Source organism: Spodoptera frugiperda, chromosome 26, assembly GCF_023101765.2.
Source record: "Spodoptera frugiperda isolate SF20-4 chromosome 26, AGI-APGP_CSIRO_Sfru_2.0, whole genome shotgun sequence".
Lineage (NCBI taxonomy): Eukaryota > Metazoa > Arthropoda > Insecta > Lepidoptera > Noctuidae > Spodoptera > Spodoptera frugiperda.
The window spans coordinates 217,837-346,433 of record NC_064237.1 but is presented as its reverse complement, the minus strand read 5'-3'; the positions used below and the strand labels follow the sequence as shown (position 1 = coordinate 346,433).

At 43.1% G+C, this 128,597-nt stretch overlaps 7 protein-coding genes and 1 long non-coding RNA gene across 23 annotated transcripts; 6 read left to right on the top strand and 2 right to left on the bottom strand.

Annotated features, from left to right (window-relative positions):
• The first annotated feature begins 22 nt into the window (after nucleotides 1–22).
• LOC118264410 (cytochrome P450 9e2) lies at nucleotides 23–4,112 on the top strand. The gene is made up of 8 exons (XM_035576902.2): nucleotides 23–182; nucleotides 690–894; nucleotides 1,378–1,538; nucleotides 2,285–2,422; nucleotides 2,633–2,832; nucleotides 3,178–3,313; nucleotides 3,439–3,531; nucleotides 3,850–4,112. The coding sequence occupies exons 2-8, from the start codon at nucleotides 692–694 to the stop codon at nucleotides 4,110–4,112; spliced, it is 1,194 nt and encodes a 397-aa protein (XP_035432795.2). The 5' UTR covers nucleotides 23–182; nucleotides 690–691.
• Nucleotides 4,113–15,291: 11,179 nt separating this feature from the next.
• LOC126912509 (uncharacterized) lies at nucleotides 15,292–18,130 on the top strand. Its single transcript, XR_007707241.1, has 2 exons — nucleotides 15,292–17,265; nucleotides 17,298–18,130. It is a non-coding gene; the product is annotated as an uncharacterized LOC126912509 (long non-coding RNA).
• Nucleotides 18,131–33,453: 15,323 nt separating this feature from the next.
• On the top strand, nucleotides 33,454–43,407 carry LOC118264092 (sodium-independent sulfate anion transporter). 2 transcript variants are annotated; one of them, XM_035576469.2, is made up of 10 exons: nucleotides 33,454–33,678; nucleotides 39,668–39,750; nucleotides 39,895–39,997; nucleotides 40,069–40,591; nucleotides 41,019–41,199; nucleotides 41,286–41,303; nucleotides 41,428–41,757; nucleotides 41,830–41,970; nucleotides 42,085–42,230; nucleotides 42,308–43,407. In XM_035576469.2, the coding sequence occupies exons 2-10, from the start codon at nucleotides 39,669–39,671 to the stop codon at nucleotides 42,680–42,682; spliced, it is 1,899 nt and encodes a 632-aa protein (XP_035432362.2). In that variant the 5' UTR covers nucleotides 33,454–33,678; nucleotide 39,668; the 3' UTR covers nucleotides 42,683–43,407. The 2 variants fall into 2 exon arrangements, with proteins under 2 accessions (XP_035432362.2, XP_035432364.2); XM_035576471.2 differs by lacking the exon at nucleotides 41,286–41,303 and having other exon boundaries at nucleotides 33,458–33,678.
• Nucleotides 43,408–48,535: 5,128 nt separating this feature from the next.
• On the bottom strand, nucleotides 48,536–57,821 carry LOC118264680 (coiled-coil domain-containing protein 137). Of its 2 annotated transcripts, none has more exons than XM_035577269.2 (6): nucleotides 57,590–57,821; nucleotides 51,738–51,889; nucleotides 50,597–50,736; nucleotides 49,724–49,909; nucleotides 48,871–48,972; nucleotides 48,536–48,718 (listed from the first exon to the last, which is right to left on the bottom strand). In XM_035577269.2, the coding sequence occupies exons 1-6, from the start codon at nucleotides 57,664–57,666 to the stop codon at nucleotides 48,551–48,553; spliced, it is 825 nt and encodes a 274-aa protein (XP_035433162.2). In that variant the 5' UTR covers nucleotides 57,667–57,821; the 3' UTR covers nucleotides 48,536–48,550. The 2 variants fall into 2 exon arrangements, with proteins under 2 accessions (XP_035433162.2, XP_035433161.2); XM_035577268.2 differs by having other exon boundaries at nucleotides 51,726–51,889; nucleotides 57,590–57,814.
• Nucleotides 57,822–58,619: 798 nt separating this feature from the next.
• Nucleotides 58,620–67,841, top strand: LOC118264771 (WD repeat domain phosphoinositide-interacting protein 2). 4 transcript variants are annotated; one of them, XM_035577397.2, is made up of 7 exons: nucleotides 58,620–58,916; nucleotides 61,577–61,738; nucleotides 61,837–61,927; nucleotides 62,008–62,202; nucleotides 62,447–63,059; nucleotides 65,068–65,136; nucleotides 65,843–67,841. In XM_035577397.2, the coding sequence occupies exons 1-7, from the start codon at nucleotides 58,843–58,845 to the stop codon at nucleotides 65,971–65,973; spliced, it is 1,335 nt and encodes a 444-aa protein (XP_035433290.2). In that variant the 5' UTR covers nucleotides 58,620–58,842; the 3' UTR covers nucleotides 65,974–67,841. The 4 variants fall into 4 exon arrangements, with proteins under 4 accessions (XP_035433290.2, XP_035433292.2, XP_035433291.2 ...); XM_035577399.2 differs by having other exon boundaries at nucleotides 58,621–58,916; nucleotides 65,663–65,978; XM_035577398.2 differs by lacking the exon at nucleotides 65,068–65,136 and having other exon boundaries at nucleotides 58,621–58,916.
• Nucleotides 67,842–69,240: 1,399 nt separating this feature from the next.
• Nucleotides 69,241–79,719, bottom strand: LOC118264773 (nuclear protein localization protein 4 homolog). Of its 2 annotated transcripts, none has more exons than XM_035577401.2 (9): nucleotides 79,564–79,719; nucleotides 78,985–79,251; nucleotides 78,559–78,740; nucleotides 77,827–77,999; nucleotides 75,449–75,857; nucleotides 74,599–74,732; nucleotides 73,546–73,706; nucleotides 72,520–73,016; nucleotides 69,241–69,675 (listed from the first exon to the last, which is right to left on the bottom strand). In XM_035577401.2, exons 1-9 carry the CDS (start codon nucleotides 79,582–79,584, stop codon nucleotides 69,660–69,662), a joined length of 1,860 nt encoding a protein of 619 aa, XP_035433294.2. In that variant the 5' UTR covers nucleotides 79,585–79,719; the 3' UTR covers nucleotides 69,241–69,659. The 2 variants fall into 2 exon arrangements, with proteins under 2 accessions (XP_035433294.2, XP_050560891.1); XM_050704934.1 differs by having other exon boundaries at nucleotides 69,241–69,672.
• Nucleotides 79,720–81,016: 1,297 nt separating this feature from the next.
• On the top strand, nucleotides 81,017–112,993 carry LOC118264555 (tigger transposable element-derived protein 4). Of its 10 annotated transcripts, none has more exons than XM_035577095.2 (15): nucleotides 81,039–81,204; nucleotides 85,486–85,590; nucleotides 88,060–88,151; nucleotides 91,845–91,954; nucleotides 93,065–93,242; nucleotides 93,314–93,399; nucleotides 100,569–100,702; nucleotides 103,211–103,371; nucleotides 104,220–104,367; nucleotides 104,666–104,856; nucleotides 104,997–105,101; nucleotides 105,318–105,401; nucleotides 107,765–107,821; nucleotides 112,313–112,485; nucleotides 112,559–112,993. In XM_035577095.2, the coding sequence occupies exons 2-15, from the start codon at nucleotides 85,506–85,508 to the stop codon at nucleotides 112,614–112,616; spliced, it is 1,662 nt and encodes a 553-aa protein (XP_035432988.1). In that variant the 5' UTR covers nucleotides 81,039–81,204; nucleotides 85,486–85,505; the 3' UTR covers nucleotides 112,617–112,993. The 10 variants fall into 10 exon arrangements, with proteins under 10 accessions (XP_050560896.1, XP_035432988.1, XP_035432985.1 ...); XM_035577092.2 differs by having other exon boundaries at nucleotides 100,551–100,702; XM_035577094.2 differs by lacking the exon at nucleotides 81,039–81,204 and adding an exon at nucleotides 81,399–81,566 and having other exon boundaries at nucleotides 100,551–100,702.
• A 4,084-nt stretch (nucleotides 112,994–117,077) lies between these two features.
• Nucleotides 117,078–125,604, top strand: LOC118264554 (sodium-independent sulfate anion transporter). Its single transcript, XM_035577091.2, has 10 exons — nucleotides 117,078–118,094; nucleotides 120,363–120,533; nucleotides 120,920–121,140; nucleotides 121,214–121,361; nucleotides 121,691–121,855; nucleotides 121,926–122,087; nucleotides 122,161–122,261; nucleotides 123,710–123,895; nucleotides 123,981–124,145; nucleotides 124,218–125,604. Exons 1-10 carry the CDS (start codon nucleotides 117,854–117,856, stop codon nucleotides 124,467–124,469), a joined length of 1,812 nt encoding a protein of 603 aa, XP_035432984.2. The 5' UTR covers nucleotides 117,078–117,853; the 3' UTR covers nucleotides 124,470–125,604.
• The last annotated feature ends 2,993 nt before the right edge of the window (nucleotides 125,605–128,597 follow it).

Sequence of the window (128,597 nt, the reverse complement as noted above, 5' to 3'; positions counted from 1 at the left end):
TCGCTTCATTGAGTGAGTACTTTTCGGTACATTTTATCTTTTAATGGTTGATAAAAGTTCTTTTGTTTAAATATATTCGTTTGCATAACATTTTGTCACTGGGTACATACAGTACACTTGTCTGTGTTTGCGCAGTGCCGGTTTGTGGTCTACCAGTGTTCACCTTTGTTACTAACATTCAGGTTTTCCTTCTATTACTATGTAATTTGTTAACTAACAATGAATAGATCATTGCAATTTGCATCTTAATTGTCTTAACTATACATTATTATCATCATTCATAATTTTCTTGTATGCAATTATCTACTCCGCCACGTTTTTATATTCTTAATTTACATTATTTAATTTTATAAAAATATATTCCGAACTGAATCGCAGAAATATCCACCTACACACAAATCCATGGTAATATTTAAATTCACGGCCATAACATATTGTTGTTTACATCTTTCGACAGCACAACAAGCTACCATTAACTGTCAAATACGTATCTTCATTAGATTTCCAATTCGATGTCTTTGTGACAGAGCTTAAAATCTATTGATTCTCATGCCGTTCATCAACTGTCAAATACGTATCTTCATTAGATTTTCAACTTGATGGCTTTGTGACAGAGCTTAAAATCGATCGATAATCATCATGCCATTATTTATTTCATCTTTTAACTTATGTTTTTTCTTTGTTTCAAGCCATGTTGCTGCTTCTCACGTGGGTGGTAGTGATCATCACCGCCGTAGTGTTGTACCTGCGCCAAACCTACAGCTACCTACGCCGCGATGGCATCAACCATCTGCCGACTGTCCCGTTCTTCGGCAACCTCTTCTGGGTTATGTTCCAGAAGGAACACTTCGTTGATCTCATAGCGAAGGTTACCAATGCCTTCCCTGATGACAAGTAAGTATCTCTTTACAAGTACTTTTTTAAATTCGTCAGTAGTCACTAATGTAACTATGGAGCACATTACTGTTTCAACTAAATGGGGTTGGGTTCAAAATGCAGACTTTTAACCTCATACTTACAATTTTATTATAACTTTCGTAACACATACTAAATGAAATATTATGTTATCGGCTTACTCACGTGACTGTTTGACGAAGAACTCGACTTGTCTCATCAGATGTCGCGGAATGCTGCTCATGAATATGATACTCTAGCATGGCTTGAAACTAGTCGAGTTCCTCGTCAAACAGTTAGGTGATTAAGCCGATAATATAATACAGTTACAACTAAAACTTCTTTCCCTATAACCCAAAGGCACACAGGATGGTCAACTTCATTAACGTGAGCCCTTACTTCTTTGAAGCCTACACAAATAATCGTAGCATCCTTTCTACCTCTATGTCAATTTATAGCTCTTCTTCTTACAAACGTTTCCAGGATAGTTGGTAACTACGACATGATGACTCCGATACTGATCATCCGAGACCTGGAGATGTTGAAGCGTGTCACAGTGAAGGATTTCGAGCACTTCATAGACCGGCGCAGCTTCACCTCCGAGTTGGATCCTATGTTCGGGAGAGGTCTACTGCTGCTGCATGGTGAGTGGACATTGAAAGAAAGAAAAAAATTAATGTTTATTTGCTGATAATGTTTTGGAATGGTTAGGTATGGTTAATGGTTGAACCTATTTTAACCTAAATTCCGATTATTGAGAAATCCGTAATTGGTATATTAATAAATGGATTATGGTCACTCGATAGCATATATATAAATGATTATGTGATTGGGACTCAAAACTCAAAACAGTTCATGCTCCCACTCATTACGTTTTTTTTCTTAACTTATCAACTACCAGCGCAATGTCTGATTGTACGCGAATTCGAACTTGTTCCAACATGTCGGTTCTTAAACAACGAACATTATGTCAGATGGTGGTCACTGCTACATTTATGACGTCAAGGTCATTTACGGTAGATATAGTTCAGTTTATGAACGCCACGACAAAAAATAGGTTTTTAAAATGTAGTACGTTTTTAGGTCCGTTAATGTCCCTTTTTAGTATTTTGAATTTGAATGTTTTATTTTTATCTTACTTTGCATTGATGGTCTCGTTGTTGAAATTATAGCAAATGGAACTTCTGCCGATACAAATTTCTTCAGACAATACTGATGTCTCTTGGTTTGCAATAAATTTTATTGGATAGATTAGAATTTTGAATAATAAGAAGGAGTCAGAAATTGTGCTCGGTCCAAAGTTCTCCCTCTATCTCAGAAAGTAAAAAAAAAAGTTGTGTAGATACTTTACATCTCTCTCTCATCCCAGTAACGTTGTTTACTTTTCCAGGAGATGAATGGAAGGCGATGCGGTCTACAATGAGCCCAGCCTTCACCAGCTCCAAGATACGGCTGATGGTGCCATTTATGGAGGAGGTTTGCTTGGACATGATCAAAGTACTCAAACAGAGGATCAAGGATTCTGGAAGTAAGCACCAAAGTTCATATATCATTTAGACTACTCGTATTACATAAGCTTAATAAATCACTGGTTCATTGGTCGGTCGAGTTCAGCAGAATTCTGGAGAGGTTAATGACCTATAGTGGACTGAACAAGCAGATAGTGATGGATAAACCACTATAATGTTAACAATACTGTAGACTGTAGATACCTACATACTAAGTATTTGTCCCACAGCTTCTTACTACGACATGGAGTGTAAAGAAGTGATGACGAGGTACGCGAATGACGTCATCGCCTCATGTGCCTTCGGTCTGAAGGTGGAGTCCCTGACGGCAGACAGCGAGTTCTACGTGAACAGCAAGGCCATCACCAAGTTTACTTTCTGGAGGTTCATGAAGGTCATGTTCTACAGGCTGTTCCCTTCCGTGGCCGGGGTAAGGCGTGTACACAATGTGCTTATTACACACTTTAAACTCTCTTCTTTGTTTCGTTCATTCATTCCTTTGGCTCCGTCGAGCAAAAAGCATTAGGTAATGGATTTTTAAAACAAAAGCTATTATTGGAATATGCCATATTTTTTGTAAGGTGTTCTTTCATTGGAATCATAATCGGTTTACAATAGGAAAACTGTCCGAACATTTCCAATTATTTGACATCTATGCCTCAAACAGTACTTAAAGGTAATTTGATCTGGACCAGACCACTCTCCACCACTCCAGTCAGCTATATTAACAATAGTAAGCTAAGCTAAGCAATTACTCATTTTCCAACTACTTCAGATGATGCAACTGTCGCTGGTGCCAAAGGAGACAACAGACTACTTCACGAATGTAGTCCTCGGTACAATGAAGAACAGGGAGCAGAACAAGATTGTCAGGAACGATATGATCAACATCCTCATGGAAGTCAAGAAAGGTAGAGTAAACATAATTTTTAGACGTACCTACTATAAGAATGGTTTTGTAGTTATAAAATCTTCTAAGGCAAAAATAACTGGTCGTAATTAAGATTAAGTAATTAAGATTTATAATTGTGTTCAGGACAACTCACTCATGAGAAGGAAGGTAAGGACGCTGACGCTGGCTTTGCAACTGTTGAAGAGTCACATATCGGGAAGAAACCACATAATTATGGTATGTATGTGTATCAAAAATGACTTAAGCTTTGGTGGAGATTGACAAAATAGTATTGTAAATTATAAGAGAAAAGGAAGATTTTTATATTGTATCCATATTTGTATCTCATAGAACAGAATAGAGGAAGTGATCTGTTTTATTATTTAGTAGTTTGTTTTTTTTAAGAAATGTCCAAGATATTTTTGTGCATTAGAAGACAGTCGCACTTACTCACAAATTGTCCTACTACTAAACAAGCAGTCTTATAAGTAATCCTAAACAATCTTCTGTATACATTTCTATAGCCCTCATATTTCTCTGAATTATATTCTACAGAGTGGACCGACACAGACCTGGTAGCGCAGGCAGCGTTGTTCCTGTTCGCTGGCTTTGACACGATATCCACGGCGATGTCGTTCATCCTGTACGAGCTGGCGCTGAACCAGGACGTGCAGGAGCGGCTGGTGCGGGAGATCAGGGAGTACGACGCCAAGAACAACGGGAAGCTTGACTACAACAGTATACAGAACATGACTTATTTGGATATGGTCGTGTCAGGTAAGATGGTGTTTTTGATCAGAGTTCATAGTTTTACGTAATGGATTATCAATATTTTACTTCATACTCTAGTTACCGGAGGCCCAATAAAACCCATTCTTTATCCCCAATTATTCGTAGACAATCCTTAAACTCCTAGCGGCCTGGCCTGGCTGGCCTGGCCTGGCCTGGCCTGGCCTGGCCTGGCCTGGCCTGGCCTGGCCTGGCCTGGCCTGGCCTGGCCTGGCCTGGCCTGGCCTGGCCTGGCCTGGCCTGGCCTGGCCTGGCCTGGCCTGGCCTGGCCTGGCCTGGCCTGGCCTGGCCTGGCCTGGCCTGGCCTGGCCTGGCCTGGCCTGGCCTGGCCTGGCCTGGCCTGGCCTGGCCTGGCCTGGCCTGGCCTGGCCTGGCCTGGCCTGGCCTGGCCTGGCCTGGCCTGGCCTGGCCTGGCCTGGCCTGGCCTGGCCTGGCCTGGCCTGGCCTGGCCTGGCCTGGCCTGGCCTGGCCTGGCCTGGCCTGGCCTGGCCTGGCCTGGCCTGGCCTGGCCTGGCCTGGCCTGGCCTGGCCTGGCCTGGCCTGGCCTGGCCTGGCCTGGCCTGGCCTGGCCTGGCCTGGCCTGGCCTGGCCTGGCCTGGCCTGGCCTGGCCTGGCCTGGCCTGGCCTGGCCTGGCCTGGCCTGGCCTGGCCTGGCCTGGCCTGGCCTGGCCTGGCCTGGCCTGGCCTGGCCTGGCCTGGCCTGGCCTGGCCTGGCCTGGCCTGGCCTGGCCTGGCCTGGCCTGGCCTGGCCTGGCCTGGCCTGGCCTGGCCTGGCCTGGCCTGGCCTGGCCTGGCCTGGCCTGGCCTGGCCTGGCCTGGCCTGGCCTGGCCTGGCCTGGCCTGGCCTGGCCTGGCCTGGCCTGGCCTGGCCTGGCCTGGCCTGGCCTGGCCTGGCCTGGCCTGGCCTGGCCTGGCCTGGCCTGGCCTGGCCTGGCCTGGCCTGGCCTGGCCTGGCCTGGCCTGGCCTGGCCTGGCCTGGCCTGGCCTGGCCTGGCCTGGCCTGGCCTGGCCTGGCCTGGCCTGGCCTGGCCTGGCCTGGCCTGGCCTGGCCTGGCCTGGCCTGGCCTGGCCTGGCCTGGCCTGGCCTGGCCTGGCCTGGCCTGGCCTGGCCTGGCCTGGCCTGGCCTGGCCTGGCCTGGCCTGGCCTGGCCTGGCCTGGCCTGGCCTGGCCTGGCCTGGCCTGGCCTGGCCTGGCCTGGCCTGGCCTGGCCTGGCCTGGCCTGGCCTGGCCTGGCCTGGCCTGGCCTGGCCTGGCCTGGCCTGGCCTGGCCTGGCCTGGCCTGGCCTGGCCTGGCCTGGCCTGGCCTGGCCTGGCCTGGCCTGGCCTGGCCTGGCCTGGCCTGGCCTGGCCTGGCCTGGCCTGGCCTGGCCTGGCCTGGCCTGGCCTGGCCTGGCCTGGCCTGGCCTGGCCTGGCCTGGCCTGGCCTGGCCTGGCCTGGCCTGGCCTGGCCTGGCCTGGCCTGGCCTGGCCTGGCCTGGCCTGGCCTGGCCTGGCCTGGCCTGGCCTGGCCTGGCCTGGCTGGCCTGGCCTGGCCTGGCCTGGCCTGGCCTGGCCTGGCCTGGCCTGGCCTGGCCTGGCCTGGCCTGGCCTGGCCTGGCCTGGCCTGGCCTGGCCTGGCCTGGCCTGGCCTGGCCTGGCCTGGCCTGGCCTGGCCTGGCCTGGCCTGGCCTGGCCTGGCTGGCCTGGCCTGGCCTGGCCTGGCCTGGCCTGGCCTGGCCTGGCCTGGCCTGGCCTGGCCTGGCCTGGCCTGGCCTGGCCTGGCCTGGCCTGGCCTGGCCTGGCCTGGCCTGGCCTGGCCTGGCCTGGCCTGGCCTGGCCTGGCCTGGCCTGGCCTGGCCTGGCCTGGCCTGGCCTGGCCTGGCCTGGCCTGGCCTGGCCTGGCCTGGCCTGGCCTGGCCTGGCCTGGCCTGGCCTGGCCTGGCCTGGCCTGGCCTGGCCTGGCCTGGCCTGGCCTGGCCTGGCCTGGCCTGGCCTGGCCTGGCCTGGCCTGGCCTGGCCTGGCCTGGCCTGGCCTGGCCTGGCCTGGCCTGGCCTGGCCTGGCCTGGCCTGGCCTGGCCTGGCCTGGCCTGGCCTGGCCTGGCCTGGCCTGGCCTGGCCTGGCCTGGCCTGGCCTGGCCTGGCCTGGCCTGGCCTGGCCTGGCCTGGCCTGGCCTGGCCTGGCCTGGCCTGGCCTGGCCTGGCCTGGCCTGGCCTGGCCTGGCCTGGCCTGGCCTGGCCTGGCCTGGCCTGGCCTGGCCTGGCCTGGCCTGGCCTGGCCTGGCCTGGCCTGGCCTGGCCTGGCCTGGCCTGGCCTGGCCTGGCCTGGCCTGGCCTGGCCTGGCCTGGCCTGGCCTGGCCTGGCCTGGCCTGGCCTGGCCTGGCCTGGCCTGGCCTGGCCTGGCCTGGCCTGGCCTGGCCTGGCCTGGCCTGGCCTGGCCTGGCCTGGCCTGGCCTGGCCTGGCCTGGCCTGGCCTGGCCTGGCCTGGCCTGGCCTGGCCTGGCCTGGCCTGGCCTGGCCTGGCCTGGCCTGGCCTGGCCTGGCCTGGCCTGGCCTGGCCTGGCCTGGCCTGGCCTGGCCTGGCCTGGCCTGGCCTGGCCTGGCCTGGCCTGGCCTGGCCTGGCCTGGCCTGGCCTGGCCTGGCCTGGCCTGGCCTGGCCTGGCCTGGCCTGGCCTGGCCTGGCCTGGCCTGGCCTGGCCTGGCCTGGCCTGGCCTGGCCTGGCCTGGCCTGGCCTGGCCTGGCCTGGCCTGGCCTGGCCTGGCCTGGCCTGGCCTGGCCTGGCCTGGCCTGGCCTGGCCTGGCCTGGCCTGGCCTGGCCTGGCCTGGCCTGGCCTGGCCTGGCCTGGCCTGGCCTGGCCTGGCCTGGCCTGGCCTGGCCTGGCCTGGCCTGGCCTGGCCTGGCCTGGCCTGGCCTGGCCTGGCCTGGCCTGGCCTGGCCTGGCCTGGCCTGGCCTGGCCTGGCCTGGCCTGGCCTGGCCTGGCCTGGCCTGGCCTGGCCTGGCCTGGCCTGGCCTGGCCTGGCCTGGCCTGGCCTGGCCTGGCCTGGCCTGGCCTGGCCTGGCCTGGCCTGGCCTGGCCTGGCCTGGCCTGGCCTGGCCTGGCCTGGCCTGGCCTGGCCTGGCCTGGCCTGGCCTGGCCTGGCCTGGCCTGGCCTGGCCTGGCCTGGCCTGGCCTGGCCTGGCCTGGCCTGGCCTGGCCTGGCCTGGCCTGGCCTGGCCTGGCCTGGCCTGGCCTGGCCTGGCCTGGCCTGGCCTGGCCTGGCCTGGCCTGGCCTGGCCTGGCCTGGCCTGGCCTGGCCTGGCCTGGCCTGGCCTGGCCTGGCCTGGCCTGGCCTGGCCTGGCCTGGCCTGGCCTGGCCTGGCCTGGCCTGGCCTGGCCTGGCCTGGCCTGGCCTGGCCTGGCCTGGCCTGGCCTGGCCTGGCCTGGCCTGGCCTGGCCTGGCCTGGCCTGGCCTGCCTGGCCTGGCCTGACCTAACCTGACCTAACCTGACCTAACCTGACCTAACCTGACCTAACCTGACCTAACCTGACCTAACCTGACCTAACCTGACCTAACCTGACCTAACCTGACCTAACCTGACCTAACCTGACCTAACCTGACCTAACCTGACCTAACCTGACCTAACCTGACCTAACCTGACCTAACCTGACCTAACCTGACCTAACCTGACCTAACCTGACCTAACCTGACCTAACCTGACCAAACCTGACCTAACCTGACCTAACCTGACCTAACCTGACCTAACCTGACCTAACCTGACCTAACCTGACCTAACCTGACCTAACCTGACCTAACCTGACCTAACCTGACCTAACCTGACCTAACCTGACCTAACCTGACCTAACCTGACCTAACCTGACCTAACCTGACCTAACCTGACCTAACCTGACCTAACCTGACCTAACCTGACCTAACCTGACCTAACCCGACCTAACCCGACCTAACCTGACCTAACCTGACCTAACCTGGCCTAAGCAGAAAGACAGACGAGTACTGGCTGGATCACTTCGCCTGTTGTTCTTTAATTCAGATACATGCCAATAGACAGACAAAAGATTTCCCACAACGAAGCAAGGTACGAATAGCACCTAATGCACCTGTTCTGCCAAGGAAATCAACTGTGAACGTGCATAATTAGATGATACGAGCTCTCGTGCAGAGCGCACGTGATGTCTAGCCATTTGGTGGCTTTTCAACAGTGATTGTTATTTTATGGTTAAGACGTGCTCTGAATAACGTAGCGCTGTCCTGTTGCGTTACATATACATTTGCTGGTCCTTTCATGCTCAGCCACTGCGGGTTAGGTACTGGGTAGTTCTTCGAAATTTGATTCTTCGGCTGATTCATATGGTCAAAATTTTATTCCACTTTTACATCTGTAACACGTGTTCATATGAAAATAGGTATACCATATAATGTATATTCGAATGAGGGACTCGTTTTTAAAAAATAGTTTTCGAGATATCGACGTTCGAATATTTTCTGCCCAGATGAATCAGAATTTGTTACTGTTAAACAATTGAAAATTGTATGTAAATGAGCTCTGTATTTATTTTAATTTCACGTTCTTTTAATTTCTTTTTAGCATACCATTTTCGAGTACTTTCGCACAGAGAAGTCACGAGCATTCATCATCACGCAGGGCGGATTAGCAATTTCAGACTCATATTAACTCACATTCCTCAAAAAAAAGTTTTTAAGTTATTGCTATAACCTTTATAGCTAAGTTAATTTAAAAATAAGACTAAAAAAATGGACAACGCAACAAGAGCAGTCCGTCCGTGCTGTACAGAGGAATCAATTATTTATTTTATGATTCATATGCGGTTTTGACCATACGAATCAGGCACAGATGAATCAGGATTTTGCTTACAATCATGCATCGTATATACAGACTTCATTCTTGTCATTTTTCTACACGAATGTATAACCAAAAAGCTTCACACGAAACATAGATTGAAGTTTTAAAACTGTAAAGTAAATTTTAGAAAATAGGCATTGTAATCAGGATGCCATGTAAACCAAACACAGATGAATCAGATATTTACCTTAGTAACACCTGGATCTAAGTCAACCAACCGCACGTCCGTCTCCTAGCTTGTCCGTTGTACGCCTGGTTTCCCTCCGCACAGGAAGCCAGACTCTCATTATTAATACCCGACCAAGTATGGTCATTCGCAGCTTACGCCATATTAATCAGTATTATACGCCGGACACTTCTTATTTATTTATTTAGGTATTTATAATCATACTAACATAGTTATAAAGAATGCATTTTTTTTTTTTGAAGAGGACATCTCATCTCCTTTCAGTGTAATTATAATTTATATTAAAGTATCAAAGGGGAAATGTGAAATCGACTACTTTGTTCCGGAAAATGGCAAACGGACACGCCATATGAATCAGAAGAAAAAGCTTTAAAAAAAATATTTTGTGCCTAGACTGCAATTATTTAAAAAATATTATTTGTCCTAGTAACTGATATAGCTAAACCATACTAAAAAAGAATATTACATGCCGTTTTGTTTGTTGGTTTCAAAAATATTCCCATAGACATCGAAAATTTTGTCTCTGAAGAACTACCCTACTACGAAAGTTACGAAAATCGCTGCTCATAATGTACAAGTTAGTGGTGGCGCTGGTGTCGGCTCATTCAAGGTTAATTAACATTTAAACCATTTCTTGAGATTGTCAGTATTGTGAAGCATTGGCCGGGCGCGCCTAGCGAGTCTTACAAAACAATTTTATCTATAAAGTCAAGGAAAGGATAAACAACATTATATGGGTGTTGCGGTAAAACCCAGGGCCCGCGGTAAAAGTTGTAGGTAGCTGTAGTTTGACGCACGCCTGTGACCTCGAGGCGGTGGATTCTTTACACATTTTCGCATCTCTCGCTTAGATCAAACACGTGGTGTTGTTGTCTATCGAGACAAATCCCGCATTATCTTTGTGTACGCAATTGTTTATCTGAGCCTTGGACTGAACAACTTATCAAATAGTACAGAACGGTAGTATTGACAAGTTGTTCGATAACAATATTCTGCTGCCTGTCGCAGCACGAGTAGGTATCTCAGTATCACGCACCTGTCTGGTGCACTGCACTAACTCGTTAGCTGAGCGTACCACGGCGTCACAGACAACCGGCGTGAAACAACGCTTGTGTTATGTTTCGTCATTTGAGTGGCGTTTTTGGAGGCCCGATTATCCCCTTCGTCAATCTCCCCAATTTTCCAATCCCCGACTATCCTTAAATTCCTTTTCCCCAAAAGGCCGACAACTACGTTTGCCAGATCCAGACTGATCATTTCCACGAATGGAATCTGAGTTTTCTTGTCCCATCCGAAACTATAGGTACTGTAAAAGTGGGAATTAAGTAGGTACCTAGAACTCACTAGTCCCGTCTCTCAACTCACGCGCGACTTGCGAGCACATTACAACGTTTGGTTTGACTTTTGCAGCCATATTATTTTATAATTGTGAAAAAGTCTAGTATTTTTCCATTCCGGGCTAGCCAAGTAAAATTACTGGACGCTGGACAGCACACAATATTCCGGGACAATCCCGGAAATCTCGGCCATCTGGCAACCCTACCGGCAACGCACTTGGCCTCTGGTATTTTGGGTGTCCATGTGCGGTGGCGATTGCCTACCATTAGGCGATCCGTCATCTCATTTACCGGCCTGTCTACATAAAACAACCACTACCCGCTTCCAATAAACACAGTACGGCGACAGCACAAACACTCGCCTGTCTCTTCGCCCTTCCCATATGAAATATGACGGTATCCAAAACTTCCCCGCCATATTTAAACACTGAAGGCTAATAACTAACTACAGTCGCTAAAAATGTGTGTGTGTGGGTCCAAGCGTCGCCAAGGATTTGTCAGTATTATTTACCAAACGAGAGGTTACAACCTATACAACGTAGGTATTGATCAACACTGCAGGTTATCCAAATTTGTCCGAAATGCTTCGTCTCATATATTGTGTTAGAATGTGGTATGGTAGTAATTCTTGTTATGTTGCCTCCCTCTGTCTGCTTCGTTAGACTAGTGACAATAAATGCGTATGCCGCACCGTTACTGTTTGATTGGGTTTCGATCTGATGAACCCAGGACCAGGCTGGTGTATCCTGACTTGCATCTCCTCTGGTGTTCGCCTCAACTTCATAACTTTGGCTAAAAACGATTAATTATTAAATTAAATGTACTCTACCGTAGCTCGTAGGTATATCTTTCTAACCACTCAATAGATTTAGCACAAGTATTTATTATTAGTCTGCTGGGACTGGTCAGCTCCAGACTGTATTATTGTGCGTGGTAGTATTGTGGACCTTAAGGTTATTATCTTTTGCGATCTCTTTGGCTGGATATTGGTGTTATATTGTTCTCACATAATTGAATCAACAAAACAAGGTTACCAAGAATTGTATTGTGAACCTGATTGAAAAAGAATAACCGATGGACTTCTTTTCCATAGGAATCTCCACTTTGGATCGAGAAAATAGCTTCATTAGAGGACTGACTGACAGACAGACATTTTTTTTTTTTTTTAATATTGTAATATTTACTTTGATGTTCAAAAGTGCCTTCTCGATCTATTTGAAATAAATAATTTTGACTTTGACTATTTGGCACATTTGCTTGAGACCGACGACCCGAAAAGAGTTCGGTTATTCTTCCCCGCTTCCACGCGTTGTTGTGGGAGGCGGACCTTACACGTCTTTCAAATGGCTCGACCGACATTCATCAAAAGTTTCTGACAACACCCACTATGTTTGGGTGTTTTAGCCCTTTAATAACAAAAGCTAAATTGTTACCTCCTACCTACCTACCTGCCTACCTACTAGCTTCTGCCAGCAGCTCTGCCCGCGTTCTCGTTCGCTGAAAGAGCGTTATTTCTGGCCTTCAGCCGTTTTGATGAGACGGAGTAATAAACAAACAAAGTTTCGCATTTATAAATAATATTAGTAAGATACTAAAACAAGATGAAGAGTGATGGCTTGCACGCCACCAGCGAGACTCTGCGGGATTCTGCGGGACGAATAGGGATGGTGATACACGTAATTGACTGCCGTCACCACAAGTGCACATGAGTTGAAGCTGAGTGCGCGAGTACAGGACGCGCCGCCACCGCCGCTCCGCCCCGTGGACTATCTGTATGTCACCGGAAAATGACAAGAACCGCTAATTTAGTAATTTCCCAGGCAGCGTCGTGCATGCAGCACCGCGGCGTTGTCGCCTACACGTGCCGTCCAAGCAGCCGCCGCCGTCGCCGTGTACTGCGCGTGCTGTGTACTGGACAGCACTCGGCAGTGGCGAGACAGTGGCCGACACGTGACACTCGACTGCTGCGCCACACAATCATTTTATTTTTAATTCTGTGGTTGCGCAGAGTGTGCGCGTCGTGTCGAACACAACAACAGCGATGACAACACGTATTGTCGGTCTATACCTATACGTACAATAAAACTGTACATGTGGAAATTCTCGCAACGCAATCTAGGTAGAGGTGCATATTACGGCGCGTAATGCCGCTATACAATATACACTCACTTTCATATTTATCTGCCTATTGCCATATACTGGGCACAATTTCAGACTCCGTGCTATTACTGAGAAATTTTCGAAAAACCAAAAACAGCCCAGTAATACTTTGCCCCATCCCGGAATCGAACCCGAGAGCCCTTGTTGGCAGTCGCATTTGATAATGGCGGTTTTATAAAGCTTCTCGGTCGGTGCTATAGTTCCGGCGCAAAGTTCAATGACGTACTTAAATGACTATTACATCAACTTTTCAGATATTGAACGTCCTCAACAAGCAGTTCGATTTCATGTAATTCGTGTAATCTTGAATACTACGTTACTTTCTTAACGCGCCGTATGTGTGAAGGAGAAGTAATTACCGATATTTAAGAAATCAGGTACTTTGAGGGCACAGCGATATACTGAGACACGTTCGCAACGCCTTGGCCGATAGTAAGTCAGGTTGCGGGCCTCGTGCCGGAGTGACGCCTGACGTTATCGCACAGCAGCGCTCCGCCAAGGACCCGCTAATCCATCAATATTTCCCGAGTTTACGTTTATCTCGAGAGCGGCCGAACTGCCGATCTGCCGACGTCGACTTGCTGCTAATCCGGACGAGTGTTCTAATCAGTCTGCTGCCGCGTGTCGCGTGTCGACTGTCGCGGCGTATCGCGCCTCTCCAATATGTCCGCAGCACAACTCTTGACTGATAACAACAAGACAGGTGAATAAACTGCGAGCCTGACGGCTGCACTCCGCCACTCCGCCACTGCGTACTGCGAACGAGTGTAGCAACACCTTGCTCGTGGTGGGAGTCACGACACTAGCCACACGCGGGCAGCGGTTATGTATGTTGTAGACAAATATGGAGGACTATGGCAATTATCTACTTGTAATACTTACTTATCCCATTTTCACTAACTCAGGATTTGATGATGGGATCCTAGGGATCCGAAGGAAACTTTTGAAAATCATGGATTAAAAAGTCAGTGAGAGAGACACAGACAAAGCGCAGTCAAAATGAGTGGACGTAGGAAGCTAAACCTTGGCACGTATGTTCCATGGGGACTGTGGGGGATACTAAGAGAGGGTTCCCCTCAATACCCACGGAAACGCAAAAAATGAGGGTCACCTTGTGGGTACGAAGTCACTGGCTGCTGTTAGACTGTAATAAAAAAATGCGTCCTAAACGAAAATACATACATATATACATATCGTCACGCCTTTAATCCCCGAAGGGGTAGGCAGAGGTGCACATTATGGCACGTAATGCCACTGTACAATGTACACCCACTTTACACAATTTATGTTGTAAGTCCCATGTAATAGGTGGTGAGCCTATTGCCATATATCGGGCACATTTCCAGTCTCCGTGCTACCACTGAGAAATTTTCGAAAATCCGAAAAAAGCCCAGTAATACTTTGCCCGACCCGGGAATCGAACCCGAGACCCCTTGTCCGGCAGTCACACTTGCGACCACTCGGCCAACGAGGCAGTCAAAACCTAAACCTAAACGAAAATAGTAAATACATATTTTATTACAGATTATTCCTGTGCGCATTAACTGGTATTGTGGATGGGCTTGTGGCAGCGACTTCTAAACTATTTGACAGTGAACTACTATTGTAAGATCCACGACCAAATCGACTCCAACCCTTTAACATAAATCTTAGCTCCATCATCAGATCAAATTGTAATGTAGTTGGTTGGGGTACTTTGTTAATGAAAAAATTACCAAACATACTAGTCGCGCTACAAAAGTTCCTCTCGATTATACTGAAACCCCTTCATCATATCCTGGCTTGTTCAAATCTAATCATTTTGGAGGTATACTCTTTCGAACAGAAAAAAAAATCGTCAAAAACAAATGAGTCGATTTAGTTTAATGAACAATGCACAAAGCAGCCGCGGGAGGCCGCGAAGGTCGGCGGCTGCAACCTGACCCTGCTCGTGCCACAATACCGAGGAAGCGATTTTGACAGAACGAACCACTTAACGTCACGCAACGTCTTGGCTGCACTCTCTGCACTCTCTGCACTCTTTGCTCCCAGCTAACGAGTACACGAGGCCTGATGTAGCAACATTATCAGACAAGACATATCGTGAGTAACATTAGCCGTAACAACCACTTCAACACATGGTTGCCGTGTATGCCACTGTTGCACAAAATGTGGGCAGATTCAATTGTCACATGAAATAACGATTTTTGTTATTCATAAATTGTTGCTCCTAATGAAGTTGCTGTTGACGTGTAGGTAGAAATGTGTATTATTGAAACAATGCAGCAACATAATGACAAGGAATGTCGAACTATTGTGAATACAATGGACACCCAAACGAATGGGTCCTAGAAATTGGTTGGAAAACAGTAAAGTGCGGTGACCCAGAAGCTGGGGTCGGCTGCGGGTGTTGCAACATCCTTCACCAGCAGCGTACACAATGAGCCGAATCGAGTGTCGCGCGCTCGCCAGTGTCTCTCCTACTAACTAATCCTTGATTCCTGATTAGCTAGAGCCGGCTGTCGATGTCGCCCCGTGTGAAGCAGTGTGAGCCACTTGTGTTACTCGTGTCTCGCCAGTGGGCCGGCGTGAGCCACGAGCGTGTCCACAGAGTGGTGTGAAGTCGCGGTGCTAACGAGGGCCACACGACCCATGGCCGCGTCGTGTGCATCTCTCGTCTTTACGCTTCATTAGATCTTACTAATAGAGTTAATAGAATAACAAATTAGCCACTTAATCTATTTATACAAGAGTTGACATTAGTATGTTATGTGTTCAAATCATTTTCAATTAGATTGGTGCTTAAATGAAAATAAAACCGATCACGGGAGAAGCTGCTGGTTTCTAGGATCTGTTCATAGTGTACGGCAACCTCTATCAGAGTAATGTATTAGGTAATTTAAATGTACTGTCCTCAGGGATGTGATGGACGACGGTGACCTCTCGCGTCCGGCTCTGGTTCATGACATGGTAAGGAGCGACGGGCACTGGGATCCTTCTTCCGCCCCAGCCGCTGCAAGTGCAAATTCCCGGACAGCTACCGAGGGTAGCTCACCGCCCAACCAGAACTAGGCCCGTGCGTACGGTGCGTTGCTCTCCATGCGCGCCTCTAAGAGCCATCAGACCGCCACAGAGTGAGCCCAGCGGGGCTGAAGCCTAAATTGGAGCTGCGAACGGCCTAGCGGATTACCGGGGCTCCGGGACACGAAGCAGAAGTTGGGACGGGGTGACACTTCCTCCCTCAAAAAAGTAATTAAAATGTTCAAAAACAAAAAAAGAAAAATGAAAGCAAAGCGAGCAAGCTGCTAATGTGCTGGCCGTCGATGCCAACAATTGTGCGGATCGACTTGAAAATCTTGTCCCATAGTTCTGGTTAGGTTTAGCAATATTATCCTTGTGCTTGCGTTACTGTAATTGCCCAACTTAATGACACTACGGAGAAGGAAGGAAGGAAAACTGAAGACATGAAATAAAGTAATAATAATTGGACTACTTTAATTATTAAACGGCTTTATTTAGCTTGCCGCATTTGTTTGTGTTGGTTTGTTTGGGTTTAATAAGTAAGTGGAACTTTATCTGTCAGTCGTCAGGAAGGAATCGCTAAGTCTATCGATTTGATATTTGTGTGAAGTGTCGCATTTAGCGCTGACGTCAAATATCTGGGTCTGCATATCAGTTGTCAACTTGTCAGTTTAAAGTGGCGTGTTTAGATAACCAGTGTTTGCAAAATGGTTACTGGTTCCTGGCGGGTTCTGTATCGCCTAAAACATTGGCTACATAGCCTTCGTATTAGGCCTTGGTTTACCCTATTTATCGATTATGCTACTGCAATCTGAATACATATCTCCTTAGTAATCTTGACCGACTTCTGAATAACTGAATTCGATTCGTCTTTCATGACCGATGTTAGAACCAACAGCCGATGTAGCGTATGTCGGACAGACCCACGACGGGAAGAGTGGACACGCCACACGAGTGTCACCGCCCCCCCCCCCGCGCCCCGCGTGCCTCCGCCGTGTACCGGAACAAATAGAGGAATTATTACTTTTGATTGAATTTAATGAGAGCCACATGCCGGCGATGTATGGAAGTACTCCGTTTGATTGGTTTGCGTTGTGACGGAGCGCGGCGTGCAGCACTGTCCGCAGCAAGCACGGTGCGGCAGTGGGGCGGTTGTGCGGCGGCAGTGCGGCGGTTGTGCGGCGGTAGTGCGGCGGCAGTGCGGCGGCAGTGCGGCGGTAGTGCGGCGGCAGTGCGGCGGCAGTGCGGCGGTAGTGCGGCGGCAGTGCGGCGGTAGTGCGGCGTTAGTGCGGCGGCAGTGCAGGCGCGCTCCACCGAGACACGTGCACTCTCTTCTAATTAGGAGCGAGCACGTCGTCCAGTTCTTATTCCAGTTTAGTGCCGCTTGTCGAGTAAATGCCACATTATTTCGATTAGCAACGTGGCACGCTCGACTGCCATTCAATACATTAGTACGAGTTTGTTAATACAATGTGAAGTTTCATTCAACAAGCTGAGAACTCGTGACCTGAGTGCTATACCTACGGCGGCGGTTCAAGCCGGTTTAAATTCATAATAATTCATTGTTTATAAAATTATTTAAATTATTGCCCCTTAATTTCCCTAACATAGCATCATCACAATAATATCATGGTCTCCCGATGATGAGAATAAAGGTGCTTTTCCACCAGAGATGATTAGAATAAAGGTGCTTTTCCACCAGAAATGCGTTATATGCTATGCTACGAAGATGTAATAGCTAAGCTATGAAGCTATGTGACCGTTTCCACTGATACTAAGCCGTGTAGCTGTGCAAGGAAGATGCTCAGCTCGATTATGCGATGTATCGATAAAAGGAAAGCCATCTATAGTCCACATCCATAGCACGCATCCATAGCACGCATATTTCCATACAAAAAACATAGCTTAGCTGAGTCCGTTTTTATCAGTGGTTAGATAAGAAGCTAAGCAGCAATGGTCCTACACCGATGTGTTATGATGATGATTGGTGCACATAGCTTATGAGTAGAATATAATTGGTGAAAACCAACCGCATCCTCAGCAACGTAGCACCGCACATCATCGTTGCGAATCATATTTCCAACAAAACAAACCCGTTCAAACTGGACCTCCTCCTCTCCTCCTTTTTTAAATTACGTTACAACATAGATTGCACGTACATAATATTAGTATAATATTATTAATCCATATTAGCTTCTTACCAAAATATTAAAAATACTAGCTTTTGCCCGCGACTTCGTCCGCGTGGAATAATGATATCTGGCAGAATTTGAGTTTTTTTATTTGTATTTTCCAAGTTATACTATTCTACGACTACAGTAAGTGTGGGAGAGCCAAGCTTTGGCACGAATGGGCCGGCTCCACAGGAGTGATACCACGGCGTCACAGGAGTGCTACAACGGCCTCACAGAAAACCGACGCGAAACAATTAATTAATTTTATTTATTTTATATTTTTTTTTTCAATTTAATATTTTGAAATGTTATCAACAAGTATAGTAAATAAATAAATAATTAATTATATTATTTATTTTATTTTATATATATAGTTTTTTATTAAATAGGTAATAACGTCAACATTTTTTTAATTAGGGATGAATGAAAGTGTTATAAACGTAAGAGTAGACAAATATAATCAGAAAGCTCCGAACTGCTAAGCTATCGGGAGTTATACGTGTTATAAAAGTATATATATATTGTGAGTCTAATAAAAGATAGACATTTGCGGTCGTGGAATATTTTTTAAACAATTTTAAGGAGAACATTGCCGTCATACATTATTTCTGTGTAGCTTTAACCATTAAGGCTGCACACGCGACGGAAGCTTAAAGAATGGAGTAAGTTCTCCTGTTTTCCCAACATTTCCCTTGACTGCTCTGCTCCTATTAATCGTAGCGTGATGAAAATTATACTATAACCTGCCCAAGAGTATGAAAAACAATTGTACTAAGTTTCGTAGAAATCTGTCGAGTGGTTTTGTTTCTATAACGAGCATACAGACAGACAAAAAAAATCTAATTGAATTTTTGTCGTCAGTATCGATGACTAATCACCCGCTGATAGTCATTTTAGAAAAATTTCATGTAGAGAATTCACCTCTCTACAGATTTATTATAAGTATATAGATATATATAGATAACAGATACCCTCAATTCAGTGCTAACCAAAACTAGAAATTGAAGGAACGACCATAACCTCGAGATAAATTATTCCAAAACAAAGTTAATGACGTTCCACCGTTACCAAAGATCAGCACTAAACTTAGATTTTACCTTTGAAGGGTCGTTACGTACTACAGGCTACACATAGATCGCTACGTACTACAGGCTACGCATAGATCGCTACGTACTACAGGCTACGCATAGATCGCTACGTACTACAGGCTACGCATAGATCGCTACGTACTACAGGCTACGCATAGATCGCTACGTACTACAGGCTACGCATAGATCGCTACGTACTACAGGCTACGCATAGATCGCTACGTACTACAGTTTTTAATTATAGATAACTTCATGTGTCCTTCGTTGATTTGCAGCTAACGTGTAAAGAATTTGCTTCGGTCAGTCATATAAAATTAATATTTCCGCGATGGAGAGAGAGACTGAATATTGTGGTTACGTTAACTCCACGTAACGTGAGATGTGTTTACACAAGCGGCGCATTACATCGATGTGCTTTAAAGTAATACACTGTAACAAACCACATTTTCAATCTATTGAAATATAAATTTTTTGCCTCTACATAATACGAAACTGTATTGTTCATCAATAAAAATAGTAAATAGGGTAGTAAACAGAATATTTAAAATATATTTTTAATTTAAACATATTAGACACTTATTTTGTCATATTATAAGGAACAATACTTAAATAAAACGGACTCATGTTTAGGAGTGAAAGGTTATTACGTCACGTTACTCTATAAAATGTAGTAAATCGTAACGTTACGCGATAGTTCAAATCAAAATTGGATAAATATTGATTTATGTAAGTAACATGGAGAATTTACAGAGTTACAGTTAAAAGAAACAGAAAGTTGGACTGTCAGTCAATAACAAGTCTTCACTTATAACTTATAAAGTACAGAGTAATAAAATTAAAAATCATAAGGATGCAGATGAGAAAAGACATTAATGGTAAGCGTCCACAGGCCCGCATTGTACGCATCGCACGCATCGTACACAACGAATTTTAGTTTGCTTTGTATAGAAACTCGTACAACTGCGTCCACTGCAATGCCTACATGCGATGCGTAGTGATGTCTTCATACGGAATGCGTGCGATGTGTGTGCCAAATAACAGATACACTATAGAACCATAACAATTAACAAATTGCTAAAATTGTACAACAATCACACCGTTATATGAAACTGCTTACATGACAAAGTGTCGCCTCATGCACCTCCTAACTGCGGGCACACTACTCAAGAATATATGACAATTACCCATATTTATGTTAGAAACCTTAACTAACTGATTGCATATTTAATGTTTGTAATAACAATAATTTGTGTTGTAACTAAGGTCTTAGTTCACAGTCCAGTCGAGTGACGAACGCATGCATTTGTCAAAAACAATTGTCGTCAGAGTCGCGGCGAAGCGCGAGACCTATGTGTCATCCTTACACCTTTCTGTGCAATGTAGTGCACGGCGACACGAGCCACTGTACGGGCCTGCAGACAGCGAGCAAGGTTAGGTTGTCCAGCGTCGTGGGAATGGAGAAGTCCCCGACCGCTATTCCGTATACCCGAGTAGTAGGGAAGCGCGCCGATACGGAACCGCGAAAGGCCTAACGGGTTGCCGGGGCTCCGGCTCGAAGTAGCAGTAGGAACAGGAACTGGATGGGCGCGGACTCGAGTCCATGGAAAACAAACTAAGTAATATTTAAAAAAGCACGGTATGGTTTTTAGTCAGTAAGAGGACACTACCCGCGTCACCCAAGGCGAGAGAAGAAATTAAATGATGGTCACCCTCAAAACAATAGTCGCGAGAAGCCAATGGTGGTGCAGGTGGCGAGTTGTTGTTCGACGTGGAGGACTACTACAGGTCTAAGATCAGGAAACGTTAAAGGAGTACGGTGCGGACTGGTGTCGGGGCCCGCCGCCCGCCGCGCGGCTCGCACTTATTCAGTCGCCAGACAATTGGCCGACACGCCACTGTTTTATAGCGCATTGTCTATGGACTCGCTTCAATCAATAGGAGATAGCGTCATTACGTGCGAAATCGAACAATATGTTTGTCTGTCGCGGAGACGGCAGAGACCTACTTCATGTGCAAATATAATTGATATTATTTGTATACATAATACATTATCTATACATATAATAAAATCGTAGAAAAGTGCTGTCTGTACATTAAAAATAAAAATAAAAAAAATAGCAGGGGTTATTGTTATGTCGATGTCGAACCCAAAAATGTAATTAACTTTTTTTTTGTCTGTTTGTCTGTTTGTCTGTTTGTCTGTTTGTCTGTTCGTCTGTGCGCGCTAATCTCAGAAACGGCTGATCCGAGTTGGATGCGGTTTTCACGAATATATTGTGGGATGCTTAAATTTACATTTAGTGTTTGTTTCATGTCAATCGGTTCATAAATAAAAAAGTTATGTCAAATTAAAGAATCACGTCGAACATTCTATGCTTATACCATTAATCTCCGCAACTATTTGACGGATTTGGTTGAAATTTGGTACAGATATAGTTTAGAACCTTAGAAAGGACATAGATATATTTTTATTTCAAAAATCAAAAAATAAAATAAAAATAAAATAAAAATAAGATAAAAATAAAATAAAATAAAATAAAAATAAAATAAAAATAAAATTAAAATAAAAATAAAATAAATATAAAATAAAAATAAAAATAAAAATAAAAATAAAAATAAAAATAAAAATAAAAATAAAAATAAAAATAAAAATAAAAATAAAAATAAAAATAAAAATAAAAATAAAAATAAAATAAAAATAAAATAAAAATAAAATAAAAATAAAAAAAAATAAAAATAAAATAAGAATAAAATGAAAATAAAATAAAAAGAAAATAAAAATAAAATAAAAATAAAAATAAAAATAAAAATAAAAATAAAAATAAAAATAAAAATAAAAATAAAAATAAAAATAAAATAAAAATAAAATAAAATAAAAATAAAATAAAAATAAAATAAAAATAAAATAAAAATAAAATAAAAATAAAATAAAAATAAAATAAAAATAAAATAAAAATAAAATAAAAATAAAATAAAAATAAAATAAAAATAAAATAAAAATAAAATAAAAATAAAATAAAAATAAAATAAAAATAAAATAAAAATAAAATAAAAATAAAATAAAAATAAAATAAAAATAAAATAAAAATAAAATAAAAATAAAATAAAAATGAAATAAAAATAAAATAAAAATAAAATAAAAATAAAATAAAAATAAAATAAAAATAAAATAAAAATAAAATAAAAATAAAATAAAAATAAAATAAAAATAAAATAAAAATAAAATAAAAATAAAATAAAAATAAAATAAAAATAAAATAAATAATGTTTATGTTTATTGAACGAGTTCCGCGCGAGAGCAGCACCAGATGAGACCGCACAGTCACAAAGTTTGTTATTGATTAACAAGCTTCGCAGTGTGGTACACCTTGGCACCTTGACCAGTTTACTTCGATTCCACGATAAGGACGAGAGTAGCTCTCTGCTCACCCCACGCGAGGCACGAGTCGCGCTCGTTCCGGTCACATGACGAGCGGCCCGCGCCCCGCGCCCGCGCCCGCGCCCCTGCGCTGCGCACGCCGCATGCACTCGGCTCAGACAGACGAGTGACAATGCGAGCACTGTTCGAGAGGCGACGAGCTGTGCTGCAGGCGGAGTCTCGTCTCGGGGGCCGTGCGGTAATTTCATTGTAACTGTCGTATGTATATTCATTACACTAGCTTTTGCCCGCGACTTCGTCCACGTGGAACAATGACTTCGGGTAACATTTACCGTACTATACCGATACCCTACCCCTACGCCCACTCCTACCCTACCCCTAATTTCGACCATCGGCCCTATAGTTACAGCGCAAAGTCCACTGCAAGTAACGTAACATTCGACAAACTTATATTTGCGTTTGGTGCGGCAATCATGTCTCGGAATCCAGCCGCACAATTAAGTATATTTTTAGTGTATATACTTATTCGGAATAAAATGCATACAATGTTGTGCTCAGGATAATCTATACTAATATTATAAAGCTGAAGAGTTTGTTTGTTTGATTGTTTGGTCCGATTTGAATCATTCTTTTTGTGTTGAATAGTGTATTTATCGAGGAAGGCTATAGGCTATAAACCATCACGCTTTGACCAAAAGGATCCAAGCAGAGCGGGTGAAACCGCGCGGAAGTAGCTAGTAAAGTATACAAAGTTTCTACAATATGTGTGTGTGCGTGCGCAATTCCGAGTATGTGTGAATAGTACTGAATTTGGTGTGCTTTATTTAGCAGTCAGAAATGTCCCATAAGGAGCGACCACGGGTACATAGAGTGGGGAACCCCGGTGGCCATCTGTCCGATAGCACAGTGGTCGCATGCTCCGTGCAACTGAACACCTCGTCTCCTAGGCGTGTGCCATAACAGGCGTTGCACCTTAGGGGCTCCGGAGCGGGTTAGAGTTAGAGATCCCGGTGCCCCTTTGGTGCTGAGGGTGGTTTTAATGAGGTAAACATCCCAAATAATTTTCCCTAAGAAATGTAAATAAAAATAATACAAATGAGGATTAAGTCACACTACGGGACAGGAGACAGTCGCGTAACACTTTGTAAAATGTTTGGTAATGACAGGTGGAAAATGTCTGTATTTAAATTATTGCTGGTATCAATGTTATACAAACGGCATGATCTTATATTAAAATAAATCTATTTTTGTTCTAGCGGTCGGAATATGAAATAACTGTTTCTTACGCACAATACATAGTGAGTATCCCAAAGTGACCATACTGAGAAAGTAAGGGGAATCAATTTGACTTCTTATAATATTTGTACAAAAACAAAAGGTCTCTTTCGTTACGTCGAGTCGCCAGAGACGGCAACGGCGGCAGAGTCCCGCCATTATACCAAGGGTTATCACGATTCCATTGCAAATGTTTAAGTAGTTTATTCTAGATTCTTTGTATCCAATCAATGTAGATATGATACCGCGGGTTCCACACTACAGATGCATATCGACCGATCGAGCATTGGTCCTACAACTGACTTGTACAGTGACGGAGTGTGGATGTTCTCCTGAAGTCCTCAGTGACTCTCAGTATAAATCACACTAAACGGTAAGCGTTTTTGTTATGAGTCTCTCAGTACCCTTCCAACATTTTCATTATTAATGTTGTAGTCTTATTCAGTGAATTTATTCTTTCTAGTTTATAGTACAGCGTATGTTATCATGTTACATTTTTTCATATTGATGTGAAGCATATTATTTTTACAGTATTGACATAAATGTTTCTTATGACTTTATATATTTTGTTATCATGTGCATATAAAAAATGAAAAATTGATTATATTATTAAGATTTACAAAAAAATGTCATTAACATAAATATTAAACAGGGGGGGTCCGAGATGCGAGCCCTGTGGAACGCCCGATGTTATAGGCAAGAACGATGAACAAAAGCCTTTAACTGTAACCGCCTGAATACTATACCGTACCATGGGGGTAAGACTCGAACCACCGAAAACCTCCAATGTACTCAAGTTTACACAACCGCTTTTGTGTGATTGGTTTAGACCACATCCACTTGGTAGCCTCGCTCCATCGCGACGATAACACCATCAAGAAATTCGCATGAGTTGGTTCCCGTAGACTTGCGGCTGACAAAACTAGGCTGCTCTCATATTAACATTGATGAGTGGTGTAATTGCCCCACAAACAAAATGCTCAAACATTTGTGGCGACACTCTGACAAGTGACAGTTGACAGATGACAGAAGTCGCACATAGACTATCGACGAACAAATCAATGGATGACGTCACAAATATCCTGCATCGCACATATTAAGTTTGCATGCGAATTAACACGGATAGAAAATCCCAACGAACAACAGTTGGGCAGAAAGCCCGCCAGGCTGTTCACCTCGCCTGGTCGGAGGATCCTCCTTTTCTTAGGGAACTTTACTCTCTGTTTCCTAAAGTGGTGACCCCGACGTGATTGAAAGCAACCTTCACGGAGCAGATCAGCACCGTCATCCTTATCGCCATCTCCCTCCCCCATCATTTCTCCGCTGAGCGGTAATCAAGTCGCAGCCAACCAGCATCCTCGGCCTCATCAGGGACCACCACACGCTACATCGAAGATATGCAGCTTGGTTCTTCCCTACGGCCTCATCAGCGTCTAGGCACAGCACTCTCTGCACACGGTCTGAGGACGTCTTCCTCCCGTCAACGCAGACGCCAGCCACTACGCACCTACCCTCGCAGCATCTATTCCCCGACTCACCGTGGGACACTGCGAGCTTCACTACTTCGACTCACTGAAGTATCACCCTGCACCGCTCACCCGACTCACTGGGCATTCAGCGGCACAGTTCCGACTCACTGGAACTAGGGAATTTCTACACTGGCTCTGGCACCGCTCATCTCAAGCATCGACAGCCGTCTCAACGAGGATCGACCTCCGGTCTTGGGGGGGAGTGATGTGGCGACACTCTGACAAGTGACAGTTGACAGATGACAGAAGTCGCACATAGACTATCGACGAACAAATCAATGGATGACGTCACAAATATCCTGCATCGCACATATTAAGTTTGCATGCGAATTAACACGGATAGAAAATCCCAACGAACAACAGTTGGGCAGAAAGCCCGCCAGGCTGTTCACCTCGCCTGGTCGGAGGATCCTCCTTTTCTTAGGGAACTTTACTCTCTGTTTCCTAAACATTTTAAGGATGACACTCAGTTTTGAGATGGTACGATAGCCTCCATGTCATACGTATCACGACTCGTATAGATAGGCACAACATATGCTACAACAAACAAGCCATGCACTGGCACTGCCAAACTCCTGTAACACGTTTGCAAGAAATACAAGGGGAGTACCGTCGGGGCCAGAACCCTTTGTGTGTCTAGACGTTGGAGATATTCCTGTGACCGTACATATTCAGAGATATCAATTTTACTAATGTTTAATGACATTTGATTATAAACATCACCAGCAGTCGTGGCACATTCAATGAGTTTCTCGAAATTTGAGCCAAAGTAAGTGTTAATTTAATGAGGTTTTAAAATAACTGCCAGTAAATAAAACTGGCGTACTCTCGGTACACCTACGGTACGTTGGTTTAGAAGGATTGACTGATTTTCCAGCATCATTTTCAAAATTGCTCTATGTACCTATTTAATTATTGTGAAAAATATATATCATTATAAGTGTGAAAGTATTTTTGCATGATACATTTCTTTGCCTCTTGAAAATATATATAACTTTTCTCGTTACCGACCGTTTACTGAATCTATGTACTTTTTCCAAAGCAAGTGTGTGTCAATGTAAGGCATGTACTATATTTGCTGGAGAGTCGGACAGTTACCACCTGAGCTGGATTTCGATTGGCGGGATATAAGTACAAGATGTTTAGGATTAACTGTTGTAATTGCAACTCCTTTCGATATATTTTGAATGAGACACAGATACCAGGAGGAGGATAGACGGAACAATAAACCTTGCCGCAAGACATTGGAGAGCCGGGCGCCATATTCAGACTGGCTGTCACCATGTACAGCTGCAGGCGGCGGTGGGCGCGGACTGCACAAGGCAGACCGCCGGCACTGCCGCCGCTAAATATTTCCTCTAAGCAACATCAATTCGTACTTCGAGAAGTACCGATTTACTACAGCAATCATTGATTATAATAATATTTAGAACAGAGATTATATCCAAACGGCTCCACCGTTTGTCTGCCTGTCACCAGGCTGGCGTCCCCTGCAACGTCACAGTTGAGTGGTGAAATGTTCCTAGCTGATGTATTGTAATTGTCACTACAACAAATACTACTGAAATATAATAAAATAAATATTTAAGTACATCACACCACTAATGTGATTGTTGCCTTTCTTGGTAGATTGTATTGTAGGGTACTTGGCTGGTAGTGTCGTGGTCCAGCTGCGAGCGATGCTTCCCACGCGCAGTACAGGACGTGCAGTTTCGCTTGGTTTCACTACTATCTATGTATGCGAGTATTATGTCCTTAAACTTAACTTTGAAATTGACAAATTACTGTCCTCCCATACACGTCATGGTCACTTTTATTAATGATTTGATTAAATTCATAATTTTCGATGTTTAACCTAATTTGCATTGTGTGACCTCGTTGTTGCCAAACTACGCGTTTGTAGGTGAGCAGGAAACTTAGTTCTGTGTGTGACGTGCGCGGCGCGTGGGCCGCGGCGGGAGCTGCACCACAGGCTGCGCGAACTAAATGCAACACTCACTCTCCATCCCGGGAGACGACGAGCGGCGATGCCTTACACGGGAGTAATTGCAGGCGAGCAGCGCAAAGACAATTTTGGAAATCAAGTACGGATAATAGTCGAGGGTCGAGGGGTTCAGCCTCATATTAGCCGTCTAGACCTGGATTTATTCAGTAGCCGTCGAATAAATAAGCGCCGCCCCGAACACACGACTGCCGCTCATACATAGCGACAACTCATTGGTGGTGCACCGGACCGGGCATCGGGTACCCTGCCTCGTCACTGCGAGGCGACAGAGACTCGCGTGCTGTGTTCCTAGTAAGCTGGGCGCGTGGCGGGGCGCGGGGGCGCGGGGTCGCGGGGCAACATATCATTCGGTAAATTGAGAATCATTAAAGTAAATGAAGCATCGATCGCCTTATTATCGACGAGCCGCGTCTGTCGCACAACAACAAGTTGTGCGAGGACGGTATCTGTATCTGTGTGTACTGTCAGTACTGTACACTGTACTGTACATGTGTCGCCGATACTATGCGCTGTATGGGCAATATTGCACGCGGAGGTACTCATCCAGGTACATATTTAATTGTGCACTGGTTTGTGATTTCACACAAATACGTTATACACACCTGTATACATACACTAGCTTTTGCCCGCGACTTCGTCCGCAAGGAATAATGTTTTTTGGCAGAATTTGGTTTTCTGAATTAGTAATTTTTAAGTTATCGATTCGGTATCTAAGTTATGTTTGGTGTGAAGTTTAATTTATTTGTGTGGTTTAGTTACGTGAAGATAAAAGATAAACAATCCCACGGCGTGGCGGTCATATGCCTGTTCCCATTAGATAAGTACCGCACTGTCCCATGTCCTTTCCCTCAACTGTCGTTGTACCGCATGTCTATCAAATAGAAGTCGTTCGGAAGATAGAGAGCCCCGGGATTTTGACGCATCGTTCCCGTTCTCGTGAGATTTCTGGGATAAAAACGATTAAATGTCTTAACCCAGATCTCAAACTACTGTTGTTGTACCGAATTTCACTGAAATAAGTTCAGTGGTTTAAAAGATAGATGGAGTCCGGGATTACACCGCATAGTTCCCGTTACCGTAAGATTTCCGGGATGAAAACTATTATAATATGTTTTTATCGAGACGTATCTACTATCTCTGTACCAATTTTCACCCAAATTGATTCAGCAGTTTGATTGAGCAGCTAATATATGGAAAGTCCCGAATTGTTATCCGAATATTTCCAGTTCTCGTGGGATTTCCGGGAAAAAAACTATTTTATTACCTTTTTTGTATTTTAAACCATGTGTACTTACCAAATTTCATTTAAACCGGTTCAGAGGTTTGATAAAAAAAGATTTTGTAAAAAAAACAGTTAAGTACCGTATCAGTTAGGGACGAAATTTATCAAAATCTTTCCTACGGGGATGCCTACGTCATAGAAGCTTTATGCATGCAAAGTCTCAGCCTGATCGGTTTAAAATTGACAAAGTTTCATACATATACCTAATAGTTCATTATGTTACAAGACATGTATGAATGTGCATGATAGAATTAGTATTGTAGTTATATGTATAGTACGGTAATGTATATAACCCAAAACAATCATAGTTTTTGAGAAGCTGAACAAACCCACGCGAACGTCTGTGGTCGCGCTGCCGCCGGCCGCAGACTACGTCGCAGCTGGCGCGATACAGAGAGCACGCAGTATACATGTGTGGGAGCCTGCGTCACCGCGGCACTGGGGCACTCCGTTGAGTCAGCGAGCGCCGCCCGTCGTCAATGGGCCTTCCCTCCCCTCCCCGGCGCCGCTGAGCGCAGTCACATGACTACCAACACGGCCCTCCTCCCACTTCCCGCACCTCTGAGCCGCGTCGACTTATACCTGAGAACTTCCCCCATGCGCCCGCGCGGGCGGCGGGTCGACGACCGCTCTCGCGGGCTGCGCCGGCGACTGCTCGGGCTGCATCAGCTGCAGGAGGTCACGGCGTCACGTGCGCGCGCACCCCGGGGACCAAGCGGCGCCGGCCGGCGGTGCGGCCCGCAATCACGTGAGACCCCTCCTCCCGCCAACACCTGTCACTCCGGACTCTGCGACAAACCTGCTTTGGTAGTGGCCATTTACATTCATAGCGTTTCCACACGATTTCAAACAAGAGTACCTGCGTCTCAATCCACTCAGAATACAATTATCACGAATAAATTCTCAGGCCGTATGCGCGCGCGTATGATTTTAGTATATTAGTATTTTGACGTCATTTGAGTTAGTGGAAGAGGAGTGGAGCGCCGCCCCGCGCGCTCACGTTCGCGTTGACAACGGCTGGCGACCGGCGGCCAGCTCTCAGCAACCTCTTGGTTCTTGTACTCATTACTAACAATATGCACCGGTACATATTGTCATCAGACCTGCAGACCTGCCTCCGTCACCGTACACTGGCTACAACGGTTAAGAATACTTCATGAAATATTAGCTCCACCTTTAAAATAGGAAGAAAGAAAGAAAATGTATTTATTTACCATTAGTATGTGTCACGAAAGTTATAATATGAACATATTTATTCACCATTAATTAGAAAAACCAATAAAAGAAACAATCAAAACATAAAAATATCACAGAAACAGTAATAAAAATAAAGGTCCTCTGTAGTGATGTCACGAATATTAGCGTTCGCATTCGCGAATATTCGCGTTCGCATTTGCGAATATTCGCACATTTTTTGATATTCGCAATTTTTCATCATGTGAATATGAACGTCATAAAATTTTCTAAATTCAGTAGAGAAATAGGTATTAATTTATTATATAATTATAACATTACCTTATCTTACGATTAAACTGTCTCGCAATAATGTATTTCGTTCGACATAGTAAACTAATCAACTACTCAACTGTGTCTTACTGTGACTTGTAACCTACCACTGCTTATATATCAGTACCTACATACATATTATGACTTACAATAGGTAGTTATTTTTTGCTTTTTACCTTTTGTTTATTTTTAGTTTTGGTCCTTGAAGTCGGGTTTTTATTAAGTCTATACTTATTTTTTGAAAGGTATTTTAATCTAATTCGTATTCTTCAAAGACTTGAGTGTGATTTTTGAGAAAAATCCAAAATTGCGAATATCTCCGGCAAATATTCGCATTCGTGAATGTCTAACGACTGACATCCGTTACATCACTAGTCCTCACGGAAGGTTCCTCCTCCGTATGGCGTTGTCGTCTACCGGAAAAGTGCCATCAGTACCTACTACGAATGAAATGAAGATAAATAAATAGGTTTTGATATGAAATTAAAAATAAAATGTTATTTTAAGTAATTTCATTAGTAAATCAATAAAACCTACGGCCGAAGATTAAACGAAACTTCGCATTCGAGAACCGGAGTAGTACAGTAGTTCCGAAGATTAGCGCGGCCAAACAAACTCTTCAGCTTTATAATTATATGAGTATATAAAGTATATAATTATGTATAGATATAGATAATGTAAATTGTGTAATAGTATATCAGAGCGGCAATACAACATAAGTACATAGAAGAAACAAGGCGCCGAGTACAGGCGACGGAGGTGTATAGTTGTGCACTGCTACCGTGCACCGTCTGGGTGCCGACTCCACGCAGTCCCTGCTCCCTGGTAAAGAGTTCAACGCGTGCCGCGAGCTGCCGCCGCGCGCCGCACTGCCCATGTAGTGTCCATATGTCTTTGACTGGACGTGTGGCCTGGCATGCAGGTGAACGTAATTATAACATCGGACATATTAGAACAGAGACGTGGTTTACTTTCATATTTATACAGAACTAGCAAACCCGGCAAACTCCGTTACGCCACCAATGACTTTCCCTGTTTTCCTGCGTTTCTCTTAAATTTTTCCTGATTTTTCTTTGCTATAAACTTCACAGAGCCCGAGACCTTTCCAACGAATGCAAAACCGTGGAAATCAGTTCGTACGTTCTGTAATAATAGCGTCAGGAAGGAAAACCGACACCGAAAAGATTTATGTATGTCATGCGCGAATCCTTTTGGTCATAGCGTGTCGTTTTGTTACCATCCTCGATAAATGCTCTATCCAACACAAACAAATCAACTCTTCAACTTGATATATAGTATAGATATAGATTTAGTCTCGTTCTGCCTAATCCGTCTGTTTTTCTACCGTAAAAAGTTGTGAGATGCATGCAATACCAAGTTGGTTATTTTATTTAATCCCTACTTAAGAGACCTTATGCCTTAAGTTATTATGTAAATTGTTATCATTTCAATATGACATTTCTTTTCCGTTTAAAATAAAATAGATTGACTTGGCCATCTGACCATCATGGCCACAGTGGCGGTGTGTCCTGCATGGGCTGAGCACCGCCGTGTCCTCGGGGATGCCGTCTCCTCCTTCTGCGAAGCAGTCATGCTAGCTACGGAGGAAGCTGGGTGTCTGAGAGAACGAACCTCCTCATGCCACAAGAGACACTCCGTCGCAATAGACACTCCGGGAGTCGGGGATCGCGCGACAATCTCCGGCCACCGTAAGTGCGGGTCTGCGGACGGCGAGCAAGGGTAGCTCGCCGCCCGACCAGAACCAGACCCGTGCATGCGACTGAGCCATCGGCCCACCACAGGTGGGGCCCATTAGGGCTAATGCTTGATCCGGAGCTGCGGACTACCTTACGGGTTAACCGGGGCTCCAACTCGAAAAGCAGGAGTAGGAACGGGGTGGTTTTTAATCAGTAAGAGTCTGACCTCCCGCCTCTCGCCCCCTCTTGCCTCTCCTAAGGCAAGGGAAGTCATTGGAGGATTTTCCCACCTTAAAAAAAAAAGCTTCTTGTTTTATCCACAACGTTATAGGCGGTGAAAATTGACCTGAAAAGCTTTGATTTGAGAAAAAGATGGTACGGTCGTGCCGTTTTTTTGCTCGGGTTGGCGGGGGAAATCGGTCACTCAGTTGTAACGACGAATCGTGAAACTTTAAAAAATAATTAACTTATACCGCTTAATTAGGCGACCGACGTTGATCGTTTTTGAGTGTGTTTCCCTGACGTTACTATGAAAAGAACCGCAGCCGCACTACGTCCCCAGCACGTCAGCAGGAAAGTACCAGCCGCAGCCGCACTACGTCCCTTGTACGTCAGCAGGAGATGAGTGGCTATATTCGTGTACAACATTACATCGATACCTACAACATTACACCGTATGGGGAAACCACTTATAACTTAATTTAAACCACATATTTGTTATTATCTTGACTTACAATATACAAAAAAAAATGAAGAGAAATAGGTCTAGTAGTTAATCCAAAAAGTGCTCTTTGAGCATAATTCTCTTTGAGCTAAATGAAACTCTTTACATACAGGTACGGCATTATATGATAACAGCCGCGTCGCATGTCAGTAACATTTCTAGACAACCTACAACATTACAGCTCTTCGGTGGTCAAGAATCATAAATCTGATCTGATCCCACAGAATTTAATACCTACTTGATTAATTTCATTATGTATTTTGTTTGAAAATATCATTTTTTTGTTTTCGGTTTTCGTTGAAATGTTTAGTTGTATTATGTTTCTGTGGACGAGTACTACATGTAGTTACATTTAAATCATATGCGTGATCTACTGATCTCCATGCTGTATACGTACCTACTAGTGGAATTAAACAATCATAATTTGAAAGTGTATACATTTATTCCGTTTCAGCCAACAGCTGTAGCTGTGCCTGGAGCTGGCAGCGGTTGCAGCGGTAACTACGAAGGTCACCGCTCACTGCGCATTATGCTCTGCAGCTGTGCTTATCTCGTCAATGATGTCTTAGGATTAGGATCACACGTTGTGAATGACGGCGCGACGCTCGCCTGCTCGTGATAACGTTCAATAATACACTTGTTTGTGAGATGTGTTTGTGTGCCTAATCTCACTTTACAGATAGTGGGTACCTACATAGTAGATATGCAGATCAGACAGTAACGAATGCAATATTATAAGGGCGTGTGAGATCACTAACTACACTATGTTTTATTTAGTGCCTACATTACATATTATGTTATGTATTACCTGCTACGGTACGTATACCTACTCCTGGAATTGTGAAGACACTTGCCACGTAGGAAACGTAGTAAGGTAATAGTATTGTAGGCTTTGCAGACGGTTCGCAGAGCCAGTTCGCGTACAAGTAGGTAGGTATGTAATTGTTACTGAAACTGGACACTTTGTTTATTGCGAGAGATATGTGACGTCAAGTGGCACAAGCTTCGAGAGCGGCAATAATGACATTGATACAAGCCATTACAAGCATGTATTGTATAGGAGCCAGGAGCCGGGAGCTCAATGTTTACAATGTCAGGCGGGGGGCGAGGGCGCGGCGGGGTGGCGCGCAGCCTCCGGCGCGCATGTGGCGCGCGGCGCGGCAGGCGGGCTGCGGGCTGCGGGCGCGGCACATGGAGTCCGCGCGCGCCGCCGCCGCGCCGCCAGTCGCGCTCCGACCGCGCCGCAGACCACTCGCCCCCACGCGCGCCCCGCTCGCCGACACCACGGCAGGCCCGCCGCCACCCCCGCCGCACGCCCGCGCCCGCTCCATGCGCACCTGACACCGCCTGTCGCACCGCTCGCACTGCCCGCAACGTCCCGCTCCGGACTCCGGCGAACACCTTCACAAGTGAGTCTTCACAACTTTCTTCCACACCGGGGTCCCGCAGGCCCAACGACTCGCTCAGGTAGTCGCCGCTGCACTTTACAACTGGTTTGTGCCGCACCCTTGCAAGCCCTTCCGACCACCCTTGCATTGTTATGCACTTGGATCGGTGACGTTACAATTTTATTTTTACACAAAAACAACAAAAAAAATAATAAATTCTTGGATTATAGTGAGTCACTACACGTTAGTCGCATTTTTTTCTTTTAATTATGCTCGTATAGTTAATTGTTGCAATCTTGACTTGAAGGTACAACAACACAAAGTAACGACGTCGTAGCTAATACTTAGTAGGTATCGCCGGGTCTCGTGCGGTACAGGTCGCCGCCAGTGCCAGTACGTCCCGGCTGTACCATATCCTACGTTTAGTAGTTATTGCATTGCGTGAGAGTGGATAGGATTGGCTTACAAATTCCTCGGCATTACTTTCACGCGCAGCTCTCGGCTTGACGTCGATCTCGCAGCGTCAGTGCTACCAGTGCTGCTCGTTGTAAACAAACATTTCCCGATATTTTGAACCCATAGTTCGTCACTGTCAGTGACTCGGCCATACAATACTCGTGTACGGGAGCTCGTAACAAGACTGAGCACTCGGAGCTACAGCAGCTCCAGCACTATGGAGCAGGTGGGACTCTAACCATCACACTACATTACATGATAACCTAACAATGCAACAAGCGAGTTGATAGGGAGAGGCGTTACTCGCGTACCGGCGGTACTCGCGTATAGCGCGACACTACCAATACTTACGTTACATTACGGTTACGGTGAAAATAGATTATTTATTACCAATTATGAAAGTAATGGCCTTATATTATACTAATGTTCATTTACTAGATGTTACATTATTCACAAATAAGTACGGTCTACTGTTGAACATGCAACGACTCCAATATCGGTTTGAGACACCGACACTCACTGGCCACTGGCTCGGTCGAAATAAGTAGTAGTAGTACACAGCTACTTGAGTACTCCATTATTAAACGGACTGTCAAACTGAACAAACTATACACGAGAATGTAGTTACACGTACATACAAAGAGACAACAGGTCTCGGGTTTGATTCCGAGGTTGAACAAAGTGTTAGGATGCTTTTCCACTAGACGTGCGTTATGTGGCTATGCTATTAAGATGTGATAGCTAATCTTTGAAAAGATATGACCGTTTCCACTTATACCTACTAAGCTATGTAGCTGTGCGAGTAAGATGAGCTATGAAGGAACGAGCGCCTAGCTTCACTGACAGACATACTGACGGTCAATTTGACGTTTCAAAAGCGCCTTATTTAGGATTAATTGAAATAAATTTGCTATTTATTGAAATTAATTGAAATAAAGCTTTGACTTTGAATTTGAAGATGCGCCGCCGCAAAGTAGCTGTGCGACGAACTATAACTATACTATTTAAAAAACGTAGCTTAGCTGAGCCGGTTTCCACTAGGGCTAAGCTATGTGTACTAATGAATATGATTGGTGGACCATCTCTGGTGGACTAGCACCGTTATTACTGAGATTTTCCCGAAGCAGTGTTACATTGTATGTGTTGGTGCAGTGTGTAGTTGTGTACTGCTGTCTAACTACTAATCGTGCCAACAATTCAGTATTGTAGGCATCTAATACTGAGCACATCAAAACCAGAAATTATGTGTTTGCATTGTCGTCCCTACATCTTATTAATTAGGTATCTTACCTAGCTACTTGAAATTCATAAAATTAGGCTGTCGTCATACTCTTCACCGTTAGTACGTAATTACCTATTAACAATATCGTTAGCAAAGCACGCCCATTAATAGATGATAATGACCCATTCCTGTCCTCGCGCCCCTCGCAACACGTGTTGCTTTGAGCTACGTGTCGGTGCGGGTGTTGCTGGAACCCGTCGCCAGATGTTCCCGGTAAACGTTCGCATATTATCTCACACACAAACTTTGTCCCAACAATAGCAACCACTTTAAACTTGAAGTGGTTATCCGTTTTGCCCAGTACTGCGGGAATTACGCCATACGCGATTTCATTTTTAATGGACTAGCTTCTGCCAACGGCTTCGCCCGCGTTCCCATGGGATAAAACCGGCCAAGTGCGAGTCGCCGCCGTCGTAGATGCCATAATATAAAAGTTATAAAATAACTTGGTTTTACATAGTGTTTGTATGAACGACAAAGTTATATTTTCGTTTTTTGAAAATGTATTATTTCCTAAAAACTAATAATGATATCTCGTTCAAATCAATTTTCGTTGAAAGTTTCCATTGAAATCTACAGCATATATTTTTTTTTACTTTTCTCACTCTCTTATTTAAAAAATGAAAAGAAAGGGGGGAGACTCATTTTTCCACTTTGGAGTACGTACTATGTTTCAAACGATTGATTTTGACGAAAAATTGTTTTAGGAACCTTAAAGTCTTAAAGTCCTATTCATCATGGGATGACCGTTGGTATGGACCAATCACGGAAAAGTTTGCAGTTTTTTTTTTAATCAGTTCCTTTTATGGAATGCCCCTTGTTGGCCCAACAGTTTCGGAAATAAATGGCTGTGACAGACAGATAGACATGACGAATCTATAAAGGCTGCCGAGGCTTCGGCTCGAAGAGCAACGACTAGGAACGGGGTGGTTTATAGTCAGTCTGATATTCCCTCTCGCTTCACCCACCCTTGAGTCGTTTTGACGTAATTGAGTAACGAACATACACACATTCGCATTTATAATATTAAGTATAGTGAGATAAGGTATAGATAGTCGTGGCGGCCCAGAGGTTTAAGACGCACACTTCTCATGCATAAGTGGGGTTCGAAACCTACCAACGGCAAGTACCAATGTGACGTCTTCCGAGTTATATGTACTTTCTAAGATTATTTAGACACATTGAAGAAAAACATCGTGAGGAAACCTGGGCTTATAAGTTTGAAATCACCAACCCGCATTAACCAAGCGTGGTGATTACCTTCTCCGTGCGAGATGGGTCAGCATTACTTAATATGCTGTTGATGTGACGTGATGAAGATATAGACACTAGACGGTGTATCAATGATAATATTATGTAGAAAGGAAAATATGGCAGGCTTACAGGACTTATAGAATGTCTAGTTCCAGCTGTACCTTACTTGTTGATACAATTCTGTAATCTAATGCGATACATACAATACAAAAAGTACATTGGAAAGATCGCGCTTAGGACTCCGCTATGCAACAAGTACAAAGTAACAAATACATATTAAAGCAAATGTGTGTGATATATTTGAATGTAAATAGTCTGGATACGAGGCCACACAGAATGATGTTGCCACCAGTGCCATGCGGCCATGGTGTCGGCGCGGCGGCGGCGCTGCACAGATAAGAGCACGTGCTCTCGACTCCGCCTCTCAATAATATCGCAATGGCAGTTGAGGATAAACAGCGCTGCAAACTGAAATTGTTTTCTTTTCCTTCTTTAGTTTAGTGATAACAATTTACTTACGTAATTATCGAGACCGAGGTCCTGGCCGCATATTTACGAAGGCTGTGCTACATATAAACGAATTAAATGAAAGACAACTGGCTTAGCTTTCGTTTGACAAAAGTTGACGAAACTGAATAATTATATTCTGGTAAGAAACGAATTTGACCGAAATCTCTTAAGTTATGTTAGATAAATTCATTCTAACATTTCACAAACAAACGCTATTTAGCTAATACCGGTAACTGATACATGGTTATCAATTAAACTTAGTATCGGTAAATCCACATTTACCAATCGCAAGTATCGTTATTAGGTTACAACTTACATGGAATTTTTTAATATTTCTTTAATTTAATTAGGTAAGTACTTACTCGTTTCGGTTAAATTATTCGGCCACACAAATTGATAGGGGAGGGGTTGAAGAGAGAAGGATTATCCTGATACCACTTCCAAAACTAAGTAAGTTGGAGACCTAGCCCTTCCAAGTCGGGGTACCCCAGAGGCACGGCGCACACAAAGCGGCTTCATGCACAATATTATGTGTACAGGTGGTATACCTAGTTTCTGTAGAGGAATAGAACATGTCCTAGATTGCTTTCTGGAGTTCTTGGTAAAGCTGACTTGCGATTGCAGCTGTTTCGAGCTGACGTGCCGTGGCGGCGTGTCGCGTGTCGCGTGTGGCGTGTCGTGGCGTGTCGCGCGGCCCGCCGGCACGCCCGCAGCCGCCACGTGTTGGCGCGCCCCGCGACCCTGCTCCCGTGTGTGCGCCTCCGGTGGCACTGATACTATAACTCTTATATTTTTGCTGGGATAGTCCCGACCCGCACATGTCCAGTATTTCATACCATTCACCCTATTCGGGATAAAGACGAACCTAAACAATCCTATGACTATATCATAATCTACTCCCGCGCAGTTTCACCTGCTAGTCGACTCCTAATCACTGCAGCATGATGTTTTATAGCCTATACAGGCTAAATGGTCGATAAATGGACTGTCCAAAGCAAATAGTTTTAGAATGATCCAGTAGTAAAACTTCGACCTCGGTGTACTTAACAGAAGGCTTCCCGTTCTTGGACCAAGGATATCCCCGTTAGGTGTCACCACACCATTCGATCGATCGATGCTAGAATGGATAAGTCGAAGTCGATCAATAGTTTCTACCAGACCAATCGATCGATTGTCAGTCGACGACGACGCCTGATAACGTCGAGATCGGTACCATCGACCGGCAACCGATCGATTGGATAGTCGACCGCTACCCGTGGAACAATTAAAGCTACCACACCAATCGATCAATATCTACCGATGTCGATCGTTTCGTGTAGTTATTACCGCCCTTAGATCTATCGGGCACAGCACAGCTGACGACCAGCCAGGGAGCACTAGACCGTGCACTACGTGTGTCGATCATCACGTCCAATGTTTTTGCTGAGAACCCCGCAACACAATAATACAATAATTTCTTCTATTAATTAACATATTCGAACCTCAAACTGCACTGACAACAATATGACGTTCTAAGTAGCTGGTGCTGTAATTCATTCTGTAAAGGTGGGCGGTGGCGGCGGGCGGCTGGACGCTGTCTGCTCCATTAATATTCTATTGTGTTATTTACATACACGGACGGAAAATACTGATAGTATTTTCCTCGTATTTTAAAAACCGTTGTATCTAATCTAAGTTTTAACTTATTTTACATTTCTATATTTTATGTATCTACATAACTTGTACACGAAGTATCACTATATTGCATAACTAACTAAAATGTATTAACTAATATCGGTAAGGAATGGAGCGCATCGTCCTTGCACTCGGAGGAAATTCCGCAGTAGGTTCCTAGTTAAGACAAAGTTTATGACACAGTGGTCTGCAGTAGGTAAACCAGACAATAACGCACAACGTCTAGCGAGCCAGACACGGCGGCGCTCACGTCGGGCCAGTGAGCGGCAGCAGGCAGCGTGTCTAACGCCGCTGTCACGAGCCCGGTACAGGCAATTAACTAACTCATTATTCGCGCTACTTCCATTAACACTACGCCGAAAATAAAGTTACTAGTTTAATAAAAAATCTAACGTCACACTTGCAGCTAATAAAAATAGAGCAGGCCTGTCGTATTTTGTTCATTTTTTGTTTCAAAAGAGTCTTAATTAGGTAAGCAATGATTCAAGAGAGTCTAGTTAACAACCTTGAAATTGTTTTCTAGTAAATGAAAGAACGAAATGATAATGAAACTGAATACATCAGTCCTGACATGACATATTTGGTTTGTTTACAATCGCCATCCAGCGTGCTCCGTGGTTAACAAGTTTGGTAGCCAATTAACGTATTTTATGTCAATAATAACCTTTTAATCCCCGTTGAGTAGGTAACAGGCGTTTGACGATCAAAAAATCGATATCATCAATTGATTCCAGATACTTCATAAAGTGAATGTAAATACTAAATATGAAGTGTGTGTGTGTTTACAAATGCCAGTCATCGAAGAGATCCACAAAGCGTGCGCTCGTGTTTCAGAATGATCCCGCGCCGCAAGCACAACGCGTCGTCCGGCTCGCTGCCGCCGCCCGACGACAAGCACGCCAGCAACGACTACATCCGTGAGTACCAGCCTTGCTGACCGACCGACTGACATATCACTGTGTTTCTCTTTCTATTCTATATAAGATCCACGACGAATTCGTGGCTATATTCCTACATGAGTGCATGTGGTGCATGAGATCAAGTATGCTTTATGTCACCAGTGACCGACACCGAGGCGCGGTGCGGATGGCGCGCTGCGTTGCGGCGACGCTTCAATCGCAAAACGCTGCACAAGCGACTGCCCGTCACGTCGTGGTTGCCGCAGTGAGTATAAGTGCCCCGCGACGTGCGACAGGTGCGAACCGGGCGTTCGTCTGACCCCTCGTGTTGCGCAGGTACAACGCGGAGAAGGCAGTGGGCGACCTGATCGCGGGCATCACCGTGGGGCTGACGGTGATCCCGCAGTCGCTGGCGTACTCGAACATCGCCGGGCTGCCGCCGCAGTACGGGCTGTACGGCTCGTTCCTCGGCTGCTTCGTGTACATCGTGCTGGGCGGCTGCCGCGCCGTGCCCGCCGGGCCCACGGCCATCGCGTCGCTGCTCACGTACCAGGTGGCGGGCGGCGTGGTGGAGAAGGCCGTGCTGCTCGCCTTCCTGGCCGGGCTGGTGGAGCTGCTGATGGGCGTGCTGGGCCTCGGGTTCCTCATCAACTTCGTGTCGGGCCCGGTGTCCTCGGGCTTCACCTCGGCCGTGGCGCTCATGATCGCCACCTCGCAAGTCAAGGACCTTTTCGCGATCTCGGTGAGCGGCACGACGTTCCTGCAGCAGTGGATCTCAATATTCCGCAACCTGCACGCCGCGTCGCTTTGGGACCCCGTGCTCGGCTTCTCCTGTATCGCGCTGCTGCTTATCATGAGGGTGAGTACTCATCACTACATAGTATTACGCTAAGTCAAGTCGCTTTTTCTATCTGTCCCTATGTATGCTTAGATTTTTAAACCGCAATGAATTTGGATGTTAGGTACTAAAAGTGATTCAGGAGGAAGAGGAAGTTTATATAAACCTCCCTACCTTCCTTGTATGTATAACACATGCCTAAAATGGTAAAGAAACATTAACCGCGCATATCACGGCATCATGTTAGTAGGTACTTAGGTGTATCCTTGTTAGTCTCTCTCTCTAAAGTAGTATATATCATGAACAATCCTAGCATACATTTATATGTGTAAATAACACTGCTGGGGCAAGATAATACGCAGATGTGACATACAAACAGAAATTACTCTTGTGCAATGTGGAAATTGTTTTTCGATACTTTTGTTTGACAAGAACCTGTATTTTATAGAAAATCGGTATGATAAAACTGGGTGCCAAGTCTGAGGATGGCCCGAGCACAAAACAAAAAGTGATAACCAAGTGTCTGTGGATGGTGAGCACGTGCCGCAACGCCATCGTGGTGGTGGCCACCGGCCTGCTGGGCTACTGGTTCGTGGCCACCTACGGACAGCCTCCCGTGCGCCTCATGGGTACGTATCTTGCACTAACTTCTCTTCACAATGTATTGTGCAGTACAGACTTAAACATTTTCTTTCTGTTTTTATGCAAACGGCAGCCGAGAATAGTCGCAGCGGTTAGTAGCGTAGTAATAGCAATGTTCACACATGTCACCCTTCAAGTTCACGTAGAGTAGCTAGCATCAGTCGGCGAGCGCGGGCCGGCCGGGGCGCGGCATGTAACGAGCGTGTTGTGTGCAGGTGCCATCCCGTCCGGCGTGCCGAGCCCGCAGCTGCCGCCCTTCAGCTACGTCCGCGCCGACAACTCGACGGCCGACTTCCTGGACATGGTGTCGGAGATGGGCTCGGGCCTGCTCGTCATCCCGCTCATCGTGTTGCTCGAAGACATCGCGATCTGCAAGGCGTTCTCCGACGGCCGCACTATCGACGCCACGCAGGAGATGATCGCGCTCGGCGTGGCCAGCATCGCCAACTCCTTCATGCAGGCGTACCCGGGCGGTGGGTCCCTGGCGCGCTCCGTGGTCTCCAACGGCTCCGGCGTGAAGACCACCCTCAACGGCCTGTACACCGGTGAGCATCGCGCAAACTCGTGTGTCGCACTCGAGAGACTACTTTACTGAACAGCACTTTCTGTATCCACAGGCGTGATGGTCATTCTGGCGTTGCAATTCTTCACTCAGTACTTCGAATACATCCCGAAGGCGGCGTTGGCAGCCGTCATCGTATCTGCCATATTGTTCATGGTAGAGTACAACGTGATCAAGCCGATGTGGCGAGCCAAGAGTGAGTACTCCAGTATACGTCACCGCAGCAACTGACAGCAGGACCATGCCGTCGGTTCACGGCCTCGAAACATAAATATACCGCATTGCTTACTAACGGACGCGTCGCTTTCAGAGCTGGACCTCATCCCTGGAGTGGGAACGTTCGTGCTGTGCCTGACACTGCCCATAGAGCTGGGCATCCTCACCGGCGTCATCGTCAACATCATCTTCATTCTGTACCACGCCGCGCGGCCCAAGCTGTCCGTGGAGATGCTGAAGGTAAGTACGCGCGCCGGCGGGCGGCGGGTGGCGGCGGTAGTGGCGGTAGTGCCGGTAGTGACGGTGGCGTGTTGCAGACGGAGCGCGGCGTGGAGTACCTGATGATCACGCCGGACCGCTGCCTGATGTTCCCGTCCGTGGACTACGTGCGGCGCCTGGTGACCAAGCACGCGGCGTCCAGCTCCGTGCCCGTGGTGATCGAGTGCACGCACATCTACAGCGCCGACTACACGGCCGCCAAGAGCATCGAGCAGCTGACGGGCGACTTCCACGCGCGCCGCCAGCCGCTGTACTTCTACAACGTGAAGCCGTCCGTGTGCTCCATCTTCGAGGCCGTGGCCAAGCCCGAGCACTTCGTGGTCTTCTACGAGGACGACGAGCTGGACCGCCTGCTGGCGGCGGACGAGCGCCTCGAGCCGGCCAAGCTGGCGCCCGCGCTGGCGCCCGCCTAGCTCCAGTGTGATATTTAGTTAAGACGAGACCTTATTATATGTATACTGTAGTTGCAGAGTGTATATACGTTCCCTTCCGAGCGAGCCTGAGAGCCATCGTCGTACGAGCGCGACGATGTAAAATGATCTTGTGTACATAATATTTAGTCGGATAGGTTACTGGTAGACGTAGAGTCTGAGAGCTTATGGCTGTGCGAGCTGTGATCCCTTCGTATTATGTGGTGTGCATGTGTCGCTCATGCTTTCCCCTTGAGAGCTAGGCAGACTTTCAACTAAATTATCAACATTTTACGAGTAGAGACTAAAGAGTAACAAAGAGTGATAGTTATGCGTAGGAATAAGCGTCGATCTATTTATTTTGTAGGAAATGAAGTACAAGTTAGGATACTGTAATTACTTTATCGTTAAGGGTTAAAAGCAAGCTTTAACTGGCCCCGCAGCAGGCGCGCCGGTCAGAGATATTTACACGGCACCGCTCTGCTCGCGGTTCGTGTAGGTTTATCCGTTATTTTGTGATCCTCTACTAATACGTTAAGTAATAAATCTATTTTGGAGATAATAAAATTAATTTAAATAATATTATGTCTTAATAATATGAACATTTATTTAACGATTGTGATTTACTGTATGAATGTGATGGTTGTTGTGCCGCGAAAGATTTAATGAATTTATTCAGTCACCGTTCTAAGAACAAGTTCAATAAACTCTGTAAGAGTATAGCAACAGTTGTCGTTTCATTCCACATCAACCCATCCACCAACCTCACAGCTGGAAGGTTCCCTGCAATACTGCGATGGCTCGTCAACCACGAACCGGAGTATTCCAGTCTCCCGTCGCACGCAACATTACCGTCGTCGCTGCAGGAAAGCTGCTCCCCAGTACAGTGACAAGCAAATCGAACAGACTAAACACAAGTTGCCATCATAATGTTAAAGGTGATTCTTCTCACTCCTATGTTTGAAAATTTAAGTTTATACTATTATTTTAAGGTTTCGTTTCAAATGTACCTAAGCCGCTTTGTCTTATATATGGACCCAATTATTCCATCTATCTTTTCACTATTCGTTGGTTCGTCTATCTGTCACCAGGCTGTGCCTAAGAATCGTGATAGTTAAATAGTTACTGGACAGATTGTTATTTCTATTGTCACTGTAACAAACTTGATTTAAATGCAGTTTATTGCTTAAATTAATAAATGAACGAATGGACCGGAACCCTTCGTGCGTAAGAGCCCACTTCACTATTTTAATGCTAAATGCGCAGACACTAGAAGTACCTGTGAATGTATATTAACCCTGAAATACAAACAGAGGAAGTGTGACGCAACAAAATTACTACGGGAACCAGTAGACCAGCGACTCTCTAAACATCTAGTAAAAAGTAGTAAAAAATTATAGTAGAATGAAACCTATTGGAAATGGAAGAGAATATGCTAAAAATGGAAGAAAACATAAATTCCACTCCATCCGAGTTCGGCTACGCCTGAACACTATTTAATTCTAGACAGTTGTCCGCTACTCAATAAGTGACGAGTCGGTATAGATTTTATTGGTATTTATATCGATATCGATAGATATATGATACATGAATTACCTGTTAGATTCCTATTTTACATTGAAAATATTTATTTACAGGTTTTCTAGATTAGGTATGCTAAAAACCGACCAAGTGCGAGTCGGACTCGCCCATGAAGGGTTCCGTAACAGCAAGTAGATGACATAATATAAAAGTTATAAAATAACTTGGTTTTACATAGTGTTTGTATGAACGACAAAGTTATATTTGCGGTTTTTGAAAATGTTTTATTTCTTAGAAACTAATAATGATATGTGGTTCAAACCAATTTTCGTTGTTAGTTTCTATTGAAATCTACAGCATATATTTTTTCAGTTTTCTCACTCTCTTATTTTAAAAGTTAGAGGGGGGACGAACACTCATTTTTCCACTTTGGAAGCGTCTAACTTTCAAACGGTTAATTTTGACGAAAAATGGTTTTAGGAACCTTAATGTCTTTTTTAAAAACCTATCCATAGACACCCATCACGGATATGTTAGCCGAAAAAATTTTTTTTTTTTAAATTTCCATGTATGGAGTGCCCCCTTTAATTTTTAAATTTATTAATTTTTATTCAAAATTCGAATAGCGGTTACCAAAATACATCAACACACAAAGTTTCAACTATGTAGGCCCAATAGTTTCGGAAATAAATGGCTGTGACATACGGACGGACGGACAGACATGACGAATCTATAAGGGTTCCGTTTTTTGCCATTTGGCTACGGAACCCTAAAAAAATGGATACATGCAACGGGTAGAATAAATTGGATGCCATCTGGTCAGTGAGGGTTGAAGCTTTTTGGCGGAGAAAAGACAAACCTGGATTGTGTAGGCGTTGAACTTTACGAGGTTCTCGTCGCCCCATTTGGCTGAGCAACGAGAGATTAGTTCACACGCTCAACCATATCCATCCTCAACGCCTCAATAGGTATGTTTCCTACTAGTCAAATTCAATACTTTTTTCGAAACGTCAAAAACGATATTTTCTATGAACTTTATATGAAATACTCTATTATGACGTCATAAGATTTTGACGTCAAATGGCAGACTTATTTCTAGAAATTAAGCTACAAAATATCGAAAAGATCGTTGATGTGCAGCAAAAGGAAGTTGCAGAAAGTACGGCCCCTTGAGGTACACCGGCATCAGTAGCCAATTGATCTGAGGTGCAGCCACCTATGACTACGCTACAATCGCTCCCTCAAAAAGTCAGCAAGCTAGGTACAAAGACTTGCAGGAAACCTGTATGAAGGAAGCTCAGTATCCTCCCATTAAGAACACGCTCCATAACTTTGCAAATTATGGAGGTGACCGAAATAAGCCGATAGTTATTAAGATCGGCACGACTGCCTTATTTTTGGAAATTTTATTTTTGGAACACCTCCTCCTTAGCTAGCATGACTGCTTCGCAGAAGGAGGAGACGGCGTCCCATTCCCCCTCGCACCGCATCATGGCCTGAACCAGAGCCGGATGCGAGAGGTCACCGTGAGGACACCGTGTCCTCCGGGTGGTCCGTGCATGCCGACACCCGGACGTCTAAGTCCCTGAGTTCAGTACCTCTTTCTGGTGAATGCGGATGTCATTCATTGTAGCATCGCAACGCGGCACTGTTGTTGTTGGTGTTTCACCCGAGGTTTGTAGACGCAAATTTTCTGCGAAGAGATTTGCGAAAAGGTTCGCCTTCTCCTCAGCAGTGTGAGCTGATCTCTTGCTCACACTGCTCAATAGTGGAAGTCACGTTTCAATGGTGAAAGAAGTGAGAAACAACCGAAGTTTGACTCGACTGATTTAGTCCGGGCCCAAAAAGCTTTGCTGGGCTGGGTAAGAAGCTAGTTTGGCCCCAACTCGGCTTACATGGTCGAATCGAGCTCTTCGAATCGTTTTCCAGCTGGACTTGGCAGCTTTATCGTTATTGTATGCCTTCTTCAACTCACGCTCATCTGGTGCTTTGTGCGTTCGAGCTATGGCCCAGGCTAGGTATGCCGCATGCTGCCAATCCGGTCGGATCCGGCCCGATTGTTGTAATTCCAGCCGGATTGAGAGTCGTACCGGGTTGCAATCCCTTAGGCAGTTGTCCCACCGGCAACGATGAACGAGTAACGAGTAGAGCTAGAACTAGAAACGAGTGAAAACGAGTGAAAACAAAAACAAACAAGTGAAGCGAGCACTCGCCGGCAGTGTGAACAGTCAGCGATCAACTATTTGTATATGCATCTCTTTTGTTTACACGGAAAGTATATCTATTGTACGTTTCTTGAGCGAGAAAATAGCCGATAGTTAGTCGTTCACTCGCCGTTGGTGGGACAACTGCCTTATTGGGATGTCTCTTGCTTTGTCTGTCAAATAAATTATTATTTATCATAAGATTTCGAGTTAAACAATTTGGAAACTATGTTAGATTGACATAAGACTCCGGTCCGGACACTATTCAACGGCAAAATTTGCATTTGCTATGAAATAGGCTGATTCTCCTAACTGTCCAGTATGTGGTAACATCGAGGATGTCCAACATTTGCTGACGGAGTGTGCTCGGAACGGAGTAGAACGTGAGTTATTCGTGAAGGATTTTAAAATAAATAAATTTGATGTAGGCATTATACAATCCATCTTATCTGTACCATATTTGACGATTATGGCACTTTACAGTAATGAAATTGAAATAGACAAGTAATGTAAAATGAATACGATGGGGCTGATATGTCTTTGATAAAAGCCCCTGAAAAGATTTAGATTAAAGAAAAACAGTTTGGAACATCGTTATCGGGACACGGTTTTAAAGCTAAGGACTTCACCGAACACGTTATACCTAGTATATACCCAGGCAGAAAAGGAGTCCCTAAAAACCAGGGATACAGTTCAGGTGCGGGTTCGCGTACTCACGGTGCACGAGGCCCAGGGGCTGTCGTGCGCGGCAGCGGTAGTTGTGAACACAGCGCAGAGGAAACAGCGGATACACGACAGCGTACCGCATGCCGTCGTAGCTGTATCTCGTCACACTGACAGCTGTGTTTACTACACGGATGTCAGTGACGACGCGATCAGCAAAATTATCAGACGAGCGTTGGGTGAGAGTGAGCGGGGAATCCTGGACTATAACCTTAAAATGGCAATCAAGAATAGGGACGCGACGGTTATCGGCGCTCTTTTGGGTGGGGAGAGTTCGTTTTAGGCTTGAGTTGTGTTGCTGGGACGATGACGTTACCGTGTTTATTGAAACTGCCTTAATATTATGTTATTACACTCATAGTGAGTGTAATAACTCATAATAATAATAGTGAGTGTGATATTAACATAACTACTTTGTGTGTGTTTGTTGCAAATCAACGTAATAATTATAAAATTATTAATTATATTTATGTTTATATATATTGAGTAAAATCTGTAATAATAATTATTGTAGATGTAACTCTATTTATAAGATTGATGACAAATTGCACTGGCACTGCTGGAATCGGCTTACTGCCGCGTGAGCGGAGACGTCATGTATTCCTAAATGCTGTACAGTCGGTGGCGATGTGGGCTGGGTCGCTCCGTTCCCTACATAATGGTCGATCGGACCGATTGCTGGCCCACAAGTCATGCTCGTGAGCAGAAGGCACCCGCCTTCTGCTGGAGCAGGTCGGCTCCCTCACCGTGCTGGTGGGTTGATCCTGCAGGTCCAGTGTAATGCAAGTAATGTAATAGGATCTTATGTATTGTATATGAATAGTTGTATAGTAAGGGCGCGTTCACATATAACGTCCGTTTTAACAGGATCCGTTTTAACGAATCCGTCGCTACTGGAGATAGTATTCACACAGCATTTATAGGATCCTTTTTAACAGATCCGTAGCTACTGGAGGTGATTCAGGGCGAGTTCACATAGAACGTTTATTTTTACAGGATCCATTACACCCCGTGCCAAGCCTGGCGCAGTTCGATCCGATAAACCGATCAGTATACTGGATCCGCTATACTGTATTATGTGTGTACTGGCTCATACAACTATATACGCTAATAACACACACGCTTAAACGGACCTGTAAAACGGACGTTATATGTGAACGCGCCCTAATATTTGTGGTTGTTGTAGCATGTAATACTTTTTGTAATAAGTTCTAGTTTTTGTAAATTATAACGAATTGTATATTTGTATAACAAGGGCACGGACTCGAGTGCGTGGAGATTAATTTATATTATATAATAAAAAAAAGCTAAGTAATGTCAGAATGTGGGACAGACTGTACCATAATAATTATAAAACCCACCTTTTTGAATCGGGGTCAAAACAAAGCTGAAAGAAAACTCGGCGAGGTTCTGTTGACGAAGTTTATTTATTTTTGTGTTTGTTCGCTTTGAGTGCTCGGTACGCGGCCACGGCCTGCAGTCGCGCGCGCTCGGCGTCGGCCGGGGCCCGGGCGCCGGCTGCGGCCTGGGCGCCCGCCGCCGGGGCCCCGGGGCCCAGCAGCGAGCTCAGCAGTAGTTGGCGGCGGCCCGGCTGCGGCACACATTGCATATTACATTAATATTTCATTTTAAACTAGCACACGACATTCCAAAATATAAGCACGTAAAAAATGATTAATATCAATGTTCAAATGAAGGCATATATTAAGAAGTAATATATTCGCTGCGCGAGTGAGTACAGACCCGCGGGGCGCCGGCGGCCTTGAAGTGCAGCGCGGGCGGCGCGTGCGACACCTCGCCGAACGACACGCGCTCGTACTCCACCTCCCGCCGCTCGCTGCCGGCCTGCGGCAGACAGTGGCCGGGACAAGTCAACGACAGTGTGCGGAACATAGTTACATACTTTACCCAGACAACGAAAGCTGACCAAAAAAGGCGGCAAATTATAAAATCAAGGGCTGCTAACACTCACTACACGCTACTTAAACGGTCTTGATATTTTTATTTTATTGTAACTTTCGTGAGACATACTAAATTAATTATTATGATCGGCTTACTCACGTAAATGTTTGACGACGTTTGCTACTGAGTAGCAGCGCGACAATCGCCGCGTCGTCGTGTTATTTGATATTTTTATTATTTAAGACTAATAATACGCCATATTTACACTGCCTCGTTGGTCTAGTGATCGCTAGCGTGACTACTGAGCAAGAAGTCCTGGGTGTGATTCCCGAGTCGGACAAAGTGTTATTGGGTTTTTCCATCAGAAACTTCTCAGTAACAGTCAGGTAGTCTGGATTTGCATTTTGCGTAAGATTTGCCATATTGGCATCGAAAAGGTAGAAAAAAAATATTACTTAGTTTATTTTATGGAATTCATATGAATTAATTATGAAATAATTATCATAGTATAAGTAAGGTGAACCTTTTATTCAGAAAACTTGGTAAAACAAATTACATTCTTTTCGAGTTGACGCAGTTGGCTCAGAATTTATTATTCTATATTACTGAACCACAATTCAGGTTAACAATAAGCAAAAATATAGACAAAAAAAATACCATATAAAAGGCGTGGTGCAAGCTTAAGGATACGAACCTGAATGGCTTTTGACTTTTTAGCTTTTTTCTTGAGTGCGAGTTTCTGTGTCCTGGAGAGGCGCGGCTCGGCTGCCGGGGAGGGGGCGCCGCGCGACGCCAGCGCCGCCTTGCGACGCTTCCGTGCGCGACGCTCGCGGTATTCACTCATTTGTAGCCCTTTCTCATCTTCTGCTTCAAAGTCTCGCTGGAAATTTAATTGATTTATGAGGAAAACACAATATTGAAACAAGAACAATTCTACTTCTAATATTGTCGAACTCTTTGATTATTTAAGTATGTATATAATTATGTCTAGATGGAACTTCGCCAAACAATAACAACAAAAATGGAGTTTCAAAATTTCTTGCGTGCGGCTTGTGGTTTACACGGCGCACAATGATACCGGCTACACCGAAAATTCTCACATCAAATTTGTATCTCCTACAAATAATGGCGTATATGTGCACATACTAGACCACTTTGAAATAAAGTAAAAAAAAATTAGTAACTATCATGTTGAATTTGTTTAATTTTTTTTTTTTTATTGGATACTGCGTTTATATTCATATTTTTCATGAAGTATTTTATAGTGTCCGACCGAAGGTATATTTTTGTCTGAAGCCAATTAATCGGAAATGGCCACCGCCTTCGGCCGATGATTTTCTACTTGAAGGTGGCGCGCCAAAGCTGAAGCTTCGGTCGGATACGAGTAATTTATTTTCCGCATGGCGGCGGATAGGGCGTGAGGAGGATCGTTCCCTCACGTGCTCTACCTCTTCTTTAGCTAGGGTGATTGCTTCGCAGGAAGCTTAAAAATATGAAGAGGACTGCAATAGAAGTAAAAATAATGTTATTAGTAGCGGAGCTGGTATTACATTGATTGGTAACGTACAGGGTAGTGTAGGTCCTCAACCGGGTTGTGCAGAGCCTTCACAGCGCTGTTGATGCGGAGTGAGAACTCCCTGCCGGACTCCCCGGGCAGCTTGCGCAGCCGAGACACGGGGTTGGGGCTCGCACCGCTCGCTCTGCCGCCTGGCCACACACTCCGTTACTTCATCATACTTTTCATTTGATACTTATTTGTATGCGAATACTAAATATTCACGTAGTTAGTCATATACGTAAATGAAAGTACCTACATACTCGGAAAAATCCACATTGGTACTTGTCGTTGGTAGGTTTCGATCCCATCGAAATGGCATCGCTCGTTATGGACGACATTAAATAAAATGTGTTCGCATTTTCACTCATAAATTTTCATAACTATAGTGGTGTATTATCCCGTTAAAATGGATTCGAAAAAATGTGAACGTGTCGTTGCTTTGTTTCGTGATATTTTCCGTGATTTTATAAAAATAAGACAGAAGAATTATAATTTAAATACACATACACACAAGCTTCAGTTCATTCAGAGTAGTTCAATATAATAAAAACTATTATATAAAAGTTTCTGCCTAGCCCCATGGGAGACGGGCCTGACGTTATATATTTTTAAAACTCATATTACATAGAAAACAGAGATAAGTTTAGAAGTGGGAGGTTGTTATGTCATATCTTTATATATATAATTCTTCTGTAAGTGTGTATGTCACTGAACTTCTCTTAAACGAGTGGACCGATTTTGATGAAATTTTTTGTGTGTGTTCAAGGGGATCTGAGAATGGTTTAGATTCACAATTTTGTCAGCTGGACAATGATTTTTTGATTAATTTTTAATTTATCAGTAGTTGTTGATTTTGGAATGTTTTACATTGGATCCGACAGACGGCGCTACCATCGCAGTGTCAAATATTAATGACGTTAGATATTGTCATAACATTTGAATAACAATTTTCAGCAAAAAGGTCCAGAAAGTTTTAGCTTATTAAAAAAAGTTTAAAATTTTCAAATTAAAGACGTGTAGACAGGACAATGTCTGTCGGGTCCGCTAGTTAATCTATAAAATGAAGAAAATCATTACATCACATGATGTTTCAAAATGATCTACCAATGCAAGATTGAAATAAATGTAGGATACTAACCTATTATATTACCTTTATTATTTTTTATCTGATTGTTAATCTTATTTTTCTTTGTAATATTTTTTTCTGTTTTTTTCTCCTGAAATGCAAAAAGTCTTGTCAGTGATTTGGGCACTGGCTGTTCATCAGGATCCTTTGGTGGAGCATTTATTTTGCCCTTTAACCTAAAAATAGTAAATATAACCTCATTTTAAAAACATTTTATACTCACAATCTGTTATAAGAGTGGGCACAAAATATTAAAAGGATTTCTTGCCTACTAAGTAAAATATATAATAAAAAATTAAAAAAAAAAAAAAAATTAAAAATTCTTTATTTGAAACAAGAAAAACATACAAAAACAAACAAGTTGAAACGATGATAACAGCAATAGTATCAAACTGTGTCGCAGTTATCAGCGCCCCTTTCCAGGTAAGAAAATAAATTGTACCAGTAACAAAAACCAAAGATGCGGAATTTTTTTAGTCTAATTAACAATTTAAAAAGAATCTAATGTAAGTATATTAAGTCTTTGTGTGATTAGATGAGTGGTTGTGTGTATGTGTACTTGTATAATTTGTGTATGTAACACATTCATCTGAATGTGTGTGTGTGTGTATTATGTGAATGTTAGTGTATGTGTAAGGATGTGTGTGAGTTACAATTCCACTAGTTCTTCTGTTTCGTTATAATTTAATTGTTTTAGCCACATATTTAATTTGATTTTGAGTTTATTTCTAGTTAATGAATAGATATTTATTTCCTTATTTATTCTATTATATATTTTGCAGCTAATGTGTTTAAAGTGTCGGCGTGCCGCTTCAGTTCTGCGAACTGCTATGCCACATACCCTATCAGACCGGCGTTTTGTACTGAAGATACTAGGATCATAGGCAAGCTGGCAATGTTTACGAAGTATGGCTTGAAGTACAAATAATTGTCTTACAGTGAGAACCTGACATAGAGAATACAGAGCCTTTGTTGGGTATCGTATCGGTTTCTTCGCCAGAACCTTAAGTATAGCACGCTGTCCGCGTTCAACTCGTAGCATGGTCGTTTTATGAGTTCCTCCCCATACAACAAGGCAATAACCTAACACCGACTGAGCCAGCGAGAAGTATATTTTAATTAAGCTGTCAAAATCAACTACGGATCTAAGTTTCTTAAAAATATAAATAAGCTTCCTCAGTCGTGTAACTGTGGCATCAATTTGCTGTTTCCATTTAAGATGACTATCCACTAAAATACCCAAGTATTTAACAGTCTGAGTACTATCAATTTTAGGACAGTCACAGCTTGTGTTTGACGTAGAGGTAGAACAAGTGTGGGCGCGGATCACAAAAGGAGTTGCTGGCTGACTAGAGCTATTTGGAGAAAATAAAATGAATTTCGTTTTACTAGTATTTAGGGTTAAGAGATTTTTGGTTAACCATTTCGTTACCGAATTTAGGGCCAGTTCTGAGTTTGTTTGAACCCCACTCCAATCAACACCGTGAATTATTAGAGCTGTGTCATCTGCATAAGTAATAATTTTGCAGTTCGGTATGTTTAACTGACACAGCTCATTCACATATATGAGGAATAGGGTTGGGCCCAGTACACTGCCCTGTGGTACTCCAAAAGTAAGAGATTCCTCGCCACTTATGAAGTTTCCTATCTTAAGGGACTGTTTGCGGCCCGTCAGGTAGCTACAAAACAAATCATATGCAGTACCGCGAATGCCTATGTTATTTAGCTTTGAAAGAAGCATGGGGACAGAGACAGTGTCAAAAGCCTTAGAGAGATCTAAAAATATACCAATAGTTTTATGTTTCTTTTCGAAATTGTCTACAATTGTGTCGGTAAGTTCCAAGACAGCATCATCTGTAGATTTACCACGTCTAAAGCCGAACTGATTTGGTGCTAAGATCTGAAATTTGTCGAGGTATTTAGTAAGTCTAATATTAATTACTTTTTCAAAAATTTTTGAAAGTGTGGAGAGTATTGAGATTGGTCTATAGTTTGTGACACTGTCTCTGTCTCCAGCTTTGTAGATAGGATGAACAACCGCAGTTTTAAAAACAATAGGAAAGGTGCCTGTAGACAGGCATAAGTTAAAAATATGGACAAGGATTGGTATAATTGTATGTCTCGTAGCTTTCACAATAGCAGAAGTAATACCATCAAGACCAGCAGAACTTTTCTCTTTGAGACCCAGAATAATGTTTTCTAGCTCAGTATTGTCAACTTCCAGCAACGTCATTGAATGCAGAGGTGGAGAGTGGGAAGAAATGGGATGCTTATTTGAGGCAAGGTTCTTGTAGAAGTCTGTTTGTTGAATTTTATCCGCTAATAGTCTGCCTATGTTGGAAAAATAGTTATTCGCGCTATCCACCGATTTAGAGGGATTTTCACAGCAATTTAATAGTTCCGAAGCCGTTGTGCTGCTCTGATTAAGGTTTGCGATTTGTTTTATAAGCCGCCACGTATCTTTAGGATCACTCCTAACCCTCTGAAACTCAGCGCGTTCATATTCCCGTCTAACTTTTTTAAAAGGTTGTTACAAAAGTTGCGATAACGGTGGAAAACCAACTTATATGATTCGTTATCCGGGTTTTTTTTAAACGCACGAAACAATTTGTCACGGTGTCGTATACATCTCAGAAGGCCAGGAGTAATCCACGGCTTAATAATACGTTTTTTACTAGGTATGATTGAGACATGGGAGTGAGATTTTATGACAGAGGACATAGTTGACACGAAGTATTTCGCAGCTGAGTCCGGATCTTGAGATTCTAAAATTGACGCAAAATTTGTTTTTTTAATACATTCGACAACCGCGGGGAAATCTATCTTATTAATAGTCTGTTTATGAGCATTCGTTTTAATATTTAGGTTACAGTAAATAACAATTGGTGAATGGTCCGTAATGAGTGAGTCAAGCACAAGAGTGGTGGCAGTGGTATGGGAGCGAAGGATCACATGATCCAGGCAGTTTGAAAGTCTCGTTGGAAAGATATGAGCAGGGAGCATTGCATGAGAAGCCAAAAGTGTCAGGTATTCATCAGCATAGGAATCAGTGCAATTGGGTATAATATTTATATTAAGATCGCCAATTACGGCTACTGTTTTGTATTGTGACAGGCTTGATAACAAAAGATCGAGCCCATTTAAAAACTGTGTCAAATCTCTTTTAGACGGGGACCGATATACGGCGACAAAGGCCGAGTGACCATTTAGCTTGAGTACTAAACAGTTAGCATCGTTAAGTATGGGTTGGTCAACAATAACATTTAAACAGTCGCTTATGTAGACAACCACACCATCATTTTGACTTTTAAATGATGAAGAGTAAGAGGTGAAGCCTTTTATAGAGGGAATTATTTGACATTTACTTAACCAGCATTCACTTAAAACTAGAATATCAGGCAAGTGTGTTAGTCTACTCAAGTATACTAATAGGTTATTGAAATTACAATTTAGACTACGTATATTAGTATGAAAAACTTTAAAATCATGCAATGCACTATTAAAAAATCTTCCACTTATTTCCGGTGAGCACATGTAGCAGTTAGATACAGAAACATTTTCGACTTCGCTTGTTATAGAAGTTAAGTCATCCATTCCACAGAATATTAAAAAACAACAGGGGAAAGAAAAATGGGACATAAGTTACATTATTTACGAAAGCAATAAACGGCTTTCTAGTGTCTTTTATGAAATATCGCTTATAAAGTGTGTTAGAATACGCGAACAACTTAACTGACTGAGTATTTGTAACATAAAGGTAGTGGATTGTATGAGTAGGATAAAGTGGATGATGTGTGAAATGGCTGTAGAGTGTGAAGTGTGTAGTTTGAGTGGCAACAAAGAATAATTTGAATGAATTTTTATAATGAATAAAAAATCTAGGGTAATCATGCAAGAAATATAGAAAAAATGATATAAGAGCTAGATATTCAGCGACGTCTTTTGCTATCATAATGACTAGTCACGCTGTTTTCGTAATCCTTGCTAAGTCTGACTCGTTCTTCACCTGTAAGTGGGGACTACCAGGTCTTTCGCGAACAAAAATCCTCCCATGTGAGACCCAGCAGAATTCAAACTGGTTGGTTTTAGCTGCATCCCTAGCTAGGAAGAAGAGTCTTTTATTCTTGGCTGACAAATTTTCTGATATATAGATACGATTTGCAGGGCCACTTATTTTAAGGTGTTCAGTTGTCAGTTTGAAGTTATTTTTAATATGGTTACGAAATTTTTGCAGAAAATCTTCCTTAAGCAACACTGAGGTAAAATCTACTATAATTGGCTTGACTGCTGGGTCCTTTGCTTTTATCCGAAATACATCTTTGACGTCTCTCGGCTGAATTGTAAGGTTCAGTAATTTACCAGTTTCTATGATAGTATTCAACAGTAAGGACTTCGTTTCAGATTTACAACATGGAACATTACGTATCTCAACACAAGTAGATCGTGCGCTTTGCTCCACACTGTCAAGCTTTCTTTCAAGTTCATTTATATATTTCAAATTCCCTTCACGTTCCGTTTCAAGAACCTTTACTTCTAATTTCAGATCCTCATGTTGTTTAGATAGGAATTCCAAGGAATCACGTATGTCATTTACAACGGAAAACAATTTATCATATTTCTCGTCCTGTTGTTGCTTAAATTCGTGAAACATTTTCCGCATCTCAGACATAAAATGGGTTAAGTTGGTATTTCTAAAAGTAATATTTGGCAAGGATTCTGGTGAATGAGTATCGCTGCTTAAGTTAGGTTCAGATGAACTAAGTGGTGTAGCTAGCGCCTGCTCGTTTGAGACAGGCAATGTTGCAGCAGACTTCTTAGACGTTGTCGACTGAGGCGGCGGAGAACGGTTGATCGGCATGTTCGAAAAAAGTACTAGGCTGCCAGTAGATTGAAGAGGCAAAAAGCAACTTAATGCGGCAGGGGTCAGCTTATTCTGGTGGCAATCGACAGAATTGAACAAAACTGCTTTCCGTCTGATATAAGTTGACCTCCGGTAAAAAAATATAAGGGGATCCTTCACTCACAACTTGCTTGTGTTTTATCCGTTGCAGCACACAAACGAATCCGAATCGTGTCACACGTAGTCAGTTAAGTAAGCTTCTGGTAAATATGCGCTCCTAATATTTGCACTGAATTTAAGTGAATGAATTTATGTTTTTACAAATAAAAATAAGGTGTAAATTACTAAAAATGCGTCTGAACTGCTCAGAGGTCCGGAGGGAAGGGGAATATCTCCTTTGTTCAGTCAAAACTAATTACACAGGGTGGAATACTAAGGTTAGTCCTTGAAAAACCCACAGTTCTTCATTTTTGTCTGTCGAAGCCAAAGAAGGACTTGCTGATGTCCTTTAGGAAACAACCCCATTTTTATCTTTGCGTTGGGCGCATTTTATTTTACTTGGTACTTTTTTTACATGCCTGTGAAAAAGTTAAGGCATACTTGCCATTGTGAAACCCATTAAGCAAGTACAAAAAGGACATGCCACAATGTTATTGTGCACTGTGACAAAACAAATAGGCCCTGGCCAATGATATTATAAGTGAAAGGGTGTAGATAGGTTATAAGTGCTTAGAAACCCATTAAAATGTGAAGAACTATCAACCTGTTTGTAGAATGGGACTGCGTGTTGAAAAATAGAGAGTGGCGTGTCACGCATTAAAAGGCATGTTATAAATCTCGACCATGATAATGATCACGCAATACATTCGAGTGGTATCTATGATAGAATTTTAATATTTATCAAATTTTATATTCCTCTTAGCTCTAGAGATGGTCTAGGGGCTAAACTTGCCACTTTGAGGTTATATTTTGATAGTGTTTAGTTTAATCATTTAAAAAGCAAGTACCTAATAAATAATATTATGACACCGCATACCCTTCTAAGCGTCTGGCTTGTTGCACTAAAGGATCTTTCACACCACGATGCTTCTTAGCCGGTATTTTACGTCCCATCTTTGGATTGAGAAACGACGGTCGACTAAACGAGGTAATTCCCAACAAACTGTTTAGTGTTTATCTTTATACTGTTACTGACTTACTGAATATATTTTTATTATGACACTATTGACACTTTTGACACTTGACAGCTATGTGTTTACTCGAGGAGATGTCAATGTTATTTATTTTACTACCACTGATGGGGTATTTATTTCTTACTCATTCATGTATCAGTATCAGTGTTGCCAAATGCCAAATAGCAACCTTTTGTTTATAACGGTGTTAATTTTTTCCGAGAATCCTAACAATACTCTAGCATATTTTACCTTTTTAGAAAGCTAAATTATTGTAGATATTTGCTCATAAATCTGCAACACACCCGTCATAGACTTTTTTCAAAACCTCTTACTAAAAAAACAAAAACACATTTATTTCTTATTTAATAATCTTTCGTCTAGTAGATACGACAGTTACTTGCAGCTATGGTGCATAAAATTATATTTGGATGAAAATCTTTTCAATTGGGGTGATTAAATTGTTTCATATAAAAATATTCTTCAAATAAAACTTATGCTTTTATTTTCACTGTATTCAAGCTTGATCAATTTCTAACAACCCCGTTCTTAGAAGACCCTAGCCTCATGAGGGTACTAAGGGTACAGCACCCTCTATTAACATTGCTATATAGAAATAAATTATTATGATTTATACTAATATTGACTTGAGACTGAATCACCCGCTCCGATCATATCCCATGAAGTCATCCGAAAATAGTACTTCCTCTTTTTAAAGTTCATAAAACTAAGAACTATCAAATCAAGTTGACTCGTTGTGTACCGGGCGGCCACTGCCACAGGTACGATATTAGTGACCTTTATTATTTATTTGTATTTTTTGCCAAGTTATTAAAATCAACACAATCATACACAATAGGTAGCCCAAAAGTTAGTACTGTTGGCAACATTAATAGAAGATAGCAGTGCGGGGGAGGGGGCTTGTTTTTAGCAGCTGCAGCAAGGTCGTTCTTTGTGTCAAAATTCAGATTCTTGTGACGAACAATTAGTTTCAAGTATTAACTTTGTGGCGCGAGTGATTATACTTCTGCAACCAAAATAATTATTATTGTTGTTCGTGTGTGCCTTTATTTTTAGAACTTAGTTTTTAAATAATCTGTATCATTCGAACGTTCCAATGAGTGGAGGAGGACAAAACTCTGATGGCTCAAATGCAGGAGGAATATTTGTACAATTCAATCAGGACTGCACGTAAGTATTTCTATACACACTTGAAGGTTCTGTGGAACTTCATTAGCTTATTACTCTCAAAATTGTCTTGTGATTGTGAAGTCAAATCTCGCACTAGCTGAAATTACCAAGGAAAGGATGTGATATCAATAAATGAAATTCATTATTGTTACTAGCGCGTTTCGTTGTTAGCGTGATGATGCAATATGTCATTGCCAGCTGTTTCGTAATGTCTTCATCCGTACTCCGCAGCACTAGCTGTAAACAAACATGGCGTCGAGGTCACGCAAACTATCTCATTTTGATGTTTGTGTACTCGCTAACTAGTTAGCTTGACGCTCCATAGCTCACAGTTCTGTGTTACACCTTATCAGTAAACAAAGGAATTGAATGTAACAGCTGTTGATGTATTTATTTACCAAAGGTATTTACTTCATGACCTTGATACATTTTTTGTTGTAGCTAGGGTGCAATTATTGTGGGGCTTGACAAAAACTACACAATAATAGCACCCTGGCTTATTCTGTGCCCTGACAGGGTAAGTTTATGAGATTGTGTTAAATATGAAATAAAGGCATGGTATAGTACTTAGTTTCTGTATTCCATCATTAGGTGGTTCGTAATATGTATACCGACGTATATCTATATATCTGGTGTGAGGTATTTGCTGTCGTAGATAGATAACAATAACAACTATCAGGAAGTCATTAACACCACATGATGTATATAAGGGCTGAAATTGCGCAACGCGAGCATCCTCGGCAGGAACCCGCCGCGTGTCCATGCGCCGGGACCACGCGCGTTGTCCCGCGTGGACATCGGATAGTCATATGATGCTAGCTGAACCTTAACGGTGTGCATACAGTTGTATCGATGGAAAACTACGACGACTATCGAACTAAAAACAACAGCCATTAAGCCTGTAATAATATAACAATATAATCCGAACCCGCGTGTGGCGGTAGCGTAAAGCACTTAAGCTTTAACAGTGTATGACTTTTCCTTTGACTTAAACAACAACTTACCAGGTGAATGGCTGAGTGTGGATCCATCTTTATTTACCTTAGTTAGCTTCTGCTAGCGGCTTAGCCTGCGTTCCTGTTGATTAAAAAATATTCTTTGTTTTATTCGAAATCATAATCAACTCCTGTTTATAATTTCATTTCTAGAGATTAACACATTTAAACAAACAAACTTTGACTAGTAAGTGCAGGTATAGACTAGTTACTCCCGCTCAGTTTCACTCGCAGCTCAGCTCCTATTGATTGTAGCTTAATGTTTTTCTCTATTAATGGACTATCCAACACAGTTTTTTTTTTAATACGTTGCCCCACACTATGATTTTCTCCTGTGTTCTGGGTGCGTTTACAAACATACAAGTTCACATACACATGACACCCAGACCCGAAACAACAATTTGTGGATCACACAAAGAGTTGCGCGGCAGCCAGTTGCCTAGCCACCGCACCAACCGTGCAGTCTCAGTCATAAAGAATTAACTATTATATTCAAAGTAGTAGAGATCTTGCGTATGACGCGTTGTGTTACAAGTGCGCCTCAAGCCACCACAGACGGGGCCCAGTAGGGCTGGTGCCTGGAGCTGCAGACTACCTAGCGGGTTTACCGGGGCTCCGGGTGGACAAGCAGGCGTAGGAACAGGGTGGTTTCTAGTCATTAAGAGTCTGACACTCCCTATCGCCTTGCCCAAGGCGGGAAAGGTCATTGGAAGATTTTCCCCCCTTAAAAAAAGATAGTTTTTAAATACTTTAGCTTTATATATTAGTTACTTTATGAATAAATATGTGTTTGTGAACTTGTGTGTGAAAATGTGTATAAACACACCCATTACAAAGGAGAAAATGCTAGAGTGGGGCAAAGCTTAATTTTTTTCAAAACATGGAAGCATAGAAAGAAAGCTTAAGATAACATTGATTATTAAGTTTCAGCTTAGTCATTCAATTCATTAATGAGCAGCAAGCTTGTTCAATAACCTGAATGGTCTTGGGAGAAAAAGAGAAAAAAGTGGGGTGCCTGAATTATTGTTCTAAGATATTAGAATGCAGCCCCTGTCAATAATATTTTTTATGTAACTAAACACCGCTGCATTTAACTGAATCTTGTTGAGTCATTGCCAATTCCAAACTAGTGGGGATAAGGTTTAAATAAAACATAATACCAATCACTCTTGTATTTCAGTAAAGGACACAAATTATTATAATTCTGTTGTAAATAGATATGTTGGCACAATCTAAAAGGTCAACTCTGATGTTTGCCTTTCTATGTACTGCTATAACTTGTTTTGTATGTCCTGGAAAGTCAAGTAAAAAATGATAAAATCTAATTCATAATATTAATTCATTAATTTGTTGCTCATACACTTTCATAAAGGATATCATTTATAAGCATCAAATCTATCTTTATATTATAGAAATGCATTTTATTAGATGAATTATCTAAAGTGTAATATACTAAGAGGGCTCCATTACAATTTCAAACCTTTAGGTTGGTTAGTGATGTTATGTGTCAGTAATCCGTCCATATGGAAGTAGCTACTCTAGTATAGTGGTTCCTTTAATAATTACAACTAAATTTCAATGGCTGTGCTGGTAATATTTCAACAGGACATGGGGCTCGTAGATATTATGAAGATCCAGTGGAGTGTAAAAGATGTGATGTTCCAGGTCCCTGGTGGCGGGCAGTAGTAGTGGGTACCATCTATTCACGCTAACTGCAGACGATGGCATCGAGGAAATATACGCCAGCCGCTCAGGTCACGAGACCTGCCTCGTCGACCGACTATTCAGCAGCTCGCTTGTGGCTGTGGTCACTGTATCAGCCCCCAGGTAACAATTGACTTGTACATCTGCTAAACAAAGAGTAACTAGCAGTTTTGATGCTCGGAACGCGCAAATCGATCGCATATAAATTGGTTTGTTCACAGGAAGCTGATAGTATGCCATTATAAGAAGGGTACGGAGATATGCAACTACAGCTACAGCAACACCATTCTGGCAGTGAAGCTCAACAGATCCGTGAGTGACGCGCAGTGTAGCGAGCGCAGGGGGCGCGGCGAGCGGCGGGTGGCGGGGCTCATGGACTGGTTCTGTTGCAGAGGCTCATCGTGTGTCTGGAGGAGTCGCTGCACATCCACAACATCCGCGACATGAAGATCCTGCACACCATCCGCGACACGCCGCCCAACCCGCGCGGGCTCTGCGCGCTGTCGCCCTGCGTGGACCACTGCTACGTGGCCTACCCCGGCTCCAGTGCCGTGGGTGAGGTGCAGATCTTCGACGCCGTGCACCTGGTGAGTGCCCGCCTGGCCACAGCCCCGCGACTTTGTCCTTAAACATAAATGTTTGTTCCGAGCCGTAGAGTCCTATGGAGGACAATGAGACGGAAAGTAATTTCCTTATTGTTCCAAAACGCCACAGTGGTTATTCGAGACGACAATTTCTGACAGTGGGCGGATTGTCGTTTCCCTCGATGCCTCCCCAGGAATGTAGTCTATCGTATGAATGTCCCGTACCACTGCCTCCTGTCCTTCGCAGAATGCCAAGTGCGTGATCAGCGCGCACGACAGTCCGCTGGCGGCGCTGGCGTGGTCCATGTGCGGGCGCCGCCTGGCCACGGCGTCGGAGCGCGGCACCGTCATCCGCGTGTTCGCCGTGCCCGAGCGCACGCGCCTGTACGAGTTCCGGCGCGGCGTCAAGCGCTGCGTGTCCATCGCCTGCCTCGCCTTCAGCGCCTGCGGCAGCTACCTGGCCGCCACCTCCAACACGGAGACCGTGCACGTGTTCCGGCTCACCGAGCCCGCGCCGGCCGGGCCCGCGGCCGACGAGCCGGCGCCGGCCGAGGACGAGGCGGCGGGCGGCTGGATGGGCTGGCTGTCCAGCGCCGTGTCGGCGGGCGCGGGCTACCTGCCGGCGCAGGTGGCCGACGTGCTGGCGCAGGGCCGCGCCTTCGCGGCGGCGCGCCTGCCGCACACGGGCTACCGCGCCGTGGCCGCCATCACCAGCGTGGCGCGCGCGCCGCGCCTGCTGGTGGCCACGGCGCAGGGCGTGCTGTACGTGTACGCGCTGGACGCCGAGGGCGGCGACTGCACGCTGCTGCGCCAGCACCAGTTCCTGGAGCGGCCGGCCGCGGCCCCCGCGCCGCAGGAAGGTGAGTCTCGCCGTCGCCGGTCCCGGCCCGGCGGCCCGGCGGGTGCCATCGCCCGGCCCGGGCCGCCACGGCCGCACATTGCTTCCCCCTCCCGCTCCCGTCCCCCGTCCCCCGCACTGACTGGATCACGCCTCTCCCCCCTCCGCGCTCCGCTCTCACCTCACGAGTCTCCTCGACTGACATTGTGTTCACAAAATATTCAGCGCGTAGTTACTAATCGTCATCTCTTATTTCTCTTCCCTTATCATTAACTAATGCTAGGTTTATTTTTATTATTTTATAATATGTAATGTATATATGTAATAAATCATGCGATCAGTATTTCATGTACAAATAAGAACATAAATATGATATTATGTATTAAAATGTATGTATTGACATGGACAATGATAGTATGTATTTACTATTTATGCATTTATACTATATACATGGTTGACTAAAAAAGCGTCCGTATGGTTTTGGTATTGTAGGTACCTACACAGGGTCTCGATAAGTATCGTCGTTGGAGTGGCACGGTGTCATGGCGAAGTGGCTGACTTGTTTTATATTCCTTGTGGACGCGCACAAACAGGGGCTGCGCGGCTTCTCGCGTCACAATCAACTCTTCAAGTTGTATTTTACTCAGACCTAAACAATGTCACAATATGTTTTCCCGGTGACTATTACACTCAGATCGTAGTGAACAACAGTCAATCAGTCGCCAGCCACTGCGCCAACCGTGCAGTCAAATCAATCAGTTTAATTTTTTCAATCGTCACGAAAATGAAGTCCGAGGATAGTGTTAAAATGCTTTCTGCAGTGAGGGTTGAAGATGACGAAGAGTTTGTTATCGATAATTATGTACTCGCTATTTTATTGCTAGAACTATTAATCAATGCAAAAGTTTTTGAGATTGTAATTGAGAAAAGTAAAGATTTAGGGTAGTAATCTCAAAAAAACAATAAAAATGAAATGTTCGCTTCCATTCACGGAAGTACAGGGTCCCGGACCTTTAGAAGGCATACGAGGAGCCGAAGCCAACTTGCAGAGGCCCGTTGAACAATTTTAAGTGAAATGGTACATCAGCCTTTCTTTTTGTTGAAGGGGGAAACCTACAAAATGCGCCTAGCTTAGTGTTTCCCCCAAAAAGCTAAGGGTAAAAATCCCACACTCCCTGCGGAGTGTGCACTATGAAAATTAAATATATGATGTGACGATATATCAAAGTAAAATTTTTTGTTCTAGTATTTTTTTATGTATAAATAATAAATATATTATTTGAAAAGAAGGAAAGGTTGCGTGATGCTAGTGAATGGAGCGAAAGCGGTGTTCAGAATGGATCAGATGTCAGGATTCAGGACCAAGGCATTAGTTAAGGTTCTTTAGTCTTGTCTCCTGCATATAGGGAAAGGCGGACACGGTGATATTTATATCGGAATAAGGCTCATTCAATTTAGGCGCTTCGTGACGGACGACGCACCGATTCGGCACACAATCGGTGCATTTGTCGTACTGCAAACTCACGGCCATTTACAAAGAAAGCACGCGGTGCGGCGCGGCGGAATTGCGTGTTTATAATTTGCTTAAAAATTTATTATATTAATATAAGTGAATGATATCAGTTTTCTTTACCCGACCGATATTTTAGTTCTACTAAATTCAAGTAATTTGTAGAAATTTGCTCTAAAAAATTTTAAATAATAAAAAAAAACATGGTTCTTGCATTAACCTAGAAATGGCCAAAATCAGGTAAGTATTATTGGTAGTGATGCACTTCACGGGGGCAGCGGATTGAATCTGCAGCACGGTAAATGAGCGATAGTCGTCCGCCACAAAACATCTAAATTGAAAGAGCCCTAACAGCTAACGCTTCGACAGTTCACAACACAATTCACCAATGTTGAAACAATAGATAGCGCCGTAACTAGTCTGCCTGTTAGGGTTGTGAGTCAACGACGATACTTGTCTAAAACCTTGTCGGAAGCAGTAGAGTCCCCGGCCCCCAGTCTAACGTATTGTTCCCGCGCAGTGGCGGCGCTGTCCACTAGCAACAGTTACGCGGGCGCGCTGCGCGGCCGGGACCCGGCGCGGATGACAGGTACAGCCCCCGCCCCCTTCCCCGCCCCTCCCCGCGCCCCCCGCGCCCCCCGCCGAGCTGCATGTGTCAGGTAGTGCTCGTGTAGTGAGACGTAGCTGGCGGCGCCGAGGTAAGTCGCGCCACTCGACTCGTGACTGGTGTCAGCTGCATATTGTGTGTCTGTGCACTCTGACCGGCGGTGCTCGATACGATATACTCCTGTTACTACCAGCGCCGCATTCAACATGTGCAATGGTATGACACAAACTGTTCAATTCTGTGTTGTATTAGTATGTATGATGACCGTTAAAGTGCGGGAGCAGTTGTTTCGTGCAGCCCTCCTCGCGCTCACATGGTATATATTATATTCAAATTGTGAATTATTATCGTGATTTTATGTTCAATGTGTACCTTGTCGTTACTGCTCGAATGTACATCTACTACTTGCAGTGTTTTATGTTTAGTGACGACATGTATAAAATTCTATATTACTGTGTTCATTGCCACTCGTATGTTTTGCTTCACGTCCCACTATATTGTTGAACAGGCTATTTGAGCTGGATACTACTTGGCACGTACTAGTTGTAAGGTACGGAGGTATGTATGTGGACAACACCAGAGCGCACATTATATCGGCGTAGGTATGTAATTCTCCAGAGACAGTTCCGCATGCGTGCCATGTACGAGCGCCCGAGTCGGCCCGGCCTGAGCCCCCCTCTGCCCACAGAGTCGGAGCGCGCGGCCGAGCTGGGCGCGGCGCTGGAGGCGGCGCCGGCGCCGGCGCGGGCCTTCGACCTGCGCGACCCCAAGCACTTCCCGCCCATGCGCCCCGAGCGCGCCGACCCCGCCGCGCACTAGCGGCTGTACATAGTGACACGCCGAGCGCCGCGAGTGATGTCTATCTGACGACGGATGACTCCGAGAGAGCTTGCATCTACGTGTGTAAATTAATTATCGTAGCGTTTTCATGCTACAGAAAAAAGGAACATTATTATTGGAAATCCAATAAAATTACTTTAATATTGTAAATAAATGTAAAGGACCTTAAAATGACATAGATAAGTGTGCCTGCGCGTGGCACCGACGTGCGGCGCGCAGAGAGCCGAGACGGCCTCAGGCCGCGACCTCCTCACCGCCTCACCGCCCACTCGCCATCTACAAAGCTCGCTAACTGGTGCTTCGTGGTGAATGCCGCATGTCTCGTTGTGTTTACGACCTTGTCTATCAAGAACAATTTGATTATGTTTTCGTCTCGCCAATACTCAAAAATCACTAGACCAGTAACAAACAGATGTGTCGCACATATATGGATGATCGAAATCAATGGCTAACACAAGTTTCTAAAATAACGTACTGCAGTCATTTCCAAAAGGGCTAGGAAACAAAAATTTCATTCGTAGCATTACTACATTTGCGGCTTACAATGTAAATATTAGAAACAGGATCAAGAATGACATTTAGTTGAGAAATAGATAAAAACTTAAGGTTACTACAATGTCAAAAGCTCACACAGTACTCAAAAATAATATTATAACGCATGTTCTGTTCTGGCACCGGCTCCGATTCCCGGGCCGTGCAGTGTTTATTGGAATTTGGTAATTCTCAGTGACTGCCTAAATATTTGTTTGTATTATATGTGCAGTTGTGCATCTTTCCTGTTTATTTTTTTATTGGACTTTATCTTTTGAGCAGCATTATCGTATAATGATAATTGCCAATTTCTTTAGACTACCTTAAATAATGGCACTTATTGAATTTGAACAGAAATACAGCCATCGATTTTGGTAATACTCCCAATGCAGTATTTCGTTACAAGTCAAAGCATTTATTTTTTAATTAATCCTTAATAACAATACGTAAATAGAACAATACATCCGTCAGTCTGTCTGTCTGTCAGTGAAACTAGGTGTTCGTTCCAAAGTGTATCTTCGAATGGAGAAGAATGAGCAAGAAACTCCATCGATACTCTGTGCAAAAAATATTTGTTTTTACAATATGTCTGATACATTATTAAATTTGATCCTTTACCTATTGTATGTATATGTGAGAACAATGTAACGACAATACAGCGTCAAAATTAATGGGACTACAAGAGCAATTTGTGATTATGAGTATCGCTAAATACACCACCTATATTAGATACTGACGCCCGAATACTCAAACGTTACTCAATTTTAAATTGTACTTGAATATCGTGCTATCTCTGTCATTTTATAAAGAATTGATATTGATAGTGACAGAACTACATTTGAGAGCGTCTTAAAATTGAGTAGCGTTTGAGAATTCGGGCATTAAACTAATTAAAGATGCTCCATTAATTTCTAGCCACACTAGGGCTCAGTAGAGATGCGTGCGGCGGTGTTTCCCATTACTTTCTGCATTATTATAATTATATACACTTTGCTATGTGATTGAGTTGTGAGTCGAGGTGAGCGGGTCGCGGGCAGGAAGCAGCTGTGTAGCTAATTGTAATTATTAATATTGTATGTGTAAAGGTGGCCTCTCACGGTTAGTTTATAGATTTTACGAATGAACTCTAGCAGTCACCGAAGTTTGTTCTGTGATATGTATGTGTATGTACTGTTCCGTCTGTTCTGTTGCTACCTGTAGCGCGGGCGCCGGCCGTCACCCACATCCGTTGGGAAGCCACTTTTACAATTGAGTCTCTGCAAATGAACATTTCTTTTATATAATCGAAAAATATTAAGCGTGATTATAAGAAATAAGACATTTTATTTACCCTTTGAAACCTGATCAAGTTACTAAGTACCCAAGTAGATTGGTCATCCTCATCATTAGCACAGAATAATATGTCATTAGCCTATATAAGTGCCCAGTGCTGAAGTAAGGCTTCTCACATGGAGAAGATATAAGCATTAATCATCACGTTTGTTCAAATCTTTTATTGTCCGATCGTTGATTGAGTACTCCTCCCTTCTTTGGAATAGCTTGGTAAAGCACCAGCTATGAGCCCTATATGCCAACAGGAGACGTGTTAAGAGGCACATCAATGATTGTGCACTTGTGGAAGCCAGTTTCCAAATCCTCGATTACAGGTGACAAATCGCAAGCCTGTCGATAAACGGCACGGCGTATTTGGGAAAGCGATAACAGGAAATAATGTGATATTGTTTGCTCTTTAACTATTACACACCTTGGATATACCTGAGATATTAAGAACCTTAGATATTCGTGTACTTTTTTAAAGTAGATGACGAAACTTATAACTTCCTGGAAAAATTAAATATGGACTCTGTCTTTGCCGAAATATAGACCACAAGTAATTCAACCATAATTTCATTTTAAATCAGCTACTAGGAATCTGTTCTGAAAATTCCAATAGGTACTATACCAAGATTGATATATATATACATATATACACTTTATCCCTCGGGACCATCGGCGAAGCCGCTGGCAGAAGCTAATTTCGATATTCGACTTTTATTTGATCTAGACTGCCTCTTTGGTCGAGTGATCGCAATCGCGACTGCCGGCAAGGGGTCTCGGGTTCGATTCCCGTGTCGGGCAAAGTATTCTTGGTTTTTTTTTCAGTTTTTCGAAAATTTTTCAGTAGTAGCACGGAGTCTGGAATTGTGTCCGGTATATGGCAATACTGCTTACCCCCTATTACATGGAACTTATAAACAAATGGTGAAAAGTGCGTGTACATTACGTGCACCTCTGCCTACCCCTTCGGGGATATAAGGCGTGACGTTGTTTAGATTTTTTTTTTTCTTTAATTTGGTTGAATAGGTATTACGAGTTACTCGAAATGAGTTAAGACTTAGGTATGAATTAGGTTTTTTATTTCATTCGCATATCTACTTTAGTGGCAAATGATGGTAACTAGTAGAGTATCTTTGTTTTGTTTTGATGACGGGGGAAACCTTCAAAAGGGGCTTAGTTTTTTGGGGAGAACTAGGGAGTTTGAGGTTTTTACCTCACTAAACCGGTCCTGTAATTAGACCTGTTCCGGAGCCCTTATGGAGAAACGCCTGTTACGGCACATCCCTAGAGAGACACATATCTCCCATGAGTACCTAAGTACGAAATATGTGTGTATTTCGAAAATGTATAAGATTACTGTAAAGTGTCAGGATTGTAATTAGGTTGAAATGAAAACTGTTTTAAAATATTTCTCTCCATTTATTAAAAAAACAATATGCAGTTGTCATGCGTACAGCTTTTAACTTTGATTTTTAAGTGACCCACTATCTAGTTGTAGTTGACCGAAGGCCTTAGGGAATGAATTCAAACAAAGAGTAGGTACCTAATATTATTGAAATTGAAACAAATAAAAATGTGGATGGTATGCTGACATTTATTATTGTAAATACAGCAAGTTCCGACCGACTCGACCACTGATCTGAGAATTATTGTGTCGTGGTTATACCTGTAGACGTGACGAGAGCGTCCGTCGCCGCGGCCGCGATATCTATACAAAAATAAATTAAACAGGCTCCACGGCGCCGGCGCACGGCGTAGGCTGTCGACTTTACCTATAAGATATAATATTGCTACACTTGACAGCACACCTCCGTATATTACATCGCGTTGCTTCTGAAACAAATGGACCAAAATATAATTGATATCTAATAAACCATAATGATGTACTTGCACAACATCTAAACTGAATATGTGAAGTCAGTGAGATAAAGTGAAGTTTCCGATAAGTGTGTATCTATGTGAAAATCATTCAATTTCTCCCGCCGTGGGTGATACCGGCTACAACGAAAATTCTTCAATCAAATGATAATCCGTTAGTACTTGACCCCTTAAGCATTTTAATTATGGCACCAAAACTGTGAAACTAATAACTCCTATTTTATCCAGGGTTTAAATATACCATTTTGGGTGCATTTTCGGGAACATTATTATAACAATAAAGGGTTATAGATTGAATAGGAACATCCAGGTAGCTGCCGTTTACCGCCACACAATGTACCTATGGGATAAACGACCAGCCAAATACTTTTTTTTGATGTGAGGAAAATTATGCTATGGCTTCTCCCGCCTTGAGTGAGGCGAAAAGAAGCGTCAGACTCTTACTGACTAAAAACTACTCCGTTCCTACTCCTGCTCTTTGATTTGGAACCCATGGCGGTAATCTGACAAGAAGGTTCGACATCCACGGATCACCCGGATGTCCTCTGCGACGTGAGCCGCGCCCCAGTTGGCTGCCACATTAGTTTCGGCGCCCAAATAGCGGCGCCGTCGCCGCGCATTTCTTATCTGTGCACTTTCGAATTTGGACCAAAATGTTACTAAGCGTGGGTGATGTCCTTTACGTTTCCCATAAATATTTGCGTACATGTACTAGACCACTTTGAAGTAAAATACAGTAGTTACCATCACTTTAATTTTAATATTACCCTGAAGGGGATACCCTTTCCAATCTTCCCAATCCCCGATTCCCCAACATGCCTTAAATGTCTAACCCCCAAAAGGATAACGCACTTGTAACGCCTCTGGTGTTTCGGGTGTCAATGGGCGGCGGCGATTGGTTACTATCAGGTGAGCCGTCTGCTTGTTTACCGGCTTATACCATGAAAAAGTTAATTTAATCTTGTTTTATTGGACACTGTGTTGAGATTATAATATTTATTGATATAAGTAATTTATTTACCTCATGAGAATAATTAAATATACATATTAAGACGTTTAACGTTCATTATGTCTTACATAATGAACGTTATTTCTATAAAACCAATTAAGTAAATATTATTCCTTCCTTATTCCTTTCCATCAAATAATATAGTTAAATCGATAAATCATTTCAAACTAACTGTCCAAAATCGAAACAAACCTTTAATAATACATACATTAAAGCGTAGCTAAGTGTACTAGGGGGAATCAAGTTGTGCAATTCCGCCGCACACTCACCGAAATGTATCCGGTAATAAACGGATAGGCTTGCAACTTTGCGCCTGTGTTCGAGGCTTTGAAGCCGGACCACCACTAGCGCATCGTCAATTCATCACTGATGAGCTTCTTGGCATGCCTCTCGATGTGCTCTAGCGCATCTAGCTGGTATTTAGCCGACCCGTCCCAAAGGTGAGAACTGTTCTTGGTACAGGCTCAGCAATTGATTCGGCGTGAAGAATCGTCTCACCGTCCATAGGATTCCCAACTGCCTACCAGCCAAATAAGCTTTCGATTATATATTAGCCAAGTTGAGTGTATGCGTCAGAGATACGCCTAGAAGCTCAAGATGATCCGTTATCGGAACAGGTACATTTCGGAAAGTAGGAGCAAGCGGAAGTTGACTATCCAAGTTGACGTTTGGCGAAGAAAAGACACGTCTGGGTTTTGGTAGCGTTGAACTTGACCAAGTTGGCGTCACCCCAATCGGAGACCGCCTTCAAGGACGAGTTCAACCGTTCGATCATGGATTCTTTTAGAGACCGGATCTGTGTTCCGCCAGTCCGCGCATCGGACACATACCTTTCAACAACTGTGCTGTCATCTGCATACCCAAAGATACCGGGCTTAATCAGGTCGTTGATGTGCAAAGAGAGCGTCGCTGAAAGTACTGACCCCAGAGGGTTCCAGCGTTGATACCAAATTGGTCAGAAGAGCAGCCATCGATGACTACTCGAATTGACCGACACCTCAGGAAGTCTGCAATCCATCTGCACAGATCAGCGGCATCAGCAGATCCATGGACAGAAGGCTGCCGATAATGCTGTCGAAGGCTTGGATATGTCGAGCGAGACTGCTGGTGCCTCCCCGTGCTTCTATGGCCTCGCTCCAAATGTGGGTGGCATACGCAAGAAGGTCCCCAGTGGATCGTTTGCTTCGAAACCCATACTGCCGATCGCTGAGGAGGTCGTTACCTTTAAGGTATGCCAGGAGCCTATTGCTAAGTACACGTTCCATACTCTTGCAGTGTGGACGTGACGGAGGTAGGTCGGTAATTGTTAGGGTCGGCACGACTACTTTTTTTGGGCCCAGGTAGACCAACGTGCACGTTGGTTAGCGTCTACCCAATCGGCCCTTGACCAGTATCTAAGGAGAGGCGAAACAGACGTGTCAGGATGAAAGACAACTCAGGCGCATAGGTTTTTAAAACCACGACCAGGTTTCGGTCGGGTTCACTAGCCTTGTTAACGTCGAGATTAAGTCACGTCTTATATACTTCCTATTGTCACTTTGTCGCGCAAACGCTATGGAGAGAAGAACAAAAAGACTTAATTATCAATGTGTAAAATATTATGGTAGTGTATTTATCGAGCAGCGGGTGAAAACGGTAATATATATAATATGTGACTTGAACGATTGTGATGTATAAGAGAACGGTGCATTTACATCGTTAAACACACAGATTTATTTAACCCGTGGACGTGGACCCCAGCTGTATAAAGAGAATAATCCTAGGAGTTCCTGCGTGCTGCGTGTACGTACCTGGGCATGGCGCACATCTCGCAGGCGTCGGCGTGCGGCGCGTTGTGGAAGGTGCAGAGCGGACACGTCCAGACGGCGCCGGGCGCGGCCGCCGCCGGCTCGTCGGCCGCGGCGCGCGCCAGCTGCAGCAGCGTGGCGGCCGCGGGCTGCGCGCGCCACGCCTCGGCCGCGGCCGCGTCGCGCGCCGCCACGGCCGCCAGCAGCGGCTGCAGCGCCGCGGGGCTCAGCGGCAGCGCCTCGTTGGTGGCCAGGAACAGCAGCGCGTGCAGGTCGGCCAGCGCGTCCAGCGTGGAGTCGGCGGCCTGCAGCTGCGCCTGCAGCGCGCGCAGCGTCTGCAGGTGGTGCTGCAGCGGGCGGTTGGCGGGCGGGAAGGAGGCGCGCGGCCAGAACGTGGGCTCGGCCGCGCCCGCCACGCCGCACGGCACGTCCACCAGCAGGTACGCCACGGGCACGCGCTTGGCCGACACGCCCACCTCGTTACCGTACGCGTCCCGCTCCTGCAGACCGCGAACACGTTACTAACACGTTATGTCGCACCTCCATGTATATACAGGACGTCTCTAGAACTATGGATCGACTCGAACAGGAGAGAATCAATACGAATGGAGGAGGTCATTCTCTGTGAATGGCGGTCCGATCCTTATACGTCTAATATTATACTTTAATATCCTGATCACAACATTGGGTACATTTTATTAATAATACTTAAGGCGAGCGAAGCTGCGGGCAAATTCTGTAATAATTGTATTTTATTATCGCTTTTGTGTCAATTGTTGTACAGTGCTGACTGGATTATAATGAATCTCAGTACATATTATATCAATATTTTTGTTCAACTCAATCAAAGAGAAATCATTCTCTGGAACTACATATTTACAAAATTTGACATTTTGGAAAACAGGACTAAAAAGCTCAACAACGTTTGGCCTGTTTTGTTTTGGCCAGTTAAAATGATTTTCTAGACGTTAAGAAAGGTATGCATGCGGCAGGACAGTACGGCTAGAATACACGGGCGGTGGCGCTGACCTTGTAGTAGACGTCGGGCACGTACTGCTTGTCGGACGAGTCGCGGATGTAGCCGAGGTCGGGCGCGTCGCGCGTGGGCAGCAGGATGCCGTCCCGCACCAGGGCCTGGCACTGGCCCGACACCTGGTACCCCTCCAGGTGCACCTGCAGGTTGCTGTCGCCTGCGGACCGCGCGTTCTAATCTAATATTGCAAGCTGCGGGTCGTCCTAGTCCTCAATGTCTTGTCTCCACATTGAGAAAATTAGGACAATACGCACCCTGTTCTTAAGCACAACGCAAGTTCCCTTCTGAATAAAGCCCTCGACCTTAGATGTCCATTGATATTGTTAGCTGTAAGGTTACTATACAATGTGATAGGGGTGAGACTTCTAACCCGTTAAGGCTGAGTACTAGATCAAATTTTATCGACAAAAAAAATAATATGGAGGGTTGAACCCCCTCCCTCTCAAAATTATGGTTATTACGGCGCGCTTGATACTTTATGTGATATCAAAGGTTGTATGCGTCGTAGAAACAAAACGACAAACGGTAGCTAATAACCTTGGCAAACTAATTCATTACTTTTTACATATGTTTGATAATGTTTTGGTGAGAAAAAAAAATAATGTCTGAATTATTTTTACCGACAAATCGCTATTTTTCAATATTCAATTGGGGGTATAAACCCCCATATTACTTTTTTGTCGATGTTAGATGTAGTACTCAGCCTTAACGGGTTAGAAGTCCCGCCCCTATCACATTGTATATTGCAGGTATGGTTCATCCCTAATGTCATGTATAAATGGAATCAAAGGCAGAAGTGCACACATTTACCGCTGGCAACTGGCAATATGAAACAAAGTGTTACTGTGGACAGACTTCGAGAACAGAGAACAGATACACTGCTGCAGACAGAGCTGTTTTTTTTGATAGGACCATTCGTCGTGTAGCACGCTAAAATCGCTGACTACTTAGGAGGACAAATCCTCCTTGCCGTGGCCTCTAAGTTAAGGTTGAGTGCCAGCCAGGGTAACGAACGCAGATAGAGCTCACGCTACAACACTTGAACTCACCGGTGACACACACTGTCACGAACTTGGAGCCGAAGTAGCCGGAGGAGGCGTGGCGGCACGCGTTGGGGTGTAAGTTCTGGTAGTGGCCCGCCATGATGCACTCCTGCGCCGACAGGAAGTGAGTGTCCACGCCCCTGCGCACAAACACTTTACTCCATGGTACACAACACACGATACGTCCACCAACAACCACCAACATGGTGGCTGTTGGTGGAAACGGTCAGATTCGTCCAAGTCTCGCACCTCATCAGTTTTTCTACCGTAAAAAGTTAGTCGTAAAAGGCGGTCGAAATCGGCCTGAATGGCTTCGAGAAAAGGATGGTACGGCTGTGCCGCCTGTTTTTGCTCGACTTGGCGGGGGCACCGCCGTGCCGCCAGATAACAATATTCCAAAGAAAATACAGATGGATACTTATTTCTTGCGTCTACTCAACCTACCACCAGTTCCGTAAAATATTTTACGAGTTATCAACTAAGAGGAAGTAACCGACAAAAAGTAATGCCTGGCTTACAGCACGGGCTACCAGACGAAACTAGAACCAGAACTACAGCGGCAGTCTACCGCACTGGTTTGTGGGTGCAGGTACTCGGAAACCAACGTGGAGCCGTAGAGCGGAATTTGGAACTAAGAAGCAAAAAGCAAAAATTGGAAATGAAATGCCTGCCACTCAGTTTGAATTGTGAATTTGATATACCGATTAGTCGATAGGCAATTTCGTTTGGAGTATTATTTTAGACATTTCATATAAGTTTATCGAAGAAATAAAGAAGCGCACCAATTTAACGCATTCCCATTTGGCCATTGCTCTTTCTCAGAATCAAGGTTTCCGCGTGTCGAGCGGTGACTCACCGGATGTGCTTGACGGTGCCGGTGGCCACGTCCAGCGGCAGCAGGTCGGTGAAGATCCATCCGACGGGGCGCAGGCCGAGGCGCGCCGCCAGGTCCTGCAGCAGCGGCGCGCGCGGGTCGGGCGACAGGCTGACGGTGTCGCGCGCCGACGACTGCGGCGGCTCGTAGATGGCGGCGACGCGCGCGCGGATGCCCAGCGGCACGTCGGGGTGGCGCTCGTAGCGGCCGTACAGGAAGCCCACGCGCTGGTGGCCCGTGGCGCGCCAGTAGGCCAGGAAGCGCTCCACGATGGCGGGGTGCTCGAACAGCACGTTGTCCACGTGCCGGTACGGCTGCCGGTTCAGCGTCACGGCGCCCGGCTGGCACTTGGAGCAGATGCCCCGGGGCCATGGCGGATGCTCCGAACAGCCTGTAGTCCGACTGCTATTTTACTACGTCTAGTATTTTTTTTAAAACATCGGTCAGGGATACCATCGTGAGATAAGATTTTTAGGTAATTTCTCCTAAATGATAAATAAATGATAAATGATATTTATTTTTGCAAATAGGTTATAAAATAACACTTTTACACGTCAGTCTCTTAAATAACTAGATGAGGCCGGCATTTCCTATCCGACTACTCTGAGAAGAAATGCCGAAACAAACTCAGAGGTCATAGTCCCTAAAGTATTACACCATTTTAGAATCTTGATTAAATGCGCTAATTTTATAAATAAAGTGCTATCAATGGGCCTGTTTATAGGTTTTAGTTTACACAACTGTGATACTCGTAAAGTAGAGAGAAAATAAAAATCCCACCCAAAACATAAATGTGAAAGGCTGCCAAGTTCGATAATATTGGAATGCTTCGCCTATAAAAGAAGTGAGATCTAAATAAGTACCAAGTTCCATACACAGACCTCAGTTAAAAATGATATAACAAGTTGGCAAGTTTTCACACACTTTGTTATAAACCTACTAAACTAATTTTCTATTAAAACTTGCCAAGTTATATCATTTTTAACTGAGGTCTGTGTATGGAACTTGGTACTTATTTAGATCTCACTTCTTTTATAGGCGAAGCATTCCAATATTATCGAACTTGGCAGCCTTTCACATTTATGTTTTGGGTGGGATTTCATTTATTTTTGTAAGGTTTATTTTCTTTTTTTCTTATTTTACTTTACTTTAACTAAATACAAACCTTCGTAACGAATTTTAGGTCGGTACGACCATTGGAAGATATAGATATTTTTTTTGTTTTAGTTCCTTAGGGGTATGAATTTACACCTTCATTATTTTTGAAACCGACTCACACTTGGCCATTTTCAGATTTTTTCCTTTACCCTGACCTAAAGACCTACCTCCATGCCAAATTTCAAGTCAATACGACCATTGGAAGTGGTCTAGGTTTTTGATGAGTGAGTGAGTGAGTCAGTCAGTGAGTGTATAGTAAAAATAGCGATTTTCTGACGTCAATATCTCAAGACCTACAATAGGTACATTCATGAAATTTTGTATTTTAGATAAGTAAGTAGATCTCAACAGATACTAGAAATTTCATATGCGTAGATAAAATAGATTTTGAGTTATAGGTGGGTCGAACTTGGCCCGAAATGGTTCGTGTAATATAACCCACGGCCGGTGTGTCGGTTTTTTTGCTCGAACTTGGCGGACACACTGCCGTGTGTCTAGATCTATTTTTAATTGCTGTCTGTGAGAAAAACTTAATTTTCAGATTGTTTTTTAATTGTAGCAGATAGCAGCATTATTCAATTATTACAAAAACTAAATCAGAAATATTTGAATAATCGTGGTCACGCTAGTTGAAAATGTGACGAGGGGTGTCTGACTGTCTCTCTTACCGGAGCTGCGGGCAACGTAACAGGTTACCGGGGTCGAACCAGTCATAATCCGGATCAGCTTTCGTTACATTATATTAGCCCACACAGGAGATATTATGATGCACAAGTGTGTGTACAAACACAGGTGCACTCTCTGTTCCTTCGCGCTCTAAGCCCGATGGGACGGCAGACAGACACGGCCGGAGGTGAGGTCAGGCGCAGGACCTAGGGCTTTACGTGCTGTCCAAGATACGGGCGGAAAAAACTGCTTAACTTCCTGACTCTCGGCTAATATTGGTAATTTTATTCAGAAAATATAACGTTCTGGCCGACGCGGGAATCAAACCCGCGATACGTTGCACAGCAGACAGTCAACTAGCCACTGCGCCATCCACAGCATACTTGGTCAAACTCCGCTGTATTGTATTCAAGATGATATTCTTGCCTGCAATTGTGTTGGAAACAGATGCGCAAAAGACCAAAATAATGTTTATATAAATATAGAAATGATTTTTGTACTTCTAATTACACATACATTTGTTATCTCCTCCTCACCTGGTTTAATTTTGCAGGAGAGTTCATCTAGTGAGATGAAGTTGCCTGATGTAATTTTACGCAAGTAAGCATGAAACGACATATGCTTTATGTTGTGTTCTTTTAAATATCCCTCGTCCCAGGGCTCCAGTGGGGAGCAGTGCACGCAGCAACCTTTCGAATTGTGTCTGCATCTAAAAAATTAAATGTAAATTAAATTAAAAGTATGATGACATCTGAACAATCAGTTTAACCATGTAAATATATTTTTCTGGTAACTGTTACTGAACCTTGCGTCAGGTGAGCCTATGGCATTTGGACCACATAGATGAAATCATCAAAAATAATGGTTAAATGTAAAAAAATGCTATTTGTTTAGTGGCAGGGTTATTTTTCTTGATTGTTTTTCTGTGTGAAACTTAAAATCACATTACTCTTTTTGAATATTGGTACATAATCATCATATATACACTGCAACACTATGTGACGACTCAGTAATAACTAAAGAAAGAGAGTCACTGTGTGTGTGTGCATGTGCAATGGCAATAGGAGATTGGTTCTCTTCACATTGTTTTATTTACTTACTGATGCTGCCTAGTATATTATAGGTGATACTAAAAATCTGGGATATTTTTCATTAGCACCAAGCCTGGGCTCTTTTTGATACTTTGTGAGCATTGTCCTTTGTAATATTATCACAGGCCATGGCTGCAGCTAGCTGATATATTGTCAATATAAATTTAGGTCACTCACAGTTTCTCATCTCTCTGTCTCTGAATGCTACCAGACATGGGATATAGTTGCAGGTCCACCTCATCCTCCTCCACTGCAATTGGGCGAGCAGGTATGCTTGTAGCAGCTGGGGGTATCTCTGAGCCAGACGTTGAAGGACCTGCTTCTACTGGCTCTCCAAAAGGCTTATTGTTTTCATGTACCTTAAATTCAGTTTATAATGTACAATGTGATTTGACATGATTTCCATTAATTTGATTTTGTAATATGTAACTACTTAGGTAATTTTAATGTAAAGTATTATTATTGTGTTTTTTTTTTATATTTTGTAATCAAACTATATATAGGTAAATATTTTAATGGAGTTGCACATGTGGTGTTCTTGTAACTTGTACTTCAAGAACTATAATGTTATTTATCATATCTGGCTGACCACTAGACCTGTACCTGACCACTCGTAGAAGGCTGATCAAATAGCACTGCACCATTGACAGGGCTGAGATATAACATGTCGCCGTGCTGTAGACCATAATCGCGGAGACGACGAGACTTGCTAGACGTGATCTCTTCTTTGCGCTGTCGGTCCTTGTGTAATACGAAGGCGAATGTGTTCAGATGCAGGCTCTCGTACACGCGTTCAAACAACTGTGCCGTCACATCCGTGTCGGACATTTCAACGCGCGTGGTACCTTCTGCTGACTGCACCCGTAGTATCTACGGATTAAAACATTCAATTGCAAATTCTGCTACGAACAATACCACTGCTACAAAAAAACGCAAAGTCATCACAACGTAACCTTTCAGCATCTTAATTTAAGTTTGCTTTTGAACTGCCATAATGTAACTATTTCAAACAAAAATCCAAAACAGATTTTTGTAGTAGCATTTGAATTTTAGGAGACTGACAAGTATATAAACAGAAACTTGTAATATTTGCATCGAATTAACAGTTCTTGTGTTGAATTGCTTACTATTAACATTCACAGAACTGGTTGAAAGTATGAAATATAAATAAGATTTAAGTACCATTTTCTTGGATCCTGACATATTATCTTGATTTGATATGATGAGTAAGTAAAATAGTCGCAAAACACCAACAATTCACTGACATGACACCATGACATAACAAAGTTCCTTCTCTTTGGTGACCAGTTGAAACGTCATAATGACATTTTAGGTGTGACCAGAAATACCGTAAGTAAAGGCAGAAATAATTACCAATATTCAAACATATAATATAACATAGTGAAATAGAACATACTTGACTAGAGGGTTATCAAGTTTTAATAAAAAACACAAGTATCATATCCCTATTCTTTCCAGTACTTACTTGTTTGGACGTATGTTGGTAGGTACCAAGGTGTGGCGTGACATAGTGCCAGGCTGTTTAGTGGTGGCAGGCCACCAATCGACTGCAATTCGATGAACAGAAATTAATAACAAAAGAACTCAATAGACCTGCAGCCTAATGGTGAATTTAACTAGCGATATTACTTACGAAATAGTAGATAAACATTGTTTATTTACTTAAATTAGCTAATTTTTATTTTTATTTAGTTTGCCAACGATTAAATTAAGCCGAAATGCTTGGCTGGAAACACTTCCATCTATAATAATAGTACTCTATGTGTGTGCACCCTAATAATTTTTTTTTTTTTTTTTTAATTAAACTTTGCCCCACACTAGGATTTTCTCCTGTGTCGTGGATGCGTTTACAAACATACAAGTTCACAAACGCATGACACCCAGACCCGAAACAACAATTTGTGGATCACACAAAGAGTTGCTCCGTGCGGGAATCGAACCCGCTACCCGTTGCACGGCAGCCAGTTGCCCAGCCACCGCGCCAACCGTGCAGTCAAATAAATAAATATACAACATTTTTACCAGTGAATTTAAAATCAACGAAAACGTAGACAATTATTGGGTCTTCCGTAGATACAGAAAACTACTCTGTCTGTGGAGTAAATTACTCTGTCTGCGGATCTTCATTATCTAACTTGCTAAATTGAACTATTTATATTGTAGCACTAACCCGAAGTTTAGGTCGTTCAAGTAAAAGAAGACGTCCTTACAAAATAATCATTTATTTATTATTTATTTATTTATCCTTACATTACATCTATCATTACAGGCACACCTAATGCGATAAATCAATGCAGTATAAACTTAAAAAAATTAAATAAACCAAAACCAAATAATAAAATAATGAACATAAAATAAACTTAACATTAACTTTATCCTAATATGTACTTACTTACTAACATTTACAAATTATAGGAACTTTTTATCATGATATATTTAGTTTCTCAAACATTCTATTCATTCTATTGTATTCCCTACTGTATTGACTACTGTATTGACTGTATTTCCAAATTTTTGTTTCAGGAGCATTGGTATATATTTTTTTCTTGTATGGCAATATATAGATAAATGTCAATGTTCAAAAATTGGTTCAGACAGAAGTTATGAAATGTCATAAATGTCAGTGTCAACATTATTTACATTTTTTTATTTACATCATTGCATTTACTTGACATCTCATCATCATCCCATTTACATAGGTACATATTGTTTACGTAGTTTCATCATGACATGGCATGATAATATGAGTGCGATGGCTGATGATTCATTTTCAAATTAAAATGTCTTCTATAAAAGTTTGAAGTAAGTAATTTCATCATTCGAATTAGTTTCCTTTGGGGTTTGGGTTTGTGATTTCATATTGAAATTGAGTAGTCACAAGGTACCAAAAATACATTATCTGCTACCAATAATAATCTGAACAGGTATACGTTTCAATTGCTTTCCTAATAGTAACACGTAGAGCAGGTGAGAAACAGATAATAGTTACGTCGATAATAGGTATAGGTAAATCACCTTGTGAAATCAGTGATATATAAGAACATCAGATATTTATTTAAAAGTGTACATAAGTTACTGTTTACGCTCTATCTGCGGCTGCGGGAATGTGTACCTACCTGTACGAAATTTATGTTGGAATGTCGTGTTAGATGATTGTGTTGGCGGTGTGTTATTTATAAATGATATTTCTGGTGTAGGTTAGTCGTAGTAGATCGTAGTCTTAAGTTCCTGTAAGTCGTGAGCGGTCGATCGCACGATCCGGTATTCTTGCCAGAGAAAGTGGTGATAAACTTCTTTGCAGTGCAAGTTGTGCAACAAATCTTTGGATGATAATCATTTAATTGGTGACAAATATTATGTATGTATTAAGCACATTATAATTACATGGTTATTATTATTACAGTGAAACTTGGTTAAGTGGGACCTGGATAAGTGGGAAACCTCCATAATTGAAACTTATGCAGAGGTCCCAACACTTTGGCACTGAATTACCTCTGTTAGTGGGACGAGGTAAACCTCTATAACTGGGATTTGTTCTTTCGATTTATCATCATAGTTACCACTATAACTGAGACAGAGAGTTAATTTTATTTGCATAAACCTCTGTAACTGAGATAACATTGTTTGTTTACTTATTCTTATTCTACCCACAAATTCCACGCGTAATTCCAAGTACATAAGTACAAATTTAGAGCTTCAATTACCTTCAGTTTTAGTTTCGCTTTACTATCATACAGATGTTTATTTGAAAAATGCCAAAACGAAAGCTACAATCGTTATCATTACGTGAAAAACTGAAGTTAATATCCGTTTATGAAAGTGGGAAGACACGAGAAGAAGTTTGTGCTGAATTTAATGTGCCAAAATCTACTCTTTGTAGAATAATTCAGAGTAAACATAAAATTGAATCCCAATGTTCTGAAAGACAAGGAAAAATTAAACGTGTACGTTTATCAAAATATCCTGAACTTGAACAGTGTTTGCTAACATGGGTTAAGCAACTTCGTAACATAAACTTTCCGGTAAGTGGACCGATGATTAAAGAAAAGGCACAAGATTTAGCGCGAAGGCTCGATATTCATAACTTTTGTAGCAGCAATGGTTGGATGGAAGGGTTTAAGAAAAGAAACGGTATAGTTTTGAAAACAAATTGTGGAGAAAGTAACGCTGTTGATGTTAACAAATGTAGCCAATGGATTGAAGACCTACCACTTATATTACGCAATTATTCTGCTGATGATATTTTTAACGCAGACGAAGCGGGTTTATTTTATAAGTGTCTACCTGATAAAACTTTTACCTTAAAAGGTGAGTCTTGTCATGGCGGAAAACTTAGTAAGGAGCGCATTACAGTACTTCTAGGTGCTAACATGTCAGGAACTGAAAAGTTACCTATCCTATTAATCGGAAAATCTAAGTTTCCACGATGTTTCAAAGGTGTTAAAACTTTGCCTGTGAATTACCAAAATAATAACAAGGCATGGATGACATCCGTTATTTTTTCTGATTGGTTGAACAATTTAAACCAAAAAATGAAAGCCCAGAAGCGAAAAATTTTAATGTTTGTGGACAATTGTACTGCTCACAATAATATGCCCGACCTAAGCCACATTAAACTCGTGTATCTGCCTGCGAATACGACAAGTAAATTGCAGCCAATGAATCAAGGCATCATCAACAATTTCAAATTGTATTACAGAAAAGAAGTTGTTCGTCATGTTATTAAATCGATAGAAGACAATCAGTGCCCACAAATCGATGTTCTTCAGGCGATGAGGTTTGCTAGGAAAGCTTGGTTTTCTGTGACCGAAACTACTATAGCAAACTGCTTTAAAAAATGTGGATTTAAATCTGAATTAACTGTAGCTGAAAGCTTACAAGAGGAAGACGAAAATTTTGGAATTGATCTTGAAGATTGGAACTTAGCCATCAGCAACGACAATAATCAACAGCCAACATTCCAAGATTTTATAAACGTCGATGACGGTTTAATAGTTTCAGGAGAACTTAATGAAGGCGATATTGTTCATGCTTTCTCGTCTTCTTCATTGGAAAATGAAGAAGAAGACGATGAAAAGAGCGCGGAAGTAAATTTAGTAAAAATCTCTAAACGCGAAGCAGTAAAAGCACTAGAAACTTTACACAGTTATTTTGAAATGTCATCAATTGGTGACCAAAGCATATTTGATAAAATTTATAACATCGAAAAGCACCTGATGGCTGATTCTTCCAAACGACAAACTAAAATGACAGATTTTTATAATTGATACATTCTGTTTCCATATTGGTACATATTACGTGTAAAAACGTGTTTGAATATTTTTGTTGATTACATTTGTATGATTACCTTTAAGTACTATATTTTTTTATTAAAACTCATTTACTTACATATTACGTTATTTTATTTAATGATCGCACCTGTATAACTGAAATAACCTGTATTCTCACCACTATTAATGGAACCCTCTGTAAATGAGACTAATATTTATTTATACCTGGTTATCTGAGACACTGGGTAAGTGGAATCCTACTAATATTATAAATCCTTATCTACTTCTTCTACTTCTTCTAGTCTTCTAATATTATAAATGTGAAAGTAACTCTGTCTGTCTGTCTGTCTGTTCCGCTTTCACGCCTAAACCAGTAAACCGATTTTGATGAAATTTGGTACAGAGATAGAATAGACCCTGAGGAACAACATAGGCTTAACGTTTTATTGCAAAAAATAGGGGCGAATGGGTAAAAAGGGGGGATGAATGTTCATATGGAAATTCGTCATTTTTAAAGCTGTAACAGTGAAACTTTGTATTTAGACACTTTGTGATAAACGGAAGAACATAGGCTACTTTTTGTTGCAAAAAATATTGGAGAATGGGTAAAAATAGGGGATGAATGTTAATATGCAAATTCATCATTTTTAAAGCTGTAACAGTGAAACTTTGTATTTAGACACTTTACGATAAACGAAAGAGCATAGGCTATATTTTATTGCAAAAAATAGGGGAGAACGGGTAAAAAGGGGGGATGAACGTTCATAAGCAAATTCATCATTTTTAAAGCTGTAACAGTGTAACTTTTTATTTTAGACACTTTATGATAAACGAAAGAACATAGGCTAGAAAAAAAAATACATTGTTGATTAAAGGCGTAGAATGGTTGATAGAGGTGATTAATGTTTGCTTTTATATTCGTCATTTTTGTTAATACTGTTGTCTGTGGCTTCACTCGTGTTCGATTCGTACCTACCTATTTATTTTAATCGCCAATATCCCTACTACCGTACTAATATTATTAATGCGAAAGTAACGCTGTTTGTCTTGAGGTTACACCTACACGAATGTTTTTTATGGAATATAGCAACGAAACAATGTATTTTTTTATTGATAGGCTAAGTATAGGATATATGACTGGCTACGTTTCATCATAATATCTTTTAAAAATGCTAACAGTAAGCTAACAGCTCAAGTAATTCAGATTGTACATGATATATAGCAGCATTTAGAACACCAACCACGCGGTCGAAGTCGCGGGCAAAAGCTAGTACCTCTATAAGTGAAACGACATTGCAGGTCCCTTGATGTCTCACTTAACCAGGTTTCACTGTATTAGGTATATATAGTTTCGTTTCGGTTAATTTTATTGCTCTGCTTGTGTATAATAAATGTTTTTTTAGAATACTCACACATTAAATATTTACAACTAAAGTTATTGTCATTTCAAGTTTGATTTTTTTATTGTATGCTAGTAGGTGCTGACTAACTAGGTACTTTCCAAAATCGCCAGTATTTTATTGTTAAATTTGTTGAATTTAATTTATGTATTTAGGCAGTAGAAGTGATTGAAAATTATAAAAATATTATTTATTTTTGAAAATGTAATAAAGAATAGTGAACATAGTAATTGTGGTGTCAACTGCACAGTTGGAGCAGTGGCTGGTTAACAGATGCTGCATAACGTGTGGTGGGTTTGATTCCCATTGTTTGTTTTTTAATGCACCTGTAACACAGGAGAATATTTTAGTGGTAACAACATACATAACTATTTTCGAGATAATGGTAACTGGATGGTTATTTCATGCTTTAGAATACCTGGGCAATAACACCATGGCTGAGCAGGGCATGGCAGTGGAGCTGTACATATATGATCTTACTAATGGACTTGCCTCAATACTCTCACCATCTATACTGGGTAAGTAATAATATTCATTTAATTCATTGTTATATAACTAAAAAAGATGGTCTCTTTTGTCAGGTAATTGCCATGTTTGCCAGGCTCCATTCCCGGTTTGCACAAAGTATTCCAAATTCTGACTTCTGGAAAATACACTATAGTCTTTTTAGACTGTGGGTTTCATAATGCCCAGTGTCTAGCAATCAATAAATCATTATGATCACTTCTCAGTCTTATTTTGTCTCAGTTCGTCTATAAGCTCCTATTCTATAAAAAATCAGGCTCGTTATTATATACTACATATAACTGGCAAAATCCCTGTACTGTGTACTCCTCCCTACCCTTTTGGAGGATAAAATACATAATGATATGTACATAATACATATATCATTTATCCAATGTGATCTTGAAATCTTCTAATCAAACAGCCTGCAGTGCCTAAATACCAGGATGTACCAGTACAACCAGTATGTGTTGCCAGTTCATATGGGACCAAGACATGGTCCCTAACTTCTGGCCTTTTAGGGATACTCAGAGTTTAGTGAGCAATGAAGTTTCTTTACACGACAATATCCGACTTGTAGAAATTTACCAAACAACCAGAGTTACCGACATAGAATGAAAAATCTGCAGGCTAAAGTGGCAATAGGCAGGTCACATCACTCGAAAGATAATACACCAAGAAAGTACTTGAGTGGCGACTGCAAACCGGAAAACTTAGCGTGGGCAGACCTCCCGCTAGCCACGGGGAGCCAATGGCTGATGATGATACTGATCCAATATAATAATTTAGCTGTATATTTTATGTATGTAAAGACTGATCTGTAAGATCAGAAATTGCATACATTTCCTATAAATTATATGTTGGTATATCACCGTAAAGTAACAAGAACCACAAGTTTATATCCTAGGAAAATTATAAACTTGTTTATTATAAAACGAGGGATTACTATTTTACGCTCTAGTTGGACGAATAAGTCACGCTTTCCTTCTCCTTTCTCTACTTGAAAACTTAGAGAGTACGTAAGAACGACTAACGATTTGCATGAGAAAGATTGAGTTTGTGATTTAAAAAAAAAACTGCGTTTAAAAATTCAGCCATACGAAGTGGGTGCCATGTCTATACATATAATAAATCTGTAGAGGGGTCAATTCCGTACATTGAAAATATTGAACAAATAAATAACAGGGGGTGTTACTGGATCGATATCAAACCCAAATATGTGATTTTTTTTTGTCTGTCTGTCTGTCTGTATGTTCAGGCATCATGTGAAAACTAACAGAACGATTTCAATGAAACTTGGTATAATTATACCTTATTATCCTGGGCATAAAATAGGCCCAAACTCAGGGTAGTTACTGTAAGGGTCTGTTCACACAGACCGGTGAACTGGAAAGGGTTCCAGTTCCACCAGTCAGGGGGAGGGAGTGTAACCTATCAAACAAAACAAAAATTGAAAATAAACCTTGCCGGTGAACAAATAAAAAAAAGCAAAGAATGAGGTGAAATCTAAAAACCGAGCAAGTGCTCGCCCATGAAGGGTTCCGTAGCAGTAAGTAGTTGACATAAATATGACAAAGTTATAAAATAACCAGATTTCTCATAGTGTTTGAATGAACAAAGTTATATTAGCGATAAATACACTACCCAACACAAAAAGAATTATTCAAATCGGACCAGTAGTTCCTGAGATTAGCGCGTTCAAACAAACAAACAAACTCTTCAGCTTTATAATATTAGTATAGATTTTTGAAAATGTATTATTTCATAAAAACTAATAATGATAATTTCGTTCAAACCAATTTTAGTTGAAAGTTTCCATTAAAATGTACAGCATATAGTTATATGTTTAGTTTTCCCACTCTCTTATTTTAGAGGGGGGCGGGGGACACTCATTTTTCCACTTTGGGAGCGTCTATCTTTCAAACAATTGTTTTGACGTAAAATCGTATTCGCTAACTATGGCTATCATGGATAAGTAAGGTGAAAACATTTTTTTTGAAGCAGTTCCTTGTATGGCATAACTCTTAAACAAATATATATTTTTAAATTTATTATTTTTATTCAAAATTCAAAGAGCGGTTACCCGTACCGTAGGTATTAGGTATGTCATCTACCTGCTGCGGAACCCTTCATGGGCGAGTCCGACTCGCATTTGGCCAGTTTCTGGGATTAAAACTACCCCGTGTCCGTTTTTCGGCCTCAAACTATCTTTGTACTAAATATCATTCAAATTGGTTCAGGGCTTTTACTGTGAATCTATAGAGACCCGTTTCCATGGAAAGTTGACCGAAAGTTGTGGTTTCATATTGTACAGTTTATATAGTTGATTACCAGGTTAGTACCCTTGGTCGCTGACGTAGACGTATCGGCAGCTAGCAAGTAACAAAGCCTCTCTTCAAAAAGTTTATGATTCACTTCAGTCACAGACCACACCCTATGTAGTATGTGTAGTAGTAATATTTTGTAATTCAATCCTTTTACAGGGCGTCAGATCGAGGGCGTCTGGCACACTGCCGTCGTGGTGTACGATCGGGAGTTCTTCTACGGCGGAAGCGGTATCACTAGCTGCGCACCGGTCAGTGCCTAATTCACTATCACTGACCTCTCATTACAAATTATAGCTGACTGCACATTACTTCTATCTCCGATCAACAGCCACGTCACGCCTTTTATTCTCGAAGGGATAGGCAGTCCCATGTAATAGGGAGCGAGCCTATTAATACTGGGTACAATTCCAGACTTCGTGCTACTCTGAGAAATTTTCGAAAAATCTAAAAAATACCCAATAACCATTTGAACCATTGTTAGGAAATCGGCGGTGGTGTCTTACATCCAAGGCATATGTAAAGGTACCGTCAACCCCGCGCCTCACCTCTCTCCTGTCGAGTTAGACTGCCGTCCCATTTCATCGAATTATGATAGCGAGGGAAGTAGGTACTCGTGTTGTGCACTGTAATATCTGCATAACAGTCTGTCTGTCTCACTATTTACACTACAGTTAGACTAATCAGTGTTCGGAATCGACCGGGAGACTTGATTTTATTAGTAGCACTGACTCCACAGTGGACCTACACGACACAATCTCAAAGGTCTCATGTATGGAAAGGTCATTGGGCACCATATACCTTTGTGCAAAATACAGTGATAGCAGCGTGTGCGCCCACGTGACGAGGATAAAAAAAAATATGTGTTATGTTATCCAGGTCATGGTCCATCCGTGTGCCAAAATCCCAAAATAAATCTGTTCTTATGTTTTGCGTGAAAAAGTATCAACCCTTATATTTCTCTACTTATTCCAAATACTGATACGAACATCACGATAGTAACATTATATAAACAAACTTGATCTTGTTTGTTTATCTATACCTTTTTTGAGTATACATTAGCTGTGCCCGCGACTTGGAACGCGTAGTAACGTTTTCCCGCGTAAATCTCGATCCCGCGGGGATTCTTGGATAAAATCCGATTTTGTGTTCCGCAACTTCTTCTTTAACGAAAGTTGGTTTAATAACCTATGTTTCCATGTCAAATTTAAATGAAAAAATCGATAAAAGAGAAAATAGTAATACCTATGGACATAACGAAAACTATGACCAAAACGAATCATACTATGTAAGTACTTTAATTAAATTCAAGAAGCGGCCATCTTGGATTTACATTTTGACTTGAGAAAGGCTATAGGCTATAAAACATTATGCTATGAGTATGACTAATAAGAGCCGAGCAATGGGTCGAACATTATATATATACGAAAGTAGCTCACGGCTGTCACTTCTTTATGCCTAAAATACTTTACCGATTTGAATAATTATTTTTTAGACGCTTGCATGTTCCTTACTTGGCACATTCAGCTAAAGTAAGCTAATCTGCGCCAGTAAAGTTGTTGATATTGATATTTCCTTCACCGTTACTGTGTTGTGTCTAAATAAAAACGTCACATTGGTACTCTCATGCATGGGCAGCGGCGTCTTCACCTCCGGGCCACCACGACACAACATGTCACCGCAATATTGTGAATATGACGCAAAATTATGTCGCAAGTTGATAAATTTGCGAAAATGTGGGCGTAAAATAATACAATTTATCTCTTGTGTAGAATCCTACGAATATTTATAGACTAGCGGTTATTTTCCGGTGACTTTTTATTATAACATAAAAAAGTCGTCATGTCTAAAATCTGTTGTTCCCCTCTGAAAGCGGGTTCAACCCGGGTACGAATGCGCGTCGCGTGGCGAGTTGTGTGCGTAGTGTGTCGTCTGAACTAGCTGCAATCGTCGCGACGTGGGCAGTGCGAGCCGCGCGGCACCGACCGCGGGAAAGACGCGCACAAATTAATGTAAACAGTTTATTTCCGTGCGCGGCGCGGCGCGGCGCCAACATGACAATAACGGAATGCAATTAATATACGTAATCTGTGCACTTTACACTTATTACGCATGCATTTGCAAGTCTGCACTCCCTTTTGCTTGTTAGCTTATAAGACTCAAAGTGTCATACCATTAGTTCCGTACCCAAAGGTGTGGGAGAGCCATGCTTCGGCACGAATGAGCTGGCTCGACTGGAGTAATATCACGACCTTATAGAAAACGACGTCATTCCGTTATATTTCCCCATGTGAGTTGTGAGGTTACCAGAGGCCCAATTACCCTCACGCCCTCACCTCAATCTCTTCAATTCCCGAATTCCCAATCCTCAAATTCTTAACCCCAAAAGGCCGGTAACGCGCTTTTAGTTCCTCAGGTGTTTCGGATGTCCATAGCTGGCTTTGATTGCTTACCGTAGTTATCATCAATTGCTCCATGTGATAGTTTGCCGGCTTATCCCAAAAATGAGTAAAAACTATTACCAAGACAACGTGACAACAAATCTCTAAACCGCTTGGCACGAATGCACTTTCCTAGTAAGTTAAATATAATAGGTCAATTCCTTAGTCGGGCAGTGACTGGGAAGTAGGATTGTAGGTACATCTATGTATTAATAGACAGTGCACCACTGTCCCCGCGTGAAACCGGAGAACGAACTTGGAAAATCGTATTCTTTGTAACATGTTCCACACATCAATAGGTTTGTGGACACCGTGCATTCTAACTAATACAGACTCAACGGTTGGCGGGTAAAAGTGTAAAGAAAGTTAAATATTTGCAACTCAAAGGTCAACGCACAGCCAAAACCACTGGAGTGATGGAGGAGAGTGAACCATGGTTTGAAATATGCCATGCAGGTAGATGTTTTGACGTAGGCATCCGCTAAGAAAGGATTTCATTATTTCTACCCCCAAGGGGATAAAATAGGGGATGAAACTTTGTCAATTTTAAACCGATCAGGCTTTGCATGCATAAGTATAATGTATTGGCTTAAGCTGTAAAATTATATAATAAGGCTTCTATGACATAAGAATCCTCTAAGAAACGACTTTGATAAAATCTCCCGTCAGGGGTAAACTGATTTTTTTACCAAACCCCTGAACCTTGAAGCTTAGATAATACTAGTATGGAGTGCCACCCTTTAATTTTTAAATTTATTAATTTTTATACACAATTCGAATAGCTGTTACCGGAATACTATACTGTTTCAGAAAACATACGGACGGACAGACAGACAGACATGACGAATCTATAAGGGTTCCGTTTTTTGCCATTTGGCTACGGAACCCTAAAAAGTCATTAAGGTTCCTAAAACCATTTTTCGTCAAAATCTATATTGTTTGAAAGACAGACGCTTCCAAAGTGGAGTGTCCCCCCCTCTTACTTTTAAAATAAGAGAGAGAGAAAATAAAAAAATATATATGCTGTTGATTTCAATGGAAACTTTCAACGAAAATTGGTTTGAACGAGATATCATTATTAGTAAGAAATAATACATTTTCAAAAAACGCAAATATATGTTTGTCGTTCATACAAACACTATGTAAAACCAAGTTATTTTATAACTTTTATATTATGTCATCTACTACTACGGAACCCTTCATGGGCGAGTCCGACTCGCAGTTGGCCGGTTTTTATTACTTTCTCAACACGCTATCTCATCATAGTGTAAAAAATATGAATTAGGCCCATGGCACTTCATGGCATGGTAGCATATGTACATGGTGCCTTGTAACTCCACGTATTCCTCTTGTGGTGTGATAGTACTTGTGCCACTAATTTCTAACAAAACCACGATGCCCCTATATGCTAATAAGCAACATTCCGACGAGATAAGGCTCGAGGATATTTTATTAAATCGCTGTTCCGAATACGAGTAATGTAAGGCACGCTTACGATTGCAGGGCGGTACGCAGCTCGGGCCGCCGCACCGCGTGGAGCGCCTCGGCGAGACCTTCGTGCCCTTCCAGGTGTTCAGCGAGTACATCCAGGGCCTGTCGACCACCACCTACAGGTGAGTGCGACCTATTTATTACCTTCCTTATTACAGAGTGAGTCGGGCGTGGGCTCGTCGTGCACTACGCATTAACATCAGTCAGACCGAGTAGTAGCAGTGTAAGTCAGACCAAGATCCCTGAAACGGACAACCATCCAGGAATGGGTTCCATTACTGGATCGGGCAACGTATTGCTGGGCTTTTTTCGGTTTTTCGAAAATTTCTCGGTAGTAACACGAAGTCTGGAATTGTGTCCAGGATAGGCAATAGGCTCACCCCCTATTACATTGGACTTATAACACACAATGGTGAAAAGTGGGTGTACATTGTATAGCGACATTACGTGTCGTAATGTGCATGTGCACCTCTGCCTTACCCTTCGGGGATAAAAGGCGTGACGTTGTGTGTATGTGTGTGTGAAATGTGGGTGTACGATGAAAGAAGTTTTTTTTTTTTGCAAACACGGTGCTCCACGTCACTTTTGTCTTGTTTTCGTGGGTGCGTTCACAAACATACAATTTCGCATACACATACTTATGACACCCAGGCCCGAAACAACAATGTGTGGATTACATGCCGTTATGTGCACCTCTGCCTACCCCTTCGAGGTTAAAAGGCGTGACGATGCAACAATGAGATTGTGAACAATTGAAAGATTACAAATTAACGTATGAAAAGTAGATTGTAATAACCTAGTTATATCGAAGTGAAATTGTCAAATACGAAATCCATCCGTAAGATAGTAAACGGTTCCACCAATCATAGACGAGCTTTTAATTTTATACAATTACACTTCTTCAAAATGTAGCAAATAACACACTGCTGCTCTCTGACTGTTCGGTATTTTGTAGAACCATAGACTTGGGTACTTACAATCGGACAGAAAAGAATCTGATATCTGTTCTACTACTAGAGATGACTAGAGTCATAGTTTACGGCACAACCGCGAGCGCTGCAACATTTACCCGCCTATGTAGGAAGTGTGGGAGAGCCATACAGCGGCACGAATGGCTCGGCTGGAGCGAAGTCACTTTAGTACTCCCGGGTGAACTATGTACACAAACGGTATTTATACCCTTAGCGTGTGATACATGATTATGTGATCATCGGCAATATATGATGTTCCAGTCCTGGCGCGTACAACCTGCTGGAGCACAACTGCAACCACTTCAGCGAGGAGGTGGCGCAGTTCCTGTGCGGCGCGCACGTGCCCAAGCACATCGTGGCGCAACCCGACGACCTGCTGGCGCCGGGCGCGCGCGCCGCGCTGCAGGCGCTGCTCGACAACCTCGTGCCGCAGGCGCAGGTGGGCCGCCGGCGCTGGCGCCGCTGCCACTGAAGGCGGGCTTCAGTTGAGAGCATGTGCTTTCTGTGCAGACGGTGTACGCCAACGGCGGCGCCCGCACCGCCCGCGCCGATAGTCCGGACTACCTCACGCTCAACTCACAGATAGAAGAAGTTCGGTGAGTCACTGGGCCTGTGGTACCTATTTTGTGGTGTTTGAACTCCTCTACACAGAACGTTTTGGTGGTATTTCGCAATTACAATCCTGTGATTATTTTTTTTCTCCCAATCTTTAGAAATGAGCCTTGATATATAAAGGGTGTCTTGTTATTAGAGCATAATCTCGAAAATAATACGTGTCTGTCCCACTAAACGGGGCTAAAACTATTCCTTTTATGATATAGAGCCATAACCTGTCCATTGTTGAACTTGAAAGGTCTATTGAGCTACCATTATGAAACAATTGTTCAATTTGCGCCTTAATTCCGACACGAGACAGGGGCTTGAGATCTCAGTTAGAGTACGGGAAGTCTTTGGCTGTTTGGTCCTAGTTTGGGACAAACCTTTCGTGTGTCGGCAAACTTCATGCCGCGAGAGTCGCTTGTGACAAAGTCATATTTTTCCTTTGACGTGTATAGAGTAAGTGTACACAGCATAACAGACGAAGTCGGCATGAGTGGTTAACGCAGTGCAGTCCCCGGCACGAACTGCGGCCACATTTTGCGTGGTCGACGTAAGTTCGCGCATTGTGTATTTTATTAACCCCCCGACGCAAAAAGAGGGGTGTTATAAGTTTGACGTGTCTGTCTGTCTGTCTGTCTGTCTGTCTGTCTGTCTGTCTGTCTGTCTGTCTGTCTGTCTGTCTGTCTGTCTGTGGCATCGTAACTCCCAAACGGATGCAGTGATTTCAATTTAGTTTTTTTCGTATGAAAGGGGACTTACGTGCGAGTGTTCTTAGACATGTTTGATGAAAATCGGTTGAGCCGTTTTAAAGTTATGGGCGGTGAAAGTGGGGAGAATAGCCGAAGGTCTGCAAATATACTGGGATGGGCTCTCAAATTAAACCGCACCGAAAGAAGATATTTTTTTTTTTTTTAAATCTTTATTTTATTTAATTTTTTGGGGTTTTTGTCCAACAAGGATATGTCAACCCCATCATACCTTATAACAATAATAAATTCATTTGTTATAAAAAAAAAAACTTAACTGAATTATAAATAAAACTATAAATCTACTCCTCACTGCTGAACAATTAACATTAATCTACACAATTTTTTTGCAGCTTTTGATTTAGGGTTTGCTAAAATGCTTTGAATCAAACCTACATCCAGTCTATTTAATTTCAGTTCATTCAGCAACGAGTCGCGTTCATTCTTATTACGGACACATTCCATCAGCAAATGCTGAACATCTTCAATTTTGTTGCAGGTTGAGCAATTGGGGGAAATTGATTTTTTCATCAAAAACGCAAATTTTGCTGATGGAAAGTGTCCTGATCTAAGTCTAAAAGCTAATTTAATGTAATTTCTACATAATTTACTGTCATCAAACCAAGGAACACGAGGAAGCTCACTCTGTATGGTCTTATACCAAATGCCTTTATGTATAGATTGATTTTCAAAAAGTTTCTTCCAATCATCAAAGCATACTGTTTTAAATCTAGGTACTAATTCCCAATGATCAGGTAAATAGTTCATAACCGTTCCCTCTACTGCTGCTAACTTGGCTGCACAGTCAGCCTCCTCATTCCCTTGTAGACCAATATGTGCTGGAACCCATTGCAACTTTAACTCTGTACCCCTTTTATTAATGATATTAATAGTTTTAAGAATCTCATAAGCTATCGATGCACCTCTGCGACCAGAGACACATCGAGCCACATGTTGCAAGGCACTCTTACTATCTGAAAAAATAACAATTTTACTCAAGTTATGACTCATTACGTAAGATAAGGCCTGATATATTGCAATGAGTTCCAGCGTCATTATAGATACATCCTCACAAAGAAGATATTGAAAGATATTATTTTTTCTTATTAACAAAAATAAAAAATTTAATAAAAAATAAAAAAGAAACTATTTAAATTAAAAATTTAATAACAAAAATATAAAATTTTTAATTTAACGTTTTATTATAAACAAAAAATCTTGCACCAATGTAATCTTTAGCCTACTTATACAACGTGTAACAAAAAGGGGGTATACATATCAATTGCACGGCTTCTAGATAACATAACAAACGATACGGTAAGGGTTTTTTAAACTCATGTTTTCATGGTACCAAGTTATGAATTTTTCAAAATCGCGCCGCCGCGTGATTCAAAATTAGCTAGATAGGTACTGGGCGATCAGATTGACAGAAGAAATGTTTCGTAATATTAGCGAGTGACCTCTGTAGTGTTGTGACATGTTTGTATGATTTAAAATCGAAAACCATGCGATACCAAGTATTTGATAAATTTTTTTTAATCGTATTTTAAGCTGAAACTTCGTGTAGAGACTCTATTCAACCTGTATTCATCAGTCCTTCTTGATGTATATGGGTATTTTGTTACACGTTATAGAAACAAAAACTAGTAATTAATAAGTCAAAAAAAAAGCGAACGAGCTTAACCTTAGATGTAATCTTTACCTTAACAAGAATCGAAATTATAGTAAGTATATGTAATATACTAAGCCTAACTTAACCTAACCTACCTATAAAAAGTATAAAATAAAAAATTAAATTAAAAATTTAAAAAACCCCCGACATAAAAACTTAATTTCCCTTTAAAAAGTAAAAAATAATAAAAGAAACTTAATCTTAAAGTACCTAAGAATGTACTAATAATTCTAAAAAAAAAATACGTCTCGTTGGGGGACCGCATTCATACGAACTGTACACCGCCGTTCGCGCCGCTATATTTCTATTTTCTGCCTTATAGTTAAGTACTTAAACATCAATTTACTTTAATGTTAACACCGAGCATGTGATACTTATGAACAAATCGTAGATAAGTAAGAAATAATTAGGAGCGGTCCCCCAACGCGACGTATTTTTTTTTTAGAATTATTAGTACATTCTTAGGTACTTTAAGATTAAGTTTCTTTTATTATTTTTTACTTTTTAAAGGGAAATTAAGTTTTTATGTCGGGGGTTTTTTTATTATTGTTTTCTTATTATTTTAAGGTGATTGCCATCATTTAGTCATGTTTATTTTGAAGTAACTTAACATATGAAAAAGATATAAAATTTGTGTTGAAAGATAAAGACAGAAGTAATGAGAAAATAGAAATGCACGATGCACGAACTTACCCCCACCACAAAAGCTCTGGCTCTGTTCGCGCCGAATACAGTGGAATTCGTTAGCTAATGGCGCCTTTACATTAGGTCGGTCGTAGGTCGGTCACCGAAGGCGGCGGCCGCATTCGGTTTAACAGAAACCAAATTAACACGGCCAAACGAATACCTGTTTATAATAGTTGGTGACCGAATACGGCCTGCAGCCGAATACGGTATAACCGACTAATGTAAATGCGCCATAAGACTCCGCTTATATTGACAACCGCCTAGTATGACGTCATTACACAACTAATTTTGGTTTCTACGTAAAATGTTTCATAAAAAGTGGGATATAATAACTTCCCTTGTTCCGTTACAGTGGCGTGTCGCTTATTATGAGCCATTTTCGATCAATCATGTCCATTTTAATGACCGACGCGACGTGACCGGTGGTCACATATGATTCTTTACATCTTGAAAATATATTTATACAATTTAAATATATCTATAATTGAATATCATATTTATTATGTGAATTTTTCTTTTCATTTAATGTTGTTTCTCTATTAAATTGCCGCAAAAAAAGTATTTTTCACTAAACGTTCTGTGTAACGTCCACTTATTCCCTTATACCGTCATTTCTCTTCGATGTCAATATAAGCGGATCCCGCATTACGTACCTGGCTCATTCACTTGTGACTGGTTTGATGAGGGAAAAGTATTCCATTCCCGGCTGAGGCAGACAGAGGGGTACTTTGAAACTGAGGTGAGACGACCAACGGCAGTTTCTTAGCGGTAAACACGCAGACCTGTGTTTTAGTGGGCATTGAACTGGACCAGATTAAGTTCACCCCAATCTGAGATTCTCCGCAAAGAAGTCTCGATTTCAGACACAAGTCTGTTTCGGTTCTCGATGACGTTTTCCCGAGAAATGTTAGCGCGGCCGGTATAATAGACATCACCTGTACTGTCATCCGCATAACAATGAATGCCGCTGATTTGCAACATATCATTGATATGGAGAAGGAACAAGGTAGGTGATAGCACGCAGCCTTGAGGGACACCTGCGTTTACAGACAGAGAATCGGAGCATTCTCCGTCGACAACGACCTTAATGCTTCTGTCTGCAAGGAAGCAAGAGACCCATTCACACAATTTCTCGAGAAGCCCATAGGAAGGAAGCTTGGAAGCTATCGCTTTATGCCAAACCCGATCGAAGGCTTTTGATACGTCCAAGCTAACTACCAATGCTTCCCCCTTAGACTCGATCGCCTGTGCCCATCGGTGTGTCAGGTAAACCAGAAGATCACCAGCAGACCGACCTTTACGAAAACCGTATTGTTGGTCACTGAGCAGCTGGTGATCCTTTAGGTACCGTAAGAGTTGGCCGTTAATAATAAATGTATATTATGTATGTATGTAAATTGTAATCTGTGGCTTGTTTGAAGCTATTACGCGCTAACCTGATAAAGAAGTTCAATAAATACCGTTTGGAAGTTAAATGGACGTACATTGCTGTTGTTGGGTACCTTCTTTTTCCCCCCACTCATTCCATTTAACCCATTTGACTAGAATAGTGTGGGTTGACAGTTGACACAGGGTACCTAATAGACTAATAGAATTAGTATATTTAAAAACTAAACAAAATATATCTACAAAGATTATAATATGTCCTCTTTTTGCCTACTCGGTATTGGCGTGGGACAAAACCGTGATTTTATGTTCATACTTATGTAAGTCCCATTCTTGAGCTAGGTACTCAGAAAAGAGCAGGAAAGTGGTAGTTAGTGTATAAAATAATGAATGAATAAGTAAAAGCCTGACGTATCAAACGAAGGCAGTAGAGGTATGAGCGCACGTTGGTGTGCACTGTGCAGCGCTGCGTGGTGGCGGCGCGGCGCGGCGCTGCTGGCGGCCGGCGCGCGCGCGCTGCGGGAGTGGCGCGCGGCGCGCGGCGCGTCCAGCGGCCTGCGGCGTCCCTTCTGACTCTTTACTATTCGTTCTCCGACTCAACAATAAACAGACGTCAACTCATCCTCGTGTGTCTCATTTGTAGATAGCTTGTACACGGTCAGTTTTTACCAGATTATAAAAATGAGGTTGGATATAAATTAATAATATCAGTGTGGTCCTTATTAATTGGTTACGGTCTGATCGTCAATGTGGAATTTATTCTAGGGAAGTTAAAGTTGGATGTTGAGGTTTTCTTATTGATTATAAACAGTACAGCCAGCAAGCCACGCAGCGTATTACGTCAATTACAAAAGGTAAATACATATTAAAGTACTATAATATCCAGATACAGCCCTGTAATTTAATTGCGAGTTGTTACTCAATACAGTTTGCCTCAGTACACAGACGTATGTTTTGTAACTTTTGGTAAGCTCAGTAGCCAACGAATGGTACCTGTTCTGAATTAATCTTTATTTTCGTACCTGCATACTAAAGAACTGGGATATCCAAGCGACTCATATTAACTATATGTTCACCAAGTGAGGTAGCTCGCTGAGGACAGTTTTAATGTGCGCTATTCCACAAATTAAGCCTCCGTTGTGATCGTCGTATGTTATTCACAATGGAGGTAGTTGTCGAAAAACTTAGATTAACTGTATGGGCACCGAGATTAATAGAGTCCACCAAATACATAATTACCAGATCGATATGCCGTCAGAAAGGGGGTAAAATTTCAATGACTAGGTTTGACCCCAACAAACAAACGGGGCAAGATAAATAAAATCTCTTTCTTGTTTTAAGTTTATTAATATGCTAAGAAACAGAGAAACAGTTTTCTGAAACCGAATCAAAATCGGGTCAGCCAATCGCGAGACAATTGCGGACAAACGTACATATATGACACAGGTGATACTTTTTATGGTGTAAGCCGGTAGACGAGCAGACGGATCACCTGATGACAAGCAATCGCCGACGCCCATTGACATCCAAAACACCAGAGGTGTTACAAGTGCGTTGCCGGCCTTTTGGGGGGCTAGGAATTTAATCGCTGTTGGGGAATCGGGGATTAAGAATGGGAAGCGATAATTAAAAAATAATTTACTTGTTGCCTTGTATGATGAATAGTACGTATTATACGATTTGCAAAGAGGAAACTGGTTGGACTGGTTGATACGTCATTAATTTTTTTATTGTTTGATAAATTAGAAATTATAAGCCTAGGGGGCCTACTCCGTTTCTCTAATCCGACGTTTCGTTTAATCTTCGGCCGTAGGTTTTATTGATTTACTAATAGAATTACTTAAAATAACGTATTATTTTTAATTTCATATCAAAACCTATTTATTTATCTTCATTTAATTCGTTAATTTTAGTTCACGAAAGTTCGCAATAAATAGAATTGTAGTATGCAATCTGCGAAGTCTTTTCGTTCGTTCGTTGAATTAGAGTAGGCCCCCGGCTGTTGTTGTTGGCCGTGGCCGAAGATCTCAAGATTTCCCTTTTGTTTGTCCCTTGCGTTGCAAGACGAGTTTTTCTAACAACTAAAGCGTGACGTTATGTTTTGCTTTATACGACTGTTGTGTTATTTAGTTTGTTATACATACACTCAGGCTTAACTCTTGGTTCGGCATCAACAGCAGTGTGAAAGGTTACAACGATTATAGTACCTATTCTTAATCTTAAACCTAACAAAATATGATAACCGCTTCAATTTCGTATAGTCGCATCATTTTAAACACTTCCGTAGGTAAGTCTCGCGTACTTCGGTTTAAACCTCGCACATCGGCGCGGCGACCGCTGTCAGCGCTGTGCACGACATAACAATGAAGTAAACTATTTTGCAGTAATGTAATTAGTCGAGTGGTAACGGAAAAATTGCTTAGTTATTTGTGCTTGCTCTGGGTACGATATGATTAAACGTGATTTTTAAGTTATCATTATTTTTCTTAGTGTTAGTATTTGATCTTTTATTAATATTTGTGTTTTATTTGTGCTTAACAGGTACTTTGCATTTTGCGTCTTTTTTGCACCAAATAAATGCATACCTAATCTATCGAAATATATAAGTAATCCAGTAATGTTGCAGTATTATTTGAACAAACCCGAGTGACGGTAGAGATGGCACTGTGCGCAGAGCGGCGTCCCAGGAGCTGGGCGCGCGGCGCAGCACGCTGGCGGAGAAGCTGGCGCGCAAGGAGCGGCGCCGCGACAAGAAGCGCAAGAAGCAGGGCCGCGGCCGCGGGGACCGCGCCGACGACGACGACGCCGGTGAGCACCGTGCACTCATACCACCTAATTAGGGATATACAAGTACAACAGCAGTCTCGCTTTATTAGCTTTATTTATCTCGGTAGCGCGAGGTACAGCTGGACTCCATTTGTAGAATTTGTACTAATGAAGCTGTCACACTTTTCATTTATTTATCATGTATTAAAATCGTCCGTCCCTTCCTCTGCTCCAAGCCAGAACCTTGGTGACCCGTAGGGGTAGGGCTTTTTTGAGGGGGGAAAATCATCCAATGACTTCTCCCGCCTTTGGCGAGGCAAGAGGAAGTGTTGGACTTACTGATTAAAAACCTCCCTTTCCTACTCCCGCTTTTGGAACCAGAGCCCGATAAACTCGGTAGGTGGTCCGCAGCTCCGGATCAGACATCAGCCCTACTGGCCCCCTGTTGTAAATAGTCTAGGGTGTTCCTGAAGCAGAATAACAATTACTGGGTGTATAATTATGTATGTTTGACAATAAGCTCTATAAGAACCGAAGACAAATCTAAAATCCCCAATCTCTAACTGGCCGGCCACTTGTATTTCCTCTAGTGTTGCGGATCCAATGGGCGGCGACGATTGCTTGTACTTGGTCCGACTGCTAAAACTACGCGACGCCAAAAAAATCAATCACCGTTTTCACCAATCACTCCTAAACCAATACAGTAAATAGATTTCTAAGTATCGGCACAGCGCATGCAGTGCCCCGAGTGTTGCAGGCGTTCTTAGGCCACGGTACCACTTACCATCAGGTGGGCCGCGTGCTTGCCGCCGTCGTGGTATAAAAAAACTGTCTCTTAACTAAGATTTGCGTAGAATAAGAGAGAAAATGCTCTAACCTGAAATCGTGTCCACGCTGTTAAGTGACCTATTATTATAGGGAATGCCTATATTTTAGACGAAACTATTTTCGAAAGCATTTTTCTTGTATGTATCTAAGTACTTTGGTAAATTATACCTACACAAAGTATGTCTCATTGAAATCCGCCTCTTAATTTCGAGCTGCAGTAGATATCTGGGCCTCCTAGAATGTAAGTAGCGGTTAACATCATTCATCCGTTGCAAACGAAGTCGTCGCTAAGTGCCACCTATCTTGACTTCGGGGTTCCTTATAATTTTGTTACTCTGAGTTAACAGATAACTGCATCTGTTAACCCAGAGTTACTAATTAATGAACTAAAAACCGTGTTCACCAGCCATGCTTAAACTTAAGCATCGCTGGTGAACACGGTTTTTAGTTTTTACTAGTTAGACCTAGGCTACACTAGGTCTCAGTAGTTTGGCCTAGACTACACTAGGTATAAATTAGATAAAAAAAGTATACTTCAACTAGATAGGTTTCCTCACGATAGTTTCGTCATACGTCAGTGGAAGGTAAATAATCTTAGAAAGTTATTATCAGACCCGGAACATCAATTGTGGATCGCAAAAAGAGTTTCTCCCTGCGGGAATTGAACCCACTACACGTTGTGCGGTAGCCGGTTGTCCAGCTAGCAATAGTTACATTGATATTTGCCAGGTTTCGCACCCTCATGTATGAGAAGCGGGCCACTAAAACCTTCGGCCCACCTTGACTGAATAAAATTATATTAAAATTAAATTGTGCGTTTCGGACAAAGCATACCAAAACGGCAATAATCTATTTGAACGTGTGACTAGTACAGTCGCCGTTTGACCGAGTCCTACAGTCGCTCCAAGGATCGACTTGGCAAACCACGAAATAGATCATTCTACTTTCGACGTTTGACTCAAAAGTTAGGAACTTGTATATTAGACTAAATACTTTAATCTTTAGGCTTTGTATTCTATTTCTATACCAACATTCAAATTACACCAAGCTCTGTCTCCTAAACTAGGCAATGCCTGTATCTCAGGAGGCGGCAAATAAACTATGCTACTCCTTATAATGAGTGAACAAAAAAATAATAAGTCCACTAGTACTAACTATATATAGAAGACTTCATTTTGCAGATGCCATCGTCTCCGTAAGGAACGTTCAGAAATAGTGAGACTTGTCGAAATTAAACAAATCCCTTGCAGTGTAGGGCTACGAAATCGGTAACACTTGTATACAAAACGCAAACGAAGAGTTGACTGCAGAGAGTAACGAAGTATAAATACCCGCGCGGTGCGGAGGCGGCTGGCGCGCGGCCAGGCGAGCCGGCGGCCCGCGCTCGCCGCGCCGCCTGCGCCGCCCTCTGCACTTTATTTATGTTACGGCTATTTCCGCGCGGGACCGAACACGATTGCCACGTTGCGAACTCCACATTTTTAATTCGGATCAAAATCTTATGCTACCTGAGTGATTCTTTCCACGACTACCGGTCATATCTTCACGCACAAAACATCGGCTCGCCAAAGGGATCACGAGTCTCGTGTAGGTGCCACGTATCGACCAAGTTTTAGGTTAGTAGTTAACCTAACCCTCCTGTTAACATAATTAACAATTTAGAATATGTTGGAACGGATAATGTTATGACTCTCTAACGGAGAATGGTTGTGAATGCTGTAGAGATGGCGGAAGCTGTGGAGACGGCGGCGGCGGGCGTGCCCGAGGACCTGTCCCGCGCCGGGCCCAGCTCGGACGCCCTCGCTGCTGAGGCAGACGAGAGGCGCGAGGAGGAACTGCGCAAGCGCAACCGAGACCCGCCCATCGTGTTCACTGATATCGATGTGAGTAGAGATTAACTGAGTGAGCCGCGGAAGGTTTAAATAAAGGCACCGCGTGAGTGCGAGCCGCAGACTGCACGTTGCGGGAATGTTTACGTTGCGTGCGATAAATATAATAATGAGTCTCCGGTCGCTGGAACTGCGGGATTGCCAGCGTTCCACCATTTCCTAAATGCACAACTTATTACTACTTCTGCAGCTATAGAGGTACTTCGTTTGAACTCTCTCATATTGACTTAAGTTCAATTCAAGGGGTTGAGGAATCTTTATTTTAATACGGTAATCAATTAGTGCCGATACTTTATAAAAAATATAGTGAAGGAAAAGAACAGCAGGTTAAAATCCAATTAAAAAAATAATAAGGAAACAACAACTTCGTTAAAAAAAACTAAAAACAAACAAAAGTCATTAAAGTAATTATTATTTATTGTGATACTACTATTGTGTACTGCCCACCCACCGATAGGTTAGAAGTCATTATAACTTTTGATTGATTTTTGAGTAAAAACTGTTGGTATTGTCATCAATAGCAGCGTTAGGTATTTATCACATTGAACGCCGTGGTGGTCACCGGTGACCGACGTTAGCGGAGGATTGACCTTCAACAGTTTTCTATTGGCAGTCAAAGACGTAAGTTACCATTACATAGGAATATAGTAGAGGAGCATACCAGTAACACTTATTCGCAAAATGATGGTCATGTCAAGTGAGAATCAAATGCCCATCAAAACAGCCTGCATGTAATACTCAGCCGGGCGGTGAGCGGTTACCGTAGCCCGTGTACGACTGTAGCTGTATGACTATGTAGCATATTGACTGATTCAATTATATGTATATGTATTACTCCTCAGGGCGTGCAAGAATTTGAAAAGTTTTCAAAGGCATTAGAAACCGTGGAGCTGACGCCGGAGGAACGACAGAGCGTGGACGAGCTGCAGCAGTATCTCGTACAGGGCGAGGGCAGCTGGGTGCTGGGCGACGACTTCCTCGCCTTCATAGGTACGTGGTCGGGGGCGCGGCGGTGTGTAGTGGGGCGCGGCGGTGTGTGAGCTGTGTGTAGTGGGGCGCGGCGGTGTGTGAGCTGCGTGTAGTGGGGCGCGGCGGTGTGTGAGCTGTGTGTAGTGGGGCGCGGCGGTGTGTGAGCGGTGTGTAGTGGGGCGCGGCGGTGTGTGAGCTCTGTGTAGTGGGGCGCGGCGGTGTGTGAGCGGTGTGTAGTGGGGCGCGGCGGTGTGTGAGCGGTGTGTAGTGGGGCGCGGCGGTGTGTGAGCGGTGTGTAGTGAGTGTGTGCGTGTTGCAGGGCGCGTGCTGCGCGACGCGGCGCTGCCTGCGGAGGTCCGCGTGTGCTGCCTGCGCTGCCTGGCGGCGGCGGCGCTGCGCGAGGACGTGTCGCTGGTGCTGCACCAGGACCGGCGCCACCACGCGCTGCTCAACTACGCGCACGACGTGGACCGCCACTCGCCGCCCGAGCAATACGCGCTCGCACTCTTCGTACGTATCCCGCGCTGTACTCTACTTCCACGATACTTCACTCTCTGCGTACTGCAACATTGAGATAGCGATCCGTGTGGGAGACTGGTACGAGAATTGATGATTAGTATGAGAATAAAAACTGTCGGTGACGTCCACAGCTGTGCAACCTGTTCGAGAACATCTCGTCCTCGGAGTGGTTGCTGTACATCAGCGAGTGGGAGTACAACGGACAACCGCTGTCTAACATCCGCGCCACCACCAAGGTACATACCTCTAAGATGTCAATATATTTGTGACTGACTTCCCTGTCACTGTCTCCTTCACCATTGGTCAGAAAGTTCAGAAACAAACTGTGTGTCTGAGCATTAACCCGTGAGAGCGAGTAAGTGTTCTCGATCTGTGTTCCACGGTCATTCTGGTTTTGTTTTATTGATGCCCTTAGCTGAATATGCACGAAACAACGTTTGCTTCGTGCGCAGGTGACGGTCCACAGCTGCCTGAGCAGCGACACGGCGCTGCGCGACGTGGGCACGGCGCTCATGTACAACATCGCCACCAAGGAGGTAAAGACCGTGGTCTGTATCCAACCTACTACTTCTTACTCGCTTGTGCTCATTCTAAACCACGTGCTCGCTCGTTCTCTGTACAGCTGACTTCGTTACGGCTTCACTCTGTTGTACAACATTCCTACTATATTCTATAAACCTTTAAAAACGAGTACATAAGGAAAGCATGTAATCGTGTGAAAATTAAGAATTATTGGTGTCCATCGCCGACGATTGCCGTCGTGGTCTTATAAATATTTTGTCGTTTGTCAGAAAGTAGACCTGCGTGGCATTGTGTACAGTAAAATTTATAAAGTAAACTATGCTTACTTCCATAAATGAATCTTGAACAAATTCGAGCGAGTTCAACGTTGTCTGCTTATGTCACGGCCGTCCTTCTCCGTAGTAACTATAAATACTTATTTATTGCGCCATTACTCAACATTTCTATTGTTCAGCAGCTATAATGTAACATGTATAACTCTCTTCACGTCATACATGGTGATCAGTTATATTGAGATTAAGCGCCTGTTTGACCGCAGTCACATAGTGCGTACTAATTAAGTTGTTAATTCAGTCTGGTACACAACGCCGGCACACACATTGTGAGACAAGCCCTAAGTTTTATTGCTAAAATATATAAAAAAAACAAATATTGTAATGAAGTGATATTTATTTCTGTAAATAGGCTATCAAAATAGAGCCTACGTTTAAATACTTACTAATGCTCATAAATAAGTACATATATAACTAATATTTAGTTATGTATATAATTATGTATTATTGCTTAAAGAATAGTTACACTACAGTGTAACTGTGTAGTGGGGCCTTCGTGCAGGGTCTTCCAGTAGGGTTATGTATAATGCACACGTTCATTAACCGACATTATTTTCATTCGTTCCTTCCACTTTAATTCACTTTTATTTCTTTCTAATAAAATGAATTGATTTGAAGGTCATTTTATCCTAGTTTCGCGGGCAGTAAGAGCCACGACCATACGCCATGTATTGACCAATAAACATTGATCACGGTTTGCCGTCTACGTTGAATTTTAGTTCATTCTGAGCATTGTGACCTACATCTGAAGAGATCTAATTTTGCATAAAAGAGTAAAAGTTAATTGTCACATACTTTTATCATTTGGCTTTGTAAATGTAGCTGAGTCGTCTGAAGGCATTACAAACATTAGGCGGACACTAATCTCGTGACGGTCTGTCGATTTGCAATTATTCTTTTATTGCCAGCTCGTAGTAAGTGATATATTTTGTGGAACATGTAAACGTAGCACTCCATAAAGCAAACAGTTTGCACCGATTTTCCCAGAGTTACGTTAAAGGGTACCGGTGAAGTTAATTTAAAGGAGTGCAGAATTTTATCAGTGCAGTATTTGTACGCTTTCCAAAGCAAAACATAGCAGGATCTCTTCATGTATAGCAGCATCCACTACAACCTCTAATGTACCCATTGTTTCCCAAATAGACACTTTGACTTTACATTGGCTGTGTTCGTCCCCTTCGTCACCCTCACAAGCTCAGCTGTCGTTTGTGTCGCATGACTTGCATCTCTACTCATGACATGCGCATGTACATATTAATAGAATTGTCCACCTTCAGCATCTGGTAAGTAGCTACGTAGGCAGCGCCCTGATTGACGTCACGGATCTGTGCACCGATCGTTCCCTATTTTGTACGGACAGTGTAATTTCATGGACCTCAATAAATGCGTCCCTCACCAAACACTGATGTGGAGGAAATACCAAAAAAGTGAGAAATTGCTAATGAATTTACCCCTCAGTGTGGTGAATATATTGAAGGCCTTACAGCAGAACCAAATAATAATCATCGTGATTAAGTATAAATATAAACAAATTATTGAAATGCAAACAATCTCCTTTAGTGGCTGGTTTAATTGATTAGACACTAGTCTACTAGACTAGTCACTGTACGACGGCAGCCGCCCGCTGGTCGGCGCTGGCTACTATACGCGTAGTCTGCGCTTTTTGTCCTGTCCATCAATGACTGTGTAACCACACTTCATTTTGCAAGAATAATTGTACAATTGGTGAAAATCCAAAAACAATAATTCTTTGTGTCAATAAATAATGGAACGTTACGTATTTTTTACATAGCATCATTCTTCTTTATTATTATTTTTATCCTTAATTATTACTATAAAAGTATTTAATAATAATAATTGATTGGCTATTCAGCTACTCGTTCACAATCGTAATGGAACCCTCTCTAGTTTGTTCTAGTTATGTTGATATCGAGCACATGTTTGTAGATAAATATATTGTATTACCGCCGAAGTAAAGCAGGGAACTGTCGCTGCAGGATGCCGCCGTTAGGCACTGTGATACAGAGTAGGGCGTCATGTTACAGCGGTTCCAAGTGGGCAAGGCGCTCCGAGACTTGCTGCCCAGAGGCGCCCGGTCCAAGGTACCGTACTCTACCCTGCCCTCCTACTCATACGAAACTCATTTGTTTCCATTACTGAAGCTAACTGCTCGTGTGTGCCTCAACAACGCTATTTTATGACCATTACTATATGGTGTTTGTACTGACAATCATTTTATCATACAAAATAAATGTAACGACACAGTACCTGCGTCACTGTTTTGAGCCAATGTTATTAAGTACGTATCGTAAACGTGTAAAACTACTATACACAAACAAATGTGGTGTTTACATAAAACGGAATGAATGTTTCCATTCCAACGTGTGACAACGACCACCTGCCATATCCTACACAGTATTAAAATACTGACTAAGTGTGTTACCGTGGCGCGCGCGGGACATCTAAAGTAAGAGCATGCAGTCAGCGTCAATTATTGCCCAACAACAAACTAAACTAAAAAATCGGGCAACTCAAATAAACATAAGCTGTAAAGTTTTCGTCTTATTGTTGTCAACAAGTTGCTCAAAAATTGAGACATTTAATACATCGTATAGATATGTTCAGCTAAAGCGACATGAATGTGTATAAAACATATTTGAAAATGAGCTTTATCACTTGCGCGCATTGCTTTCATAATTTTTGTCAAGTGCCAAATCGTCCAAATACTCGCCTTACATTATAAGCCAGTGCCGCAGCCTACCACGAGTTTGAAGCAATAGTATTTGTCGGTAGTCGCTAGCGACGACGTAATTTTTTTGTATGCCAAATTTTAGTTCCACAGTTGACCGGTAGAGGCGTTGTAAAATTTAGTAGAGGTACTGTGTGTGTCCACCGCTAAACGAAGACCTGTTCTCACACAGAAGGTTTGAGTATTCATCACCACGCTTACTCAAGGAGGGTTGGCGATTTCAAACTTATACTTAGAAATTATAAGCCCAGAGCCCCAATACAGTGTCAAGAAAGTAAGCCAGTAGCCGATCAAGTGCTTTGTAATCGGTAACAACAAAGGTGACGGCGATTAGCAATATCAACAAATTATTATTTTTATGAAATGGTCCGGCGAACGAACGGATCACCTGATGGTAAGGAATCAGTACTGCACTGCTTGACATCCTAAACACCAGTGTGGAGTTACAAATGCGTTGTCGGATTTTGAGGGGTTAGGGAATTTACGATTGACATTCGGGTATTGGGGAGAATGGGGAGGAGGGTAATTGGGCCTCCGGTAACCTCACTCACATGGCGAAACAACGCAAGCCAATTTCAGGCCATTTTCTGTTCGGTCGTGGTATCACTCCGGTCGAGCCTGCCCATTTCTGCCGAAGCATGGCTCTCCCATTTTGTTCTTATAGTTTGAGCTTACCATAATAAAGTTTTAGGTTCATATACCACATTTATCATACAATTTCTACATACATATATGTAGGTACATGTATTTTTTTATTTAAAAAAGTAGCCAAATCTCGCTTGATCTAGTGGTTCTCGTTTTTGTTTTATATTTTTAGACAATAAACATGTTTTCAAGCATAGGTAATGTGTAAAACAGTTAAAACGTTTGCATAATTAACAAACTCGTTTATACTAATTAAATATTGTGCGAACTTGTTTCTGTAATTAATGTATTATGATCCCCACACCAAGTACGTTATGCTAATTTAAATTGTATTTTTTATCTGTAGACTGTAAATATTGTCGCGGATGGAAAATGGAAACTGATAGGCATCTCTCATGAGACGTGATTTATGAATGTCGTTATCTAAGTAGCGGTCATAAATTAAGCGGGACGAGTACCTGTTGTATATCTACGGGCTTTGTCGTATTTCCCTGAATTGTATCACAAACAGATGCTAATACGTCATGCAGCAGGCGCCCGTCGCCCCACCGGCTCGCAGCCAGTACCCGGCCGAGCGCGTGCGGCGTCTCGATGGCTCACCCATTAAACTATGTAATTACTTACATACATCCCATTCTGAAAAACCATCTGATGGACGACGCCGCGCCGCCGACGTGTAAAATCTTAGGTATATGAGATGATATTAGTATCAATCTTCCTAATAGTGATGTAACGAACGACAAAATGTTCGAATATTCACGAATGCCAATGAATTAAAAATGAAATTTTTAATGCAAGTATAATCGATATAAAAATAAAAATGTTTTATTATAAAGTTAGCAAAGTACCTACCTATGTCTTAAAATTGTCTTTATAGTTTTTCCAGGAATCGTTATTTTCTGCAATGCCATTCAAAGTAAAACGTTTTTATGAAATATCATTTACGCGCATTTAATATTTTACACTAGTGTACTAGACGCTTTTTAGCGTGGTTTTTCCGGTAGATGCAATCCAAGTTAGTGGATGGCCAAAGATGGGCATTTTTTTCGTACCTATAATTACTCAACATTTTTAATTATCCGAACAATCGCCTATCTCTAGTTAAGGCAGCTTTCAGGTAATTATTTTTTAATTTCAACTTATTAATATTAGTTTGTATGGAATTTAATCGTGAACTCAAGCTCTACATAGTTCGTCTCTTCCCTAATTTTTATTATTTCAATTTTGATTCATTTGGCCGGACTGTTCTGAATAGTGACTGTTCCAAGCATAATAATGTATGTTTATTCTTTAGTTTGAAATTATGGTATTCACATTCGCGTTCGCGAATGTCTAAAATATAACATTCGTCGCATCACTACTTCCTAATTAGATATGTGATTGTAATGTAAAAAAAAAAACAAAAAGTCACACACAAGTATAATTTCAACATGACGGTTTATGTCAATCGCAAATAAAAATATGTGTGCAAAAAGTTTAAGTGATAATGTCAGAAGGCAACCTGGTGTTATTTCAAGATTATGATGTTTGATGTTGGCACAATGGTAGTGGCGCGATGGCACGAGGGCGGCGCGCGCCGCGTCTTATTTGCGCTGGGCTCGCGCGGCGGATGTGGCATTACGTGTGACACCGACGTGTGTACCCGGTTCGCTACAAATGTCACGCTCGTTCAACATTCCCCCGACGTTACACCTGCGGTCTGCACTATCTGCGCCTCTTGCTCAGCACACTTGCAACTGCTCGGCCGACGAGGTGGACTAATTAACTAATTTATTATTGTTAATTAAACTACACCTACTCGGAGTTCTATGAAATTGAGATTTAGTAACAAACTACTCTACCGTGTCTCGAATAAGACTTTTCCGCACTATTCCAGAACACGTCTCTTGGTAATCCTTTAGTGTATGTCGATATGTTTGATTCTCTATCGATCACTTCGTTTCGCGTCCTTCAGAGAGACTCCAGTAGCCCCCTACATAGCTTGCGACGCAGCCTCCTGGCAGAGCAGTTGCGCCGTGTGCGGCGGTAACACGTAGTCACCTAGTTGTTGGTGTTGGCACTGAAGTTAGTTAATCGTACACATTGCACGGCGTGCTGAGTGCAGGCGTCTCCATAGAAACTGTACTAGTGTACGGGTTTGTCTCGTCTCAACTTTAAATTATATAATTACTGGTGCGACGTACTCGTTGAAGCCTTTTGTCTTCAAATTTTCTGTAAATGTGACAAAAAACAAAAGGATTTCTTTTTATAATATACTTTATGTGCACGCGCTACTATGTACTGCTAGTAGATATAGCAATGTATGCACGCGTGTGTAATATCGCGCCTCGTGATCGTGATAAATCGGTCTACGAGTACATCGGGTATACACAAACCTCAACTTGACATTGTCAGCCGGTGGCATTGGTGGCTGGATGATTTACATATTGGGCTAGCTTTTGCCAGGCGCGTTATGTTTAAGGAGCAGAATGCAAATTCATCGCGCATACAAAGAGTGCGCACATGTGTCTGCAAGGCAATATATGTCTGTGGTGGTGTCCATGACTACAATTGACCACAAACCATATATACCCGCGTGGTGTGCCCAATAGTACCTCGCGTAGCTGCACGTAGCTGCACGTACTGCACGTACTGCACACCTTCCCTGCCACATAACATGCCAAGATTTGGTCGTGGTGGGGACAAGTTCGAACATTGTGTATTTTCTGATAATTTTATGAGTATTGACATCATCTAGTTTTAATAATATTCGCTTAGAAGAAATAAACATAATAACGAGAATAGGAAAATACATAACTTTTTTGCTGGCGCGGGAATCGAATGCGCGCCACGTGAAGTCTCTACTATGACTATAGGACACACGTCGCCACATGTAGATATATGTATACGTGGCATGGCAATAGGCGGTATTGCACAAAGAGTAACAAACATCCAGACGTCCTCACGAAGTTTCATAGTTATGTTAGCAGGAAGTAAAATATCATCGTCTTCATAGACACTAAATATTAATTCTGATTCTTTTAAGTAATAGTCGTAGTGTAGAGGTAGAACTAATGTAAAAGTACTAATGAAAAGTACAGAAACGTGGCTTTCAAGTAACATGGCCCAGGTTCCAAAAGTGAGATTACAACGGAGAAGAACTGGCAAGTAATGTAATAATGCGAGTGGGAGGAGCGCGTGTAGAGTGCGTGTGTCGCAGGTGTTCGACGAGGTGTGCGTGGAGCTGGCCATGGCGCTGCTGCAGCTGCTGGCGTGGGCGCCGCCCGAGGAGCTGCTGTGGCGCGCCACGCGCGCGCTGGCCCGCTTCGCCGCGCACTCGCACGACGTGCCGCAGCTCATCGCCATGGTGGGGCCCGACCCCGCCGCTTTCAGGTACCGCGTCCCGCCGCGCCCCCGTCCCGCGCCCCCGCGCCCCGGCCCGCCTCTCACCGTGTGTGTGTTGCAGGGGCACGAGCCCGCGCGTGGACGAGCAGATAGACCTCATCATGAAGAGAGTGAAGTGAGCCGAGCGAGCCGAGGTCACCCCGGTCACTGGTGCTGTCAGGCCACGTCGTTATGGTTACCGTTTGCAAGTCTTTCTGTTTATTTAATTAGTACTGGATACTAGGCGGTGCTCGAGGGGTGTAGGTTTGTATAGACGCGCCGCTCCGGCTCTATTGTAAATAATACGAATACCTGTTAGTGCTAATGTTATATTAATGTTAAATTTAGTGTAAGTAGCTTCTAATGAGCTTAATCTGTATAAATTATATACAATTATACACACAAATTATTTATATACAAATGCTGCATGCTAACACGTGGCGGCTATCGTGCATTTACACATAATGTATGCTTATTATAAATTTAAAAGAATTTAATAAATGTTTGGTATACTGGCTGTCGGTTGTGTTATTTGCTATGAAGCAGCGCGAACGCGCTAAGGACCTCCTGAAGTACATACATGTTTCTAGCGCTCAACGAAGCTATCAGATGTTACAAGCAACACAACTCCTGTCTTATGTGTTTGTGAGATGTACGTTGGAGTCCACACCGACATGGCTGCGTGGACCGACCCTCGCTCGCTGTATCAATTCGCTGTTACGTGGCTGATCGAAGTAACATACTGATGTTATATCTTTCAGTTGTAAAACGCTAATTAATTGGAAGATGTGTGTGATAGGAAGAGGTACCTAGTACCTAGGTAAATACATGTGCATTGTCGGGCTCTAACTGATCAAAACTCACAGCAAGACACAAAACCAACACCGATGTTGTAAGTAGTTGGAAGTACCAAAGTGACTTGTTTGATAAATATACGTACAAAGTTGTAGGGACTTAAATAACCTTTAAAAATACTTGCTCTTTTAAATTAGGTAGCTCATTTACTCGTCTACAGGATATGACGTCGATGGCTGTAAATGACGCTAAGGCCTGTGCCTGCGGGAGGCGGCGCGACTGGTTGCAGGGTGAGTGAGATCATAAGTACATAGCTTGATAGTAAATGTTCATGGCCGCGCCGCCAGCAGACGAGCCGCCCCCCACAGTCAGTTGGTTGCCAACCAAGCTGACAGCAGGCGAGGTCTCCTTCGGAAAACTGTACAGTGTTTGGTTGCGCGGCTATTCGTGCGCTCAGGGTGTCCTAATGGAATCGTAGCTCTGACATTGAGGCGCGAGCTGCTCGCGTTCGTCACGTGGCGGTTATTTGTTGAATAAATAAATAATATATCGTTATAGAGGCTCCAGTCGCTTTAAAGCAAAACAATGACGACGAGACTGCAGCTGTACTGCCAGTTACTGCAGGGAGTGCAGGGAGTGCAGGGCCGCTTCCGATGTTCCATGGCAATCATGTAGATAATTGTTACAAAATGGAGGCTTCATTCGCAACCGACCTGCCCACGTCGGTGCGTGCGTACCGGCGTGTTCGTTCGAGCGCCAGTTTTTCAAGTTTCGCAAAATGCTAATACAATCGTATTCTTACATTTTAAATGGTGATTAAAATATTAAGTAATTTGTTGTGTTAGCTTACGGAACTGCCAGTTTCGATATCAGCACAGCAGCGACCGCTGGCGGGTCGCAGTACCAGTACGCACGAACAAACCATGTGCGCAGAGCTACAGTTTACTACATTGTGGGATATACAGATAACAATCACAAATACTAGGAGATAAATAGCTACCTGCCACTATATACAGCTAACCGTGTCAATGTCGCTGCAACTATGCCACCACAATATTTGTATGGAACTATCTCCGGAACATCATGGACATTTAAAACAAAGGAACCGCCTTCAATTTTCTTTGCTGTCCCCTTCTTTTCAGTCAAGTATTATCCCTAAAACCTTCTCTTTAGTCTGAAAAATATTTTGCTAAAAACCGCATCAAATCAGTTCAGCCAAACGCGAGATAATCGTACACACATACAGGCCAAACCTCCTTTTTTAAAGTCGGTTAAAAATGTAGCGAACTGCTAGGGAGTCCTTGCCGGAGTCTGTGTTTCCTGATGGGTATAACCTGGGTGTCTTCAAAGCCCGAGTGAATAGGTTGCTTATGGGCTCCACTGTAGGCCGCATCATCACTTATCAACAGGCAAGATAGAGGCCAAACGACGGCCTATTAACTGAAAAAAAAAAATGACGTGAAAAGAGAATCGGTCGCGATAAGGCTGTGTGCGCTTGTTCACACACGGAGCCGTCGCGTTCACTTGATGGACGTTATCAGAGCCAGCGCGTAGTTCCGGCATTGTTATGCTGCAGGTACCTACTACACCGACGTGAATGAACATCTTACACTAGCAGTAGTATCACTTGTATACACACCTCGCACCGCGGGGGCTTAGCTGCGTCGTGTACACTCAGCATCCAACACTCTGGAAACTAATATATAAATGGAAACTAATATACGAAAATGTCGATAGGTAATATCAGTACAAATAAAGAAAACTAATTATTCCATTTTGAATACAAAATACTTCAGTACCCCATATATTAATACTTCGCTAACTGGAGGATCTACATCTTGCCGCAGTCCTTGACTTAGGTGTAGATAGGTAAGTACGTAGCGTACCCATACCTAGGTACTTAGTAAATAAACATTACACGTAATTGAACCGCTGCTGGAAACTAACCAAACTATATAGTTTAGTCGTAAAAAATATGTGCGTACCTAACAATAATAAAGTAGTACTGCGCCACATAAAGTTTACAAAAGAAGTTGTCGCAACTGGTTGCTTTATAAACATCGAAGAGTTTCTGCGACAAGTTGCGCGTGCACTGCTAGCGCAGCGGCTGAGCACGGAGCGCCGCGCTGTGTGAGGTTGTTCCTCTTCTGGGTGTGATGTGTAATTCTGTATGTTTGTAAACGCACCGCGACACGAGGGTAGCGCTGCACTAGCTGACCGCCAGTGCGTTACTCACCTGCCGAGTATCTGAGCATTTGTTCGGAAAACGTGTGTAGCTATATATGTAGTTCAATACATGATTAATATTAATTTCACGGATACATTGGACGCTACTTTAACGCATTGGATACTGCAGTTGTACATCACATATGAAACATCGTAAGTATGGGTAGTAAGTGTTTTGGTTCGTTGGTGTTGGTACGCTGGTTGCTACGTACATAGTTCTACATAAATATCGTTTGTAAAACTATATATCAACGGGAATTTCAATTCGTATTTGGATGCCATCACATTTGTCTTCTTATTATGGTTTACGTATCTCACGTAGGTACGGTTGACTGGCAGCAAACTCGTCGCAAAGTTGCGCGTATCCTGGAATTTGTCAATCGGGAAAGGTTTCCCTTTCTCATTCATTACCACTACAGTAATGGACTGCATACTTAGGTAAAGTCATTTTATTCTACGCACAATAAATGGTCAAATTCCTAAACATTTTAAGGGAACTTTAGGTATAAGTACTAAGTAGGTGCTATTCCTAATACTAATATTAACAATAAATATGTAGTATCTTGGCTCTTTGTGTTCTAACGACGTCAATTAGGCGCCATTAATCTCTTACAACTGGTTTTTCAATGACGAGGCAGTCACTGATGTAATGAGTGTATGTGTTACAGCCAAAGTAATAAATCTTGATATTATATATACTGTCTAGCAATTATATATAACGACTACTCAATTTAGATAAAGTGATAAATGACACAAAATTAATCACATTAACTAGCAATTTTATATACTGTCTTCGAAGACTTGGATAATGTAATAAAACGAGCAGCATGCAAGCAAACATGCAGCATGTAGCAGGCAGGGTTTCTGTCATAGCTCCGGCGCTGCGGGCCTCCGGCGGCCCCACGCGTGCTAATCGTCGCAGACGGCTTTAGCTCACCACCGCAGCTTCGGCTTGTTGGCCGGCTTCGCCGGCCAGCCTCAGCCACGGTGGCTCGCTAGCAGCCTCCTGCTCCTCAGCCCGCGGGCCGCCTCGGTCCTAGGCGCCTACACGATTTTAAATTACACTCTAGGGGTAGGACAAACAAGACTACGTGGAGTCGGTTTTGTAGCAATTCGGTTCTGTCAATAACTTCTGTTGCACAGCATATTAAAATTTTAACCAACATTATTATTTAATTGTTACAGGAACTTATAGCAAATTAGTTTGATCGGAATTATGTATAGGGCACTACAAGTTCACTACCATCATTTCCTACATAAGTCATTAGGCCTACTAACGTTATGCGACTCAAATTTATGCCAAAACGAATTAGTCTTTGATCTTAAAGACTAATTTTATTCTTACAAGTTATTCTTACTAGTAAGAGTCTTGTGACATTTTGAGTTACACATGTATTATTACTTTGACTAACTTGGACTTCCTATTATGAATAATGTCTAGATAAAGTGATTAATTTATTACATTATCTAGTGAATTTGGTATTTATATACAATTATTCATAATGACCAGTCATTATTAATAATTACTATTTAATCACTCTGACTGTAACATATGTATCAAGGATGAATGAACGTAGGTATTTACTGCGAGCCAGCGAGAGTCCACGCCCCGAGACCCCTCCGAGGTATGCACGTAGTTGTTGGAGGTTCAGGCAACATGCAGTTCTGTGAAGCAGGCGGCGGGCGGCGGGCGGCGCGCGGCGTGCCCGGCCGGCGCCCGCTACACTTGTTTACGTCCGCTCGACTAGGGACAGCCTAAGGCGGCCTTACCTATGATGTTGTTTGTGAATTATACGCGAAACTTGCTTCATCTGTGACACCACTTATGCGAGGTTTGAGTAAATCACTTTAAAATTCAAATCCATTTGGAGCACGGATCTCTGCGTGTGCGTGTGACTAGTGAGACGGACCATTGCCTGAGTCTTTGTGAGTTTCACTTTATGGACATCCTTACTAGTGTGGCAAGTGCAAGTTGTGATTGCAGAACTGCTATCTGCGAAGACGGCATCAGCTGACGCGGAGCAGGTGACCCTCGCTCGGGACACGCAGCGCCGGAGCCGGCGCAGGCACACGGGTGCTACGGATCGCGGTATCTACGCTGTTTGCTGTGCGCTGTTTACACATCGGAATGGTTTACTGATATCGAGATAATGAATTAAATTATAACGAGCGGTAGCTCGCCCGTCTGAAAGCACAGTGCGTTTCTCTCGGCCGTCAGAGGCGGATTCGGACGCGCAACTAGCACCTATATATCAAAAAACTTTACAACAAATTAATAAAAAGGAAATCGGTGCGTACGTAAACAAAAGTACGCATAGGTCGTAAGCTAGACACCAGCGGGTCGTGGCAAGCTAGCATGGAGGAGGAGGGCCTGCCGGTGTCGTGGCGCGGCGCGGGCGACAAGGCGGGCGGCTGGGCGCGGCTGGCGCGGCGCCGCGTGCCGCTGCTGCGCTGGCTGCCGGCGTACGACCGCGTGTCGGCGCTGGCGGACCTGGTGGCCGGCGTCACGCTGGGCCTCACGCTGGTGCCGCAGAGCATCGCCTACGCCTCGCTCGCCAACCTGCCCGTACAGTACGGCCTCTACTCGTCGTTCGTCGGTATGTGCCTAACGTGAAACTTTACATTTTAGCCACGGGCTTTTATAAAACATCAACAAAATAGTGGTTCCTTTAATTTGTAGCTTTCTTTAAAACAATAACTTCACGAAATCGTGTTTATTTCCCGCGAAAGAACATAAACCTATCTAGGGATAGCAAAATAAATGTTATAGGTACTAGGTACATACATATATTAAAATACAATGGCGGAGCAACTTAAAAACAAAGTCGTCCATTATATACCTACGTGTAACTTATTGTTAGATACTGTTTGACTAATCCTATTGATTACATTAGAGCAGGGCTGGCCAACAGGTCGATCCCGAGAGCATTTTTGACCGATCGCGGACCAGAAATTAAGAAAAAACTTCAAAATTTTTGGTACGCGTACACATAAATATTTTGTATAAAAGGTCGATCGCGAGGAACTTTTTGAAAAAAAAGTCGATCACGAGTTACTACATATAAGTTGGCCACCCCTGCATTAGAGCCTATTGCGCCAGTGACACAACGCTTCTCTGAGGTAACAGTGAAAGGAATAGATTAATTAAGGAGTAATGGCTTGTACGACTCTAAAATATTACACAATTTTGATATTATATAACTTTATTCAAAATGATATGTATTAGATTATTTTTTTTAATATTTTTAAGTAAGTACCTACTAGTTTAACCAGAGTGACGTCATTCGTAGTAGACCCTGTGCATGCATTATTTAGTACAACAGTATAATGTTCGCAGGATGTGATACATGTGCACACACAGATTGTCACTAAGTTATATTAATGAACGAAATGGACGAACGGTATACTTGTATACTTAATACATTGGGCACTACAATTAAATTCTTTCAAAGTAATGTTTATTGGAAACTAGTACACGTACCTAGATAGTGTGCTGCACCTCTCTTTAATAGAATAGCTAGTTCCAACACCACAGAACAATGCCTAGTTTGTATTATTATGAAAACACACGGCGGTGTTTACAATAATATGTCACAAGTGTGGTCGTTTCCCGGCGCGTGACCCTCGCGTGGTTTTACTTCAATACCGTTTGGGTTACGCCGTACGCGGCACCCACAAATTATTTTATTGACACATTCTTAAAGACGAACATCGTACTGTTCGTAATTTCGTCCCTATATTTGACTTGTTCAATACACTACACTGAACTTGCCGCTGTAGGCAGATGATAGTACAGACATTTGTGTATACCGCGGATAGTTGCCTACTGTTTTACATCGTCGTGTACTTTTTCTGAAAACATAAAAATAGAAGTAGATTAGCAAATGAGCAGACGAATCGCCTGATGGTTAGCCATAGACACCTGCGACAAAATGCTTATTAAGCTAATTTTAAACTCTTTCCGTACGGTCGATTGACTATTCCAAATCTTGCACGTCGACGAGATTGAGGGTGGGAAATTGTATTTGTTCTACGCGCAACTGACTGCGCTGCGCACTACTCTCTACGTAGAGACAGAGTAAAGACCGTAGTCTGTGCTACGGACTACGCGCTACGGTCTGTGCTATGGACTACGCGCTACGGTCTGTGCTACGGACTACGCGCTACGGTCTGTGCTACGGACTACGCGCTACGGTCTGTGCTACGGACTACGCGCTACGGTCTGTGCTACGGACTACGCGCTACGGTCTGTGCTATGGACTACGCGCTACGGTCTGTTCTACGGACTACGCGCTACGAGTTACGCCTGTAACCACCGCAACTTAAGTGTAAACAGAACTAGGGCCTATTGTAGGACCATGGCTTATACATATAGTCTTGTCTTGGCAATATTTTACACAAAAAATATTAAAAATGTTTTTGTAGGATACTCCATGTTAGTCGCGTCTAGTTATATGTCGATGAGATTAATGAAAAATACGATATATTATGATATTATAACATTCATCATCATCTTACAGCCATAAGACATCCACTGCTGAACCTCCCCCAATGACTTCCAGATAGGCCGGTTGTAAGCGACCTGCATCCAGCGGCTCCCACAAATAAATGTAAATACCTCAGGGCCTCAAGACGACAGTCTAGTAACCAATGTGTGTTACCAGCGATGACCCAGGAACTGAACGTGGTCTGTCACTGTGGGCTTTATAAAGAAGCTCAAGGTCGCTCAGCGCGCTATTATAACATTGTAGTATGTAATGTAATTTAAAACGGGATACAAGCACAAACACATCATCAAATATTGTCGGTCGAGAAGTTGGCTTGTCGCAATGTTGGCTTGTTCCGTAGCTTACGGTTGTGTGCAGGAACCATGCTGTACGTGGTGCTGGGCACGGTGAAGGAGGTGTCCATCGGGCCCACCAGCCTCATGGCGCTGTTCACGCTGCAGATCTGCCGCGGCCTGCCCGTGGAGTTCGTGGTGCTGCTCACCTTCCTGTCCGGCTGCGTCGTGCTCATCATGGGGCTGCTGCGGCTGGGTGAGCACCTACGTCCCGGCGATGTCGTCCAGTGACAAACTCAGTAAAAGAACAACTTGTTTTCAACAAAACGTCACAACGAATCTGTTTACTACTTACACTTATCGCACATTATTTACGATATGCCTGAACATTTTAATTTCACTTAATCTATCTAAATATTATGCAAACATTTACTTAACTGAGTAAACTACTAAAGTCGTTGTGTGAACAACATAGTAGCTAGGCAAGCGGAAGTATTCACGGTAGTGGCTTACTGTCGGAGCTTGGTCACAGCTAGAGACGTGGGGCCAGGTGTGCATCACTCGCACACTTGACACAATACAGAAATGATGACACAAGTGTTGTGGATAGTAAATTATCGTGTATCGTGTACGGTGTGTCAGGTTTCCTGGTGGAGCTGATATCTCCGTCGGTGACGAGCGGGTTCACGTCGGCCACGGCTATCATCATCGTGGCGGCGCAGCTCAAGGGGCTGCTCGGGCTGAGCTTCACGGCGGAGTCGGTCGGCGACAACATTCGGCTCATCGTCACCAAATGGGACGACATTCGCTACGCGGACTGTGCGCTGGGCGCCGTCTGCTGCACCGTGCTGCTACTGCTGCGGGTACTGTGTGTGTGTGTGTGTGTCTGTGTGTCTGTCGGTCAGCGCGTCACTGACAGTGGTGCTCTCCTTGCAGAAACTGAAGGACGTGCGCGTGCGCAGCCCCCGCGTGGCGCGCGCGCTGTGGCTGGTGTCCATCAGCCGCAACGCGCTGGTGGTGCTGGCCGCGTCGTCGTTCGCGTACCTCACGCACCACCCCAACCAGCCGCTGTTCAAGCTCTCTGGTACTGACCGATACATATTAGTGCATCTGAATATGGTCTATACATCTCACTGATAATGTTGCCAAATATTAAAAAAAAATTGGTATCCCTTCAATAATTTGAAATCCCTTCATGGTAAACAAACAAAGGTTATCCATTTTGCTCAATTTTGTATATATTATAAATACATACATACATACTATATATTATAAACAATCATTAACAATTTTATTTTAGCAACTACCTACTACTGCTAACAGCCGAATACTGATAATGTCCGACTCGATCGTGGATACAACAAGATTGTGTAGTAGACAGTAGAATGCGTAGTAAGTAGAGGTGTGTGGCAGGTCGCGTGGAGCCGGGCCTGCCGCGGCTGTCGGTGCCGCCCTTCAGCGCGTCCGTGGACAACAGCACCGTGACCTTCGTGGACATGGTGCAGCAGCTGGGCTCCGGCGTCATCATGCTGCCCATCGTCATGGTGCTCGCCAACATCGCCATCGCTAAGGCATTCTGTAAGTGGCGGGACGGGCCGCGCCCGGCAGGCGGTCGGCGAGGCAGGGAGTGAGTGAGAGCGTGTTGCAGGCGCGGGCGGGCGCGTGGACGCCACGCAGGAGATGGTGACGCTGGGGCTGTGCAACATGGCGGGCGCGCTGGTGCACGCCATGCCCACGTGCGGCGCCTTCACGCGCTCCGCCGTGTCGCACTCCAGCGGCGTGCGCACGCCGGCCGCCGGCCTCTACTCCGGTACGTACCGCGCGCGCTGCACTCGCTGCACCCGCTGCACCCGCCGCACTCACTGCACTGCTTGTGCTTGCAGGAATCATCACTCTGCTGGCTCTGATATTCCTCACGCAGTACTTCTACTTCATCCCGAAGGCGTGTCTGTCGGCCGTGCTCATCTGTGCGGTCATATTTATGGTCAGTACTTGTAATACTTATTTCAACGATCAAAAACGGTAAATAACGGACGATAATACGGATATCGTTTTATCAGTAATAAGAAAATGGATTTAAAGATAACAGATTAAAAAAAATAAAAGCAAAAAATAAATGTCTTACATTATTCATACACACATGTAGGTACGTTGTACTGATAGCAGCCCACCCTCTGATCGGTAAAAGTTTAACACGTTTCGTGAATCGATCGCATTCGAAGAAGTAAACGTATCAACATTCCTGAAACTTATATGTATGTAAGTAAATGTATTATAACTATGGAAATACATACACTGAAAGTAAAAAATCCATGTATTTAGCTAGATTACAACTTAATAATATCTAAGTATCAACAAGTAATTGAGGTGTATTTCTCAACTGGTAACTTACCAAAGCCAGTTGTGGCTGAACAAATAGTATATTGGCCGCGCGCAGTGGAGAGAATATAGCAGACAGGTGGCCCCGGGCCTTGAAAGGAAGCAACCGAAATAACGCTGGGATGATGGTGATGATGACGTGATTCTGTTTCCTTATAAGCTTTATTTTTATGGAACACGAGTAATCGAACAGACGTATCACCGCTACCCATGGACACTTGAAACACCAGAGGCGTTACAAGTGCGTTGCCGGCCTTTTGGGGGTTAGGAATTTAAGGGTTGTTGGGGAATCGGGGATTGGGAAGAATGGGAAGGAGGAATTGGGCCTCCGGTAACCTCACTCACACAACGAAACACAACGCAAGCGTTGTTTCACGTCGGTTTTCTATGAGGCCGTGGTATCACTCCGGTCGAGCCGGCCCATTCGTGCCGAAGCATGGCTCTCCCACACTTAAACTCCATTTACTGATTTAGTATGTTGCCTCTATGGATCCTCCATAATATCTAACCTCCATCGAGTTTCTATCCACATCACATGTCTCTCCTGCCTTCAACGGTGATACCATTTTAGCATACTCTTCTTCGTGACATAGGTAGCCGATAGCGGACAACTCTCTGGTGAATAATGATTCGTGCATTCATGCAGACGTGGGCGTGCGATAACCTCTGCCAGTTTAATTCAATCTACCGTAGCGTCGCTCTTTGTAGAACAATTCCGCAGAGATAGTCCAGGGAGCTCTCATGTGAATGTACTATTCATTGATTCATTATTATTTACAATGTTGTTATTAAACTGTATTTACTCTATTTTTAGAATATCTCAGTACCCAGTAGGTATGTTTACCGCACTCTATACGTTACAACTTGCCTACAAGATGTTATACCTATGAACGTACATACGTATAAATACATAGATTGGACTTCTGTTATGATTTTTCGCAGTTTTATACTTTAAAATAACGGTACGGTAATATTAATACGGTACGATCAATACAATTACCGTATCACGTGTCGGCCGGTAGAGGCGGCAGAGTGTACAGGCGTAGTGCGCAGGTGGACGTGCGCTCGGTGGGCCGGCTGTGGCGGCGCGACCGGCGCGAGCTGGCCGTGCTGGCGCTGACGTTCTGCGTGAGCGTGCTGCGCACCGTGGAGCTGGCCGTGCTGGCCGGCGCCGTGGCCTCGCTGGCCGTGCTGCTGCGCCAGCTCATGCGCCCCGACATCCACATGCACTCCATCAAGGTACGTGCGCCCCGCGCCCCCGGGCAGCCCCGCGCCCGGGTAGCTCCGACCGGAGACGGACGACAGTAACGTGTGGGTGTCGCAGACGGCGCACGGCGAGGCGGTGCGCGTGCGGCCGGCGCAGGGGCTGGTGTACGTCAACGGCGAGCTGGTGGCGCGCCGCCTGCTGGCCGCCGCCGCGCGGGCCGCGCCGCGCCCCGTGCTGCTCGACTGTGCGCACCTCGCCATGTTGGACTACGCCGCCATGCAGGTACGCGCCTTGTACACTCTCGCCCTCACACCCTCACGCCTTCCACTGTAACATGTGACGTATACGTTTCAGGTGCTGGAGCGCCTCATAAAGAAATTGAAGGCGGACGAGCAGCTACTGATCATGTACAACGTGCCCGAGCAGCTGGTGGCCAGGTACGAGCTTCTGGAGGGAGTGGAGCGACGCGGACTGCGCGCCACGTCCGCGGCAGAGGCGCTGGCTAGCGTGGCGGCGGCGTCAGCGCCCGCGCAGCTGCCGGCCGGGGAGGAGAGCGCCGCCCTGCTGGCTGCCGCCGAGCCCGAGCCGGACGCACTGCAGCCGTAGTAGTGGCACACTGCGCCCAGCGCCCAGGCAGTGGCGGCGGCGGCAGGCGGAAGGCTTGCTTGCGTTTGGTTAACATTTTTCTGACGAAGAACAATGCTCAAAAATCCCCTCCTCATCCCTTGTAGCACTTTCAGATTTAAAGCCTACTAGCTTCTGCCAGCAGCTACGTCCCTGTTCTCGTGGGATAAATAGTATCCTGCTACTCAAATCAAAATTTCACAAAAATCCGTTCTGTAGTTTCAAAGTGGTTGACGGACAAACATCCAAACTAACTTTCACATTTATAATATTATAGTGTCACATTTGTACCAATCGAAGTAAAATAAAATACTGATGCTTGAGTGTACCTACAAGTGTGACAACAACATGCGGCGGAGACGATGTACTGGCTCGCTGGCAGGCAGCGGCAGTCTGCAGACGACCGGGGAGAGCTTCCTCTCGAGCAACCAGTCGTAGTTCGTAGTCGATGTCCCAATAGCGAGCCCTGTGGAACCGCGCGTGTGATGCGCCATCTTCATACCGCCTCAAACATAGATTAATCTGTGGATATGTGCGATATAGGATCCCAAACTACTAGTAGTTGTAATAGTTTGGTAGGTCCCTAGTCAATTAGGTCAGGAATGATGGTCAATAATGGTAGAATCTCGCAATCCGTAACATAATTGTAACTAAGTAATTCTGGTATTTTCAAGTCGATGTACTTTATTCTGATAGAAGGAGGTATAAGTTTCGCTGTCCACAATTAAATAGTGTTACAAGGCACATTTTGAGCATTGTCTTAAGTGATAACCTTAAGCTCAAGTTTGTGGGGTCGCCATCCTTGTCCTCGGCCACCAAATAGTTAAAGCCGGTTGGCTGTCAAATGTACGGAAAGAAGGAGTTGTGGCGAACCTACTAACTTGGGGTTAAGCTTCGACTGACCCGCCATATCACAAAAATGCAATACTCGGTCTTTAAACGTGTTACAACTGCGTGAGAGTTATGCTCCACCAGCCTGTGCAGACAGTGTCGCAGCTGGCAAGCGAAGTCTGGCCAATTATCGCACGACTACTAGGTTTAAGATTGACTAGTCTTACTTATACTATTTTAGCATAAAATTGTAATATAAACGAAATAAAAGTAACTTAAAATTAAACTTCAACGCTTATTATTACAGTCAATACGGTGCACGGGGCCTCGTTGCCCAATATATCTACCTATGTATAGTTTAGGTACATTACTATACACATTGTATATTATATAAATATATAGTATTAGTATTCAATTACATTTGTGATGTAACTCAATTGACTGCACGGTTGGCGCTGTGGCTGGGCAACCGGCTACCACGCAACTTGTAGCGGATTCGATTCCCGCACGGTGCAACGTTTTGTGTGATCCACAAATTGTTGTTCTGGGTCTGGATGTCATGCGTATGGGAATTTGTGAGAAAATCCAAGTGTGTGCCCTCGGGTGTAAATTAAAATACATTTGTCACATTGGCAATTTGGCATTACTCCTGTGTGAGCCGACGAAGAGTCAGCAGCGTTTTCTAATAAACCTGAGCCTTTTAAACTGCGATCTCCAATCTGCCTGCCAAACGTGGAGATTATGAAAGAAAGAACAAGTAATACATATATTTTTTTTATATGTTAAACAGTTTAATGTGTGTGGTCATCAAGCATAAGGGTTTGTATTAAAAATCTTCAGATCAGATTGATATGTCGTCAGGAAGGGGGAAAAGTTCTATTACTACATTTGACCCAAACAAACAAACAAACAGGTTACCCTTAATAATTCGTTGAAAAACAGTATTTTCACATTAGGTCCATTAAACAATCGGAATAACAACTACTATGGTCAACCTACTGTTAATCGTCTAATGTAGAGTAAGTCCGTAGGCCAGCAATCGACTGTCACTTGATTATTTCATTAATATTCATAAATTATAAATAATCGAGATACCTTGGTTTGTCATTAAACACCCCGGTAGGAAGTCGTAGCAAGTAGTTGTAATCATACAACCGTGCTTTTAATACCGTAAAACATGGCAACTTTACCATATTTTGGAACAAAAATCGAAATATATTTTTAACCATAAGACGCATAGAAACCAAAACTATATATTTAGAATTGTAGTCTATCTGGCTCACTTTACTGTAATCGTCATTATACTTATACAAACGCTTACTTTAGCCGTAGTAAAGAAAAAACAACATGGGTAAAGATACCAAATTTTTGGCAACTTTACCTACGCGCCGTATTCATCGTTTATTGCATATTAAAGAGTTGTTGAGGTACAGAGGGCTTCATCTAGGACCTCTTCGTATTATAATGCAAACAATATGAGGAAATCTATAACGGCTACACAGACAGTAGGTATAGTTGCCACGGGTTTCATCGTAATTTACATACAAATAATTTGTTACGCTCGGGGTTGTCAAAAAATGAGAATTTTTTTATGACATGTATAATAATAGTGTTTAATCTTTTGACTTTTTAATTTTTTGACTTCACTATCTCCATAGCTAATTTTAACATTACTTTCGTATACTTTTTATATTGAGCTCCGAGTTTTCTGCGGTTTTGTTTCATGTGAGCCATTTTGGCTCTAAAACAAAAGGTATTATTAAATACATTATAACTTATCACCCAGGATATTCACTATTATGCTGGGAAATTTAGTTATACGAAAATGGTTACATACACACAAACAAGGAAAAAAACATTTATTGCCAACCCTAACTGTAGGTAAAGTTGCCACAAAGCAGGCCGTGGCAACTTTACCTAACCTGTGTCAACATTACCGAAGCGATTATTTTTCAATAAATTAAAGAAAAAGCAATTGCTGACATTACAACAGTAATCCCAACTATATTATACATACAAGATCAAAATTTCACTCACCTGTGACAAATAATTTAGGCTCTGTGAGCACAATTTAGGAACTACTAACTTTTAGCACATTTTCACGTACTACACTGTAACGACCATTACTGGCATAATAGCAGTCTTACATCTATGCAAAATATAGTAAATATTTCCTTTTAAAGTCTAAAAAATACTACTATTACAAAACAGAATTCTAGTGGGTAGATTTTTAGATAAATGAGTTTATACCGAATACCTATAGTATGGTAAAGTTGCCAAGGGTCTGGTAAAGTTGCCATAGTTTACCGGTACCTAAAACATTTTTTTATTCATTCATTTTTATCCGTCATTATTAGCCGGAAGACGTTCACTGCCGAACAAATGTCTCCAAAGTCAAAATGCAGAGGTGCAGCTGCATACTGTAAATGTACACTCACTTTTCACCAGTTGTGTTATAAGTTCCATGTAATAGGGGGTGAGCCTATTGCGATATATTGAACATAATTCCTAACTCCGTTAAGTACATGGAAATCTTTCGAAAAACCGAAAAAAGCCCAGTAATACTTTGCCCGACCCGGGAACCGAACCCGAGATCATTAATACTGGAATTTGGCCTCCGGTAACCTCACTCACACAACGAAACACAACGTAGGTGTTGTTTCACGTCGGTTTTCTGTGAGGCCGTGGTGTCACTCCGGTCAAGCCGGCTCCTTCGTGCCGAAGCATGGCTCTCCCACAATTAAAATTTTAATCACAACTAGCATTTAATCACCGCAACGCGTCTATTGTACGTGTTTCATCTTCTCGTAAACAATCTAAAGTTTGCCAGCGACCTAATCAGCGAAGGTTTGCCAGAAAGATATTTATTTTAGTATCAACTGATAGGGTAGAAGTGACCCTGGGTGAAATGAGCCCACTTATGAAACCACTAAACTTAGATTATGGTTGACGATCAACGGAAAGCTCAGGGTTGGACTCGAGGCTATAGTCATTGAAACAATATTAGGCAATATCCTCGAGGAACGTAACGGAAATATGTCTTACCAGTCACGAGAACAATATGGTCGCTGCGATTTTAAAGAAATATTATGGGCGCTGACAGGTCTACCTACCAGACTATCAGATCTTTTGCATATTAAAGTTCAATCAGAATAGCAGCACATTGAGCCCCCAAATCAATAAAATGCAAAAAGCCGCAGGACGATATGGTGGGTTAAATGAAGACGTTAAAGAAACGAGGTGAAATATGAGTTTAAAGTTTGCATGGGACTAAACTAC

Excerpts from the sequence above, each read along its gene's own strand:
- LOC118264410 (XM_035576902.2), top strand. The coding sequence starts at position 692 with ATGTTGCTGCTTCTCACGTGGGTGGTAGTGATCATCACCGCCGTAGTG. Across the intron at positions 1,539-2,284 it reads AGGTCTACTGCTGCTGCATG|GAGATGAATGGAAGGCGATG; the intron begins GTGAGTGGACAT and ends TTACTTTTCCAG. Across the intron at positions 3,532-3,849 it reads GAAGAAACCACATAATTATG|AGTGGACCGACACAGACCTG; the intron begins GTATGTATGTGT and ends TATATTCTACAG.
- LOC118264092 (XM_035576469.2), top strand. The coding sequence starts at position 39,669 with ATGATCCCGCGCCGCAAGCACAACGCGTCGTCCGGCTCGCTGCCGCCG. Across the intron at positions 40,592-41,018 it reads CGCTGCTGCTTATCATGAGG|AAAATCGGTATGATAAAACT; the intron begins GTGAGTACTCAT and ends TGTATTTTATAG. Across the intron at positions 41,758-41,829 it reads CCTCAACGGCCTGTACACCG|GCGTGATGGTCATTCTGGCG; the intron begins GTGAGCATCGCG and ends CTGTATCCACAG.
- LOC118264680 (XM_035577268.2), bottom strand. The coding sequence starts at position 57,666 with ATGGGACGTAAAATACCGGCTAAGAAGCATCGTGGTGTGAAAGATCCT. Across the intron at positions 50,737-51,725 it reads TAATAAAGGTAATATAATAG|GCGGCAGAGCGAGCGGTGCG; the intron begins GTTAGTATCCTA and ends GTGTGTGGCCAG. Across the intron at positions 48,973-49,723 it reads AAAAGTCAAAAGCCATTCAG|GCCGGCAGCGAGCGGCGGGA; the intron begins GTTCGTATCCTT and ends TGTCTGCCGCAG.
- LOC118264771 (XM_035577397.2), top strand. The coding sequence starts at position 58,843 with ATGAGTGGAGGAGGACAAAACTCTGATGGCTCAAATGCAGGAGGAATA. Across the intron at positions 61,739-61,836 it reads GTCACTGTATCAGCCCCCAG|GAAGCTGATAGTATGCCATT; the intron begins GTAACAATTGAC and ends GTTTGTTCACAG. Across the intron at positions 63,060-65,067 it reads GGCCCCCGCGCCGCAGGAAG|TGGCGGCGCTGTCCACTAGC; the intron begins GTGAGTCTCGCC and ends GTTCCCGCGCAG.
- LOC118264773 (XM_035577401.2), bottom strand. The coding sequence starts at position 79,584 with ATGTCAGGATCCAAGAAAATG. Across the intron at positions 78,000-78,558 it reads AGACAGAGAGATGAGAAACT|ATGCAGACACAATTCGAAAG; the intron begins GTGAGTGACCTA and ends TTAATTTTTTAG. Across the intron at positions 73,707-74,598 it reads CGTGACAGTGTGTGTCACCG|GCGACAGCAACCTGCAGGTG; the intron begins GTGAGTTCAAGT and ends CGCGGTCCGCAG.
- LOC118264555 (XM_035577092.2), top strand. The coding sequence starts at position 85,506 with ATGGCTGAGCAGGGCATGGCAGTGGAGCTGTACATATATGATCTTACT. Across the intron at positions 100,703-103,210 it reads CGCCGACGACGACGACGCCG|AGATGGCGGAAGCTGTGGAG; the intron begins GTGAGCACCGTG and ends TGAATGCTGTAG. Across the intron at positions 103,372-104,219 it reads TCGTGTTCACTGATATCGAT|GGCGTGCAAGAATTTGAAAA; the intron begins GTGAGTAGAGAT and ends ATTACTCCTCAG.
- LOC118264554 (XM_035577091.2), top strand. The coding sequence starts at position 117,854 with ATGGAGGAGGAGGGCCTGCCGGTGTCGTGGCGCGGCGCGGGCGACAAG. Across the intron at positions 121,856-121,925 it reads CGCCATCGCTAAGGCATTCT|GCGCGGGCGGGCGCGTGGAC; the intron begins GTAAGTGGCGGG and ends AGCGTGTTGCAG. Across the intron at positions 123,896-123,980 it reads TCCACATGCACTCCATCAAG|ACGGCGCACGGCGAGGCGGT; the intron begins GTACGTGCGCCC and ends TGGGTGTCGCAG.